The 144,179-nt window shown below is 40.0% G+C and overlaps 1 protein-coding gene and 2 pseudogenes across 3 annotated transcripts; 1 reads left to right on the forward strand and 2 right to left on the reverse strand.

Annotated features, from left to right (window-relative positions):
- The first annotated feature begins 34,345 nt into the window (after positions 1-34,345).
- Positions 34,346-34,577, forward strand: LOC118597723 (annotated as a pseudogene).
- Positions 34,578-56,025: 21,448 nt separating this feature from the next.
- LOC118597722 lies at positions 56,026-85,466 on the reverse strand (annotated as a pseudogene).
- Positions 85,467-95,665: 10,199 nt separating this feature from the next.
- LOC118597720 (zinc finger protein 431-like) lies at positions 95,666-116,966 on the reverse strand. 3 transcript variants are annotated; one of them, XM_036209405.1, is made up of 4 exons: positions 116,578-116,966; positions 99,272-99,398; positions 99,013-99,073; positions 95,666-97,801 (listed from the first exon to the last, which is right to left on the reverse strand). In XM_036209405.1, exons 1-4 carry the CDS (start codon positions 116,578-116,580, stop codon positions 96,592-96,594), a joined length of 1,401 nt encoding a protein of 466 aa, XP_036065298.1. In that variant the 5' UTR covers positions 116,581-116,966; the 3' UTR covers positions 95,666-96,591. The 3 variants fall into 3 exon arrangements, with proteins under 3 accessions (XP_036065298.1, XP_036065297.1, XP_036065299.1); XM_036209404.1 differs by lacking the exon at positions 116,578-116,966 and adding an exon at positions 115,285-115,760; XM_036209406.1 differs by lacking the exons at positions 95,666-97,801; positions 116,578-116,966 and adding an exon at positions 115,285-115,760 and having other exon boundaries at positions 99,009-99,073.
- Positions 116,967-144,179: the final 27,213 nt, after the last annotated feature.

Consider the following 144,179-nt stretch of genomic DNA (forward strand, 5'->3'; position numbering starts at 1 on the left):
CAGGTCCTGTCCCCTCCTTCCAGGCTGAGCATGTGTCCCTGTGTAAGGCTGTGGCTATTTTAAGTTGTTTTTTTTTTTTTCTTGTTTTTCAGCCACGTTGGAACATTCAGGGCCTTTGTGGTAGTGTTGGTTGTTATTGGTTGTATTTTTATGTTGGTCTGTAGGCATCTGGGATTTGGAAGAATGTGATTCTAGGTTTCTATTTCCTCTCTGGTTTTAGGAGAGTTGGGTGGCTGTGTGTTGCCTAGTAGGAAATTTGTCTAGAGTATGGTCACTGGGCCTTAAGTAAAATGTGTTCCTGGTTATTGGGAGCTGACACTTGGAATGGGGATGTGTTATACCATTCTAGAAACCCCCAGAGACCACCAAGGGGCTGGTTTCCAATGCAAGCACACAAGGATCCTTTTATTGGCAGGTTCAACCTGGGCCACCACATGGCATATGTAAGGAAATGTGGTGGCAGCTGCAAGCCCAGGTGTAGAGAGTTTTTATAGGGAAACACCACAAGCTGGGAATTACATGCTTGAGATTGGATAGAAGGGATATGGGGCAAGGTGATTTTTTTTTTTTAAACTATTGGTCTAGACTTTCAGCGTGAAGCCACATTTGAAACTATTGGGTTAGACTTTTGGTGGGGAACTGTAACTCACTAAACAGGATTATCTGGATTGGTCAGCAAGGTTATCTAGATATCTTCAAGGGCCATAAACCTCAGACAGAATGTCTGCAGGGATACTGCTCTGTATCTGTTCGAGGTGCCATGGCACATTTCTGAGGTCCTTTCTGGAACTGAGCACAGCAGGTGGTATAAGATGCTGGCCCTACTCTTAGATGGGGTCTGTATTGCCTTCACTGACGGCTGGGGTAGGTAGCTGAGGGTGTTCACAAGAGGGAGTAAAGCAGGGTGTTACACCAGAATCTGCTTAGTTTGTTCCCTGAGAATGCAGGCAGAAAGAGGGCAGAGACCACAGCAGAAGGTCTGATACCGAGTTAGGGATTAGTCTGAGGGATTGGAATTTGTGGAATGAGGGAGAGATTAAGATCTGAAATTGGTTTACTCATTTCCCTGGTCTGAATGGCCTGTGGGGTCCCAGGGAGTGTCTGTTAGAGTTAGGGAGTAGGACAGGACAAAGCAACAAATTGGGGGAGGGAATTTAGGAGAGGACATCAGCGGGAGAAGATGCCTGGGAGAAAGCAATGGATTGGGGGTTTACAAGGGAAGATCTGTGTGATCCATTGGAGATGGATAAAGTGGTCTGCTGCAGACCTGGGGATGAGACTGGAAGACTGGATTTGCACAAGCAGAGGGAAAGGTGAAGATCTGCAGTTAGCCTACCTACTTCTCTGGCCAGAGTGGCCTGTGGGTTCCCAGGGAGTGCCTGCTAGGTTTGATGGGGGCAGGGGTGAGTGGGTGGAACAAAGCAATAAGTTGCAGGGAGGAATTTAGAAAGGGAGTGGGATCTACTTAATATGGGGGGAAAGGGAGACTGTAGCCAGTGCTCTGTGGAAGAGCTGGGTATGAGACTTGGGGATGTGATTTGCAAGAACAGAATGTGAGGTCAAGACCTGCAGTTAGCTTCCCTGCTTCCCTGCTTAGAGTGTGCATTAGTGTTTTCAAAAGCCAATTGTTGGGTTAAGATCTGTTTGCTGAGCAAGGACCACCAGCTTCCTTAATGTTTTTGTTGTATGATGATCAATAAATTCAATAATAAGTTCTGAAGGGCCCCTCATTTCTTTTTCTCTCTTCCTCTTCATTTCTTTTTCCTTTTCTTTTCCTTTTTCTTTTTCAACACAGGGTTTCTCTGTGTAGCTCTGGCTATGCTGGGACTCACTCTGTAGACCAGGGTGGCCTCCAACTCAGAGATATGTCTGCCTCTCTCTCCCAGGCTACTAGAGTCCTGAATATTTGTAAGAAGGCCTGGATAATCTCCCCAGGCAAAGGCAGATTTTGATAATGCTTGCTGTGCAGGCAGTTGCAGGGAGTCACGGAATTGACCTGGTCTAGCTGCCTTGAGAGGCCTGTGTCATCGGTTTTTCCAGTAGGTTTATAGCTCCTGGGGCACTGTGTACCTTTCAGTTCCTGAGAAAGTGAGGCACTCCCTCAGGCAGTGAAGCATTCTGGCTGCCTTGTGATTCTCTGTATTCCCTAAAAGTCAATGAAGCTTGACATGATAACTGGTCTTAAATATTAATCTTGTGCACCTGTATGACTTGCAAATATCATTGTATCCTGGCAACTACCTCTGTATTGTTCCTGACAATTGCCATTATATTCTGTTTCTGATAAGGGTATAAAAAGTCTGACTGTGTTCAATAAATGTCACAGCCTCAGTCTTTCCACAACCCCTCCAACCCATGCCTAGTTAAGAAGAATTTCTCACCAGCCATAATCAGATAACCTTGCCTTCGTAAGTAAGTACTGGCACTTACAGATGGCCTGGAACCTGAAATATAAAAATTTAAGAAAAGCAGGGGCTGGAGAGATGGCTCAGTGGTTAAGAGCTTTGGCAGCTCTTCCAGAGGTCCTGAGTTCAATTCCCAGCAACCACATAGTGGCTCACAGCCACCTATAATGGAATCTGATGCCCTCTTCTGGCATGCAGGTGGACATGCATATAGAGCACCATATACATAAAATAAGTAAATAAGTTATTATAATTTAAAAAAAGGAAAAGGTAAGGTATAAAAAAAGGTTACAGGTGAGGAAGTCCTGGGTTTGTTTGTGTGTGTGCACAAATATAATAAGGCATGACCTCATTGGAGGTTAGAAAAAAATAAGATAGGCAGGGTTGATGGGCAATATTTGTTTGCAGAAGTTCTGTGCACTTTGTTGCTGGAGAAAGAAGATAAATCAGGACATCATCAGTTGATAAAATTCCTGGAGTTCATTAGCAGACTTCAGCCTTCTTCCCTGAAGAGGGATCTCTGAACTTGGTCCCAGTTAGAAAGAGCAACTGGGGAAGATTAGATACAAGAGAACCAAGAAAATTCCTAGTGATGCTATTCAGCTTTAGGAAAAAAGTAAAAACAGTCATAAACACGGTTAAAAATTAAAAATGAAAATGATAAGGAACAAGTGGAGCTGACACTGGAAAGAGCAGAAAAATTAGATGCATTATGCAGTGTCTCTCTGGGATGAAGTTGGCTGGTTTCCTCCTTCTTGTGCTGATTTAGATTTTGCACCCTCCCTCACCCCCATTCCAATTTCCTCTGCTCTTAACCCCTATCTATCTTGTGCAGTTCCTGATTACATGCAAACTTTTTTTCATGGCTTCTCTTCACCTCCTTTTGAGGTTGTTAGGGAGGTTTCTTGCCCATCACCCCATAAGAGAATTAGTTATTTTTAGGTCACAGTACAAGTCTCCCAGGCAAGAGACTTTGTTTTGAGGATGAAAGATGAGAGAGGACATGAAATAACTTTCTCTTTTCCTAGTGAGTAAAACACCCAATCCAATAACTCAGGGCAGCAAGTTAAAAATTAGATACCCATTTCATTTAAGACTCCTAAGGATCTTAAACAGGTGTCTTAGTTAGGGTTACTATTGCTATGAAGAGACACCATGACCACAGCAATTCTTATAAAGAAATCATTTAATTAGAGTGGCTTGCTTACAGTTTCAAAGGTTCAGTCCATTACAATCATGAAGGGGAGCATGGCAGTGTGCAGGCAGACATGGTGCTGGAGCTGAGTCCTACATATTGACTCAGAGGCAATAGGAAATAGACGGAGTAAAGCTTGAGAAAAAGACCTCAAAGCCCTCCCCCAAAATGACACACTTCCAACAGAAGGTATGACCCAGATTAAATGTTACCCTCCAGGCTCAAGGTCTAGATTAAAGGCATGAGTCATCCAGCCTCTTCCAACAAGACCACACTTCCTCCAAGAAGGCCACACCTCCTAATAGTGCCACTCCCTGAGCTTATGGAGGCAAATACATTCAAACCACCGCAGCAGGCTTGTGCTCTAAATTTTTTCCATGCACAGCTTGTCTTTGTGATTGTGTACAGCTTGAACTCACATGAACTTTTCTCATATGACTTTCTTAACCCTCAGATTATAAATTGTCTGATCTGAATAAAGTTGGCTATTGCATCAGACTTTAGTCCATCTTATATAGTGGCTCCATCCTTCCAGGTCTCAATGCTTCTGGAGTGGTAGAAAGCGATGCCTGAACAGGGACCTGAAGTCAGCTTCAGATAAGAGAGGGGGAACCATCACAGAAGGAGATGAGTGAGAATCACGGGCAGAAACCAGGGAAGGCTCTGCCTTCTGTCGAGCTTAAAGGAAGAGGAGCACAATTATCAAAATCACAACTCTTAGATGGCTTAGTTGTTTATGATTATAACCCCTGGTTTTCAGAAAAAGAAACTTCAGATGAAGAAGTATGGGGCAGAGTTCAACCAAGTATTAGAAAAGCATATATTGATAGAAAATTACATGTCCACACGGTTGGGCTTGCCCCGCGGACCACCTAATTATTTCCAGTTCAAAATAGCCATCTCCAGGTCAGACATCTCGTGGGACTGGGACTCCGTGGCTTTACGTGGTTGCATAAAGCATGCACACAGCCATGTAATCTATGCACATGTGCAGAGTACCCACACTAGTTCCTGTACACATGCGCAGCCCAACCTTTATAAAGCCGGTGCCATCTTGCATGAGCCCCCTTTTGTCTCCTCACCCACGTGTGCTTCACACAGGCCTGTCACATTTCTGTCCTCTTTAATAAAAACTCTTCTGTGATCTTGTCGTGTTCGGGACGTGTTCCTCGTGGATAAGAGCGCCGCAAAATAACTAACATATATACAAGGGGAAAAGATCCCCATTCAATTCTGGGTTTCTTGGGTATTAATCCTGACTGTTATACATAAGGAATATAAGGTGGTTGTTAATCATAAGAGATGGCTAATTGCTTGCATGAATATAAACTGGATTATCAAGCCTTAAAACTGGTAAAAGGACAAAAGAGATTTTTGTAACATGAATCTTAAATAGTCTTATTAATAAAAACAAACTCAGAGCCAGGTATTGGGGTGAATCCTGAAAGATCAGAGAGACAGAACCAGCCACAGCTGCCTCACCTTGCCAATTCCTCAGCTGACCCTGTTTCCTCACACTGGAAGCCTCTGAGTCCTCATCCAGAATGAATCTCAGCTGAACTGTGCTGCTAAAACCCAGTTAACTAGCCTAGTTCCTGGTCCTCATGCCTTATATACCTTTCTGCTTCCTACCGTCACTTCCTGGGATTAAAGGCATGTGTCACCATGCCTGGCTGTTTCTAGTGTGGCTTTGAACTCGGAGATGGAGATAGATCTCTGCCTCCTGAATGCTAGGATTAAAGGTGTGTGCCACCATTTTCTGGCCTCTATGTCTATCTAGCAGCTGTTCTGTTCTCTGACCCCAGATAAGTTTATTAAGGTGCATAATATATTGGGGAACACAATATCACCACAGATTTTCCCCATGCAGGAAAAATCAAAAGTAAACTCAGCATTACAGACAGCTTTGCTGGTGATAGCTCCCTCAGTTTCCTTACTGGATCCTCCTTTGATGTGTATCTTCCATTGTCTGAAGATGATCCTGGAGTATGGGATGAGGAATTTGATAATCAATCTAATCTGGGATCCTCCACTTTTTGATGAGGACTTAGGAAAGCCTATGAAAAAGCTAACTTTATAACCTAGACACACTATGGCATAGCGAGGAAAATAAATTAGTTTACAAATTCTCATGAGCTGTACTTCTTATTTCCGGTGCAATTTAAACAAAATCAAAATGTTTATTAGAGATTTGACATGGATATAATGAAAAAAAATTTTAAAGGCTTGTGCTTCCCATGAACTGAATAATACTCAATATTGTTATGATTATCTTTTTGATTAGAGCAATAATGCACAATGGTTGCCATTTGATTTACACATAATTGTTAAAATGGTTCTTAGTCCTTCCCAATTTCTTCAGTGGCAGATGTGGCTTGGAAAGGAAGCCCATGAACAAGTTCATCAGCTAGGACTGAGGGGTGATCCTGGAAATGTCTCATGTGAATGAAATGCTGACAAGCACTGGTAGATGGGTGTCAACAGATTATTAGTTACATGCTATACTTCCCGAAGCTCTCCCACATGTCAGGAACATAGCTATAGCTGCCTGGATAAAAACTGATAGACGGCATCTGACTTTGGGTCTAGCTTTATAAAAATTATACAAGCTACCCCTAAGCCTTATGCTGATTTCACAGGAAGCAAAGATGCTATTGAAAAACAAGGACCAGGAGACCAAAGTCAAGAGTTATTACTACAACAACTGGCTTTGAGTAATGCCCATGAAGATTGCCAAGGATTAATCAGCACTCAGAGAGAGACAGGAAATGTTATGGACTTTCAGAAGTCATGTAGAAATTTGCAGACCTACAAACAGAATACAAAATCAGCTGCTTTAGGAACCTATGCTACTCAAAAACAGATATTGGCAAAATGTTTTAGCTGTGGCAAACCTGACCTCTTAAAGAAATAATATAAATTGTCCTTACAATAGATGAATGGTCAGAATCAATAAGTTTCTGGCTTATGTCCTAAATTCAAGAAAGGAAAACTAAGGAATCTTGATCTAAATATCATAAGGATGGCAATACATTGCCTAGCAACAATAACAACACCAGCCAACAACAGGAATTTGGATTGAAGGCCCTCCCTCCAGCCCCACAAAATCAGAGGGTTTAAACCTAAAAGCAATAATAGTTGTGCCAGTTTCAGGTTGGAATCGATCTATTCCTTTGTTACAAGCTACTACTCAAGGAAGTGTTACTATTTAAATTCCTTGCCCTAAAGATATTGTCAGTTTGCCTCTTCAAGTTTTTTTTTTTTTTTTTAAGTAATGTAACTATTTTTAAGTTATTATTAAAACACAGGATCCCGGTGACCTATGTTACCTAGAACCACTGGACTTTTATTGGGTTGCAGTAGTTTATCTGTAAAGGGAATCATAGTTCATACAGGAGTCATTGATGAAGATTATACAGTGGAAATTGCAATCATGATCTCAGTGCTCACTGATTAGTGATTTAGAGCAGGAGAAAAAAGTGCACAGTTATTATTATTGCCTTATGTGGTAATATAATACCTTCACAGAAAAAAACAAAAACAAAAAAAAACAAAAAAGTGCTTCATGATGGAGGATGTGGTAGTGCAGATCAACCTGTAGCTTTGAGCACCTCATTGGAGGAAAATGATAAGCCAATATTGGATTTAAAAATAAAGGAAAAATTTTTTACAGGATTCAGTGATTCTGGAGCTGATGTTTCTATTATTGGAGAACAGCCCTTGAATGGCTTGTTATGGAGGTAAATTTAACCCTGATAGGATTAGGAACTATAAGCTCTAGTGAGATTAAACGAAGTGCTACAAAATTGCAACGCATGGGTCCATCGACATAAAGACAGTCCTACAGCCTTATGTCACATGTGTTCTATTCATCTTTGGGAAGGAGACTTTCTAAAACAAACTAATGCAGCTATTCATATTCCCACCTCTAATACTGCCTATTCTTCATAAGTGCAAGGCTAAAGAAAAAAATGGGGTATCAAAAAGAAAATGACTAGGACATGGAAATCTAGTGAGCCTGTCTGGACACCTAAAGAAAACCACAGGCTCTTCACCCATTAGAGAACAGTTGGAGAATGGGCACAAAGAACCTCAATTTTTTCCCACTCGGGAATTCTCCAGTTGTAACTAAGAGGAAATGGGGTAAATGGAAATTTTTGGTTGACTGATGAAATGTTAATATCCTGCCACCAGGTGGCAATGAGAGATTTACAGCCTGGCTTACCCATGCTCCTAGCTATTTCTAAAGATTGGCCTTTAATAGTTTTGTATTTAAACAAAAATTGCTTTTACCCTATTCATATTCACCCTAATGGTACAGAAAAGTTCCCATCTTCTGTTCCTTCACTCAATCATAAAGAGCTTCCGCTCTGATATCAGTGGACACTCTATAGTCATCAATTCCTCTCAGCTGAGAGACTTTCATGGGCATCTGTACATTAAAAGAAAATGGCTACATTTCCCATGTTTCTGGGAATTAAAACTGATTACCAGTGATGCTAATGTTCACAAGATCTTCTAAGCTATGAAACTGAATGTATATAAGTGTATATCTTCCATTTTCCACATGAAGGAGATTCAAGTTCATTCCTAATTTAGTGGATAAACCCCTTCTCTCAGTTTCCCATTTAGTTTTTTTATGTGAACATCAAAGAAATTATATATTACTTTAATATTCTATAGTAAAAGCAAGGCATGACCAGAGCAGAACATGACTCATTATAGCATTTTCTACAAGGATAAAGTAGAAACATGGAGGAATTTGAAATGTGTTCTTCAGGAGACCCTAAGAATAACCTAGCTTTAGGAATTTTCTTTTCCCATATGCCCTCCAACTCATTCCCTTAATCTGAGAGCTTATTGGATGATAGAAATGGGTCTTCGTCACATCTTGTATGATGAAAAAATGTGTAATCTAAAATCAGTTTTGCAGTACAGTTCTATGGCAGAAATTGTGTGACTACAATGTATCAAAAATAACTTTTAAATGAACTTCAGGAAAGAGAATTTTCCAAATAATACCATTCAATCAGAAGAATCTCTCTTGGGGGCAATTAGGAAAGCCCAAGTCTGAGCCTGTCCAGATTTCAATGCAATACAAGGTCAGGCAACACAATGAGGTTTGCAACTGACAGACTTCTCATTTCCCAATCAGTAGGCCAACTGGAGTCAACAGCTCTTGAGAAGCCCCACTCATATACGCTGTGGCGTTGAATCTGACTGGATCACTAAGACATAATGCCAATCTGTCTTCCCACTTTGCCCAGCACCTCCATCCCTTCATCTATGATCCAAATCATTCTTGTGCCCCTAACTTTGTCTTTCTTACATATTTCTGTAGTCATTTGAGTATTAGTGAAATCAGAAACTTTATGAATTATTAAGTAAATTGTAAAAGTTAAAACATGTATGTGAATGATAACCAATATTTACTTTTCACAATTATCAAGATTATTTTCTAAATTTGGAAAAATTAGGAGTAATATCTATCACACTGAAGAAACATAGCAGTTCTGGACTCTGATATCTCTTCAGTTATCTACTCTAAGAGGAACTAATGTTGAGTGCAATATTAGGAAATCTATGTACTTATTCCCCTTTTTTTTTTAATCCCATCAGTTTTCTGAAACACACCAGATCCAAGGAAATCAGGCTTTAAGAAAAGGGAATCTATTCTGAGTCATTTCCTCCTTCTTATGTACACATGCCAAGAGGGATTCTTCTCTCAATTCTGAGATGCCAGCACCACAGAGAAAGTAAGAGGTTATGTGAAAGAATGAGTGTAAGGAAAGAAGTTTCAGAATGTTCAAGTTGAAGAACAGTCCTGAAACCCACTAGCTTTGACCTCCTAAAAGGCAGCAGAAGCCAGACTCTTTGGAGGAGGCAAACAAACACACACCTGCTGTTGACTATGTCTCTGCCTAAGCCCTGGCTGTGCAGGAGGCCTAGTCAGCTTAGTATCCAGCAGCTCAGGAATCTGAGCTGAAGATTGTGTCTATTGTAAACCAAATGCTCTAAATAGAGGAGGAAATCCTTTTGTTTTGCAGAAATAAGAGGCCATCTGTTGCTCCCCATCTTTCCAGCCAAGACAGAACAATGCGGCAGGATAGAGAGGGTAAGCTCCTGTAAAAACTTTGACATAGATGAGGGATCTCACTCCCAGGACTTAAGTGCTAACTAAGGGATGTGGCTGGCAAAAGGGATAGAGGCCAAGGAGGTAAGAAAGGCTGCAGACAAGGCTGAATGACCACCCACTGGGTATGTATCAGATACATCCCAGCACCTGTTGGGAGAACTGAGGCTTTGGCATTCTTTGGTTCAAGCTTTCAGTCTACTTTAGTCTTCAGTGGCTATATCTGGGTTATCTAGGCTAGAAGATCTCATAACCCTAGCTAGAAAGGGTTTCTCTCTAAATTATTTAATGAGATGTGATCAGAATAGAAGCCCCTTTCCATAATCCTCATGTCTTCAGGGATTGCCTGTGCTGGTCTGATATTAGTTAGGAAGATCAGAACACCCTTAGAACACATATAAGGATCCATTTTTCCCAAACAGCCACACCCTCAGTATTCTGGGACTGCTGGAGTTTGCAAAGTGCCTCAATTGATGATACCCTCCACCCCCTTGACTGGTGAGTGTGTGGGCAGGCTGCAACACCTCACTTGCCTTGAACTGGGGAAGAGAAGAGAGAGATGAGTCCAATTGCTTACTTATATAGAGCTTGATCTCCCCCCCTACTGCTTCAGAGGTGGCCTCAGGGAAAGCAAGGAGCTACGAGAAAGAAGGGAAGTGGGAGGGGAAGTAATCCAAGAAGCAGGGAGGGTCAGGAAAGAGCAATGGGGTCTGCAGGCTGCCCTCGAATAATACCTACATATCAGTCTCTTTGCCCTGACTTCTCACCGCAGATGAGAAGGAAGCACCCAAAGCCCTGGAGTCCCACAGAAAGGTCTGTTCTCAAGCTCATCTTGGCACTCTGGGCTATAAGAGCTGTCCCTTTAACTGTCAGAAATCAGTGCCTACCAGAGCCCTGAGGACCATCTATCTGCTTTTGCTCACTGTAATTAACTGCACAGATCATATGGATAATTGTACCAGAAAGGTGTCTGGTCCAGATTCAACTGACAGATGCCTGTCACTGCTCATCTATCCTAGGACTGAGATAGAAGACTTGGCCTAATCCCATCAGGGGACATTTTGAAGCTATGTAGTGGTTCTTTCCCAAGAAATCTTTCATGTGAGATGTCTGAGGGAAGACTGACTACTCCAAAGGGGTCTGAAGCTGATCCGCATTCTTGTCTCACATTTCCAGGTTCTTCTTTCTGTGAAATGCCTAGTCAAAGCTTCTGCATTAGTCAGTGCTCTCTAAAGGAGCAGAATTGATTATAGAATGAATATAGACATAGATATATGGATATTAAGAGTGGCTTACAGGGGGCTGGGGATTTAGCTCAGTGGTAGAGTGCTTGCCTAGGCAAGTGCAAGGCCCTGGGTTCGATCCTCAGCTCTGGAAAAGAAAACAGAATAGAAGAATGTAGACTAAGAGTGGCTTACAGACCCTATCATCCTCCCCTGCCAACCATCTCCTACAACATCAGCAGGTCAGCAGCCCCTTAGGCACAAGCACCACCTACACCAGTTGGAATAAGAGGCCCAGCAAGGCAACTGGGCACTGCCCCCAACTCTGGTGGAACCCCACTGCTCTGTGCAGGTTCCCAGCAGGTGAGAGACCTGCAGGAAGGCTGCATCACCACAATTGCTATCACCCACTAGACTCCGGTCCCACAAGACCCACTTCTCCACCCAACTCCACCCAGCTTCCTTCCATGATACACCTCTCCTGTAACATCAGCAGACCCCATAGGCACAAGTGCCACCCACACCAGTTGGAAGAACAGATTCCATAGACTCAAATAAAACCCACACCAGCCAGGAGAACTGGAGAATACACTAGATTTAGGCACCCAAACTCCACAAACCTCAGCTGAGATAGCCCTCCTACTACTTATGACCAGCCAACCACCAGAACCCTTGACCATTCAAGTCCAAAGACAATAAAGGAAACAGATAATAAAGGGACAAAAGGGCCATCCAACAAAGACATCACAAGAATCAACACCTGTTCCTATCATCATCCCAAACCCAGATGGGTAAATGCTAGTGTAAGAATACATTCAACAACATAAAGAGCAATATGGCACCACCAGAACCCAGTGGTCCCACAACAGCAAGACCCGAATAATATCCTAACACAGATGAGGCAGAAGAAAATGACCTTAAAAATAACTTTATGAAGATGATAGAGGCCCTTAAAGAGGAAATAAAAAAATTATCTCAAGCACATCAAGGAAAAGACAAACAAAAAATTGGAAGAAATCAATAAATTCCTTAAAGAAACCAAGAAAGCCAAAAAAAAAAAAAAAAAAAAAAAAAAGGACAGGGGCAGGTGAAGAAAGCAGTCCAAGACTTGAAGTAGAGGCAATGAAGAAAACACAAACTGAGGGAATTCTGGAAATGGAAAACCTGGGTAAGTAAACAGGAACTACAAATACAAGCATCACCAACAGAATATAAGAGATGGAAGAGCAAATCTCAGGCATTGAAGATATGACAGAGAAACAGTCAAAGAAAATGTTAAATCCAAAAAAATTCTTAACACAAAACATCTCGGAAATCTGGGACACAATGAAAAGACCAAAACTAAGAATAATATAGATTTTAAAAAGGAGAAGAATTCCAGCACAAAGGCACAGAAAATATATTCAAAAATATCATACAAGAAAAATTTTCCAACCTAAAGAAGGACATGCCTATGAAGGTACAAGAATCTTACAGAACAACAAATAGACTGAGCCAAAAAAAGTCCCCTCACCGCATAATAATAAAAACATGAAACATACAGAATAAAGAAAGAATATTAAGAGCTGCAAAGGAAAAAGGTCAAGTAACATATAATGGCAGAACTATCAGAATTACACTGGATTTCTCAATGGATACTCTAAAAGTCAGAAGATTCTGTATAGACATTTTGAGGACACTAATAGACCATGGATGCAACCTAGACTACTATATCCAGCAAAACTTTGAATCACCATAGACGAAGAAAACAAGATATTCCATGACAAGTCAAATATAATCAATTTCTATCCACAAATAGAGTCCTAATGAAAGTACTAGAAGGAAAACTCCAACCCAAGGAAGTTAGCTTCACCTATGAAAACACAGGCAATAGATAATCTCACTCCATAAAAACCCAAACAAGGGAAATATACACACACTACTAGCACTACCACCAAAACCAAAAAACAACAGGAAGTAACAATCACTGGTAATTAACATCTCTTAATATCAATGAACTCAATTCGCCTATAAAAAGATACAGGCTAACAGAATGGGTACAAAAACAGGATCTATCCTTTTGCTGCATACAAGAAACACACCTCAACTTCAAAGACAGACATTACCTCAGAGTAAAGGGTTGGGAAAAGATTTTCCAATCTAATGGACCTAAGAAGTAAGCTGGTGTAGTAATCTAACAAAATAGACTTCAAGCTAAAAATTAATCAAAAGGGATGGAAAAAGACATTTCATATATTCATTACAGGAAAAAATCCATCAAAATAAAGTCTCACTTCTGAACATTTGTGTCCTAAATACAGGGGCACCCATATTTGTAAAAGAAACATTACTAAAGCTTAAATCACACATCAAACCCCACACACTAATAGTGGGAGTCTTCAACACCCCAATATCATCAATGGACATGCCTGCCAGACAGAAATTTAGCAGAGAGATAAGGGAACTAACAGATGTTATGACTCAAATAGACTTAAGAGACAACTACAGACCATTTCACCCAAACAAAAAAGAATATACATTCTTCTCAGGAAGTCATGGAACCTTCTCTAAAATTGAGAATACTCAAAGCAAATCTCAACAGATTAAAAAAAAAAAATTACAACACCCCCCTGTATCTTATTGGATCATCATGGATTTAAGTTAGAATTCAACAACAGTACAAAGTATGGAAAACCTACAAGCTCATGGAAATTGAACAACTCTCAACTGAATTACCACTGGGTCAAGGGAAAAATAAAGAAAGGAATTAAAGACTTCCTATAATTCAATGAAAATAAATGTTCAACATACCCAAACTTGTGAGACACAATGAAAGCAGTGCTAAGAACCAAGTGCCTACAAAAAGAATTTGGAGAAATCTCACACTATCAACATAACAGCACACCTGAAAGCTCTAGAGCAAAAAGAAACAAACTCACCCAGGAAGAGTAGACGGCAGTAATTAAACTGATGTCTGAAATCAATAAAATAGGAACAAAGAGAACAATACAAAAAAAAAAAAAAAAAAAAAATGCTGGGTCTTTGAGAAAAATCAACAAAATAGACAAACCCTTATCCAAACTAAACAAAAGGCAGATAGAGAATATCAAATTAACAAAATCAGAAATGGACAATTTTCTGGATAGGTACCACATACCAAAATCAAATCAAGACCAAATAAACGATTTAAATAGAGCTATAACTCCTAAGGAAATAGAAGCAGTCATTAAAAGTCCCTCCTCCCCCCCAAAAAAGCCTAGAGCCAAAAGGCTTCAGCACTGATTTCTACCAAAATTTCAAAGAAGACCTACTACCAATACTAATCAAATTGTTCTACACAATAAAAAGGGAAGGAACAATACCAAATTCTTTTTATGAGGCTACAGTTATCCTGATACTCAAACCACTTAAGATGCAACAAAGAAAGAGAATTACAGACCAATCTTCCTCATGAACACTGATGCAATATTCAATAGAATGCAAATGGAATCCAAGAACACCAAAACTTCATCCACCATGATCAAGTAAGCTTCATTCCAGAGATGCAGGGATGATTTAACATATGAAAATCTGTTAATGTAATACACCAAATAAACAAATTGAAAGAAAAAATGACATATTCATCTCATTAGATGCTGAAAAAGCCTTCAAAAAAATTCAAAACCCTTTCATGATAAAGGTCTTGGAGAGATCAGAGATACAAGGAACATACCTAAACATAATAAAAGCAATATACAGCAAGCTGACAGCCAACATCAAATTAAATGGAGAGAAACTCAAAGCAATTCCACTAAAGTCAGGAAAAAGACAAGGCTGTTCATTCTTTCTATATCTATTCAAAATAGTACATGAATTTCTAGCTAGAGCAATAAGACAACAAAATGAGAACAAAGGGATAGAAATTGGAAAGAAAGAAGTCAAACTTTCACTATTTGCAGATGAAATGATACATAAGTGATCCTAAAAATTCTACCAGGGAAGTCCTACAGCTGATAAACACCTTTAGTAATGTGGTGGCATACAAGATTAACTAAAAAAAAAAAAAAATCAATAGCCTTCCTATAAACAAATGATAAAGGAACTGAGAAAGAAATCAGAGAAACACCACCCTTTACAACAGTAACAAATACTATAAAGTATCTTGGCATCACTCTAACCAAAAAAGCAAAAGACCTGTATGGACAAGGACTTTAAATGTCAGAAAATGGAAACATTGCCCATGCTCATGGATAGGTAGAATTAACATAGTAAAAATGGCGATCTTACCAAAAGCAGTCTACAGATTCAATGCAATCCCCATTCAAGTCCCAGCACAGTTCTTCACAGACCTCAAAAGAACAATACTCAACTCCAATAGAAAAACAAAACACCCAGGGGAGCCAAAACAATCCTGTACAATAAAGGAACTTCTAGAGGTATCACTATCCCTGAATTCAAGCTCTACTATAGAGCTATAGTTACAAAAATAGCTTGGTATTGCCATAAAAACAGACATATGGATTAATGGAATTGAATGGAAAACCCTGACATAAATCCACACACCTAAAACCTGATTTTTGACAAAGAAGCTAATATTACACAACGAAAAAATGAAAGCATTCTCAACAAGTAGTGCTGGTCTAACTGGATGTCAGCATGTAGAAGTAGGTAAATCGATCCACATATCTATCACCCTGCACAAAACTCAAGTCTAACTTTGCGCAGCCTTGGACCTGCCTCAATTGAATGTACCAGGCTTTGCTGACTCCCCATGGGAAACCTTGCCTTGGAGAAGGTAGGAATGGGAGATGGTTGGGGGAAGGATGGAGGGTTGGAGGAAGGAGAACAGGGGAATCTGTGGTTGGTATATAAAATGAATAGAAAATCTCTTAATAATAACAAAAATAATTAGGCAGGCGGTGGTGGCATACGCCTTTAATCCCAGCACTCGGGAGGCAGAGCCAGGCGGATCTCTGTGAGTTTGAGGCCAGCCTGGGCTACCAAGTGAGTTCCAGGAAAGAGGCACAAAGCTATACAGAGAAACCCTGTCTCGCAAAACCAAAAATAAATAAATAAATAATAATAATAATAATAATTAATACTAATAAATGCAAATAAAGACCAAAAAATAACGCCCCCCTCCCCCCAAAAAAACCCTCAAGTCCAAGTGGATCAAAGACCTTAACATAAATCCAGTTACACTGAACTTGGTAGAAGAGAAAGTAGGAAGTAGTCTGGAACGCATTGCCACAGGAGACAACTTCCTGAATATAACACCAGTAGCACAGACACTAAGAGCGACAATTAATAAATGAGACTTCCTGAAACTGAAAAGCAAAGGACTGTAAGGCAAAGGACACTGTCAATAAGACAAAATGGCAGCCTACAGAATGGGAAAAGATTTTCACCAACCCCATATCTGACAGAGGGCTGATCTCCAAAATATATAAAGAACTCAAAAAGCTAGACATCAAAATACTGAACAATCCAATTAAAAAATGGGCTACAGAGCTTAACAGAGAATTCTCAACAGAAGAATCTCAAATGGCTGAGATACACATGTGTGAGAATGAGCAAAAGTATCTTCCATGTGCACATGACACACAAGAGAAAAGTGTGTCAGATCTCCTGGATCTGGAGTTGCAGGTAGTTATCCCAGCTTGGGTGTTGGGATTCAATCCCAGGCCATCCCCAAGAAGAGTATGTGCTGAGCCACCTGTTCAGCTCCAAAGCAATTTTTATTCAATAAACTAAATCTTTCACATATTAACAAAAAATAGAAGAACTAAATAAATGGTTAGCTATGCAATAATACTTGTGAACAAGATGAATCAATATTATGTTGTCAGTCATGTTCAATTTGCAGCATAAATTCAACACACCCAAGGAAAACTTCCAATAATTTATAAAAGAAAAACCTGATTCTAAAGCTATATGGAAAAGAGACTCAGAATGCTCAATAGGATTGTGAAGAAATAATACACACATTGACACAATCTGACATCTATACCAAGCACAAACTACAACAATCAAGAAAGGGTAATATATTTGTGAAAAAATAAATTGATGGGCTGGGTGGTGGTGGCGCATGCCTTTAATCCAAGCACTTGGGAGGCAGAGCCAGGCAGATCTCTGTGAGTTCGAAGCCAGCCTGGTCTACAGAGCGAGATCTAGGACAGATACCAAAACAACACAGAGAAACCCTGTTTTGAAAAAACAAAAACAAACAAACAAACAAAAAACACAACAACCAACCAAACAAACAAACAAAAAACTGATGGAGAGAAAATATCAAGAAAAAAAGCACAATTCTATAGTGAAGTTTTGAACAAAGGACCAAAGGAAGCTAAACCAGGAAAAATGTGATCATGAGAGATGTTATCTGATTGCCTATGATTCTACATGCACAGAGATTAAGTACACAAAGACTTCACAACTCCCACAAAATAGACTTCAAGTAGGGGCTGGAGAGATGGCTCAGTGGTTAAGAGCACTGACTGCTCTTCCAGAGGTCCTGAGTTCAATTCCTAGCAACCACATGGCAGCTCACAACCATCCGTAATGAGATCTGGTACCCTCTTTTGGCCTGAAAGGACACATGCAGGCAGAATACTGTATGTATAATAAATAAATATTTAAAAAAATAGACTTCAAGTAAACCCTACACTGTTAGGTACTGATCTTTCTTCCAAACAGAGAGGCCCAAGTCCCTACAGCTATCTATGGACTTGGAGTGGTCAGAAATTGTACTATGCCTCTGCAGCCCACACTTCCTATTGTGGTTCAAATGCATCATACTGATGCTTGTAAGAAATATCTAATAGGAATCTTTTCTGTCAAATAGTATAAAACTTGTATTTAAGAAAAAAGAATTCAAATCTCTATCTCCCCCTCCCATCATCAAAATTTTGTTTATCCTAAGGCCCACTTCTGAATTCTAGGAATTTGAGTGCTGATCCTATTCTCTTTGAAGCAGAGCTTCACTTCCCCACTTCCTTCTTCATTTCCAACACACATATTCCTTTCAGATTCACTCAGTGAAGAAGATTGTGACGGCCAAGCCCAGATACTGGAGTCACCATTTTACTTAGGATAAAGTCAAGTGCAGTTCCCTTTTCACAAGCACATCCCCATTGATCAAGAGAAAAGTTTGCCTTGTCCAGACACTTGTAGGAATTCAAGACTTAGTCTGGGAACTTAGCTCACCCAAGGGAAACCATCTCAGACTGAAAAGAGACATAGCAAAAAACTGAAGAAAGGAAACATTTCTCCTAAACAGAAGGGAGCCAAGTCCTCTAGCTGTGCTAAAGGCATCCTTAAAATAACTTGCCATGCCCTGATTAAGGATGGAACAGTCTGCAAACTTAGGTTTAAGTCCCTATCTTTCCTCTGCATGCCTGACATTATCTATAGTTTCCCTCCCCATCCAGTTCCCTCAGAGAAGCTGGGAAACCTCAGATCAGGTCTGGTGGAAGGGACAAAGTTAGTCTCTGGTATGGTAAAGTCTGACTTGTCTTAGATGATGCCGTGTGGCAGGGGTATTATGAGTAAAAGTGTCACGAAAACCTACCAAAGTTTTAATTAAGATGAACTATTTTAACAAGTTTGTTTGCAAAAGTTTTACATTCCAGCCCATCCATTACCTCAGCCCACACCATATTGAACTGGGATGAATTGGGGCCAAGAAACATCTTGTGCCTACAGACTGAAGGGTCCAAGAATGGGAATACAGAAATATAGGAATACAAATTGTCAGTCTAAAGAAATGGAAGTTGACAGTCATCAGCTCTGTCAGCAACCAAAGGTTAGCTTTTTACAATGATCTCTGCAGCCAGGGGTTAGATTTTTACAATAACCCCCTGCCACTTACAGCTAAAAACTGCTGTGGATCAAAGTTAACTTTTTATAGTGGTTCCTACATGACTCCTGGCATACATCCCATCCTATAAAACTTCAACCAAATGCCCCTCTGTGACTATTCACTTTGCATTGTTTCATATCCTTCCCTGCTATGGGAAACCAGCTGTCAGGAAAACTGCAGGCTTCTACAAACATCACTCAGCCGAAGCCCTGTTAGCAGGAATTGTAAATCTTAAAATGCAGTATGCCTCTAAGCTTAACTTTGACATTGTAAAAACTCTTTTGTTCATGCCTAATGCTTACTTCTTACTATGAAAGTACTTCTTACTATTATAAGAGGTGGTTCAGAACCTGCCCCATTGCCACAGTTTCAGATGCCCAAAAGCTGGCTGTGGTCCCAGTTAGCTGGTAAGCTTTTTGTCCCATGGTGATTTTTAGAACAATTGCTTCTGGTTCATAGACTTCAATGGTCTGTTCCCCATTATTTGTGCATTCCACAGACCCAACAAGATTTGAGGAGGTAATACCCCTGGATGACAATGCTTGGCTTCCACAGTTACAACTCATGTGTTAGACATACGGACTCAACTGTCTCTGACTGAGGGGATCATGGAATTCTTTCCACTGTTTCTTTGCTATTTTGGACCTATCTGCCTAGGACACAGGCATCATCTCCTCTTATATTCATGTAAACTAAGTGAAGTGCCTTTAAAAGGAGTGGGGGGTGACAGTGCACATTTAACTGAGATGTGTAGATCTTGCAGAGATTTTGCTGATGGGGGATGGGTTCACCTTTCCATGGGTCTGAACTAACCTGGAATAAAAAGGAATCATGTGGTTGCTCCCATCTTGGCTAGCGGCTTTATCACAGTGGAAGCAGCTAAGTGAATTAACCATCTTCTTTGCTAAGTTTCCTAAAAAAATGTAAATGCCATGTGACTTCATGGTTTCTGTGGCATGAAACAAAATGGAGACATCTATAAACTTCCTGCTGCCACTGAGACCTCAGGGATTACCCCATTTACACCAAAGAAGCGACACCAGACTTCCATGGTGTGTGTTAGTTTTGTTTCATTTTTGACACGTTGCTTTACCTGATAGATTTAATGGCTGCCAGAGGGAAGTGAAGCATTTTCTTAGCCATGTGCCTCCAACACTAGCAAAATATCAAAGAAATCTGGCACTTTTAAATGCTTAGGCTTGGAAGGTTCATGTAAATATGCATCAGCCTAGAATCAGTCTTGGGAAAGCATAGGCCCCACCAGAACCAAAAGAATAGAATACCAGGTGCTAAAAAATCTGGTTCTAGCAAGCAGTTAGGATAGCAGTAGGCTGGAGATAGAGGCTATGCTGGGCCTTAATGCCTACCCAAAGCTTCCCACCTGAAATCTCCAAGATCCTTTGGTCCATGTTTGCTGTCCTCTTTTTGCTTCATCATGCAATAAAACAATGTTTTAGTTTGTTTTTGTTTTTTTTTTTTTTTTTTGCCAGAACTGAGGACCAAACCAGGGCCTTGTGCTTGCTAGGCAAGCGCTCTACCACTGAGCTAAATCCCCAACCCCAATGTTTTAGTTTTCATTTCCCAGTCTGTTCATAGGCATTAGGGAATCAGAATACAATCCCTTTCAGACAAGTCAATCTTCATACCTGTAAACTCTTTTTTCTCCTTGAAAGCATAAGATTCAAGGAGGCATAAGCTCCAGCAGGTGTACACCTGACCTGTGTCCTTATGGGCTCCTATTGCTGCCTATTTGCCATGTTTAAGATAAACTCAGTCTTGTGGTTTAGGTCTGGTGGTCAGACACTTTTTAAGGCTTGTGTTTTTGTATTCTCTCCTGACCATTCTTTGCATTGTTCCCTCATTTTGTGCAGATTTGGGCTCAGAATTTGTTGAAGCACCAAGTCTAAGTTAATTTCTGATGCTATCAATCTTATATTTCCTCTAAGTCATCAAGGCTGAGGCAAAGATGAACTGAAAAACAACCATTTACATTATTGCTATTAATGACATGTATATGGGGCTGAATACATGGCTCAGCAGCTAAGAACATTGGCTGTTTGTCCACAGGGCCTGACTTTGATTCCCAAAACAGCTTATAACCATCTGTCACTTCAGTCATAGAGGATATACATTCAACTGGAATATACATTCAAACTTATACACCTAAATTAAATTAATTTTAATTAAATGAATAGCACATATATGAAGTAAACCTTTTTCTTCCAACATGGAGTCATATATGTATACCTCATTACACCATTTACATACCTGGTGCCCAAGGGGGCCAAAAGAGTGCATTGTATCTTCTGGACCTGGAATTATAGGTATTTCTAAGCCATCTGACATGGGTGTTAGGAACCAAACTTGGGTACCTAACAGGAGCATTGCTACTGAGCCAATTCTCCAGCTCCCAAATACCTCATTATAATGCAGTAGATGAAGATGTCCCATTACTCCTCTGTTAATCATCACTTAAAGGTAATGAAAGCACGGGCTACATGGTCATTGAAGGTCTGTGAGTAGACTCTCCATATTGCATCTTATTGCCATTGTTAACATATTTCTGTTGATGTGACAAAAGACAATGAAAGGTTTTGTTGACTAGAGATGAGTCTAGCCAGACTACATAATAAATTTTTTGGTAATGTGAGATATGATTCTTCTTCTTCTTCTTCTTCTTCTTCTTCTTCTTCTTCTTCTTCTTCTTCTTCTTCTTCCTTCTCCTCCTTCTTCATTTGAGGGGGGTGGATTTGGGGGAAATAATCTTTCTATATAGCTATATAGCCATGGCTGTCCTGGAACTCACTACAGGGACCAAAGTCAGAGAAAGACTGTCTTGACTCTGTCTCCCAGGTGATGCAGTTATAGGCATACATGACTACTCCCATATGTTGTTTAAATGACCTATCTTTAAATCAGAGAATGAAACAACAATAATGTAAATTTTAAACAGGAATCATTGTTCTTTTGATAAACAGTAACTCTACTTAAAATTCTACAATGTATTAATTTCAATTGGAAAATAATTTCATATGTTCTCAATATTTTGGTTATTATCTTTGTTCTGTTAATTTCAACTTTTTAAACTGTTTTAACCATGTGTATATACTTGTGCCATGGTGTGCATGTCACACTTACAGGACAACTTAAAGTTTTCATTACTACTTCATCTATGTGAGTTTTAACAATCAAATGCAGGTAGTCACATTCAGCTGTTAGTGACCTCACTGGCCTTACTTGGTTTTAAAAGTTATTCTTATGTGCTGATGTATGAGTGTGCATATACCACAGCTTGGAGGAATAGTATGGGTCTCCTAAAGGTTGAACTCAGGTCATCAGGCTTAGCAGCAACCAACTTTACCCACTGAGTCAATTCTCTGGCATCCTTTTGTGGTTCTGAGAAAGTGTTATGAATGAGAATTTAGTGCTCAGAATAAACTAACACATTCCAAAAGAGATGGTAGTATAAATATCACTTTCATTTGCAAATAGAATTCATTTTCAAATTATCCTGTGTTCCTCTATCCTTAAATGACAATATATTTACAATTTGAATACCAGATAGTATTTTCTGATATAATGTTTCTACTAATCTTATTTGAGCACCAGTGAGATGTCTTTTTAGGAAAAAATGTCTGTGGTGTGCAAAGCTGGCAACCTGACCTTGATCACCATATGAAGAGAACCAAAAGAAACCCCAACAAAGTTTTCCTCCAATCCCAACATATCTGTTATCCATACAAACCCATAATCATATTATATATACATACACAACAGAAATGTTTTTTAAAAAATAAATCTCATTGACCTTACAGCATCTGACATCTGCAGATATTTCTATTATTAGGCAATACTTCAAGATGGACTGACACATGGATAAAATTGGATTGTGAAGAAGCAGGAATGTCAAAAAATACATATCCACAATGCATCAAGTTTTGTTATATAATATACAGTTGATTGCTGATTATTCTACTTTATTATATCTCTGCCAGATAGATGAAAATGATGTTTTGGATACACACATGAGCTATTTAATTTTTTTTATATTCTCTCCTATTAATCATTTTAACATTAACATTGTTAAAATGTGTTGACCAAACAGGACACAATAAGAGTATATCTTCTACACTTTTATTTGTACTCAGAAGGCTGACACATGAGAATATATCCTTGACTAATTACTGACATTCAAGCCAGGCTAGATCAGAAACAACAACACCTCAGGGGAATTTTTGAAAATATGAAAAACAAAATCAGGAACAACAACCCACTACACTTTCACAGATATATTTACTTGAAGAGTATGATCATACACTGCCTGATATTTAAATAAACGATGGATAACTTAGATTATGGGCATCCCATTCTATACATTTTATCAGAAAAATTCCTATTATCAAGTATAAGCACAACAGAAGATGAACAGAAGCCATAGAAGGAATATATTAACCACCAAATAAACTTCAGTAAATGGATTTGCCACACATACAGAACTTCAATACATACTCCAAAATTTTAAAAATACAAACAATGCAATAATCTTCACCATCAGACTTGAGTTAATATGGTAAAAAATTTACTTGCTTCAAGGCTATGATGAAAACAAAAATGAAACAAGACTTTTCCCTTGAAACTGTAGACAATTCTGATGTCTAGTCTTTGCTATATTATTTACAGTAATGGGGTTTATCTCATTCATGTGTTCTTTCCTATTTCCTAATGTCAAAATGATACATAAAGGCTTTAAAATATTTAGAGAGCTATAAACAAAACCAAGCAGTCAAGACAAGTTCATGCCCAGAATCCAGGTGAGGTTTCTGACAATTTTCTATAGTTCCTGTTAGAAACCCAGGAACATTACAGGGTCTAACTTTAGAAAACATCAAGAACATGCATATATCCAAAGACACACTGACATCACATAATAAAAATGAAAACAAATCATTAAACAAACATTTTCACTCATGATTATTTTTTTTATGTGTGTGTGTAAGCATTCATTCCTGTAACCCAAATGTTGAGGCATCTAAAGGCTTACTTACAGTTTTTCTTTATCATGAATTGGTTTATACAACAGAAATCAAGCATGTAGGCTTCAAAGTCAGAGAATCAATACTTCTCAGTTGTTGGTATTATTTGGAAACATTTAGAGAATGTTGCCCTGTAGAGGAAATGTGTCACTGGTGGTGGGCTTTGAGGTTTTAAATCCTCACACCACTTTCGGTTCCTACTCTCTACTCCATACTTCAGGTTGAGGATGTGAGCTCCGAGCTCCTGCTTTAGCTGTCACATCTGACTCTCATTGCCATGCCTCTCTCATGATGGTCCTGTTTCACACTGGAACCATAAGCCAAATGAAGCCCTTTTATAAGTTGCCTTAGACACTGTGTTTTATCACAGGAAGAGAAAAGACATGAGTACCCATCCATAAAGTTTCTTCTGGATGAGTTATTTCATGTAATTTAAGAGAAGTGTGATATTTAAAGGTTTGCCTTACTAATTATATTCACAGGACTTTTGTCTATGACTTTGTAGGTGTAAACAAAATAAAGAGAGACATTATTATATTTTAATAGATTATGGATTTTTGTCAGATTTTTTCCCTCCACAATAAATAATCCTGTATAATTAAATGTAAGTTTGTTAGCTAAAGATCTTACCAATCCTTTATACTCATAGATTTCCCTCAGTATGAGTTCTTTCATGTCTTCAAAGAATACTTTAATACACAAATGCTTTAGCAAATCATTACACACTACCAGTTTTACTCTTGGATGAATTCTTTCATGGTTTCAAAGACTATGGTGAAATGCAAAGACTTTATGACACTGATCACAGTCATTGGGTTACACTCCAATATGAATTTTTTTTTTTTTTTTTTGGTTTATTGAGACAGGGTTTCTCTGTGTAGCTTTGGAGCCTTTCCTGGAACTCACTCTGTAGCCCAGGCTGGCCTCCAACTCACAGTGATCCGTCTACTTCTGCCTCCCAGGGCTGGGATTAAAGGCGTGTGCTTAATATGAATTTTTAATGCCTTTGAAGATAATTATGACATGTAAAGGCTTTACCACATTACTTACATTCATACGGTTTCTCTCCAAAATGAGTTCTTTTATGAACTTGGAGATGACTCTCATGAAAAAGCTTTCCCACACTGATCACATTAATAGGGTTTCTCTCCAGTATGGGCTCTTTTATGTATTTGAAGATTACTCTGTTATGAGAAGGCTTTCCCACATTGATTACATTCATAGGGTTTTTCTCCAGTATGATTCTTTTCTGATTTTGAAGATAACTTCGATATGCAAAGGTTTTCCCACATTGATTACATTCATAGGGTTTCACTCCCACGTGGGTTGTTGTATGAACCTGGAGATGACTCAGTCGTGAAAAGGCTTTGTAACATTGGTTATATTCATAGAGTTTTACTCCAGTATGTGTTCTTTCATGTATTTTAAGATGACTGTAATCTGCAAAAGCTTTACCACATTGCTTACATCTATGGGGTTTCTCTCCAGTATGGGTTCTTTTGTGTATTTTGAGATGACTCTATGCCGCAACCACCTCGACCAGCAAGGAAGACGCGACACCAAGCTCTTCTTTCAGCAGTTTATTCAGGAACCTTGAACAATCTTCTGACTTCTGACCCCAGGGAAACCCGCTCACAGCCTTAAGTAATCACTGAGTAGCCAACCTGATACGCCACGTGGGCACTACCAATAGGTCCAGGTGCACGTAAGCAAGCCAGATTCTCAGCCTTAGCCAATTAAGGAGTTGTTTACCACAGAGAGCGCTCACTATCGGGAAGGCAGAGGGCGGAAGCCGGTGCCATCTTTAAGGTGCAGCTGCACACAGCTCTCTACAACTCTATCGTGAAAAGGCTTTATCACATTGCATACATTGATAGGGTTTCTCTCCAGTGTGGGCTCTTTTGTGTATTTTAAGAGAACTATAATATGCAAAAGTTTTCCCACATTGATTACATTCATAGAGTTTTTCTCCAGTATGGGTTCTTTTATGTATTTGGAGATAACTCTGTCGTGAGAAGACTTTCCCACACTGATTACATTCATAGGGTTTCTGTCCAGTATGACTTCTTTCATGGCTGTGAAGATAATTAACACATGTAAATGATTTAGCAAATTCATTACTCTGATAAACATTTTTATCTATATGACTTTACAGTTTGATCTAATGACAAAGAGGAGTCAGATATTAAGGTTTTACCATTCTGTTTACATTCATAGGGTTCCTCATCATTATGGGTTCTTTTGTGTGTTTGCAGATAACTGTGATGGTTAGATCATTTAGTGCATAGCTAACTTTTATAGTATCTTTCTTATATGAGTTTTTTCATATAACTAAAGAGAACTAGAAGAACTCAGAGCTACACCACACTGATTACATTCATAATGTTTTCCTATACTGTGAGTTACACTACATTTACAAAATGAACCAGGATAAACAGAAGAATTTACACTCTTTGTACTTTAAGGGCTTTTCTGTGGTGTGAGTTTGTTGATTCATTTCCAGTGAGACTTGAAAAATAATGAATTGTAAATATATCACATTCAGAAAGGCTACTTAAAGTGGGCACTACTGCATATCTTCTAATTGTTCAGGGAATAAGAGAGGTACATGCACAATTGGCCTGTTTCCAGAGTGACATATGATATAACATTAAAGAAAGAATAACAATATATTGCATTCACACAAATTTATTTTTTTGTTCCTCATAGAAATATGGTATATGTATTCAGGTTTCTCCACAACTTTCTTAATCCTCATAAACTGCTCCTCTCACTAAACTGATAACTTACCAAAAGTATATTAATAACACTATCTTTACCATGGAGTATTTGCTTATTAGAAGAATTTGAACATATACTTATCATCTAATCAACAGGTATGCCTTTTGCTATACCTGAGTGATATGGAACTAAATGGATTGGCAGTTCTACAGCCTCACTCTGATAAGGCTGCGATTAAAATGATGATATCTGCTAATGCATTGTTTCCTTGTTTTCTTTCTTAGAGGAATGCCTTGCATACACTGATCAGCTACCTGACATTGAGGTGCATGGTGCTGTGAGAATTTAGTAATCATCAATCCACTTAAAGCTGTACTTATATACACTGTTGCTTTTCCTTAAAACTTCCAGGGCACATTAAAATTCTTTTCTGAAGTTTAAGACCAGGCTGGTCCATAAAACCAGTTCCAGGGTAGCTTGTTACCCAGAGAATCCCCGTCTCAATAAAAAATTCTTCTGTGGGATATTTGTAGTAGCTTGCACATGAAAATTACCTTCCATGACTTCTAGATCTTTGACAATGTTCTTCAATATTGCGGTCTTCCCATTTGTAACCTAAAATATAGCAACAGAAAAAGTATGACATATCAATGGAAATATAAAACTTAAGTTACTATATCCAGTGAACCTAAAAACCATGTCTGATTTATTCAGCACATTCTTCCCCTTTATCAATTCAAATTACAGAAGAGCATCAATAACAAGAAACAGATGTCCCCTTATTTTAAAAGTTGAAGGAATAGGCACAGTCTTACCTATAGCAGTGAGGTGCATGTAAGTCTCCAGCATCATATTTTTGTAGAGACATTTCTGAGAAGGATCCAGCAAAGCCCACTCATTCCAAGTAAAGTATACAAGCACCTCATCATAGGTCACCGCATTCTAAAATACCCAGTACATGTGTACAACAGAAAGAATGATATTGAACCCAATGCAAATGTTTTTTCTTTGACAATATATTCATATAATTCTGGTCCTTCCCACACTTATTCTATGACAGAGGAGTTCTAATATAATCACTTTAGGCATTTTAGAAGAAAATTGAAAAGGAGCTTTACATATGTCATTTCTTGGCCCTTTGAATATGATTTTGCCCCAGCCAGGGGGGTTTCAACGGGAGCAACCCACCTGTGGGAGCGAATGAAAGAGACAGAGGACATGAGGGACGACAGCAAGACAAGATTCTGATCAAGCTGCAGATTTTAATTTCCTCCGCAAGGCTTATATAGCATAGGAGGGGAAGGGGCAAGAAGGAGGGAAGGGGGAGGAACATGGAAGGGGTGCAAGACATGGGAGACGTGCAGGTCGTGCAACTGCAAGATGTCAGCTAAGGTCACTGGTCAGGGGCCATTTGTTCTGTTGCTAGGCTACCTGACCATGGAATTCTCTTTACATTCGGTTGTCATGGCACCTGACTGTGGAATGTTCTTATCTTTGGGAGCCTCTGGTTAGTAAACAGGTGTTACTGCTCTGGGGAAGGGCAGTGGGCTTATGACTTGTTCTCTGGCTTAGCTAGTACTTTCCATGGTTCATGTTTGGTTCTTGAAATCTTGGCCCTTGACAGGATTTGCTCTTCTAAGAGAAATTACTATTAACAGGCATACAGAGAAAGAAGAAAACAAATCAACAGTACTAAGTACAAGTCAGAGAAATTATATGAACAATTACTAACTACAAAGAAAGATGGGCAAGCTGGGTGTATTACCTGATGCCTTTAATCCCAGCACTCAGGAGGCAGAAGTAGGTGAATCGTATTTAGTTGGACACCAGCCTGGTCTATGAAATAAGTTCAGGATATCCAGAGATACATATTTGGACCCTGTCTCCACCAAAAAACACCTAACCAACCAAAGAAATGTAAGAGATGGTCTCACTGAAGTTCCTGCAAAGAGATATGCATTCATTCCAGTTGCGTATTCATCTCACAGAAACCTAAATTGTCACAGTTTAAACTATATGATTAATAATATCTCACTTAAACATGCATTCTCTTTCAGTGAGATATTATTAATCTTACAGTTTAAACTGTGATACTTCAGGTTTCTGTGAAAAGAATGCATGTTTAAGTAATTAGAGATGCACAGCTGAAAATGTAAGCACTGTAAATATAGATCATTAAAAAAAAAAAGAAAAACAGGACAGGAGAGATGACTCAGCAGTTAAGAGCACTTGCTGATCTTGTAGAGGAAATGGGTTCAATTGCCAGTATTTACATGGAGTCTTACAACTATCCATAACTCCAAGTTCAGGGGTTCTGAGACCATCTTCTGACTACTGGGAGAACCAGGCACATATCTGCTGCATATTCATGCATACAGGCAAAATACTAATATTTATTCAAAACACTTAAAACATACCCAAAATGTTGTGAATATATGCCACCCAAGGAGAAAAAAATGATAACCTCTGCCAAAGTTTAAAAGTCAAGATGTTGGTAAAGCTCACCACACCACCACATGCTTTACATATATAAAAACATACATTCCAGCTTCACCAGCCAATAAAATAAAAATAAAGCCCTGGTTGTGTGGGCCCACATATTTGATATCAGCAGCTGAAAGGCAGAGTTGGTCAGACTTTTGAGTTTGAAGCTAGCCTGGTCTCAAGAACTATTTTCAGAATAGCCAGTGCTATACTGAGAAACCTTGTCTTCAAAAACAAAAACAAAACAGCAAAATGAAAATAAATAAATAAATAAAAATAACCAGAGACCCAAATGGCTTAGCAATGAAAAGTAATTGCTTCCTCTGTACTTTATGTTATTTAGGACTAGATCTATAATTGTGGAGAATCCAAGACAGCATGAGAAAGAATTCATTTCACAACACAATTTTAACCACAAGAAAGTAGACACAAAGAACAGGAAATTGAGTGTCTATAGACACTCAAATCACATCCCCAGTAAGAGACATCCTTTAGAAAGGCTCTTCCTACTAAAGATTGCATATGAACTGCAAAGAAATCTACCAATAAGAGCCAAGAGCTCATATATATCATCCCATCTAGGAGGGTATTATTCAATCAATCACATTCTATTCCAGGTCACTATCGACCTATCTATGGTCATCCCATGATGAAAATGCATTTAGTCCATGCATTCCACCCCCGACCCCACAGCCCTCCTTGTTACTTGTTACAGCCTTCTGGGTCATGGATTCTAGTGTGGTTATCCTTTATTTAACAGCTAACATCTACTTATTAGCAAGAACATTAGTGAGTACATTAGTGAGTATGGTTGTCTTTCTAGATCTGGGTTGCCTTTCAGAATTTTCCAAATTAATCCATTGCCTGTAAATTTTACAATATCAATTTTTTAACAGCTGAGTAATACTCCATTATGTAAATATACCACATTTTCTTTACCTGTTCTTCAGATGAAGGACATCTAGGTTGTTTCCAGTTTCTGGCTATTATGAATAAAACATCTATGAATATAACTGAGCAAATGTCCTTGTGGTAGGGTGGAACATCTTTTAGGTATATGCCCAAGAGTGGGTCTTGAAGTAGATAAATTTTCTGAGGAACCCCATATTGTTTCAACAGTTGCTGTACAAGCCTACACTCCCATCAGCAATGAGGGAGTGTTCTCCTTGCTTAACATCCTTGCCAACATGAACTATAACTTGTGTTATTGATCTTAGATATTCTGATAGGTGTAAGATGAAATCTCAAAGAAGTTTTGATTTTATATTTCCCTAGTAGTTGAGTATTGAACATTCTTTAAGTATTTCTCAGATATTTGAGATTACTCTATTGAGAATACTCTGTTTAGATCTGTTAGCATTCAGACCCACCCCTTGGGGACCTGGCCAATAAGTGGGCAATACCCTGGCCTGCCCAGCATCCTGATGTGATCCTATATAAAGTCTCCTTTAAGAGAAAACTGCTTTCTGTCTCTGTCTCTCTTCCAGTGAGGTCATGTCTGCACCTCTGTACTCTCTCTCACTCTCCCTCTCTCTTTTTCCCTCTCACTTTCTCTCCTTTCCTCTCCTTTCCCATGAGGTTGCTCGGTATCTCCTCTCTTGCTCCTTCTCTGTCTCTTCTCCTTCTTCTCTCCTCAGCCCCCACCAACTTTCTCTCTTCCCCCTCTCCCTTTTTCCTTCCTTTTTCCTTTAATAAAACTTTCCACATAAGTGCCACCTGAATGGTGTGTCTTTCCCCATGGCTCCCACCCACCATGACCACTGCCCATTGTATCTGCATGGCATGTCTCTTTCTCACCCACCGTGGGGCCCCTCAGCTCCAGTCCACCAAGGTCTCTCTCCCGTTGTTTTACAAAATTGGTGCCATGTTCAGCAGAGGCCCTACTTGTGCTTCCTCCTGCCTGCTGGCAGTCTGAGAAACACTAGAACCCTGAAACCTTTCAACAGTATCACTTTGCTGGGACCCTTCATTTTATTGGTAAGAACCCCTTTACCTCTGCCCATTTCCCATGAGTGAGGATTCATTTCTTGAGTACAGTCTTCACCTTCTGGCTTTTCTTGAAGTCTTGGTACCAGGTGACTGTGTCTCACTAGGGCTCAGCCCTCTGGCCCCTATTCCTGTGTGACAATGTAGGGGATAGCTTGTGCCTACTCAGTACTGTAGGAAAAGGGGGCTGGTTAAAGAAACCCACCCTGACCCTGGAGCCCAGAATTAGGGAAGGATGGCTCAGATAAGGCCAGTGAGAGAAACACAGTTTAGCTCAGATCAGAGCCATCTCTGCCCCTGTCCAACTGACTTGTGAAACCAACCAATCACAGAGCAGGATAGTAGAATCCTGGCCATAGGGCCCAGGACCAGGGAAAGAAACACAGCCTGTGTTTGGGAACTGAGCCAGAGAAATGAACACTTTATCCCCAAACCCAGAATCAAGGAAATATGCCCTGACTCTGAAACTAGTACCAAAATAACACTCTTGGCCCCTAGAATTAGAGTCAGTGAAAGAAATGTGCCCTGGCCTTAGAGGTAGTGTCAAAAAGTCAAGAAAGGCCAGTGAAAGAAATACAGTTTGGCCCTGAAATCAGGGCCATCCCTGCCCTTGCCCACAAAACTGGCCAATTCCTAGGCAGAAAAAAACTAATCAATCACAGTTGACTCCACCCCCTGGACATCCTATATAAACCACCCTGCCTGGTCAGCTGTGAGCTGTTCTCTCCACCCTGGTAGAGGCAGCTACTCTCCTGGACTCCTCCTTCCCAAATAAACCTCTTTCTCAAAAGTTTTGGGTGAAGACTTTCATTCACTAGTGCACAGAAGAACCTTGCTGGGACATCCCATTGTGGATTGAGTAAGGGGGGAGCTGAACAGAAGGACCTTGCTAAGATGGCCCATAGTGGACTGAGCAAGAGAGAGCTGATAACACTGAGCCAGAGATTGTGCCTCTCCATGAGAGGAACAAGATTGCTGTATCCTGTGGGGGAGACCATCCCCCATCACACCAGGTATAGCCTGACTTTCTCAAAGAGTCAGGATACCCTAACTTTCCTAAAGAGTCAGGATACACTTCCCTGCTGAAGCAGTTCCAGGCCTGACTCTCCTGAGAAGTCAGAAAAATTTCCCTTCCAGAGTTGGGCTATTTCTTTGCAGTTCCAGATGTCAGAGCTGTGCTAAACAGCTCTAGGTGTCCAGGACACCTTGAGGGCAGAGCTGCTGTTCTGAGCAGCTTGAGGTGTCCAGGATACCTCATCCTCCAGGGTTGAACTGTCTTCTTGCAGTTTCAGCCATCACAGCTGTGCTACACAGCTCAAGGTGTTGCCTGACTCCCCAGGTAGTCAGGACACCAAAGCCACAGAGTTGCACATTTTGCAGCCAGTTTACTAATATTTTTAATGTAATTTACTGACAAGTACCCCACAGCCCCTTGACCTTTGAGTGATGACCTACTGGCCAGTCTCTACTACCTCATTGGTCTTCACTGAATCTCTGGGATGCTAGAGTTCAGCCCTTGGATCTTATTTCTCTACCTCACTCATGGAAAATGGACCTAAACATATCCGCCTTGGTCTTATACCCCTTAGATATCGATCCAAATGGCCACTTACTGGCACTCCATATCCCTGTATTTCATGGGATCTTTGCAGCTTCTGCCAGCAATCCATGTCCTGCTTGCTTTCCTCCCCCAGCAGCCTGGGAGATCCATGGCTGCCTCCTTTATCTCTGCTCCCTGCTTCTGTTCCTGTTGACATCTCATGCTTGCACTCAGAATGTCTCATTCTTCTGTTTGTGTTGTCTCTGTTCACCCCCTCCCTCCCCTCTGCAGCCATCGCTGCCATGCCATGCCACAGCTCAGGGCTTCCCTCCTTTCAGCTATTCTGTTTCCCAATTTCCCCTACAGCACCTCCTGTAGGTGATGGGCTGCCACTTGCACAGGGACTGACAATGCCCAGGTGCCTCTAGCTGGCTGACCTGATAAAGGCAGCGTCTGGCACCATTGCCTCCATCACCTTGGCAGGAAATGCCTTTCATTCTAATGGTTTTTTTCACAGGCTGCCTTATATTGTAAACTCTTATTTGAGGAGTTTGAAGTTGTTCTGCTGACAGTTTCCTAGGAAAGCTTTGTCTTTCTGTTTAAAAAGTCTACTTTGTATGTGTGGGTGGAAATGTGTGAGTGATGTGGCCACATGATTGCATTTCTCATTGATTTTTGAATGCTTAAGATTATATGTTATATGGTCCATGGGCAGATGCCATCTAGGTTTAGGTCATGTGACTTCATTGCCATCTTTGTTAAAGGTGAACACATGGGCAGTCACCATACTGACTAAGGTCAAAGTCAGACAGGTCATGTGACTTCACTGCCATCTTCGATGAGGGTGACCTTACTCTCTTCTGCCTGTAACAAATCTGCTTTCTGATTCACTCTCTTCCACCTGTAACAAATTTGCTTTCTCAATCACTAGACTATCAAAGAAGAGTTAACATCAACTTTTTCAAAGTATCCCACAATATAGAAACAGAAGAAACATTACCCAATTCATTTTATAAAGCCACAGTCACCCACATACCGAAAGCACATAAAGACTCAACAAAGAAAGAGAATTACAGACCAATTTCCCTTATGAACATAGATGTAAAAGATTCTCAAAAACTTCCGATCAAGAACACATCAAAAAGATCATCCACCATCATCAAGCAAACTTCATCCCAGAGATGCAGAGATAGTTCAACATATGGATGTTTGTAAATGTAATCTACCATATAAATAATCTGAAAGAAAAAAAAACAACTCATGATCATCTCATTAGATGCCACAAAAGCCTTTGATAAAATCGAATGCTGCTTCATGATAAAAAGCCTTAAGCCTTGGAGAGATTAGGGACACAAGGGGCATCCTAAACATAATAAAGGCAATTTACAGAAAGCCTACATCCAACATCAAATTAAGTGCAAAGAAAACTCAAACCAATACCACTGAAATCAGGGACAAGAAAAGATTGTCCACTCTCTCCATATCTATTCAATATAGTACTTGAAGTTCTAGCCAGAGCAGTGAAACAGCTGAAGGAGATTAAGGGGATACAAATTGGAAAGGAAGAAATCAAAGCATCATTATTTGAAGATGATATGGTGCTATACATGAATGATCCCCAAAATTGTACCTCTAAACTCCTACAGCTGATAAACACTTTCAGCAAAGTGGATGTATACAAGATTAACTTTAAAAAATCAGTAGCCCACCTATATATAAATGATAAATGGATTGAGAAAGAAATCAGGGGCAGCCAAGGCGGTGTAGCTCCGTGACAGGTTCGGCCTCCCACCCAGCGCCACCACGATGCCCAAGAGGAAGGTTAGCGCTGTCGGAGCTGCGGCAGAGCCCAAGCGACACTCAGGGAGGCTGTTGGCCAAGACCCCCCAACCCCAAGGTGGACGCAAAGCCCAGAGCAAAGGGCAAACAGGCTGAGGTGGCGGACCAGCAAACCACAGATGTGCCTGCAGAAAACGGAGAGACTGAGAACCAGAGTCCAGCCTCTGAGGTAGAAGAGGAAGAAGCCAAGTCCGACTAAACATCCATGTCTGTCAGTGTCCCCGCCTCCCATCTTGTACAATCCAGAGGAATTTTTTTTTAAAGATTTGTTTATTTATTATGTATACAGCATGTATGCCTACAGGCCAGAAGAGGGCACCAGATCTCGTTACAGATGGTTGTGAGCCACCATGTGGTTGCTGGGAATTGAACTCAGGACCTCTGGAAGAGCAGTCAGTGCTCTTAACCTCTGAGCCATCTCTCCAGCCCCAGCGGAATATTTTTTATCAATTTTGTAACTGCGAGTTTTTTTAGTAGCTCTAGAAACATTTTTAAAAGGTGGGAGGAAGTCCCACCTCATCCCATTTTTTAAGTGTAAATGTTTTTTTTTAAGAGGTTAAATCACTTGCTGGTTGTTTATTTTTTGGCACAACCAGAAAATAGCAGGATACTGAATGGAGAGGCTGTGACTGTCTGGGGGGGTCACCATAACATTCCGTAGAGGGGGCTAGTTTTATATCCTACAACACAAAGCATACTACATGGTAATTTGGAGTCTTGGTTGTGTATTTGTGTCTGGAATATTTTCTGTTATTTCTGGTCTCGTGTTTCTAGTAGAACTGTATCCTAAAAAAAACACTCCTTGGTCCTTGCCCTGTCAGAACTGTCTCTGGTCATGGCAGTCCATTTTCCTAACAATTGTGATAATGTGCTGTGAAAGACTGAAATTTTGAATATGTACTGTATGTGGCATAAAATTCTGAGTCAGTGGAATTAAGGATTGTGAGCATTTGATTTTTAGGTGAGGTCTTAGGTAAAACTTGCCAAGCTTAGGATGGAACACCACTGGAATAAGTTCAAAGAGAAACAATACAATGTATGACTTTTAGAGTTTGGGTCCATGTTTTAAGAATTGAAATGTCTGTGTACTCAACCAATAAAGTCTCAGTGAAAGAGTAAAAAATAAAAAAAATAAAAAAAAAAATCAGAGGGAAAAAACCCTCCACAATAGCTTCACATAATATAAAATATACTGCAACAACTTAAAAAAAAAAAGCAAATGAAAGACTTGTATGACAAAAACTTACAGTGTTTGAAGGAAGAAATTGAAGATATCAGAAGATGAAAGGACCTCCCATGCTCATGGATCCATAGAATCAACATAATAAAAATGGTCACCTTATCAAAAGCAATCTACAGATTCAACACAATTCCCATCAAAATTCCAACACAATTCTTTAAAGACCTTGAAAGGACAATACTCAATTTTATATGGAGAAACAGAAATCCCAGTACAGCTAAAACAATCCTGGATAATAAAAGAACTTCCAGATATATGACCATCTCTGATTGGAAACTATACTACAGAGCTATAGTAATAAAACTGCATGTTATTGGTGGTTTTTAGACACATTGATCAGAGGAACCGAATCAAAGACACAAAAACAAATCTACATACCTATGGAGAGCTAATATTTTGATAAAGAAATCAGAAATACAAACTATAAAAAACAATGCTTCTTCAAAAAATGGTGCTGGTCAAATTGGATGTCCAAAGGTAGAAGAATGCAAATAGACCCATATTTATGACCCTGCACCAAACTCAAGTCCATGTGAATCAAAGACCTCAACATAAACCAGACACACTGAAATTGATAGAAGAGAAAGCAGTGAACAACCTTGAATGCATTGGCACAAGAGACAACTTCCTGAAGAGGACACTAACAGTTCAGGAACTAAGATCAATAATTAATAAATAGGACCTCATGAAACTGAAAATCTTCTGTAAGGCAAAGGACATCATCAGTAGGACAAAATGGTAGACTAAGAAATGAGAAAATATTTTTTAAAATTCCATATCCAATAGAGGCCTAGTATACAAAATATATAAAGAATTCAAGAAACTAAATATTAAAAGAAAGAAGCCAATTAAAAAATTGGTATAGATCTAAACAGAGAATCCCCAACCGAGGAATCTCAAATGATTGAGAAACACTTAAAGAAATGTCCAACATCCTTAGCCATCAGGGAAATACAAATCAAAATGACTCTGAGATACTATCTTCTACCTGTCAGAATGGCTAACATCAATAATACAAATGACAGCTCATGCTGGTGAGAATGTGAAGCACAGGGAACACTCCTCCACTGCAGATGGGAGTGAAAATTTGTACAGCCACTATGGAAATCAATATGGTGGTTTCAGAGAAAACTGGGTATTGATCTAGCTCAAGACCCAGCTATACCATTCTTGGGCATATACCCAAAGGACACTTCAGCTTACCATAGGGACTCTTACTCAACTATGTTCATTGCAGCTTTATTCATAATATCCAGAAGCTGGAAAGAAACTAGATATTCCTTAACTGAAAAATGGATAAAGAAAATGTGGTACATTTACACAATATAGTATTAATTAGCTGTTTAAAAGTGATATCATGAAATTTATAGGCAAATGAATGAAACTAGAAAAAAATCATCCTGAATGAGGTAACCTAACCCAGACCCACAAAGACAGATATGGTATGTATTTGCTTAAAAGTGGATATTAGCTATTAGGTAAATGATAATTAACTACAATCCATAGACCCAGAGAGGTTGGGTAAAGAGGAGAGCTATAAGGGCAAAGCATGAATTCTCAAAAGGGTAAATAGAATAGATTCTGTGGATGGGATGGGGGTGAGTGAGGTCAGGATCAGGAGGGACCAGGTGGGCATAAGAAGGGAGAGAGTACAGAGAGAGAGAGCTGGAATTAGGGAGCACTTAGGGGCTAGTGTGGAAACCTAGTGCATTGACAACTTCCTGGAATCTGTGAGGGTGACCTTAGTGAGGACTCCTAGTAACGGACAAGGAGTCTGAACTTGCTGTCATTTGTAGTAATGGGACCGAATTATATTCAGTGGAGTTGGCCAACGAGATCCTCTGGAGAGTTTTAAACAACCTAGGCTGCTGCTAAGACAGAAGGTTGTTCTCTGAAGACTGACAGCAGGGCCTCATTTCCCAGGGCAACTTCCACACAGTGCAATGAATGTAGAGAGATTTCATAGGTGCAGGCTTGGGAACTTTTGCCTCTATGTTCTAGTCTCTTTGTCAAAAGAAGGTACTCAACAGGCTACAGAAAGGGAAACCCGGACACCAACACACCCACAAAACTCTCCACCTACAATCTGTCCTGCCTGTAAGATGTGCTAGAGCATAGTGACACAGAACATGTGGGAGTGGCCAACTAATATTTGTTTTAACTTGAAGTCCAAACCATGAGAGGGAACCCATGCCTCACACTGCCTCAATGACCAGGAACCTCAGAGACTTAAATGGCAAACATGGGACCTGCATGGGCTTGCATTTTGGCTGTTAGCTTAGTGTTTTTGTGGGACTCCTAACAGGGGTAGAAGATATACTTCTGACTCTTTTGTTTGCTCCTGACACTTTTCTTCCTATTGGGTTACCTTGTTCAGCCCCAATGAGGATGTTTGACTTGTTTCTTTGTATCTTCTCTCGTCCTGTTTGGCTGTTCTTTCTTGTAGTCCTACTCTTTAGAGGAAATGGAGGGGGAGTGGATCTGGTAAAGAAGGGCTAGGGATGGACCCTAGGAGGGGAAGAGGAGGGGGAAACTCAGATTGGGATGTATTATGTGAGAGACGGGAAGAAATAATGAACAAAGAGGAGTGAGATAGTGAAGCCAGGGAAGGAGAGGTACAGTTCTCATTCTGCTTGTGCAGAGGGTGAGCATCACACAGGCGCTTATTTCAAGCTCATTCTTGGGACTTGTCTAGATCTGTGAAAATCAGAAGTATTGCCACATTAATTATATAATACATTGAACATACACAAACTGATACATTAAAATGTTAAACGTAGGTGCTGGAGAGATGGCTCAGAGGTTAAGAGCACTGGCTGCTCTTCCAGAGGACCTGGGTTCAATTCCCAGCACCCACATGGCATGGCATAATTACATGGTGAGAAAAAAAAATTAGAGATACATTTTACAATTGCAAATTGCTGACTTTGCTTCTGTAAACTTGCTTGCATTAGACACTGATCCATTCTTTCCCTGGAAATAAGTAAAAAGTTTCAGAGTTCAGACGTCGGCCTTGGGACAAGGTCTATAATTATAGATTAAAAAAATAATAATAAGTCTCTGTTTAAAAATTCCTCAAAGGGGACCCAAGATAAGGACCATCTGGCAAGTCCAGCAAACTAGGTCAAATGTCAGCCAATCACAAGCCTGTAACTATGCGAACTCCCCTCCAGAGTAACCGCTCCCCCTAGATCTCCCCCGAGCCAACCAGTTTACGATGAGTGTTACAAAATTCCCCACGTAACAAAATGATTGCTGAAATATATGATGATTTTTAAATTGGGCCAAACCCAGGGCACCTGGTATCTTATGCTAATTTTGTAATTTCTGCCTTTAAAAGCTTGTAACCGCTGCTCAGGGCTCTCTGGCTGACCAGGACAGACAGCCCACTTGCGCCAATATTGAATATATTCCTCTTGCGTGTTGCATCTGCTGGTTTGGAATCTTGGTTTCTGGGGGGCCCTCCCGCAGACGAAAGTATCCCAGGGGTCTGGGGTCTTTCAATGGAACACCAGTTTCAAGGGGGTCTGAGACCTTCATGCAGACATACATTCAGGAAAAACATGAATGCATATGAAATAAAAATGATTTTTTTTAAATGTTAAACGTGGGCAGTGGTGGCACACACCTTTAATCCCAACACTTGGGAGGCAGAGCCAGGCGGATCTCTGTGAGTTTGAGGCCAGCCTGGTCTACAGACAGATCTAGGACAAGCACCAAAACTACATAAAGAAACCCTGTCTTGAAAAACAAACAAACAAACAAACAAACAAAGTTAAATGTTTAGACACATTCTCCATAGCAAAAATGAAAATGTTATTATCTAAGGTGAGTTATTTGAAAAAAGAAAACAAAGGGATGAGTCACTTGTCTAAGGCTATTACATTTTTTTTAAAAAAAAAACTATACTTTATTGTCATTTTTTAAACTCAAACAAAACAAGTCAGCTTGGTTCTTAAACTCTCTCTTACTTTGTCATGTAGTATGAAAAATTGGGCTGGGTGGTGGTGGCGCATGCCTGTAATCCCAGCACTCGGGAGGCAGAGGCAGGTGGATCTCTGTGAGTTTGAAAGGCCAGCCTGGTCTACAAAGCAAGTTCCAGGACAGGCTACAAAGCTACAGAAAACCCTGTCTACAAAAATGAAAATTGGCAGAAAGCTCTCAACCATCCAAATAAAGCAATTTTCTGCATTTTACACTCCAATAGCACATTTGCATCTCATCTCTATAATAACTTCCAATAAAAAGCTTGATGTTTAATTTTTCTTCTCCACATTCTAGCTGAAAAAAAAAAGTTAGTAAAACTCCTTGAAGATGATTGCTTCATCTAGATTCTGGGCTCTTTCTGCCCTTCATTTTCTATTGCTACCTACAGCGTAGACAAGATGACAGAAGCTTGCACATCCATCTGACAAGTGAGAGTGCATTAGAGATTTCAATCCGAAGGGAAAAGAGGGCACTGGCGAGCCTAAGCTGTAATCACATGCTGTCCCATGACCAATACAGCACTGCCTGTGAGAGTCCTTCATAAGCGTACAATCCTTCAACCATTGCTATTGTCTTCATTCATTTATCACAATGGCCTCCTGAGACACCCAACTTGTCCTCAACAAGGGAACACTTATGTTATTTTCCTACTTAGGCCACCATGAATATAACTGCCATGAGTATGAGAGTTCTGATACTTCTTAATACTAATTTAGTATGGAAACTATACTGAGAAGATTGCTGGGGTGCATAGCAATTCTGTCATTTTATGAGAACTCTGTCTCCTGCAGACACACATAAACACATGGATAGAGAATGTCTGGAGAACACAGCTTAGTGTTTTGTTTGTAGTAATGGGATCGCTTAGACGTAGGTAATATGTCCAAATGCATCAGAACATATACACTAAAAATGTACAGTTTACATAAACTATAACAATGCAACATGCTTTTAACTAATTTTAGTTGATATCTGTGGAAAATCCCAACCCACAGCTATAAAAGTTTATTTTACATGTTACTACAGAGTCTGATGTCACATTCAGATTCATTGATCAATTCTGGTGTATTTTTATTTTCACTCTTTTTGTTTTCTCAATTAAATCATACTTAGTAGAATATCTTTTATGTGAACATAAGATCTATTCTGTGTCACTAAACTATATTGCATTCCTCTTTCTACGTTTTTGTACATTATTCCACATAAGGTTCAGTTTCACACATTTACTGTTGTTTACTAAATGAATAATTATGTAGGATAATATCTTTTACGCTTTGATAGTACAATAAGTAACACCATTAACATGATGCATTTAAAAAATATATTAGGTATGTTCAATGTGTAGCACAAATTCAATACAATCCAAAGAAAATTCCCAAAACCTTTTCAACAGGAAACCTGATTCTAAAGCTCCACTCCATGTGGAAAAACAGAATTGTCAATAGGATTAAAAAGAAATGGTACACACATTGACACAATGGGATTTTTGTACTTACCACAAATCTAAAACAATCAAGAATGTGTACAACATTGTGAAAGAATAAAGGGACAGAGAGAAAAAGCTAGGGAAAAAAAGGACAAAAATATAGTTAAGCATTCATTAAAAGACCTAAGGAAACTCAGCCAGAAAAAAATGTGAACTTGACCATTGTCACCTATGATCGGCTATAGAAGTTAAATAAACACAGATTTCACAACTCCTACAAAAATAACTCAGAATGACCTTTAAACTGTTATAATTTCTGACCCTCCAACTACTACTGATCTCTCTTTCAAAAAGAGAGGCTGATAGGAATTCCAAACACACCCCCATGCCTGGCAGGACACTTAGTCATTTCCGCCTAGTCATTTCTGGGTCAAACATCCTTTGTGACCCATGACCCTGTTGGCTGTGTGGTTGCGTAAATCACATGGCACAAACCACGTGATCTATGTGCATGTGTGGAATAGCCACATGGGCCTGTGTGCACAGGTGCACATTGGCCTTTAAAAGACAGCCCCCATGTTCCTCCACCCCCTTCACACACATGTCCTTTCAGCAGGCCTGATCATGTCTATCCTTTTCCCCTGGTCTTAATAAAACTCTTGCTAGTGGATTCTGTTGTGTTTCGACTTTTCCTTGCAGGGTAAGAGCGCCGCCAAAAACTATCAGAGACTCCATGCTCTAGAGCTCTTTCTGGAAATGGAGGTAATCAGAATGGCTGGCTATGGCATTGTGTCCCTAAGGCCCCCTTGTTTCAGACAAACCCAATCTGACTGACGCCCACACACAAAACAGCTTTGAAGAATGATTTAATATCTGCTTCCTGCCACATTGATTATGGCACAAGATGTAGAACTTACCCTATCTATCCACCCAACACCATGTACACCCAAGGAACCTCTGTAGCTCAGAAATTTCTTTTGTCTCCTGGAATGAATTTCTCTAAATCATGCCATTGTGGCTGGTGGTAGAGGAACGTTAAAAGCATTTCTAATCAAGTATTTCTGAAGGATGATTCCCATTACCTCCTTTTTTTGTTTTTTTTTTTTCAGTTTCTAAACTATTTGTGAAAGTTGTCCCACGAAACTGAATGTGGAATGCAATGGTCAGAACTTCTAGAAAACAGAATATGTTTTCCAATACATCTTCCCACTGCACACCAAAAGCAATGCCTGTGTGTACATAGGACAGTGATATTACAAGCACCATAGCTCCCATGGCCAGGCCTGAAGAGCCTCCCTGTTCCTAAGGAATACACATTCAGTTAGGCTCAGAGGCCAAGGGCCACAACCCAGATCACTATTATGGATCAACAGAACCAGTCTGGCTCATAGTCCATCCAATTTCCAGCAGATCTGACAGCTCAGCCAACCTGCTCTTCCTGCTTAGAACGCAATGCTCCCACAACCCACTCACCATGCATGGCTTGTGGTCCCCCTCAAAACCCCCTAGAACTGTATCAGAGAAGAACTCTACAAAGAACCCAAAATTTACTTCCTAGTGGTGCTCCTGATTGCTAGGCCTGCCCAGAGTCCCTAGATAGCCAGGATTACCCAGCTGGGCCTGTAATTGGAGTTCCCACAGAGATTTGCAGCTGGCCTGATTCCAGAGCAATAGCACCTGGACTTTGATCTGCCTTTTGTGACTGTCACCTTTTATGTCTACTACCTTCTCTTTGAAGTATGTAAATCTTATCTGAGTGCTTCCTAAAATGTTCAAAGCCTCTGTCAAACTTGGTTGAGAGGGAACTGGGAAAAACCGAGATATCATGCGATTGAGAATTGCTTTGGCATTTGTCTCCTTTGTGGAGCTATAGATAAGAGGTTATGGTGTGTAGAAATTGACTTGCTAAAAGTTGTACAACTTAAACAATTTATAAAGTCCTTAATGAAGCTACAGACAGTCAGTTTACCAGAAACTGACTCCACTGTGGCTGCAAAAGCTAAGATTCATCCTAGAATGACCCTGTTTCTTCCACAGACCCCTGGGAAACCAGATACTATGTAAGCCTTAGCATCTCCCCTACTGGATTAGAAGAGATCAAATGATTCAAACAGCACAGGACTTCTCAACTCTGCCCTAGGGTCAGACAGGGCCCTAGCCTGGGAAATTTGTATTTTAGTAGAAATTCTTCCAGTTGTTCAGAACACTTCCTGTTCCTCTTCCAAGGCACAGGGTCCTTTGTGTGCACATTCCATTACACATTCAATGTCCAGTGCAGCCAACCCTTTGCTTCCTAGTTGGGAAGTCCTACAGCCAAACACAGGTCACATTAAAGCAGTAACATTTATTACTTTGTAACTGATGTTAAAGAAAGTCAAGCCATGAATTAGAAAACAATTGGGGGTCTATGAGTAGTAGGCTTAGGGGTAGTTAAGAGATGGTAGAAATAATGTAATTATATTCCAAAAAAATATGTGAAAAAGTTGAAACAGGCTTTATGGCCATGTGCTCCAGGGGTGGGATTTGTATTAGAGCACACTAAGTATTACTCACACCTTTTCTCCCAGACTGTTCATCTTACACCTCTAAAATAACAGTTCTGTTTAGGCAGGGCCACACCATTTACTTCAGTTCTATTATGGTTGAACTAGAGTGATTTGGTTCATGGTAAGTTCAGTTCTTTATCCAGATTCTTGATTGCCTGGTCTATGGCCAGTCAGGACATTTATTGATCATCTAAAATTGATTACCCCACTACTCACTGGTAATGTCAACTACTGACGCAGCAGGAAAGCTTTCACCCTCTTTCTTGCCCATCCCTTTCTGTGCTGTCACTACACCTGCTTTACAGTTGGTCAGTGAATGCAATTCTTACACATGTCCCTCTTCATTTTTAAGTTCCCAATAAAAGCCAGAGAGATTGGAGGACACTCATTAACTGGTCTATTTTTCCTTCTCACTAGCCAGTCAAGGCCTGGCCTAGAAAGGGTTCCAAGACTTTCTTTCCAGCCCCGCGCAGCAGAGGCAGGATTAGGTGTTCAAAGCAATTCTCAATTATATAGCATGAGGCTACAGGAGACACTGTTCTAAGCAGAAATAAATAACAGCACTTGAGAAAAATAAAAAGAAATTATTAATGGCTAGGAAACATTGGAGAATAATTACAAATAAGAGAATGGAGCAATGATGCTCTTAAAGAAAATCAGATTTAAAAAGTGAAATAATTGACTTTTAAAAAAGATTAATATGATTGAAAAAACACATAGCTATATACTGTTTGACCTTATACCTATGTACAATGTTAACTGGTGAGGTTTGTAATGTGACACACACAACTACAGCCAATGGTCTGTGTCTCAATCCTCTTGTGTTAACTGTGTCAATGAGGATTGAACATATCTGCATAGAAGTGTTCCTTCAAGCTAATCTTCCCAAATTGTACACCCACCAATTCGGTCTTTCTTCATTCACATGACATGAATTGATACATGTTGGAAAATTACACAATCAGAACCTTTTCATAATGGTGACTGCAGCAGCTGATTGCCTATTCTGTTTTCCCCTGCAGTGAACACAATGAACTATTCATCCTATTCTGGTCTGAAGGCAGAAGTCATGCTCCACATAAAAGTCCTTTTCCTGTTACTGAAATGCACAGTTGATTACATGACTCAAATGGGTAACTTTAAAACTTAGTGGTAATAATTCTTTAATCATTTAGTTGGTTTAATCACATGGATAACAATATTATTGCCCTGGGGAGCAATGGCATGGAATCAAGGCTACCTGAGTCAACATTTGTAAGTTTGTTTCAGAAAGATTATTCTAAAAGGCTGGAGGCACTGCTGATATAGGATTAATATGTCTTCCTAGGGAGAAATCATTCCACATACTTAAAAGTTTAATAAACAGAAATCTCATTAATAACAATGTATATCCAGCTGTGGCTAATGCTAAAAGAGAATCCAGACCAGAACAAATTTTATATTCCACATATGCTGTTATCCTTAAGTCCCTTTTAGGTCCAGGCCCCAGGTTACACTTTGAACAATTTAAATAGGGACAGGAGACTGCAAGTCTAGCCACTTAGGCAGATAGAGATTTACAGAGCAAATTTATCTTTTAGATAATATGATCTAAAATATATGATATAAATAGATCATAGTATATGATCTTAAAAAAACCACTTAAGATATGTATCAATGCCACAATTCTCATATATATATATATATATAAAGGACAGAATACAAATATAAAATAAACATCAGGGAAAGTGACCTATTCTTAAGTGAACAGCATTTCTGAGTGATTCTAACCTCAGAAGAAGGCTGCTTTGGCTTCTGAGCAGGCTGGCTCAGAGGAAGGTTACGGTTGTTACCACAGAGGACCAGAAGTTCATTTTAAATACCCCTAACTGCTGTCTGTCTCAAGGCTGTGACATAACTGTACAGAATTCCATTTTTAAGCTTTATTTTTTATTTTATGAATATGAGTGTTGGCCTGAATATGTATGTTACAGTCCCTGCAGAGGCCAGAAGACAGTATTAGATCCCTTGGAATGGAAGTTACAGGAGATGGTTAGCTATCAGGGTTTCTTTGCAATGGAACCTGTGCCCTCAGTAACAATATCCAATGCTCTTAAGTGCTAAGCCATCTCTCTAGCTATATTTTTATTTAAAATTTATTTTCATACATTGTGATTAAAATATATTACATCACTTTCCCCCTTCCTGTAGCATGAATCTTAAATGGTCTTATTAATAAAATCAAACCTGAGGCCAGTTATTGGGGTGACCACTGGAAGATCAGAGAAGCAGAACAAGCCACATCTACCTCACCTTGCCAGTTCCTCAGCTGATCCTGTTTCCTCAGGCTGGAAGCCTCTGAGTCCTCATCCAGAATGGGTCTCAACTGAACTGCTGCTCAAAAGCCTAAAAGCTTAACCAGCCAAATGCTGCTAGTTTCTGGTCCTCACGTCTTATATACCTTTCTGATTTCTACCATCACTCCCTGGGATTAAAGGTGTGAGTCCCCATGCTTGGCTGTATCTTTGAACAGATGTTTTTCTGCATCTAGAATGCTAGGATTAAAGGCATGTGCTACCACTGTCTATCCTCTATGTATAATATTGTGGCTGTTCTGTCTCTGACACCAGATAAGTTCATTAGGGTGCACAATATTTCAGGGAACACAATACCACCACACCTTCTTTGTCCTCTCTCAATCCCTTCCCAGATTCTCCCCTTGCAATTCCTTCCTTGATAAGTATTTGTGAATAAGTATGCACAAATACATGAAGAAAACCTGCTGAGGCCATTTCTGTTGGTTGTGTGTATATGGTTTCAGGGCTAAACACATTGCATTGGATAAGCAATTAGGAAGCTCACCCCACCTGCAGGAGAAATCCACTCTTTAATGAACAAAAAGAGTTTGAACCCAAAGTAATCTTAACTGCGTTGGACAGGAAACATTATCAATAATAGAAAACCTGAAGCATAAATACCTGAGCTGACACCTTGCTGGTCCCATGACCCAAGTTCTGGAGCTACAAAGAAGACTATGGACATTGGTCTGAGCCAATAACAGTCTCCTTAGATCCACTGGTCTCCCACCATACCCCACTGAACATGTTCACCTTGGATGACTTTGAAATCCTGAAATTCCTGCCTCCACTTTCTAAATATCATGATTACAAGATCAGTGCCACCATTAATGGCAAGGCCCATACCATTGCTAATGGCTTACATGGCTTCAACTTCATTTAGTGAGTCATTAGAATAATGGGATGACCAGAAATACAGGGATGGTTTAATAAAAAAAAAAATCTGGGGTTGTGGATTTAGCTCAGTGGGCCCTAGCAAGCGCAGGGCCCTGGGTTTGATCCTCAGCTCCAAATAAAAAAATTTTTAAAAAGAAAGAAAAAAAATCTATCGGGGTTGGGGATTTAGCTCAGTGGTAGAGCACTTGCCCTGGGTTTGGTCCTCAGCTCTGGAAAAAGGAAGAAAAAAGATTTAAAAAAAAAATCTATCAATGTAATCCACCATATAAATGAACTGAAAGAAAAAAAATCACATGATCAGCTCATTAGATGCTGAAAGAGCCTTCAACAAAAGCCAACACCCCTTCATGATGAAAGTCTTAGAGAGATCAGGGATACAAGGGACATAGCTAGACATAATAAATGCTATATACAGCAAGCTAACAGCCAACATCAAATTAAATGTAGAGAAACTCAAAGCGATTCCACTAAAATCAGGAACAAGACAAGGTTGTCCACTCTCTCCATATCTATTCAGTATAGTATTCGAAGTTCTAGCTAGAGCAATAAGACAACAAAAGGAGATCAAGGGGATAAAGTTAGAAAGGAAAAAGTCAAACTTTCACTCTTCACAATGACAAGAGTATACATAAGTGATCCCAAAAATTCTATCAGGGAACTCTTACAGCTGATAAACTGTAATCCAGTGAAGTGGCTGGATACAAGATTAACTTAAAAAAAATCAGTAGACCTCTTGTATACAAAAGATAAATGGGCTGAGAAAGAAATTAGGGAAACAACACCCTTCACAATAGCCACAAACAACATAAAATACCTGGGGGTAACTCTAACCAAACAAGTGAAAGATCTATGACAAGAACATCATGTCTTTGAAGAAAGAAATTGAAGAAGATATCAGAAAATGGAAAGATCTCCCATGCTCATGGATCAGTAGGATTAACATAGTAAAAATGGCCATTTTATCAAAAGCAACCTATAGATTCAATGCAATCCCATCAAGATTCCAACACAATTCTTTACAGACCTTGAAAGAACAATTCTCAACTTCATATGGAAAAACAAAAAAACTCAGGACAGTTAAAATAATCCTGTACAATAAAAGAACTTCATGAAGTATCACCACCCCTCATTATTTCAGGCTCTATTACAGAGCTATAGTAATAATAACTGCATGGTACTCGTATTAATACAGACAGGTGGATGAATAGACTACAATCTAGGATCCTAACATAAATCCACACACCTGTGGACACCTGATTTTTTACAAATAACCCAAAATTATACAATAGAAAAAAAAAGGAAAGCATCTTCAACAAATGGTGCTGATATAACTGGATGTTGGAGTATAAAAGAATGCAAATAGATCCATATCTATTGCCCTGCACAAAACTCAAGTCCAAGTGGATCAAAGACCTCAACATAAATCCAGTTGCACTGAATCTAATAGAAGAGAAAGTGGGAAAGAGCCCTGAAGTGTTGGCACAGGTGACAACTTCCTGAATAGAACACCAGTAGCATAGACACCTAGACTGATAATTAATAAATGGAATCCCATGAAACTGAAAAGCTTCTGTAAGGCAAAGGACACTGTCAATAATACATAATGACAGGCTACAGAATGGGAACAGATCTTCATCAACCCAACATCTGACAGAAGACTGATCTCCAAAACATATAAAGAATTCAAGAAACTAGACATTAACAAACCAAATAATCCAATTGAAAATGGGGTACAGATCTAAACAGAGAACTCTCAACAGAAGAATCTCAAATGATTGAGAGACACTTAAAAGATTCATTCAACATCCTTAGCCATCAAGGAAATGCACATCAAAACAACTCTGATATTCCATCTTACACCAATCAGAATGGCTAAGATAAAAAACACTAATGACAGTTAATGCTAGAGAAGATGTGGAGCAAGGGGAAGACTCCTCCACTGTTGGTGGGAGTGTAAACTTGTACAGCCACTTTGGAAATCAATATGGAGGTTTCCCAGAAAACTTGGAAAAAAATCTACACAAGACTCAGCTATACCGCTCTTAGGCATGTACCCAAAGGACAGTCAGTCATTCCACAACAATGCATGCTAAACAATTTTTATAGCACCATTATTCATAATAGCCAGAAACTAGAAACAATCTAGATGCCCTTCAACCAAAGAATGGATAAAGAAAACATGGTACATTTATACAATGGTGTAATTACTCAGCTGTTAAAAACAATGACATAAGAAAATTTGAAGGTAAATGGATGGACCCAGAAAGACAAACCTGTTATGCACCTCACTTATAGTGGATATTAGCTGTAAAGTAAAGGATAACCATGCTACAATCCCACATGCCCCAAAGAGGCTAAATAACAAGGAGGGCACATGGTGTGTGTGTGGGGGGGGGGGATTCATATATTCCCTGTGAAGAGGAAATAGAAGAAATATCCTGGATTGACTGAGGGCTGGTGGGAATAGGAACATGAAGAGGGTTGGGGGAGTGGATGGAGCGGGATATTAATTAAAGAGATATCTTGATGGAGGCATTTTGGTGTCAGATAGAAACCTAATACAAGGGAAACTCACAAATCTACAGGTATGACCCCAGCTAAGATTCCTAGCACTAGTGGATAGATAGTCTGACCTGGCCATCTAGTGCAATTAGATTGGTAACTACCCCAATTGCCATCAGAGAGCCTTCATCCAATGAGTGATGTAAATAGATGCAGGGATCCACAGCCAAGCACTTGACAGAACTCACTGAATCCTGTTGAAGAGAGGGAAAGATTGTATGAGCCAGGGGGTCAAGGTTATCACAAGAGAGTCCTTAGAAACAACCGAGGCTCATAGGAGCTCACAGACTCTGGACCAACAGTTAGGGAACCTACATGGGACCAACCTCTACATATATATGACAATCATGTAGCTTGATCTACTTGTGGGACACTTTGGCTGGCTTCCAGGAACCTGTTCCAGATACTAGGTTGCCTTGCCCACCTTAATACAAGGGGAAGAGCTTAGTCCTACCTCAACTTGATATGCCATACTTTGTTGACACCCATGGGAGGCCTGTCTCTTTCTGAACAGAAACAGAGGAGGAATGGCTGGTGGGTTGAGGGGAGGTGGGGAGAAAACAGCAGAAGAGGAAGGAGGGGAAACTGAAGTCAGGATATAAAATAAATGAATAAACCTAATTAATAAAAAAAGAATGATGAGATTAGTAAGATGAGCAATTACACTTCACTATATAAAAATACCACTTATCTCTGTGAGCCTGGGTTTCATCATCTGTAGAATAACGACAGAACTCTGCCCTAGTCCTTTATTGAGCTATAACAGAATCAATGATAAAGAAAAACAATATTGCCCATAGCTGGAAGACAGCAGGCTTTAAAGCAGGAGAGCTGCATTTTATGGGAGCCTTCTTCTGTTACTGGAGTTAGGACAAGAGCCTGTGTACTGGCTACCCTAACCAGCCAGGCTCAACTACTCATCCTTATTCAATGAATTAAAAGAACCAAGTTATCCAGCTCTGGAGTCAAGGTGGGAAAATCTCTCTGATATCCTAGGACGGCCTGGTCTATTTAAAAAAAGGAAAAAATAAAAAAAGAAAAATGTCAAATTATTAATAAAAATTGAAAAGATATTTATTCAGTTTGACTAATTTGGAACAGTGATGGAAAATATAAGGTAACTAATCCATCCTTGGGTTCAGAAGAAGCTTAGAAAGCAAAAGATATACAAAACTAAGCAATTTAATGAAGTTATATAATAAATTTTTCCCAGTTCTAAAACCCTCCCTCACTCTCAGCTCCAGTCTCTCCTGCAAGGTGAGATTTGCTCAGATAAGGAGCAAATGTTTCTCTGATAGAGATATCCTCATCTGGAAGACTTTTCCCACAATGAGATCTCCAGGGAAATGTGGATTTCAATGGGCTCTCTGTTACACTAGTTAGCCAAAAGAAGAGATATAAATGTCTCTTATTCCTACCAGGCAGATAGTTTCCAGGGATTGACAGGGTGGGGACTGAGGAGCTCTTAAGGTCCAAGTGGGGACCAAAAGTAGTACTAGGTACCGCCACTGACAGCTACGTGTAGTTGCCAAAAAGAAAGAAAACAAAAGGAATGACTGGAAGACCTGGAGGGGGCTGATGCACCACAGCTGAGTGGATAGAGTAGGAGCCAGCTTCATGTAGATGTAACCGGCTTGTTAAATAAGAAACACAGAACTGATTGCAGAGTTAAAAACCACGAGGTCAGAGCAAGAGCAGAAAACCTTACCCTTCACTGCTTCTGCTGTTCTTCCTCCTTCTAAGGTCTTTGATGTGGTTGAAGACTAGATAGTTATAATTTCCTCAGTTATGATAAAAGACAAGTTAGATATAAAAACCTTAGACTCACAAATATAAGATAGATAGGATATCTTCTTTAATATTGTAACTGTAATTCTTGTTTGATGATTGTTTTGTTATATGTAATTGTACTATGTAAAAGTTAAAACCTTCCTTTAAAAAAAAAAAAAAAAGAAAAGGGGAAGAGCTGTGGATATCGCTCTGTGTAAATAAAGTTCTGATTGGCCAGTGGCCAGGCAGGGGAGACACTGCCAGCCGCTGCCATGAGAAGCAACATGTAAAGACACTGGTAAGCCACGAGCCATGTGGCAAAGTATAGACTAACAGAAATGGGTTAATTTAAGATAGAAGAAGTAGATAACAAGAAGCCTGCCACAGCCATACAGTTTGTAAACAATGTAAGTTTCTGTGTGCTTTCTTGGTTGGGTCTGAACGACTGTGGGACTGGCGGGTAAGAGAGATTTGTCCTGACTGGGCCAGGCAGGAAAACTCTAACTACAGCTTCACCCCTAGCATGCTCTCTGGCCATTTGATCCTTGGGCTTTCACACTCAAAGCTCCCTCCCTAACAAATCCTCCACACTCCACATCTCTTTGTACAAGCCTGATTGACCCAGCCTTACAATGACTTCTGTTTAAGTCTCAGGATCTCTTGACAACTTGGATGTCATTTGGAGTCACAACCATTCAGGGCTCCTAACTGAAGGTTTTGTAGGCATGAGGGAAACAGAATATGGTCCCATTCAGAAAAGTCAATCTTCATGCCTGAAGGTTCCTTTTCTATCTTTACAGGAGGCATAAACTCCAGCAGGGGCACACGTGACATATGTCCTTGTGGGCTCCCATTGCTACCTACTTAACATTTGAGATAATCTCAGTCTTGTGGCTTTGGTCAAGCAACTCAGCCACTTTTTGAAGACTTGTATAGTCAGTTTCTCTCCTGATTATTTTTTGTACTCTTCCCTCATTTTGTGGACATTTGGGCATGGAATCTTCTTTAAGCACCATGACTAAGTTAGTTTCTGATGCTATCAATCTTATATTTCTTTTGGTGATCAAGGCTGAGGTAAAGATGAACTCAGTATCAGCCATCCATACCTTACTGCTATAATGACATGTTCATGGGGCTGAATAGATGGCTTAGCAGCTAAGAGCACTAGCTGCTCATCCACAGGGCCTGACTTTGATTCCCAGCATGCAAAAGGCAGCTCACAACTGTCTGTAACTCCAATCACAAGGGATCAGACCCCTCTTCTGATCTCCACTGGTACCTGGCATGCCCTTGATATACACACTTGCAAAAATTAAGACATCTAGATTAAATTTCATTCTTTTTTAAAATAACATATACATGAAGAAACTTTTTTTAAATCACACACACACACACACACACACACACACACACACACACACACACACAATCTGTCTTTCCACCATTTTTTATGTCTGATGCCCTAGGATGTCAGAAGAATGCATCATATCTCCTGGGCTTGGAAATAACAAGTAGTTGTGACCCATCTGATGCAGGTTCTAGGAATCAAACTTGAGTACCCAACAGAAGCAATACTGTTGTGCAATAATGGAGACTATAAGGGTCCAGCCCTCGATAGTCCCCTCCCAGGGTCCGGGAAGACTCTACAACCAGCTGATAATGAATCTATGTATACGAAAATCTTTAGTCCATACACTTTATTCTTCTGAGTCAGTTCTCTCTCAACACAGCTCCTATTCTGCTCTCATACCTATCTAATTTCTTTCTACATTTATCTGCGGTCTCCTCTAAGCTCTGTCTTAATTCTCTCATATTAGTTCTGCCCCATCTAGGTTCTCATCCATCTAGTTATTTCCCATCTTAGCTCCTCTCCCATCTCCTTTTTTCTCTTCTTGCTCTTCATCTTGTTCTTTCCCATCTGGCTCTTCCTCATCTTCCATCTTGTTCCTCTAGTACTCTCTTTTAGCCCTTTAATCTAGTTCTTCTCCATCTAGTTCTTCTGTTCTCTTTTCTCTTGTCTCGTCCTCAAGTTCTCTAGTCAAAATCCTCCTTCTCCCTCTCAGTTCTCCCTCAAGTTCTCTAGGGTATTCAGTTATAAACCCAAGCCATAGTGATCCTCTGGCTGAGCAAGGTTACCAGGCTTGAATTCTTTTTTTTTTTTAAAGATTTATTTATTTATTATGTATACAGTGTTCTGCCTGCATGCATCCCAGCAGGCCAGAAGAGGGCACCAGATCTTATTACAGATGATTGTGAGCCACCATGTGGTTGCTGGGAATTGAACTCAGGACCTTTGGAAGAGCAGCCAGTGATATTAACCTCTGAGCCATCTCTCCAGACCCCAGGCTTGAATTCTTACAGGATCATAAAGGCAGGTAAGAATTTTCCTCAGGCAGTGACCACCAGGCTTTCTTTTACAATTAAAAATGGGAGTGGTAAAAGAAAAGGTCAACTAATGACCGGTTAGTATGTGAAAAGGGGGATCTATGTTCTCAGTCTACATTCCAAGAAGTGGTTAGGTAATAAGTTAGGGGGTCTATAAAGTTAGTAAGGCTGTAAGAAAGGAGGGTCCCAGCTAAACTCTGTAAAGCTTTTACTTGAAGTCCACCTGACCTAGGCAGTGTCTCTTTGTGGAATTTACCTTAAATCAGGAGACTAGCATGTGGTGGTCTAGATTGTTATTTCTATTAGTCCTTGAAAGTGGCTAAGGGAAAGCGGAAAGGGAAGAAACAGATGGGCTGGGGAAGGGGGAGAAAGCCTTTCCTGAGGCTGTTCTCTAAATTTTTGAATGCATATGACCACACTGTTAAAAATTCTTACAGAAAAATCAATTGGGCAAACTATGAAGGCACACATGATTTTCATAACAGAAGACAGCTGATGTAATAACAAGTCAGATAACACCAAATACTCCTTGGAACTTGGCTTCCTCTGAAGGAATTCCTTAATCCCTTCAGGTAATAACTTTGCCATAACCAGCTGAATTCGTATAATATATTCCTGCAGCCTGTAGCAGTACAAACTCTCCAGGTCACAAATACGTCATTATAATAAAGAACATGAAGATACCCCATTACTCTTTCTGTCTCTCATCACTTGAAGGTGATGAAAGCCCTTGATAGATGGTTGTCAAAGGACTTACTGGTTTTCTATACCTCTATGAATGAACTCTCCACATTACTACTTGTTTTCATTATTAACATGGTTCTCTTAATATGAGTAAAGATAACAAGGTTTTGATGAAACCAGTCAAAGTCTAGTCAGATTATATTAGGGAAAGTTGCATAATTTGAAATATGCTTGTTCTTTTTGGAATTTTTTTGAGACAGGGTATCTCTATACAGCCATGACTGTTCTGGAAATCACTATGTGAACCAAGCTGACCTCAAACTCAGAGAGACTGGCCTGCCACTGTCTCCTAAGTGCTGGGATTACACACATTCACCTCTAAGCATGGCTGAGATATGTTTTTAAAAATTATCTATCTTTGAATCAGAGAATTAAATAATAAAATAAGATTTAAAGAGGAACTATCAATGTTTTGACTAATAGTAATACTTCCTGAAATTCTATAATTTAAACTGGCAAATCATTTCATGTTCTCAGTAATTTGGGCAACTTTCTTTGCTTTGCTCATTTCATCCATTTAAAAATGTTTGAACTATGTTTGTGTGTATATACCTGTGCATGCTACTGTGCATGCAGCAGTGTGAGGACAACTTACAGGTGTTTATTACCCACCTTCACTTTGGGAATTCTAGAGATGAAACCCAGGGAGCCACTGGCTGCAAGTGACCTCAATGGCACTTATTTGGGTTAAAAATTATTTATATATTTGGTGTGGGAGTGTGCATATACCACAGCCCAAGTGTAGAAATAAGAGAAAAACTTGTGGGAGCAGTATGGATCTCAGAGCAATTGAACTCAGGTTATCAGGCTTAGTAGCAACCACCTTTACCCACCAAGATAATTCTCTGACATTAAATTGTGGTTCTGAGAGGGTGTTATGAACAAATATTTAGTCCTAAAAATAGACTAACATACTCCATAATAAAAAGATAGCAACATATCATTTTCACTGTCAAATAGGATTTATTATTCAAATAAATAATAAATTTACTCTATTACTTTATCCTTGGAAGAAAATATGTTTACAATATGAAAAAGGGCAGTATTTTACTGATGTAATGTTTCAGCTAATCTTTTGTGAGCACCAGTGAGATGGCTCAGTGGGAAATGTCTGCAGTGTGCAAGATCGGTAACCTCATCTTGACCACCATATGAAAATGGCTTAAAGTAGACCCCACAAAGTTGTCTTCTGGCCACCACATATCTGTCACAGCCAAAAGCCCATAATCACACTACACATATACAAAACAGAAATGTTTTTATAAAAAAATAAATCTCATTGATGTTACATCTTATGTCTCTGGCTAGTTCCCATATAAGACAGTACTTTAAGATGAAGTATTAAATGGATAACTGATGGGGACATGAAAAAGCATGGAACTTCAAATACTATATACATATCCATAGAACATCATGTTATATTGTGAAATATATAGTTGACTGCTGATAATTCTACATTACATCTCTACCAGATGAAAATGCTGCCGGATATACACATAAGGCATTTAATGTTTATTATATTCTCTTCCATTAAACATTTTAACATTAACATTGTTAAAATGTGTTGACAAAACAGCAAACTCTGGAGGTACATCATCCACCCTTGGACTTGTACTCATTAGGATCATGAGTTCAATTGTATCCTTGACTAATTACTGATAACCAAGCCAGACTGTATAACAAACAACAACATCTCAAAGGAATTTGCAAAAATATGAAAGGAAAAAAAAAAAAAAAACAACAACAACCCAGGAACAACAACCAACCACCCTTTCACAGACACCCTTACTTGAAAAATAGGATCACACACTTGCTGATATTTAAATGGACCACTTAGACGATGGGCATCCCATTCTATACATTGCAGCAGAAAAATACCTATCACTAAGGAAAGCACAATAGAAAATGAAGAAAAGCCACAGAAGGAATATAAGAGCCACAAAAACAACTTCACTAGATCAATTGGCCACACATATAATACACTTTAATATTTACTTCAAATATTGCAAAACAGAAACCATAATGCCATGATCTCAGCCATCAGTTTTGCGTGAACATGGTAAATGATTTACTTACTTCAAGGTTACAATGAAAAAGAGATGAAACAAGTTTTTTTCTGGAAATTGAACAATTGTGATATTTAAAATCTTCACAAAATAATTTGCATGAATAGAATTTTTCTCTTCATTGAGTTCTTCCACATTTGCTGATATCAAGAGGATATTAAAAGGCTTTAAAATATTTACAGGACTAGAGATATGGCAGAGCAGTTATTACAAGTTCATTTCCCAGACTAAGGTCAATTTCTTGACAACTTCCTGTAATTCCTGCTACAAGAAGATCAAAGGGTTTAACCTTCTTGGGTACCAGCATGCACATGCACATACCCATACAAAGATACAGTGACATCACATAATTAAAATTAAATCAAATCATTAAACAAAGATTCACTCAGGAATGTTTTTTTTCTCATGTAAGCATCCACTCCTTTAACAGAGATGTTGAGGCTTACTTACAGAGTTTTTCTTCATCTTGAATTGATTCATGTAACAGAAAGCAAGCCTGTAGGCTCGAAGTTAGGGAAATCAATCCTTCTCAGTTGGTAGTCTCATTTGGGAAGATTTAAAAAAAATATTGCTATGCTGGAAGAAATATGTCCCTGGGGGCGGGCCTGAGAGTCTACATCCACACACCATTTTGAGTTCCCACTCTCTGCTTCATGCTGAAGGTTGAGGATGTGAGTTCTTAGCTTCCTGCTTTAGCTGCCATGCCAGGACACTTGTTGCCATGACACTTTCATGGTGATCTTGTATCACTCTGGAACCACAGGCCAAATTAAACACTTTCATAAGGTGACTTAGACATGTTTTATCACAGCAATAGAAAAGGCACTAACACAAATCCATAAAGTTTTATACCCGGATGAATTATTTCACATAATTGAATAAAAGTGTGAAATCTAAAAGGTTACCTTATCTTTTAAATTCATAGGGCTTTTGTTCATGAGTTTGCATGTTATGTTGCAAACAAAATAAAGGGAGACAACATAATGCTTGAATAGATTGTTGACAGCTGTCAGATTTTTTTCTTTACAATAAATAATCTTATATAAGTGGATGTTATGTTGGCTAAAGATCTTACCAAATCATTTACGATCAGATTGCCTTCTGTATGAGTTTTTTGAGGTCCTCAAAGACTACTCTGATATGCAAAGGCTTTAACATACCAATTACATGATAAAAGATTTACTCTTGTATAAAGACAACAACTTTACCACATTCACTACATTTATAGGGTTTCTCTGCAGTATGATTTTTTTCTCATGATTTCAGAAACTGCTGATAATATATGCAAAGGCTTTATCACATTGATTACATTTGTAGGGTTTCTGTCCAATGTGTCCTTTTATGCATTCGAAGATGACTGTGAAGTGCAAAAGCTTCAAAACATTGATTACATTCATAAGGTTTCTCTCCAGTATGTATTATTTTATGTATTTGAAGACTACCATGATGTGCAAAGATTTTCCCACATTGATTACATTCATAAGGTTTCTCTCCAGTATGTGTTCTTTTATGAATTTGAAGTTGACCATTACTTGTAAAAGCTTTACCACATTGATCACATTCATAGGGTTTCTCTCCAGTATGTCTTCTTTTATGTATTTGGAGATTACTGTATTGTGCATAGGCTTTACCACATTCATTACATTTGTAGGGTTTCTCTCCAGTATGTGTTCTTTTATGTGTTTGAAGATGATTGTGACGTCCATATGCTTTACCACATTGATTACATACATAGGGTTTCTCTCTAGTATGGGTTCTTTTATGTATTCGGAGATAACTGTTATTTGCAAAAGTTTTACCACATTCATGACATTCATAGGGTTTTACTCCAGTATGTGTTATTTTATGTACTCGGAGATTACTCTGGTGTGAAAAGACTTTCCCACACTGATTACATTCATAGGGTTTCTCTCCAGTGTGTGTTCTTTTATGTATTTGCAGATGACTATGGCGTGCATAGGTTTTACCACATTCATTACATTCATAGGGTTTCTCTCCAGTATGTGTCCTTTTATGTACTTGGAGATTACTGTGTTGTGAGAAGGCTTTACCACATTGATTACATTCATAAGGTTTCTCTCCAGTATGTGTCCTTTTATGTTTTCGAAGAAGACCATGACTTGCAAAGGCTTTATCACATTGATTACATTCATAAGGTTTCTCTCCAGTATGTGTCCTTTTATGTATTCGAAGACTATTACGGTGTGTAAAGACTTTACCACATTGATTACATTCACAGGGTTTTTCTCTAGTATGAATTCCTTCATGCCTTTGAAGATGCGTATGATATGCAAAGACTTTAAAACATTGAGTATGTTCAGTGGCTTTCTCTCCAGTATGACTTCTTTTGTACCTGCAAAGATAATTGATACATATAAAAGCTTTACCACATTCATTACACTGATGAGTCTTTATATCTATATGAATTAATTTTACAATTTGGTCTAATTGCAAAGAGGGATCAGATCTGAAGGTTTACACTGATGGTGTTCCCCTTCATTAAGGGTCCTTCATTCTGTGTCTTTGAAAATACCTGTAAGGGTAAGAACCTTTATTACATGGCTCACATTTATAGCATCCTTTTTATATATATGAGATTTTTCACATATTTAAAGAAAACTGGAAGAACTCAGACCTTTACCATATCTACTGCATTCATAAATTTTCCTATAGTATAAATCATACTACATTTTCAAAGTGAACCAGTACAAACAGAAGTATTTATGCATTACAATACTCATAGGACTTTTCTGTATTGTGAGTTTTTTGATGGATTCCTAATGAAGTTAGAAAACAAATTAACTGTAAACTTGTATAACATTCAACAAGTATACTCAACATAGAGACTACTACATATCTTCTAATTGTTCTGGTAAAGAGAAAGAGATATGTTGCTTCTTTCCATATCCCTATGCTCACAGGGCTTGAATACAGAGCAAAGGAAAAATTACAAATAAAAAATTTCCATATCACATTCATACAGACTGGCTTTCTGTTCTTCAGACATGTGGTATAGGAATTAAGGCTTCTTCACAAAAACCTTCTTGATGCCCATAAACTGCCACTCACTAAACTTAGCCAAGTCACTACAAATATATGAGTAACACTAGCTTTACTATGAACTACTTGCTTATTACAAGATTTTGGACATATACTTATCACCTATTCACCTTTTCCAATATCTGAGGGGTATGAAAATAAAAGGATTTGCAGTTCTACAGCCTGCCTCTCATGGGGCTGTGATTCAAATGGTGATATGAGTTAAGGCATTATTTCCTTGTCTTCTTTCTTAAAAGAATGATTTGCAAAGGCAGATCACCTTTCTGACAATGTGATACATGGATTTGTGAGAATTTAATAATCAATACACTTTAAGACGTTCTTATTTACACAGCTGCTTTCCTTCAAAACTTCCAGTACATATTAAAATTTCTTCAAATGCATGTTTATATCAGCTTGCACATGAAAATTACCTTCCATATCTTCTAGAAGTTTGACAATGTTCTTTAATATTATGGTCTTCCCAACTGTAGCCTAAAATATAGAACCAGAAAATGTATGCTATATTATTAGAAACTGTGCAAAATTTAGGTTACTATCTTCAGCTCACCTTAAAGCCATGCCTGATTTATTCAACTCATTCTTCCTTTCTCAATTGAAATTATAGAAGAATATAAATAACTAAGAAACAGTTGTCTCTTTATTCTAAAACATGAAGTAAAATTCAGTCTTACCTATAACAGTGAGGTTCCAGTAAGTCTCCAACATCACATCTTTGTAGAGATTTTTCTGGGAAAGATCCAGCAAAGTCCACTCTTCCCAAGTGAAGTCAACATGCACATCATCATAGGTCACTGCATTCTAAAATATCCCATACATGTATACAACAAAAAGTGTGATAGTGATAGCATTGTAAATGCATAATTCTTTAAAAATATATTTATATAATTCCAGAGCTTCCTATACTTATTTCATAATTGAAACTCTAATGTAATCACCAAGTTACTTTAGAAGGAAAGTGAATAGGAAGTTCACCTGTCATTTCTTCACCCTTTGAGTAGGATATAGCCTCAAAAGAGAAATGCCAACTAACAGACATAAAAAGAGAGACAAGCAAATAGATCCAGACAGATCCCTGCATGCCAAGTGATAGGATTAAAGGAGTGTGTTACCACTGCTTGACTTTTTTGTTTACTTATAATGGCTTGATTTTTTTCCTCTGATCACCAGGCAAGCTTTATTTATTAAAGCACAAATAAAATACCACAACAATGTGCTAACCATGATGACCACTGAGAGGTGCTTAACTATGAGGTCATAAGGTTAAATGTCTGTCTAAGGGAAATAATATGAGAAGGAAACTTGTGATAAAACTTTCAATGAATTATTGTCTCGCTTCTTGGAACATATTAGAGGAAATAAAACTGAAATTATAAACTTTGTGACTTTCAAGTGAAATAAATACAGAGAGGCTCAAGTTATTCAGGGCAATCCCCTTAACGGCAAAATCAATGGTCACATTTTCCATTACTCCAATGCCACAACTTTGTCCCTAGAACTAAAACTATCTCTCCACAGAAAGTTCACAGACCAACAAAAACTCAAGGAACTTTTAATAGAATATAGAAAACTTTCTGAATATAAAAATTGGTGAAGGTCCATCATTTTCCTGAGAAACAACAATATAATTAGATGATAATAAAACTAGCGGGGGGGGGGGGGGGGGGGGGGGGGAGGTTGGGGGGTGGCGGCGCACGCCTCTAATCCCAGCACTTGGGAGGCAGAGCCAGGCAGATTTCTGTGTGTTCAAGGCCAGCCTGGTCTCCAAAGCGAGTTCCAGGAAATGCACAAAGCTACAAGGAGAAACCCTGTCTCAAAAACAAAAACAAAAAACAAAACAAAACAAAAAAACTAACTGGATGGCACCACTGGAAAAAAGAGAGAGAGACCTTAAGACACAACTACAAATATAGACCATGGTCCCTTAAACAAGAATGACAAGATTAGAATCAAAATCAAACCTCAAGAAATCACTGGACAGAACTCATCCTGTGCACTCCCACTTTCTCCTTTGCCAACAATAGAAAAATGGGTTGGGTCAAGAGACTATGGATTTGTATGATGAACGTACACCAGGGATTACTTATATCTTTTCTCTCAGGCTGAACATCTTAAACCAGGAAAAATAACAGCACTGTAAGGGAGGGTCACACTATTTTGCCCAGATCTATTTTAATTTGGCTTCATGATAAGGTCAGTCCTTTATCCAGATTCTTGGTTTTTCTCATCTGTGTACCCGAGAAATAGCCAGTCAGGACATTCACTGATGATCTAAAATTGACTATGGACTATACCTTGGTAATATCAACTACTGCCAAAGCAGGAAAGTTTAACCTTCCTTCCTGCCCATCCCTTTCTGCACTGTCACTACATCTACTTCAAAGTTGGTCAATGAACTCAATTTGTCCACAGGTCCCTCTTGATTTGTTATGTCCCCAATAAAAGCTGGAGAAAGTGGGAGCCCACAGAAGTTTCCCTGTGAGATCTGAGTGTGCCTGACACAGTAGAGCTGCATAAGGGATGACTGACCACGGGCAAGGTCGCCAGGTGGTCGGAAGGGTCTGCACTCAGCTGTGCCTGGGTGGAGACCTTTTGCTCCTCCCCTTGGCGTTCCTTTGGCAGAGACAGTTGGGGCCGATGATAAGGATCCAGGCCTTCCCAAGGCTACTCTTTGCTTCTGTCAGTCTCTCTCTCCAGCTATATTTCTATCTAATATTTCCTGCTGCTCCTGCTCAAGAATACCCTGGGGAAAAGTGGGGGTGGGGTGGCTTCCCACAGGAGAGATTGGAGGACACTCATTAACTGGTCTGTTTTTCCTTCTAACTGACCATTCAAGGCCCAGCCTGGAAGGAGTTGCAGGACGGTCTTCTCAGCACTGGCAGCAGAGGCAGGATTAGCTATCTTCAAATTAATTCTCAATTACATAGCATAATGCAAGCCTAAGTTACAGAAGCTATTACTCTAAACAGAAATAAATAGTCACCAGCACTGTGAGGTGGTGGCACATGCCTGTAATCCCAGCACTCAGGAGGCAGAGGCAGGTGGATCTCTGTGAGTTCGAGGCCAGCCTGGTCTACAGAGCTAATCCAGGATAGGCTCCAAAGCTACAGAGAAACCCTGTCTTGAAAAAACAAAACAAACAAACAAACAAATAAATAAATAAATAAATAGATGGATAAAATAAAAGTCACCAGCACTTGAGAAAAAATGAACGAAATTCTTAATGACAAAGAAACATTGGAGAACATGAGCAAATATTAGAGCAGTAGTGTTCTAAGATCTGTAACTTGACTCACAGAATTAGTCAATGGTCTGTGTCTCAAACCTCTGAACTGACCTAACTGTTTCAAGCAGGATTAAGCATATTTGCATAGGTGAGTTCCCTCATTGGAAAGTCAGTAGACATTGGATCAAGCTTACCCTCCCAAATAGTACACCCAATCTGGTCTGTGTCTTCATTCACATGACATGAATTAATACATGATAGGAAAAACAAAGGCACTGACTCTGCTACAATCAGGTTTTTTGGGTTTTTTTTTCATAATGGAGACTCCAACAGCTGACTGTCTGCATGGTTTTCCCCTGCAGTGTATACAATAAACTATTCCTCCTATTCTGGTCTGAAGGCAGAAACCCTGCTCCACACACAAACCCTTTCCCTGTGACTGCAATGCATAGTCAACAACATGACTCAAATGGACAGTTTTACAACTCTGAGGTGGTACAGTCATTCTAGAATTTCAAAGGTGTAACAAAGAGGACAGCAAGGTCATTGACCTAAAGAGCAGCTTACCAGGATCAAGGCCACCTGAGTGAACATAAGAGAGTTTGTCACAGAAACATTTTTCTAAAAGGCTGCAAGTTCTCTCAGCTGGTCACCCCAGTCTCTAGGCCCTAAGCCCTGGGGCATAACCCGTGCTCCCCTACTCCCAACTGCAGCCCCAGTTGCAGGCCAGCAGGCAAGTCTACTGCAGGCAGGCCTGCCCACCCCAACCCCATTGAACCCTGTAATCTACAAGCCCTAATCCATCCCCAAAACCCACCCATCCCCCAAGACCTAGACTCCGTCAACTTTGATTGGACCAAAAAAGAAGTGAGTGACTATTCTCCCAGATGGTCAGTCACCCCAGCCTCTAGGCCTGTTCCCCAACACTCCCACCCACTGCAGTCCCACTGCAGGCCAGCAGGCAAGACTCCTGCAGACAGGCCTGTCTACCACCCCCACACACTGGATCCTGTAATCTATAAGCCTCACTCCCTCCTCCAAGCCCACCTATGTCCTGAGACCACAGCTGCTCCCTAAGTCACAGACTACACCAGCTCTGGTTAGACCAAGAAGGGAATGACTGTTCTCCCAGCTGGTCAGCCCAGTCTCTAGGACCTAGGACCCAGAGCATAACCTGCCTCCCAAACCCCAACCCATTGCAACCCCAGCTGCAGGTCAGCAGGAAAGATTCCTGTTGGCAGGCCTTCCCATCATCATCACCCATTCATTGGACTCTGCAATCTATAAGTCCCACGCTGACCCCAAACCCACCCATGTCCTGAGACCCCAGCAGCTCACTGAGACACAAACACTGCTTGCACCAATGGGAGGAAGAGATGGGTAGATGCCAGTGCAAGGATACATTTAAAAACATAAAGTGCAATATGGCACCACTAGAACCTAGTGGTTCTTCTACAGTAAGAGCTGAACATGCTAACATAGAAGAAGCAGAAGGGAGACACAGAATCTGCCAGTGCTGCTTGAACCAGGAGTGAGTGATTCCTCTTCCACCTAGAGAGTCCTGCCTCTAGGATCTAGGTTCTGGGGCACAATCTGTGCCCCTCTCAACCCCACCCATCAATGCTCCAGTTGCCAGCTAGCAGGAAAGACCCCTTCGGGCAAGGCTTATGAACTAACTAACAGCACCCCACATTGGACACTGCAATCTATAAGACCCACTTCCTATACCAAAACCACCCATCTCCTGTGACCTCAGCTGTTTCCTAAGACACAGAACCCACCAGCTAGCTCTCATTGGACCAAGAGCAGCTCTTTCAGACACAGAACCTTTTGCACCTATTGGAGGAAGAGATGGGTACACGCCAGTGCAAAAATACATACAACAACATAAAGAGCAATATGGCACCACCAGAATCTAGCAGTTCTACCGCAGTAAAACTTTAACATCACATCGGAGAAGAAGCATAAAAAAGTGATCTTAAAAATAATTTTATGAGCCTGGCGGTGGTGGCGCACGCCTTTAACCCCAGCACTCAGGAGGCAGAGCCAGGCAGATCTCTGTGAGTTCGAGGCCAGCCTGGGCTACCAAGTGAGTTCCAGGAAAGGCACAAAGCTATACAGAGAAACCCTGTCTCAAAAAACCAAAACCAAAACCAAAACAAAACAAAAAACTTAATGAAGATAATAGAGGTCTTTAAAGTGGAAATGAAAATTTCCTTTAAAGAAATTGAGGAAAAGACAAACAAAAAATTGGAAATCAGTAAATCCCATAAAGTCAAGAAAACCAAGAAAAAGCAATTAAACAGGTGAAGGAAACAGTTCAAGACATAAAAATTGAATTAGAAACAATGAAGAAGACACAAACTGAGGGAATGCTGGAAATAGAAAATCTGATTAAATGAATAGGAGCTACATATGCAAGCATAACCAACAGAATACAAGAGATGGAAGAGAGACTCTCTGGTATGGAGGATACAATAGAGGAAATAGATTGGTCAGTCAAAGAAAACACTAAAGTAAAAAAAAAAAAAATCATCACACAAAACATCCAGGAAATCTGCGACACCATGAAAAGGCCAAACATAAGGATAACTGGGATAGAAGAAGGGGAAGAATACCAGCTCAAAGGTACTGGAAATATATTCAACAAAATCATAGAAGAAAACTTTCCCAAATTAAAGAAGGAAATGCCTATGAGGTTACAAGAAGCCTATAGAACACCAAACAGACTGGACCCCTCAAAAGTCCCCTAGCCACATAATAGTCAAACCACTAAACATACAGAATAAAGAAAGAATATTAAGAACAGCAAAAGTAAAAAGGCCAAATGACTTATAAAGGCAAACCCATCAGAACAATGCCCAACTTCTCAATAGAGACTCTGAAAGACAGAGTTATGCAGACACTAAGAGACCACAAATGCCAACCCAGACTACTATGCCTAGCAAAACTTTCTATCACCATAGACAAAGAGTACACAAGATATTACAGGACAAAACCAGATTTAAAAAATACCTATCCACAAATCCAGCCCTACAGAAAGCACTAGAAGGAAAATTCCAACCTAAAGAAGTTAGATGCACATATGAAAACACAGGAAATAGATAATCCCACAGCAGCAAATCCCAAAGAAAGAAAATACACACACACTACCACCAAAAGATAACAGGAATAAACAATCATTGGTCATTAATATCTCTTAATATCAATGAACTCAATTCACCTATAAAAAAGACAAGGGTAAAAGAATGAATACAAAAACAGGATCCATCATTTTGCTGCATACAAGAAACACCTCAAATTCAAAGACAGACACTACCTCAGAGTAAAAAGTCTGGGAAAAGACTATCCAATCAAATGGACTTAGAAGCAAGCTGGTGTAGCTATTCTAATATATAAAATAAACTTCAAACTAAAATCAATTAAAAGAGATCAGATGGACATCACGTATTCATCACAGAAATAAATCCACTGAGATGAAGTCTCAATTCCTGAACATTTAGGTCCCAAATACAAGGGTACCAACATATATGTAAAAGAAACTAATTACTAAAAATTACTAAGGCTTAAATCACACATCTAAGCCCATATACTAGTAGTGGGAGACTTCAAAAGCCCACTCTCACCAATGGACAGGTCTGTCAGACAGAAACTTAACAGAGAAATAAGGGACCTAACAGAAGTTATGACTCAAATGAACTTAATAGATAACTACAGAACATTCCACCCTAACACAAAAGAATATATCTTCTCAGCACCCCATGGAACCTTCTCTAAAATCTACCACATATTCAGTCACAGAGCAAATCTCAACATATACAAAAAAAAAAAAAAAAGGAATAATCTGTATTTTATTGGACCACCATGGCTTAAAGTTAGAAATCAACAACAGTACAAATTACAGAAAAACCTACAAACTCATGGTCACTGAACAATGCTCAACTTATTTGCCACTGAGTCAAGAAAGAAATAAAGAAAGAAATTTATGACTTCTTAGAATTCAACAAAAATGAAGATACTACATATCCAAATTTATGGGACAGTATGAAAGCAGTGCTAAGAGGAAAATTCATAACACTAAATGCTCACATAAAGAAGTTAGAGAAATCTCATACTAGCAATTTAACAGCACACCTGAAAGCTCTAAAACAAAAATAACAAAATCACCCACGAGGACTAGACACCAGGAAATAATCAAATTGAGGGCTGAAATCAATAAAATAGAAACAAAGAGAACAATACAAAGAATCAATGAAACAAAAAGTTAGGTCTATGAGAAAATCATTAAGATAGATAAGCCCTTATCCAAACTAGCCAAAAGGAAAAGAAAGAACATAATTAACAAAATCAGAAATAAAAAGGAGACATAACAACAAACAATGGGGAAATCCAGAGAATCATCAGGTCATACTTCAAAAAACCTGTATTCCACAAAATTGGAAAATCTAAAAGAAATGGATAATTTTCTGGATAGGTACAATATACCAAAATTATATCAAGACCAGATAAACAATTTAAAAAGGCCTATAACCCCTAAGGAAATAGAAACAGTCATTAAAAGTCTTCTAACCAAAAAAAGTTCAGAACCAGATGGTTTCAGCACAGAATTCTACCAGAATTTCAAAGAGCTAATACCAAAACTCTTCAAATTGTTCCACACAAAAGAAACAGAAGGAACATCAAACTCTTTTTATGAGGCTACAATTACCCTGATACCCAAACCACACAAAGACGCAACAAAGACCAATTACAGACCAATCTCCCTCATGAACATTGGTGCAAAAATCTTCAATAAAATATTAGCAAGCTGAATCCAGGAACACATTAAAACAATTATCCTCCATGACAAAGTAGGCTTTATCCCAGAGATGCAAGGATGGTTCAACATACACAAATCTGTCAATGTAATACACAATATAAACAAATTTGGAAGAAAAAAAAAAAGCACATGACCACCTCATTATATGCTGAAACAGCCTTTGACAAAATCCAACACCCCTTTAGGATAAAGTTCTTGGAGAGATCAGGGATACAAGGAACATACCTAAACATAATAAAGGCAATTTACAGCAAGCCAACAGCCGCTATCAAATTAAATGGGGAGAAACTCAAAGCAATACCACTAAAATCAGGAACAAGGGAAGGCTGTCCACTCTCCCCATATCTATTCAATATAGTACTCAAAGTTCTAGCTAGAGCAGTAAGACAACAAAAGGAGATCAAGGGGATACAAATTGGAAAGGAAGAAGTCAAACTTCCATTCTTTGAAGATGATATGATAATATATATATTACACACACACACACACACACACACACACACACACACACACACACAAACTAGTAACTCTCCTATATACAAATGATGAACAGGCCACAAAAGAAATCAGAGAAACATCACACTTTATAATAGCTACAAATCATATAAAATACCTTGGGGTAACACTAACTAAGCAAGTGAAAGATCTGTCTGACAAGAACTTTAAGTCTCTTTAGAAAGAAATTGAAGAAGATATCAGAAAATGAAAAGATCTCCCATGCTCATGGATTGGATAGTTAAGATTAGCATAGTAAAAATAGCAACGTTACCAAAATCAATCTACAGATTCAATGCAATCCCCATCAAAATCCCATCACAATTCTTCACAGAACTGGAAAGAACAATACTCAACCTCATATGGAAAAACAGAAAGCCCAGGATTGCTAAAACAATTCTGTACAATAAAGCAACTTCTGGAGGCATCAACATCCCTGACCTCAAGCTCTACTACAGAGCTGTAGAAAAACAAAACAAAACAAAAAGAAAACAAAAACAAAAACAAAAACAATCCCAGCTTGGTATTGGCATAAAACTGACTGGAGGATGAATAGAATCAAATTGAAGATCCTAACATCAACCCACACACTTATGAACACCTGCTTTTTGACAAAGAAGGCCAAAACTGTACATTGGGGGGAAAAAAAAGAAGAAAGCATCTTCAACAAATGATGCTGGTATAACTGGATGCCAACATGTAGAAGACTTCAAATAGATCCATATCTGTCACCATGCACAAAACTCAAATACAGGTGGATCAAAGACCTCAACATAAATCCAGCAACACTGAACCTGACAGAAGAGAAAGTAGGAAGTAGCCTTAACACATTGGCTCAGGAGACCACTTCCTAAATAAAACACCAGTAGCACAGATACTGAGAGCAACAATTAATAAATAGGATCTCCTGAAAGACAAAGGACATGGTCAATAAGACAAAATGACAACCTACAGAATGGGAAAAGAACTTCACTAATCCCACATCTGACAGAGGGCTGATCTCCAAAATATATAAAGAATTCAAGAAACTAGACATCAAAATAACAATCTAATTTTAAAATGGGCTATAGATCTAAACAGAGAATTCTCTACATCCTTAGTCATCAGCGAAATGCAAATCAAAACAACTCTGAGATACCATCTTACACCTGTCAGAATGCCTAAGATGAAAAACACTGATGATAGCTTATGCTGGAGAGGATATGGAGCAAGGGGAACCCTCCTCCACTGCTGGAGGGAGTACAAACTTGTACAGCCACTTTGGAAATCAGTATGGCAACTTCTCAGAAATTTGGGGATCAATCTACCTCAAGATGCAATGATACCACTCTTGGGCATATACCTGTGCTCTATCAAACCACAAGGACACTTGCTAAACTATGTTCATAGTAGCACTATTTGTAATAGCCAGAACCAGGAATCAAACTAGATGCCCCTCAACTAAAGAATGAATAAAGAAAAGGTGATACATATAAACAATGGAGTATTACTCAGCTGTAAAGAACAATGACATCATGAAATTTGAGGGCAAATGGATGGAACTAGAAAATATCATCCTGAATGAGGTAATCTAGACTCAGAAAGACAAACATGGTATGTACTCACTCATAAGTGGATACTACATGTAAAGCAAAGGATAACCAGACTACAACCACAATTCCAGAGAAGCTAGGGAACAAGGAGGACCCTAAGAGGGATTAATGGATCACCTTGGGAAGGGCAAATAGACGAGATCTCCATGAGTAAACTGGGGATGGGAGAGCAATAGAGGGGAGGGAATGGGAGACAAGAACATGAAAAAACGGGATGGTTGAGGTGAGGGAGGGAATGGAGTGGGAGAGCAATGAAAGAGATCTTTATAGAGGGAGACATGGATTTAGGAAGAAACCTGATATTAGGGAAATTCCCAGGAATCCACAAGGACAACCCCTGAGTAGTCTGCTAGCAAGAGGGGAGAATGTGCCTCAACTGGCCTACTCCAGAGCCTTCATCCAGTAACTGATTGTGGGGGGGCCTAACCCCAATTTTTCCCCACAGGGCACTCTTGAGCAGGGATAAATAAGGAATATGTAGATGGAAATATAGAGGGAGAGAGATAGGTAGAAACAGAATAGCCTCAGGAGGGTCTGGGTCAAAACCCACCAGCCCCTTCTGTCTCTACTAAAGGGCTTTTAAAGGAATGCCAAGAAGTATAGCAAAAGACCTCCACCCAGCATTGCCAAGTGCAGACCATCCCAAACACCCAATGACCATGCACATGGTCAAGCCATCTCCTAATGCAGCCCCACTGTGTAAAGCAAGCTCAGATCTCACTAGGAAGTTTTTGTGGGCTCCCACAGGTCCATCCTCTATTTTTTAAAGAGCCCATCAGGCACCATCAGATAGCCTGAGGTCTGTCTTAGGTCATCCCCTTCAGTCAGATAACCCTTACCCATCTTGGACTTTCCATCAAGTGTCCTCTGGCTTAAGTTGGGAAGCTGGCAAAAGAAAGTTGCCCATCCTTAACTTAACACTCAGCCTTTGGTAGGAGGTAGTACTGAGCTTAACTTAGCTCTGGCCCGGGTTCCTATTGAGTTTACAACATACACAGTAATCTCCATAGCTGCCACACCTCCCAGTACAGGAGTAGAGGATTATAAAGATGGTATATCTTGTTTGAAATGGGTCTTAAGATGTTTATAACAGCCTAAGCTGTGTCAAGCCCTTTTTAAATCAATAAACCTTGATGCAAACAACAGACAATTTACAAACTTAAAGAATCCCTTAGCTTTTTACCAAACTCTGGCTCATTAATATCAACATAATTCTAGTATAAATGTTACATATTTACAACTATCATGACTATTTACTATACATATTTACAACTAGCATGGCCATTTACTATATGTATTTACAATTCTTACAAACTTACATCACTATACATATTACAACTTTTTTTCTTTTTTTTTTTTGTTTGTTTGTTTGGTTGGTTTTTTTTTTTTGTTTTTTTTTTTTTGAGACAGGGTTTTTCTGTGTAGCTTCGGAACCTTCCCTGGAACTCACTCTGTAGACCAAGCTGGCCTCGAACTCACAGAGATCCTCCTGACTCTGCCTCCCGAGTGCTGGGATTAAAGGTATGAGCCACCTACGCCCAACTCCATATTTACAACTCTTTATAATCTTACTTATTTATACTTCTTACAAACTTATATTCAAGAACAAACTATATAATTATCTTATAAACTTATATTCATACAGAAACTCTATTAGCACTTATCTCTTAGAAGAACTATTTGCCAACCTTATATTTAAAAGGAAACTCTATAGAACTGTACAGACATCTAGAACTAGGTTACAATAGTAAACATCTAAAAGATTTCTTAACATTTAGAAGAAATTTCTTAGCTAAACTATTAACAAGACAAGAAGTACACAAATCATTTCTAAAGTTCAGAATTTATAGTAAAATTCAGAGTTTATAGTCAGCTTTGATATCATGCTTAAAGTTCTTGAAATTTTGAAACAAGAGTCTAATTTGGCTCTCTCAACCCTGTGATTTAGTGAGTTGTTGCTATGGAGTTGTAACACTTGTTGCTGGGGGGCTGTAACACTCTCAGGAAAATGCCACTCCCCAAAGTCAACATTCCTGCCGAGCTCTCTCAGACATTCTGTAACCGGCAGAGATGCACTCAGTGACAGACTGTTTCTAACTAAGGGCTGTCCCTTTACCTAACTCATTTTAGCTCCCCTGTGGCCACAATTCAGGCAAATGTTTCTGTTACAGTAGAACTTTCAGTTTGCTCTACCAAAAAGCCTTGCCTTAGAATGAGGGTGAAATTACTGTACTGGGCTGTCATAAAGCTCTTAGCAAAAACTCCTTGCACAGCTAATACACACTATCTCAAGCCTGCATTGATTTGCTACTAGTCAGACAAAAGTGGTGTGGCTTTGAGCTCCATTTCTTTTCAGCTCATTCAACAAACTCAATTTTCCCCCTTTTTAATTTTTAAAAGTTGCTTTTCAAGTTTTTTAATGATATCAATGTTTGTTTTTCTCTTGAATCTTAAGCCTAACTCAATCTCACAAGCCCCTGAAGCAATCTCCCAGTGTAAGGACCATTTTGCCTTGTTTTCTAAAGGGTTTCAAAATGGCCTGTTGATAAACAGTATTAGCACTTTAATAATCTCCCAGAGGCAAGCTGTTCACCTGTTTTTCATTCTCATGAGGTAAGATTAAGCTTTCTAACATTGCTTTGGGGAAAAACAAAAAAACAAAACAAAACAAAACAAAAAAACCAAAAAACCTGCATTCGGAGCTGAAAAAAAAAAAAAAAAAAAAAAAAAACAGTTTCTGAACAATATCACCATTTTGATCCGATAAAACTACACTTCCCACAGTGCCTTTCTCTATATCACCATGCTGTCCCATTAGGTACTATGTTTCCCAGACTGCCTTTTGAACTACATTTCCCAGGTTGCCTTTCCGGTACTCCACATACCCTGTTTCTGGTTACATGGCTAAAGTCAAATTTCAAGTTTTTCTCTTTCACTACAGGAGATCTTTTTCTTCCCTAAGCTTGCATTGACAGGTCTATTTCCTTCACCTGACACTGTCCCCAAGCAGGTTGCATCTGTCTGCCCACATGCACTCAATGCTTATTGCCAGAAGCAAAAACCCTTCAGGGCTTCATCACCCCCTCTCCTCACCGGGTCAGTGAAAGAAAATGAAAGCATTTGAAACAAAGCTTTTTCAGAAAGGTCCTTCCCCAAAAGAGAGCTTTTTCAGAGAGATTTTTTTTCATAGCTCAAGCCCTGCCTCCTTCATTGCAGGGAAGATTTCAAAGCCTCCACTGTTTCCTCCACACCAGCAGACCCTCCCCAGGTCCTGAACAGCCTATATTGCAGCTTCACCTTGGGGAAGCTGTCCCTGCTTTGGCTTTCTACCTGCACTTTCCTGAGCATCTAGGGCTAGGCTATCTAGCCTCTGGGGATTTCTGTCTAGGGTCTGAAGTATCTGCTGTTTTTCTAACACTAGCTTGAAAGAGACAGTGCTAGCAGAAAGAATTTGTTTTGTTCCAAGAGGTCTTTTTGTTTTTTCTTAGAGCAAATGACAGATGATTTCCCATATTGATGTTTCCAGGTGAGTTAAATTATTGCCCTTACAGAAAGAGAATCTGAGAAAGTTCTGAAAGGATTTTAGTTTTTTAGAGAGAGATTAAGTTTTTTCCCAAGAAAGTCTTCAGTTTTTGAGAGAGAAAGACCACCAAGTTTTCTGAAAAATTCTGTTCTCTAAACTTTAGCTTCATGGCAAAGAGGAAACAAACTAATTCTGATGTTATGGTGTTGTACAAGTCTTCTCAGGCTCTGCTGGTGGAGTAGAGGGTTTTGTTTCTTCCACACCTGTCTCAGAAAAAATTTCCTCCTGCATTTTAGGACTTAGATCTAAACTGTCCCAAATCAATGCCCACATGCCAAAGGCTTCCACAGGACTCTTTTCTGGCTCATCTTCTTCATAATCTTTTCGAATTTCAGCCCCAATTCATCCCCTGGAGTCTGCATTCAAAGTCCCATAGTCAGAAAACCAAGGACACAGTCCTTCTATGAACTCCAAAATCCTCTGTACTTGTAATTCCACTTTAACCCCTCTATTTTTTAATTTTTCTAAAATTTAGTATTTTGCTTACTACTTCATGCCCCATTTTAACACTAAGGAAATTCTACTCTTGTGGTATTGTGTTCCCAAAAATATTGTGCAGGCTAATAAACTTATCTGGGGTCAGAGAACAGGACAGCCACAATATTCAACATGAAGATAGGCAGTGGTAGCACACGCCTTTAATCCTAGCATTCCAGAGACAGAAATCCCTCTGGATTTCTAAATTCAAGGCCACATTAGAAACAGCCAAGCTTTGTGACACACGCCTTTAATCCCAAGGAGTGATGGCAGAAAGAGAAAGATTACATAAGGAGTGAAGACCAGAAACTAGAAGCATTTGGCTGGTTAAGCATTCAGGTTTTGGAGCAGCACAGTTCAGCTGAGATTCATGTGGATGAGGACTCAGAAGCTTGCAGTCTGAGGAAACAAGACCAGCTGAGGAACTGGCGAGGTGAGGTAGCTGTGGCTTGTTCTGCTTCTCTGATCTTCCAGCATTCACCCCAATAACTGGCCTCAGGTTTGATTTTATTAACAAGTACCTTTAAGAATCCTGCTACATACTCTTATTCAAAATTTCTCTCACCCTATATTCCTATATTCCGTCTTTCATAATTTTTATAGATAGAAGAGAGAAAGAAAGAAAGAAAGAAACTTTGATAAAGAGATGTATCTATGCTGCAGCCTTATTCAGGTGTCTTTCAGTCCCTCATTCTTCCTCCCAAGAACAAAACCCTCCACCTTCACTTTCACTACAAAATTGGATCAGTCCAACTGCTTCTCATGGGGCTTTCTCCTCAAGCTTTTCCAAGTCCTTGGGTCCTGGTTCAGTGGCTCCATCTGTGGGACACCAGTTCCCACATTTATTTACCCCATGGACTCTTGAGGGGTGAGGAATAAGAGATTCAGATAGAAAATAAAAGGGGAGAGAAAAAGATAGAAAAACAGGATATCCTCCAGAGGGTCTGGATCCTTATCCACCAACCCCTTCTGTCTCTACTAATGGGCTTTTAAAGAAATGCCAAGGGGTGGAGGAAAAGACCTTCCCCCAGCACAGCCAAGTGCAGACCATCCCAAACACCTGGTGACCATGCACATGATCAAGCCATCCCCTAATGCAGTCCTGCTGTGTAAAGCAAGCTCAAATCTCACAAGGAAGCTTTTATGGGCTCCCACAACTAATGGAAGCAGATGTAGAGATTCACAGCCAAGCAGCAAGACAAGCTCTGGGACTCCAGTTGAAGAGAGGGAAGAGGAATTATTATATAAGCAAGGTGGATCAGGATCATAATGGGGAAATCTACAGAAATCTATAGTGCTCTTAGCCACTGAGCCATCTCTCCAGCCCCGACTTTCACCATCTTAATGGTGTTGGTGATTGTGAAATGAACAATGATATTGTCAACAAGCCTGAGCTCGACTCATTGGGTAATATTAAACTTATAGAATTTGACAGGAAGAGTCCCAGGAACAGAAGAGTCCCAGGAACAACTGAACCAAGCTTGTAGGAACTCATGAACTTTAGACCAACAGCCATGGAACCTGCATGGGACTGGACTAGGCCCTCTGCAGATGGGAGACAGTTGTGTAGCTTGGTGTTTGAAAGGCCCCTGGCATTGGGATTGAGATCTATCCCTGGTGCATGAGCTAGCTTTCTGAAGCCCATTATGTATGGTAGGACACCTTGCTCAGCCTTGATGCAGGAGGGAGGGGCTTGGACCTGCCTCAACTTTGCTGACTCCCCATGGGAGCCCTTACCCTTTTGGAGGAGGGGTTGCTGGTAGATCAAGGGAAGGTTTGAGGGAGCAGGAAGAGAAATGAGAAGGGGATCTGTGGTTGGTATATAAAATTAATAAAAAAAGAAAATTAGGGGGCTGGAGAGATGGCTCAGAGGTTAAGAGCACCGACTACTCTTCCAAAGGTCCTGAGTTCAATTCCCAGCAACCACATGGTGGCTCACAACCACCTGTAATGAATTCTGGTGCCCTCTTCTGGCCTGCAGGGATATGTGCAGACAGAACACTGTATACATAATAAATAAATCTTTTTAAAAAAAATTTTTAAAAGAAAGAAAATTAGATAATTTTCAATCATAATGTAGTTAACCCAATATATTGGATTTACACTTTCAAAAGGATAGTAAACAGCCTTAGGATTACTTTACTCAGCACTGGTGCTAACTGGGTATTATACTTCTGCCCTGACAGAGAGAGAAACAAACATGGCAAGGCAGGGTCATAAACAAATTACACCCTGTGACTCAGAAACTTCAACAAGAAAATGAAAGAGAATATAAGATGAAATAACTCTATGGTATTGGTCTGCTGGGCCAAGACACCCAGGACACTGTTCCTGGGACTCTTCCTGTTCCTGGGATTATTCTTGTCAAATTCTATAAGTTTAATATTACCCAATGAGTCGAGCTCAGGCTTGTTGACAACATCATTGTTCATTTCACAATAACCAACACCATTAAGGTGGTCAAAGTCGGGGCTGGAGAGATGGCTCAGTGGTTAAGAGAACTGATTGCTCTTCCAGAGGACCTGAGTCCAGTTCCCAGCACCCACATGGCAGCTTAAAACTGTCTGTAATGCCAGTTCCAGGGGACCTAAAAACCCATGGCAAAACACTAATGCACATAAAATAAAATTTAAAAAAATTTTAAAAAAAGATGGACAAAGTCAGAGACATCATCACTTTCATCAACAACCATATATCTGTAGTACCAGGAACAATAAGTGAAAGAGCCACCATACCAATTAGCAACTATAACAAACAAGCCAAGCATAAAGCATATTGGTGACTTACCCTGCTACACCTGGGATTGATTTCCACTAGAATCTCACATACATTAGGAATGCAGTCAATGTTCCAAATGTTCATTGTGAAGCTATTGGGAATACAGTTTGGTATCACTATTGCGATGAATGAGAAAGACTAATGCCCATATTGCACCAATATTGAGAACCATAGGCACCAATGACCAAGAGGATGCTGAAAACACAAATTTTTAGAAAAGAAACACATTGAAATGCCATTTAACACAAATTTGTAGAAATATTGCAGTAACATCAGCCATCTACAACTTCCACTGAAGAGAAATAGCTTCTGGAAGGAAGGAACACTGTCAAGAGTTTGTGTTTCCCTGCCAGGTGGTGGTGGCACATGACTTTAATCCCAGCACTCAGGAGGCAGAGCCAGGCAGATCTGTGAGTTCAAGGCCAGCCTGGTCTACAGAGCGAGATCCAAGACAGGCACCAAAACTATACAGAGAAACCCTGTCTCAAAAACAAACAAACAAACAAACCAAAAATGAGAAATAGCTTTTTTTTTTTTTAGAGCAGAGGATCAAACCCAGGGCCTTGCGCTTGCTAGGCAAGTGCTCTACCACTGAGCTAAATCCCCAACCCCGAGAAATAGCTCTTAAATCATCCTTCCATCTTACAAGGAACAACAAGGGAAGAATAAGATTTGAGATGCCAGACATGGAAATAGTAACAAACACAAAATTCCTCCCAGCATTTTTGTCCTCATGTTTATGGCAGATGAACCCTGTATATTTATTGGCTACCAGTACAATAAAACTACCAGGATTGCAAATGAAAATGTATACAACTATCTAGATTGAGACCAGAATGAGGAGCCAGTTTGCTTGACTGAGGAGACATCAACATCAACCACAACCACCAACCCATGTGAACCCATAATTTGGCAGAACTGTACCTTTGCCCCAGACACTGACAGGAGAACACCATGCAAACATTTTCTCTCTTGGAATACAATACCATTCCCATATGGATTCAAATGCCGAAATTCATGCTTTTGGACTATACTCAGAATTGAATATGTCAAATGTCACTGTAGTATTTATGGCCAAATTTCCCAACATACCCTACTATGATGAGATGGACATATGGAATAACCACCTGCTAGGGAAGGTAGAAAATGACTCATTTCCACCTATTAATGACTGGCTGGAAATAACATTACAGATTTCCATGACCTTGACTGACCTGCTGCCACAACCCTTCACATCTTACAACACTGAAGCCCCACCACCTGAGAACTCATGCAGACACCCAGACCATTTGTACGTGCATGGTGTTCTACAGAACTCAAATTATGCCTTAGCAAAGCCAGCCATATTTCCTACAGACATGGCCACCACAGTTTTTAGTGCAGAAGGCCTCAAACCTCATAAGAGAAGCTTTGGATGATTATCAACCAATGCAAACAGGACTATGTACTGACTAATGTCTCCTCTTGCATATGGGATGACTTTACAATACAATCACCCAACTCACACTGGACTTGTGAGGGCAAGTTCACTCAAATTGCTTTGCTGTCCACCAAGGGCCCCAACTTCAACTGAACCACCACTATACAAGGTTTAATAAACCACCAATAAAACAACAAGTCTAAGTGGTGGAAGAGACAATGGAGTAACCTAACTGACCTATCAGTCTTTTTCATACACCACTCTCAGAGGATTTACATCTTGACAACTACATTTACTGACACATTTTGAAGGAAAATTGTGAAACCAAAGGAACAATGGGCTCCACTAATTATCAATGATACACTGGAACCCATCTTTATAACAAAAATAAATAAATAAATGAAGGAAGGAAGGAAGGAAGGAAGGAAGGAAGGAAGGGAGAAAGAGAGAAAGAGAGAAAGAAAAAAGAAAGAAAAAGAAAATCAGCTTGCCAAATGAGGAAGGATTTTTGTAGCTGTGATACCATGCATGCACTCCATGACAATGAAACAATAGACTTTCCACTTCCTGGGGAAGTAAGTTTGCTGCAAGAAAACCTTTACAATTGATGGTTGCTGGAGCTATGTTGGTTGGCTCCTTACTCAGAGCTTACAATAGCATCTTCTATTCTTTCAGACATCAATGCAGATACAGCAGACATCCGAAATCTTACTGAACAACAATGGTTATTAACACCTTGTCTGATGGACTAACTACTACTAAAAAAAAAAAAACCTGATTGCAGGCCTTAATTTGAAACTAAATGTATTAAAACAATCACTGACAGAGTCTAACAAATACACAGCTAACAGCTTGTAGAAACTAGCTTTATCCAACCAAATCTCTCAAAATTATCTCCTACAACTTTTTCAGACGAACAAAGAAACGAACGTATCCAAGCAAGACTCTTTTTAGTGAGCACAGAGACCTATCTCACCCCTTTTCTACAGGATTTGGAATGAAAACAGTGATCCATAAGTCTATACTGGACCCAAGGCAAACCTCTTGGTAAGCATGGAATCTGCAAAATATATTTACTCTTAGGCTATATGAACAATGCAGTACCAGCTTAGCACACACACACACTGCCTAGGAAACCTGGGGATGGATTTGTTGTACTCACTGATTCTTTCTTACCTATGGACTAGTTAGACTAATACAGAGGGTATCTACTACACAGAGGAACATAACCATCTCACTTGGAGCCAACATCTTTGTTGCCACCTGCTTTGCTCAGTAAGCTCTAAGTGTCGGAACTGACCCCTTAGGTATCTGCAAATCAACTTACAGACCTCGACAATGGAGTCTTTACTGCATGCTCCATGAAGGTTTTCAACCTCACAGTTGACATCTATAACATCATCAGAAACATCTTGGATTTCACTTTTTTTTTTGGGGGGGGGGGGGGAGAACCTGATTGTCTGACTATATGCAATGCTACTAGAGTTACAGCTCCTTTCTAAGGACAGGTGAGCATGTCTAAGATCTGTAGTAGGAATTTTAAAGGTACTTGTTAATAAAACTCAAACCCGAGGCCAGTTATTGGGGTGATTGCTGGAAATCAGAGAAGCAGAACAAGCCACAGTTTTCTCACCTCACCAGTTCCTCAGCTGGTCTTGTTTCCTCAGACTGCAAGCTTCTGAATCCTCATCCCAATGGCTCTCAGCTGAACTGTGCTCGAAAGCCTGAATGCTTAACCAGCCGAATGCTTTACTTACTACATGCTTTTTTCTCCCCTAATTCCTGGTCCTCACGCCTTATATACTTTTCTCTTTCTGCCCCAACTCCCTGGGTTTAAAGGTTGTGTTTCTGGGATTAAAGGCGTGGGTCACCATGCTTAGCTGTTTCTAAAGTGGCCTTGAACTCGGAGATCCAGCTAGCTCTGCCTCCCAAGTGCTAGGATTAAAGGTGTGTACCACCACCGCCCAACTTCTGCTATAGCTTACTCTTCCCATTTTCTAGCCACCATTTCCGGCTCTGTTCTAGTGGCTGTCTGTTCTCTGACCCCAGATATGTTTATTTCAGGGAACACACAATATTTTGGGGAACACAATACCACCACAAAGATCTCTAGACATGTTAACCCTGGAACAGAGACATGTTTTTGACTCAGGTACCCTATATAATAATGAACCTGAACCTGAACATGACTTGCTAAGAAAGGCTAGGAAGCCATTAATAGCATTTCCATTGTTCTTCCTTTAACATGCCACAATTACAGTCAATGGGATATGAAATTACCAGGGATAGTGAGACAGACAGACAGAGTCCTGCGTTTATCAAAGCAGACACTGTTACCTATACTCATTAAGTTAGCAAGCTTTAAAAAAAAAATGCTCTTTATTTGATATAACTAATAGGATATTTAGATTTGACTGCACTTGCTTCCTCATGTAGAACTTATTTCACTGGATAAAGGAGAGCTCTTGGCTTTTTGTATTCAGCATGCTGGCCCTTTTGGTATATGATTCTTTATGATTATTTTGGGCTTGTTTAGTAAACTTCATTTTAGGAGCAACTATGACAATGAGCTCCAGAGACTAGTATCACCCCAGAAGGAACAAACCAGATTCTGGCAGACACATCTGTGCAAACTATGATTAAAGAAACCTCTTCAGGAAATGTTTCATCCCCATGATGACACCTCAGGCCAGGAATATTGTGTTCCAGATTCTTGGTTCTTTCCCACTATGTCATTGCCATTTTTGCAAAAAGAGAGTGTCTATACACATTGGTCATAGACCAGAGATGGATGCTCACCAGACTTCCAGATACTTTATATTCATCATTTGCTTTTTCATGATATTAACATACAAAAAAACTGGGAAACAACATTGGAAGCTAATTATGAAGCTTACTGTTCTTTTTTTTTTTTTTCCTTTTTCCAGAGCTGAGGACCAAACCCACCTTAGCGCTCTACTACTACTAAATCCACAACCCCTCTAGTTGGAGTTTTTTGTTTTTGTTTTTTTCTTAAGACAGAGTTTGTCTGTGTAGCTTTGCGCCTTTTTCCTGGAACTCACAGAGATCCACCTGGCTCTGCTTATTGCTCTTAATTGCTCTTTTCATTAATAAAAGAAGAAATTCCTGGCCCATGGCCATGACCCCCATGACACTGATCAAGTTAGGATGCTGTTATACTGTGATTGACTTAGTTCAAATTCCTACAGCTGCAACCGTGCTATGTTCCCATTAACAATTTTGTTTGCAATTGATTCCATTTCCTTTTATTTCTGAATGTGTTTTCAACTTGGTGCATACCAAACCTGGAGAAAATGTAAATTTGGGGAAATACCTATATGTCAGAGGAATCCTGATCTACATTGTTTTGACCAATTTGCTTAATAATATTTATAATTTAGTACTAAGATTTGTTTTTCCACATCTATTTGTCTATTAGTAACTGGAATATTTATTATGTGCTTTCTCTCTTTCCTGTTCTGGTCCAAATTTTCAAATTGCTGTGAAATTGTTAATAATTCTTATAAGTAGTCCCCATCGGCACTGTGTACACATCAAGAACCAGGGGATAGAATGTAATGAGCATAGTTTAAAAAAAAAAAACAAAAAAAAAAAAAACACCTTTTAGCCGGGGTGGTGGTGGCACATGCCTTTAATCCCAGCATTCAGGAGGCAGAGGCAGGCAGATTTCTGTGAGTTCTAGGCCAGCCTGGTCTACAAAGCAAGTTCCAGGAAAGGCACAAAGTTACAGAGAGAAACCCTGTCTCGAAAAATTAAAAACAAACAAACAAACAAAAAAAAACCTTTTAGATATGTAAAAATAACTTAGGAACCCCACTATACCCGAGGATGTACCTGCTAACCAGAACCCAGTGATACCACTCACTCAAGATAACCAGACTCAGTCCTAGAACCTCATGCCTCCCACTGGACAGTATGTATACAAGCAGAGAACATCTGTACATCTAGAAAGACATCACCTTGATCTGCCCAGCAGCTAAAGCATCTCCCCCGGAATCCAGAATTAGAAACTTCTTTTAGAGACTGGACGGTCCTCACACAAGTGAACAGCCTTGAGAAGATAGGCTTAGGACCTTAGTTAGGAATTTAGAGTGTAAATCTTATGTGATGACCATCAACATAATAAAATATAACTTTTGCTATACTAACTATGAATATCGTCGACCTTCCAGTTCATGAAAGTTAGGATCACTTTCCTATGATGGATTAGATGTAAGTCTGCATCACAGTGAGGGAAGAAAAACTTTTCCAAACCAAATGCCAGATAACAGACTGTTAAAGAAACATTGAATGACTTGTATTATACACCTAAAGCAACTTGTTCTGTTCTAATTGATTTATAAGTCACAAGCTCTTTTGAAAACAAATTTATCACTGTTTTTTATGTGTAAGTTTATGTGGTTAAGAGAATGTCTTCCATGTGTGTACAGGACACTAGAAAAAGAGTGTATCAGATCCCCTGGACTTGTAGTAACATGTGGTTATGAGCCTCCCAACTTGGGTGCTGGGCACTTTACACCTTTTTTTTTTTTTTTTTTTTTTTGGTTTTTCGAGACAGGGTTTCTCTGTGTAGTTTTGGTACCTGTCCTGGATCTCACTCTGTAGACCAGGCTGGCCTCAAACTCAGAGATCCACTTGGCTCTGCCTCCTGAGTGCTGGGATTAAAGGCATGTGCCACCACCACCCGGCCCATAACACTTTTTATCCAATAATTTAAAATCTTTCCACAGACTAACAACAACAAAACTTAAATAAATAAAGAAAGAAATGATCACTGGGAACATGATTCATCAATATTAAGAGTTTATAAGAGTTTGTAGGCACAAAGCTACACAGAGAAATTCTCTCTCAAAAAAACAACAACAACAACAACAAAACAAAAAAACAACAAAATAAGAGTTTATATATGATCAATTTGCACCATAAATTGAATACAATTCAAAGACACTGTTCAACAATTTATTAACATGAAAGTTGATGCCAAAGCTACATGCAATGTGGAAACATTCAGAATGCTCAATGGGATTACTTTTTTAAAAAAATAGCATACACATTGGCACAATGTGACCTTTATATAACCACAAAAGCTACAATAATCAAGAATGTATACAATATTTATCATGGAATAAAGGGGACAGAGAGAAAAAGCCAAGAACAAAAGCAAGAAAATATAGTCAACTTTTAACTAAAAGACCTAAGAAAACTCAGCCAGGAAAAGTGTGATCTTAACCAATGTTACCCGGCTACCTATGATTCTATGTGTATAGAAATTTATTAAACACAGACTTCACAATTCCCACAAAACTAACTCAAACTGACCCTTAAACTGTTATGTTTCTGACCCTCCAGCTACTGACACTTCTCTTAGAGAGGCCCCATGCTCTAGAGCTCCATCTGCAAATGGAGGTGATCTTCTCCAGAGCCTACTATGTCTCTCCAGTCCCCCCATTTCCCCTTGTGGTTTCAGGCAAACCCAGCCCCAATGACACCCAATCACAAACAGTGTAGAAGAATAATGTTTGCTTACTGATACATGGAATATGATACAAGATGTGGCATCTGACCTACGCCACGGCCCAACATCATACAAACTTCAGAAACCTCTGCAGCTCAGAAACACCTTTTGTTCTCTGGAACTAAACTTCCCTGAATCACAATCACGATGGCTGGCAGTAGGAGAAAGTTAAAAGCATTCTAATCATGGATTGCTGAAAGATGATTCCATTCATTACTTTCTACCAGTTTCTAAACTATTTGTAACATTTATAAGACAAAGCTAAAAGCAGAATGCAATGTTAAGAACTTTTAGAAACCAGGCCTTCAGTTTTCCAAACTGTCTTCACACTGCACACCAACAATAATATCTCTGTGGGCACTTCCCTGGTAGACAGAATGCCATTAATAAGACTATATGACTTTGTCCACGTAAAATGTTAGCGGCTGAGTGCTGTAAGCCTGTGTCTTAAAATTCCGAGATGACTTAACGTATCAACCAGGACTGCACATATCTACATAGAAGAGTTCCCTAAGTGGAAACTAAGTACTCAGTGGTTCAAGCTACGCTCCCTAAATTGTACACCCACCAATGCTGTCTGTGTTCATTCACAGAGAAGGAATTATTACATGCTGAGAAATTACACAGAAAGTCACTAATCCTCCGCCATCAGGTCCTTCTTTATGATGGAGACCCCTGCAGCTCACTGCCCTTCAGTCTGTGATCTGGCTGTTGTCTAGTGTGTTCCCCCTGCAGTGTGCACAGTACACTGTACCCCCTCTTCTGTTCCGTATGCTCCACACACAAATCCTTTTCCTGTCGCTGCAATGGACATCCCACTATGTGACTAAAACTGGTAATTTTAGAGCTCTGTGGTGCTACAGACCTGTAATCCAAGAATTTAGGGTGGTTAGTTGGGAGGACAGCAAGGGCAATGCCCTGTGGGGATGCAGACACGGTTAAAGTCCACTTCAATCAACACTGGAGACCTTGACTCAAAATTACTTTTCAAAAGGGCCGGAGGGCTGGGTGGTGGTGGTGCACGCCTTTAATCCAAGTACTTGGGAGGCAGAGGCAGGTGGATCTCAGTGAGTTCAAGGCCAGCCTGGTCTAAATTGAGTTCCAGGACATCCAGCAGTGTTACACAGAGAAACACTGGGGGGTGGGGGGAGGTTGGAGATGCAGCTGTTCTAGAATTAATATACCTTTATGGCACACCAGGACTTAATGTTGTGTGTGACCCTTCAATAACCCATTGAGAAGCATGTTAGAGGCCTGTTTTGAATGGGGGATGGGTCTTTTGGCTGGTTGTAAATCAAGGTTGTCTCCTTTGTTAAAGGAATGTAGCTTAATAACTGATTAATCCTTGGGAACAGACATTTACATCCTATCACACTAATTACTAACAGGCATGGTCAGCATACTATTTATCTTTGGAGTATATGTGAGGCAGCCCTCCCTTAGCTAAATTCTACTTTGTGTGACTTAATGTCTCATAAGAACTGATAAATCCTAATACCATCAATTCTACTCTTCTACATCACAGTTTAGCAGTGGAGTGCTACTCTACACAGGAGATATTGTTTACAAGCTCCACAAAATTAACTCCAGACGGATCCCAAACCTAAATGTTAAATATTAAAAGTGCGGAACTTCTGCAACATACTAGGGAGATCTGGGCTCTCAGAGTTTGGTAAATCTGCCTCATGATACTAGTACTGCAGGCGCCTGCATTTCTCAGTGACGTCAACAAGGAGGAAATTTCAAAGCACAGACCTGCTCCCAATACTCCACACAGACGCGGCCCAGGGAGTGAAGTTATTCAGAGGCTGCCGCCCGGCCCTGACACTTGCAAGGACCATGCAGGACCACTCGGGACCCGGCAGGAACACGCCGAACTCAGCTTCTGCCCGCTGGTTCCCAGCCAGCCTCTGGGAGGACCCACCACCCCGGCACCCGCGGCTGAGCCGGCGGTGGACCCCAATCTGGGGAGAGCAGCCCCTAGCTCACGAAGGCCTCTCCTCCCAGTCTGTGGACAGCAGCCCCTAACTCACCATTGCGCGGCTGTCAAGCTTGCCCGTGCTCTCAGCACAGCACCCCTAAGCACGACCTGAGGAGCAGCACACAGGACAACTTCCGCCTTCCTCTACCGAGGAGCGTAGCCGGGAACCTGGAGACTAGAAAAGCCCTCCCATCTCTCTGGCGAGTCCACCGGAGGCTCTGATTGGCTAGTGAGGTCTGAGTGACAGAACCGGGTGAGCTGAAAGGACACTGCGCAGAGGTTCCCACCCGTGGCTTCCACCCAAGCAAGGACCAATCCCAGATTGGATGCAAATTTGTGCCACATTCCACAGCATAGTCCCAGTTTTAGAGAAGGAACTGTTTTTGCTCTATACATCAGGACCTTAGAAAAAGTTCCCAAGACCTAGGAAGGTTTCCAAACTCGATGAGACCTGCCTGCTTTAACAAGTATCTTCTAGAAGTTCTGCATTCGCATTTGACATTTAGGTGTAAGATAAATTTGCAGTTAATTTTGTGGAGGTAGTGAATGACATCTCAGGTACTGGGTACCAACCAGTACATTACTAAGCTGTGATGTAGAAGAGAATTGTATATAAAGATTTACCAATGTGCCGGGCGGCGGTGGCGCACACCTTTAATTCCAGCACTTGGGAGGCAGAGGCAGGTGGATCTCTGTGAGTTTGAGGCCAGCCTGGGCTACAGCGTGAGTTCCAGAAAAGGCGCAAAGCTACACAGAGAAACCCTGTCTCAAAAAGCAAAACAAAACAAAAGATTTACTAATAGTAATAGTAAGTCACTCAAAGGAGAATTTAGGTAAGGGAGAGCTGCCTCTAAAATACCCCAAAATAAGTAGTATGTTAAACAGGCCTGCTAAAGAGTAGGATGCTAGGATGTAAATGTTCACATTTTATGTATACTGGTATTGGTCACATGTCTGACAAAAAGTGCTAATTAGATGCTGAGGAAACATATCTCTGTAGTAAGCTGGGGCATCACAGTTTGAAAAGGGATTTCTTCCTTGTCTTGTACTGAATTCGGTAAACATCAATTTGATGGTGTTTTGTTATATATTTCCTGTGTCTTTTTATCGCCCACATACACCCATTTAAAAAAGCATGGTTATAGTAGTGATGCCATGTATTAAGATTGTCTTGTATTTTCTCTAAGGTTTAGTTTAACAGATTGTACCTAGGAAATATTAATTTATTACATTATCTTATAGATAGCTTCTATTCAGCTTTCTTTTATTTAACTGTTGTTGGTCAGTGCTATATTTATTTGTTTATTTAGGTTTTTTTGAGACAGGGTTTCTCTGTGTAGCTTTGTGCCTTTCCTGGATCTTGCTCTGTAGCCCAGGCTGGCCTTGAACTCACAGAGATCCACCTGGCTCTGCCTCCCGAGTGCTGGGATTAAAGGTGTGTGCCACCACCGCCCAGCTCCAGTTACCTTGTTTTTTGTTTTGTTTTGTTTGTTTGTCTGTTTGTTTTGTTTTTTTGTTTTTTGTTTTTTTTTTTTTTTGGTCTTTTTTGTTATTTTTGTCTTTCTTTTTTTTTTTTTTTTTTTTTTCCCCCCCAGAGCTGAGGACTAAACCCAAGGCCTTGTGCTTGCTAGGCAAGTGCTCTACCACTGAGCTAAATCTCCAACCCATGACACAGTTCTCACAACAGTGCCATAACTACTCCAACAAGGCCACACCTCCTAACAGTGCCACTCCCTATGGGACGATGGGGACCATTTTGATTCAAACCACCACAATATCCTATAAAAATCTCAACCATGCTCAGTAAGTAACCTCAAAAACTCACTGGTTCCCCAGGGTGAACTTTGTGAAACTGTACTTGGCGTTGTCATTGGGACTTATCGGGATGTGCTAAATTTTGCTTTGTCCCTCTCCACCAGGGGGAGAAAATGCTCACAACAGATCATAAATATTAAATATATTTGTTAATGTTGCTATATCTCATGGTATTAGAAAAGGGGAGCAATACAAAAAAGAATGTGAGAGAAGAATGGAAATACAGAAATGGCATAGTAAAGAAGGACTTAGATATATGAAGATGGTAATGACTCCACATTAAAAATGACTAGAAAGCTTTGCACATTATGAAGGTCTGAGTAATTATTTAAGGGACATAGAAGATGAAACTGAGAGATCATATATTGTATTAAAGTTAGCAAGGCCAGATAGCAACTATTTCAAGTACTGGCTAAAATATATGTCAATCAAAAGTTTATTGAGTTATGTCTGGTTATTGAAATACTATACAGTAGTTAAAAGTACCAAACTGGTATAAAACTGATCTTCTGGGTGTTTAATAATCATTCTTGGAGGGAAATCCAATGTGGTTAGAGGGACTAAAACAGAGAATACTTCTCTCCTTGCCCTATAAGTCAATGAAGTCCCAGGAACTAAGGCCATTGATTACTTATCTTGCTCATGGAGGCCATGGAGACCCCACTCAATGAATGTGAAACACTGTCCAGTCTACAAAAGGAGGGTCAATGTGGGGAAGATTTACTCAAGGCTTCAAAGGAAGCCACAGTACCTAAATCAAAGCCTTTGACTCATCCTAACATGTAGCATGACTCTTGAAGAGTCTTATAATAAAATCAAACCTGAGCCAGGTATTGGAGTGAACGCTGGCACCCCAATACCTGTGGCCTTTCTAATGTGGCCTTGAACTCAGATCTAGAGGTATTTCTGTCTCTGAAATGCTAGGATTAAAGGCATGTGCTACCACTGCCTATCCTCATGTTTAATATTGTGGCCATCCTGTTCTCTGACCCCAGATAAGTTTATTTTGGGGAACACACAATATTTCAGGGAACACAATACCCATCACACTCACATTGATGGACAACTGGTAAAAGAGGGGCTGGAAGAGTCTGAGGTTCCCCTGAAGCCCAAGTGAGCCCTGAGGACTAGTTGCTCCGCTGTCCTTGACAGCACAGAAAGAAAGATTAATTTTGGCCACCTGCATGGTCTTCAGCCCCCAGCAGGAAAGTTTAGCCAAATATGAGAATTGGTAACAACTCAAGGGACTGCACTCCAAGGACATTAGAGTACATAAGATGTTATTTAGACAATCAATCTCACTAGTATTTTCTTAGTGAGATTTTGCCCAGATGTGATACCTCAGACCTTGGCTCACTGAGCACCTGCCTACAGCCATGGAAGAGGCACATGATTGTTTTAACCCCCAAATTAAATGATGGCTAAATATTCCCATTCTCCCTATCCAGAAGCCACATGGAAGGACCTCATTCTGACTTTTGTCTGCTGAAACAGTTATAAAAGGATATGAAAGCTAACTGTGGATTCATCACTCTGGAGACCAACCCCAGAGGTCAAAGGGAAACATCTAATAGATGGGGGCTATTATGAATCCATCAAGAATGGCTTATGGACTGTGGACATTTTAGTCCTTTATAGACACCTGGAAAGGAATTTCTTTCCTGTCTATATCAGAGAATTTGGACTTTAAGAGTGGCCCTCTGGAACAGTATCCCAATACCGCCACTTGATACCTCAAATTCAGCTGCAAGGAGACAGAACTGTCATTGCCCCAATCCTATAATGGCAATTAGAGTTACCTCTTCAGAAGGAGGTGGGATAATAACTGGAGGTAGAAATTGACTAGGATTTTAGAGTAAAAAGTAGTAATGAAGGCCTGTTAAGAAAAAAAGGTCCTTGTTGGTAGAGATTAACAGCAAATATCCCAAAAGCAAGAGACATTTTGTTTGTTTCTTTGTTTGTTTGAGACAGGGTTTCTCTGTAGCTTTGGAGGCTGTCCTGGAACTTGCTTTGTAGACCAGGTTGGCCTCGAACTCACAGAGATCCACCTGCCTCTGCCTCCCAAGTGCTGGGATTATAGGCTTGTGCCACCACTGCCCGACTATATGTATTTTTTTTAAGATTTATTTATTTGTTATGTATACAGTGTTCTGCTTGCATGTATATCTACAAGCCAGAAGAGGGCACCAGATCTCATTACAGATGGTTATGAGCCACCATGTGGTCGCTGGGAATTGAACTCAGAACCTCTGGAAGTGCAACCAGTGCTCTTAACCACTGAGCCATCTCTCCTGCCCTTATTGGATCTATTGAAGCTATGTGTCTTCAATCACATCAGAGCACTATAGTTTTTTTTTAACAACTAGTATTGTCTTTTAATTGCTGTGGATTTGTTTCTTCAATGCTGACAAGAAATGATTGAACAAGATTTTATATTGGGGCCTGCAGCAGGCCCCCCAGGGCATTTGCTGATGGCAAAGGGTCACTTTGCCTGTCCCTTGTTCTGAATTCATTAGTCCAATGCCCACCTTTGCCACACTTTCTGCATACTGTTGGGATTAATTTTAGAAAAAATATTGTTTCTAGGAACACCTTGCCTACAATCCCTTTCCAAATGACCTTGTTTACCACAATTAAAACATCTGACATTTTGATTTTTCTTGAAATTTTAAGAAATCACTTCTCCTATTCAAGTATCATTATAAGCCTGAGATCCAATATCAACTGTATTTTGGATCCATTACTCTATGGATGCTGATATTGACTTAGGCCTACACACCCTTTGGCATTATTAATTAGTGTTTTCTTTCTTCTTCTTCTTCTTCTTCTTCTTCTTCTTCTTCTTCTTCTTCTTCTTCTTCTTCTTCTCCTCCTCCTCCTCCTCCTCCTCCTCCTCCTCCTCCTCCTCCTTCTTTGTCTAACATCTGAATGTGATATCATTCTATTTACAGCTGAAGTCAGCCTTTGTAAAAAAAAAAAAAAAATCAGCGAAGGCTTCTTTTGGACCTCGTATAATTTTAGTAAATGGCTCAGTCCTCTTTACTGATTCTTCCACCCGGTCCCAAACATGCAAAGCTGTTGTATGTCATAGAACCAAGGTGTGATCATCAAGTGTGGACTGTCTTTGCATATCAGCATTATGGCCCTCACCTAGAAAATTTCCACTGGTCTTGGGAAATTTCAGTATCTGTAGTCCTTCATTGTGCTATGACCCTAGTTTCCTCTCTACCATGTTTTCCATTGTAATTGAGGACAACATTCCAATTTGCTGTAGCAAAATATTTCCAGTCTTGTGGAATAATTTTGTTCCTAGTTGCCCATGAATTTAACACCTGCTTCACAAAGAGTGCATACTGCATGAAATGACTGCTTCCTTAAATCTCTTAAAAATCTATCATTTCTACAGGATTCCAATTAACTTCTGCAAAGGATGTGGGTGCTAATCATATAGTGGTCCTTCTTGTAAAGTAACTGGATAAATTAAGGCTGGTTTTCTAATAACCTTAGGCTGCTCCTCTTCAGTTTCATAATGCAATGGTATGACGGGTTTTGCTCTAAATTCCCATCTGTACCTGAGTATTTTTCTTTTCTTTAGTAGGTCTTCCTGAAGCTTGTATCTTATCAATAGTAGGCCTTTCTAAGACTTTTGTTTGTTTGTTTGTTTGTTTTGAGACAGGGTTTCTCTGTGTTGTTTTGGTGCCTGTCATGGATCTTGCTCTGTAGACCAGGCTGGCCTCAAATTCAGAGATCCACCTGGCTCTGCCTCCCAAGTGCTGGGGTGTGCCACCACTGCCTGGCTAAGACTTTTATCATAACAAATTTTTATTATTTTCATTGGTTAAGTCGTTCTAAGGCTTCTATTTTTATCAGTCAAATTTTAATTTTTTGATAGTTATCAAACCATCTTTTAAAGGAAAAATATGAATTATTGTCTTAGGGTTTACTATTGCTGTGAAGAGACACCATGACCACTGAAATGCTTATAGAAAAAAACATTTAATTGAGAATGGCTAGCTTACAGTTTCAGAGGTTTGGTCCACTATGATCACAAAAGGGGGCATGGAAGCATGCAGGCAAATGTGATGCTGGTGTTCAGAGTACTATATCTTGCAGGCAACAGGAAGTCAACTGACTGCCACACTGATGTAAGCTTGAGAAAAAGAGACCTCAAAGCCCAACAAAACAATGATATACTTCCTTCAACAAGGCCACACCTCCTAATAGTGCCACTCCCTTTAGGGGCTATTTTCTTTCAAACCGCCTCAGTTACCAAACTGATAGTAGTTATAATCAGCATGATGTCAATCCCAGCTAAGTGGTTTATCCCCTCATTTATTTCTTTCCATTTGCAAGCCATTCATAGAAGCACTATACAGTCCCAACTCCCTACTTTTTAACATTTCCAATTCTTACCCTTTATTATTTAACTCCCCTTACAGACTTCCTAAGTGTCTAACCAAATCTGCTGACTTCTCAGTTTGTCTGCAGCAACAGAGCTGTCATCAGAGCGCGAGCCCCTCCTGAAATTTTCAAGCATGAGCCCATGTTCTAGAGTCCTGCAGGCTCTCAGAGGCTGAGGGGGTGGCTGCAGTGGCACCAGCTGGCAAGACCTGTCCATCTGTGTGGCCATGCCATGCACTGGAGCACCATATGCTGTTTTTCTGCCCGCACAGAGGCTGCACATGAATCTAATGATATTTTAATTATTGTCTGCAGCCTCATGGCCCCTCAAGCTATGGCCTGGTGGGGCTTATTTACAATAAGACTCAGGAGTCAAAGGCTGGGGTAAAAACCTGCTTGCTCAAAGATGCTGAGTAGGAACTAGCTGATATTTCTTCTTTGCCAGAGATACTGCAAGAGACCCATCTCTTCTCTTGTTCCAGAACCAAGAGGAAGTTCAAACTCCAGTCCTCACCTTTTCTTTCCTCTCTATCCAAATTGCTGGCTTCTCTACAGCTAATTCTGGGCACCTAGGTTTAACTTTATTGGCAAGGAGTGTCAGAATACAATCAAAATATTCCACAAAAGAGAGAGATGGTGGAAATGATGTAATTTTAATCCCCAAAATTATGTTAAAAATTTGAAACAGATTTCATGATTATGTGATCCAGAGACTAGGGATTTGTATGAGAGCACACCAAATATTACTCAAGGCTTTTCTCTAAGGCTGTATATCATAAACTGGAAAATACAATCCTATTAGGTAGGGCCACACCATCTTACCCAGATCTTCTAGTTTGGTTGAACTAGAGAAATTACAGTAATTTGGTTTCACAATAAGTTCAGTTCCCCATCCAGACTCTTGATTTCCTGGTCTGTGGCCAGTTAGGACACTTATCAATAATCTAAGATTGATTACCTCGGTACTCATAGCTAATGTCAACTACTGTCACAGCAGGAAAACGTTTATCCTCCTTCTTGCCCATAGCTTTCTGTGCTGTGATGACACCCGCTTTAAAGTGTGTCAGTGAACTCAGTTCTTACACAGTCCCTCTGCCTTTGTAAGTTCCCAGTAAAAGCCAGAGGGGTTAGAAGACTCTTGTTCATTCGTCTATTTTTTCCTTCTCATAGACCAGTCAAGGTCCAGACTAGGATTGGCAGGACTGTCTTCCTGTACCTGGGCAGCAGAGGCAGGATTAAATATTCAAAGCAATTCTCAATTACAGTGTGAGACAAGCCTGAGCTAGGGGAAAAACTGCTCTGAACAGATATAATCAATAGCATCTGAGAAAAATGGAAAGAAATTATTAATGACCAGGAAATATTTGAGAATAAAAACATGCAGATTAAAGCAGTGATGCATATAAAGAAAATCAAACTTTAAAAGTGAAAACAATAACTGACTTTTTAAAAAGCTGGCTCTGTTGACTCTTTAAAAAAAAAAAGGCAGGCCTTTCTCAGGTTAAAAGAATGGCATTAACAAGATACTATTTGACCTTGCCCCTATATGCAATGTTAGCTGCTGAGATCTGCACCTTGACACACACAGTCCCAGCCAAGGGCCTTTTACTCAACCTGCTGAGCTGACTTAACTGTGCCAACCAAGACTGCATATATCTGCAAAGCAGAGCACCCTAGTTGGAAATTCAATATTTATTGGCTCAAGCTAACCTCCCCAAATTGTACAGCCACCAATCTGGCCTGGCTTCATTAACATGAGATAAATAAATATATGCTGGTAAATCACAAAATCACTCCCCCACCACAATCAGGTCCTTTTTTGTTTGTTTGTTTGTTGTTTTGTTTTGTTTTTCAAGACAGGGTTTCTCTGTGTAGCTTTGCGCCTTTTCCTGGATCTTGCTCTGTAGCCCAGGCTGGCCTCGAACTCAGAGACATCCACCTGGCTCTGCCTCCTGAGTGCTGGGATTAAAGGCATGCACCACCACTGCCCGGCCATGTCCTTTTTCATAATGGGGACTCCATCAGCTGATTGCCTACCCTGTTTCCCACTGTAGTGCACCCAATAAACTGTTCTTCCTGTTCTGAAGGCAGGAACTATGATCCTCATGCAAATCCTTTTCCAGTGACTGCAATGGACAGTTTACTACATGACTCAAATGAGTAATTTTAAAACTCAGTGGTGGTACAGCCCTTTATTTTAATAATTTAGTTGGTTTAATCAAGAGAACAGTAAGGTCATGGCCCTGGAGAGTTACAGAAGGGGATCAAGGCCACCTGAGTGAGAGAGAGCTTGTTTCAGAAACAGTTTTCTACAACACTGGAGGTACAGCTCTTCTAGAATTAATATACCTTCCCTGGGAGAAATCACTCCATACACTTAAAGTTATAAACAATAATCTCTTTAACAACAGTGTGCATCTGGCTAACACTAAAAGAGGAGCCAGCCTACAATAGAGTTTGCATTCCTCATAGGCTGTCATCCTCAAGTCTCTTTTAGGTTCAAGTCCCAGGTTGAACATTGAACAATTTAAAGGACAGGAGATTGCAAGTCTACCACTTGGGCAGATGGAGATTTACAGAGGAAATCTTTTAGATCATGTGATGTACATGTAAAAGGTATTATCAATGGATTTAAAAGAATTGCCACAGTTCTTACACATACAAAGGGCAGAGAACACAAATGCAGAAAACATCAAGGAATAGTCACCTATCAGTACTGTGGATGCTGTTCTTAGATGAATAGTCTTGCTGAGCAACTCTATCCTCAGGATAAGGCTGACTTTGCTTCTAAGCAGGCTGGGTCAGAGGAAGGCCACAGCTGCTTAACTTTAACTAGCTCTGCCTGCTGTCTCAGGGCTGTGACATCACTGTAGAGAATTCCATTTTTAAGCTTTATGTCTGTGTTTTGTATGAGTGTTTGCCTACAAGTGTCTATGCACAGTACCTGCAGAGGCCAGAAGAGGAAATCAGATCCCTTGGGACTGCAGTTACAGGAGATGGTTAGCTACCATGTGGTTTCTGGGAATGGAACTTGTGCCCACCATAACAACACCCAGGGCTCTTAACTACTAAGCTGTCTCTCTAGTTGATTGTTTATTAAAAACTCATTTTTATACACTTTAAATAAAATATATTACATCATTTTCCCCCTTCCTGTCTTCTCTCCATCCCTTCACAAATTCTTCCCTTCCAATTGCATTCTTGTTAAGCATGTGTGATTAAGCCTGCACAAATACATGAATAAAACCTGCTGAGTCCTTTTCTGTTGGTTGTGTATACGGTTTCAGGGCCGAACACATTGCATTGGATATGCAATTAGGGAGGTCATCCCTGCCTAAAGCTAATTCTCCCACTTGGAGGAAAATGCCAGTTTAGTGAACAACAGGAGTCAGACTCTGAAGTTACCTAGGCTGCCTTGGACAGGAAATATTATTAATAGGAAACCTGGGTGTAAATACCTCAGTTAACACTTTCAGGTACCATGCCCTGAAGTTCTGTAGCTACAGGGAAGACTATGGACACTGGCCAGAACCAATCATAGTCTCCCTTAGTTCTTTTGGATTCCCACCATGCTCCATTGACCATTTTAACCTTAGATGATTTTGAAATCATGAAATTCCTGCCTCTGCTTCCTGAGTACCATGATTACAAGTCTGTGACACCATGCCTGCTTAAGTGGCTTCAACTTCATTTAGTGAGTCATTAGAATGATGGGATGAGTAAGAGGAGCAGTTACACTTAAGTACATTCAAAACCACTAATCTTCATGAGCCTGGGTTTCACCAACTATAGAATAAGGACAGTACTCTTCCCCAGTCCCTTGATGAGTTATAACAGACTCAATGATAAAGAAAAACACAATTGGAAGACAGTGGACTTTAAGGTAAGAACACTGCATTTAATGAGAGCCTTCTTCTGTTACTGGAGTTAGGACCAGAGCCTGTGTCCTGGCTACCCTAACCAGCCAGGCTCAGCTACTCATTCTTATTAAGCCAATTAAAAGAATCAACTTAACAAATTGTGATATGCCCACCTATAATGCAGACACTCTGGAGGCAATGTGGGCAGATCTCCTTGATGTCCTAGGAATCAAGTGAGGTGTTTGTTAAAATAAAAAAAAAGAAAAGAAAAAAGCAAACTACTAATAAAAATTAAAACATGATATTTATTCAGTATGCACAATTTAGAACAATTATGAAGATATAAGGTAATCAATTCATCCTTAGAAGGCAAAAGATATGCACAACTAAGTAATCTAACCAAGCCATATAATAAATTTTCCCCATCCCTAAATCCATCCCCAATTCTCAGCTTTCTCTAGTGCAAGTATTCAGATAAGGACTAAATGTTTCTTCAACAGGAAAGTTTTCTTCTGGAGGACTGTCTTTTCCCAAAATGAGATTCCTGGGGAAATTAGAATTTCATGGGGTCCACTGTTTCACTAGTTGTTAGCCAACAGGAAAGATGCAAATGTCTCTTTAGAATATCCTTATTCCCATCAGGTAGGCAAGTTCCCAGAATGACAGGGTGGGGACTGAAGAGCTTTAAGGTCTATGTGAAGACCATCAAATGGGAGCCTGCAGGGTGCTGTCACTGACAGCTACAGGTAGTTGCCAAAAAAAAGGGGGGGGGGGGAAACAGTGGAAGACTTGGAAGGCACAGACCAACCATACCCATGAAGTTTTACACCTACATGAGGTATTTCTTGTTATTGAAGGGAAGTGTAAAATCTAAAAGGGTTACTTTATTGTTTAAATTCATAGTGCTTCTGTCCAGAGCTTACAGGCACAAACAAAATAAAGAGGGACAACATAATGCTTGAACAGACTGTTGACAGTTGTCAGATTTTTTTCTCCAGAATAAATAATCTTGTGTAACTGAACATAAGTATGTTGGCTAGAGATCTTACCAAATCCTTTATAGTCAGATCAGCTTTGGTATGAGTTCTTTCAGGTTCTCAAAGACTAAAGTGATATGCAAAGCCTTTAACAGATTGATTATACACTAAAGGTTTTCCTCTTGTATGAAGACTACCATGAAGTGCAAAGACTTTACCACACTGACTACATGTTTAGAGATTTTCTCCAGTATGATTTTTTCTCATGACTTCAAAGACTACTGTTACATGCAAAGGCTTAACCACATTGCTTGCATTCATAGTATTTCCTCCAGTATGTGTTCTTTTATGTATTTGAAGGCTACTGTGATGTGCAAAGGCTTTACTACATTGAGTACATTCATAGGGTTTCTCTCCAGTATGTGTTCTTTCATGTATTCGGAGATAATTGTGATGTGCAAAGGCTTTATCACATTGATTACATGTATATGGTTTCTCTCCAGTATGTGTTTTTTTGTGTATTTGGAGACTAGTGTGACGTGCAAAGGCTTTGCCACATTCAGTACATTCATAGGGTTTCTCTCCAGTATGTGTTCTTCTATGTATTTGGAGATAACTATGATATGCAAAGGTTTTACCACATTCAGTGCATTCATAAGGTTTCTCTCCAGAATGTGTTCTTTTATGCATTCGGAGATAACTATTATGTGCAAAGGCTTTACCACATTGATTGCATTTGCAGGTTTTCTCTGCAGAATGTGTTCTTTTATGCATTCGGAGATGCCTGTTATGTGCAAAGGTTTTACCACATTGAGTGCATTCATAGGGTTTCTCTCCAGGATGAATTCTTTCTTGATGCTGAAGACTATAGAAATGTGCACAGGCTTCATCATATTGAAGACATTCATAGGGTTTTTCTCCAGTATGAATTCTTTCATGCCTTTGAAGATGACTATGACGTGCAAAGGCTTCACCACATTCATTACATTTGTAGGGTTTCTCTCCCGTATGTGTTCTTTTATGTACTCGGAGACTATTGTGTTGTGAAAAGGCTTTACCACATTGATAACATACATAGGGTTTCTCTCCAGTATGTGTTCTTATATGTATTTGGAGACTAGTGGGTTGTGAAAAGGCTTTATCACACTGATTACATCTGTAGGGTTTCTCTCCAGTATGTGTTATTTTATGCCTTCGGAGGCTACTAAGATGTGCAAAGGTTTTACCACATTGCTTACATTCACAGGGCTTCTCTCCAGTATGTGTTCTTTTATGTATTCGGAGATAACTGTGATGTGCAAAGGCTTTACCACACTGACTACATTGATTGCGTTTCTCTCCAGTAGGAATTATTTCATGACTTTGAAGATGACTATCATATGCAAAGGCTTTACCACTTTGAGTATATCCACAGGATTTCACTCTAGTGTGATTTCTTTCATGCCTGAAAAGATAATTGACACATGTAAAAACTTTACCAAATACATTATATTCATTTTTACTTAATGAATTAATTTTACAATTTGGTCTAATTATAAAGATGAATCAGATCTTAAAGTTTTATCACTTTGTTTACATTCATAGTATTCTCCTTCATCAAGGGTAGTTTTGTGTCTTTGAAGATACTTGTGATGGCAAAGAGCCTTTCTCATGTCTCACATTTATAGCATCATTTATGTAAGTTTTTACACATGGTTTTTCACAGAGTTGAAGAGAACTGGAAAAACTCAAAACTTTGTCACACTGATTGCACTCATATATTTTCCAGTAATTCACATTTGCATAGTGAATCAGATCAAATGGAAGAATTTCTACATGTCTAATACTCATAGGGCTTTTCTATAGTGTTAAGTTTGTTGATATATTCCCAATGAAGTTGGAAAAACCAATGAACTGTAAACTTGTATCACATTCAACAAGTCTACTTAAAGTGGGGACTACAACATATTATTCTGGGGCAGAGAGAAAGGTATATTGCTTCTTTCCATGTTCACTTGTATTCAGAGGAAAATATGAAATACCTAATAAAGGAAAAATAACTAATAAAAGGTTTCCACAGTGCATTCATACCATTTGTCTTTTGGTTCCTCATACCTGTGGTATAGAGGTCAAGATTTCTCCCCAACAACTTTCTTGATTCTCATAAACTGCCCCCTCATTAAACTTAGAAGGTCCCAACAAGTATAAAAGTAACACCAGCTTTACCATGGACTGTTTGCTTATTAGAAGATTTTGGACATATACTTATCACCTATTCACTATGTGGAACTTTTGGAATATCTGAGTGGTATGAAATGAAATGGATTGGCACTTTACAGCACAGCTGTCATGGGGCTATGATTCAAAAGGTGATATTTGTTGAGGCATTTGTTTTCTTGTCTTCTTTCATATAAGAATGCCTTGCAAACACAAATCAGCTTCTTGACATTGAGGTACATGGTGTTGTGAGAATTTAATAATCACCACTACACTTTAAGGCTGTGCTTATTTCCACTATTACTTTGCCTTAAAACTTGGGGATTTAGCTCAGTGGTAGAGTGCTTGCCTAGCAAGCCCAAGGTTCGATCCTCAGCTCAAAAAACAAAAACAAAACTTCCAGTTCCTATTAAAATTTCTTAAGAGTCACATTTGTGTCCACTTGCACATCAAAATTACCTTCCATGTCTTCTAGATCTTTGACAATGTTCTTCAATATTATGGTCTTCCCAACTGTAGCCTGTAATATAGGAACAGAAAATGTATGACATATTATTGGAAATTATGTATAATTTAAGTTATTGTCTTCAGTGAACCTTAGAACTCTGATTTATTTACCTCATTCTTCCTCTTTCTCAATCAAAATTACAGAGGAGCATCAAGAACAAAAAAGCAGCTGCCCCCTTATTTTAAAAAGTGAAGTAAAATTCAGTCTTACCTATAGTAGTGAGGTTCCTGTAGGTTTCTAGCATCACATCTTTGTAGAGATTCTTCTGGGAAAGATCCAGCAAAGCCCACTCTTCTCGAGTGAAGTCGACATGCACATCATCATAGGTCACTGCATTCTAAAATATCCCATACATGTGTACAACAGAAATCATGATACGAACAGCATTGTAAATGCATGCTTCTTTGACAATATATTTATGTAATTCGGGTGCTTCCCATACTTATTCATTCCCTAACACAGAATTTTGACTGTAATCACCAAGTCACTTCAGAAGGAAACTAATGTAAGAGTGAGAACCCTCAAGTCCTAAGTAATATCTCCCATGGAGACCTTATAGATTGGAGCCCTTATGGCTTCCCTCAAGGAAAATATTCTCACTTGGAATTGAGATAGCACAGTTATAGTTCAAATGGAACTGTAGAAATGATTTCATTTCTACTGTTAAGGAACCTATCCAATAGCATGGAGTTGGAATGTCAAGTTCTCTCTGCAATTTGAAAACTCAGTTCAGATTAATTTATGGAAATTAGCAAGTGCCTTCCACCCTCTTAAAGCATGGAAAGAAAAGTTAAAACAAGCCGGGCGGTGGTGGTGCACGCCTTTAATCCCAGCACTCAGGAGGCAGAGCCAGGCGGATCTCTGTGAGTTCAAGGCCAGCCTGGGCTACCAAGTGAGGTCCAGGGAAAGCGCAAAGTTACACAGGGAAACCCTGTCTCAAAAAACCAAAAAAAGAAAAAAAAATTAAAACAATAAGGATGATAAGTGTACTTTGTCTTTTGGATTAAATCAAAGTCAGCTTTTTTTTTTTTTTCCCCTTTTTTGGTTTTTCGAGACAAGGTTTCTCTGTGTAGCTTTGGAGCCTGTCCTGGAACTCACTCTGTAGCCCAGGCTGGTCTCCAACTCACAGAGATCCGCCTGCCTCTGCCTCCCAAGTACTGGGATTAAAGGTGTGCACCACCACCGCCCGGCTCAGTTTATTCTTTATTCATGCCATGATCATTCAGTGACAACTGAATATATCCCAGACCCTTTGCTTGGTGCTAGAATTACCAGTAAGGATAGTCCCCTGCCCTCTGACTCATGTAGTCCCCCCAAAAGGGAAAGCACTTTGGGGACACACAATGCCCTCAGATGTTCTTGCTGGAACATTCAGGTGCCAGCCTGTATTTGCTTGGAGTTCCCAGAAGCCAGGGGTTTTGCCATGGTTTCTAAGCTCTTCAGATGCCTTTGTGTTGAAGGCTTGGTCCTCACCCTTAGGTCCTGTCAGGAAGCTGTGAAGCCTCCAGCATGACTGGCTCTGTGTCCCATTACATGTTGCTCCTTGGGTGGCTCCCTGGTATCTCTCTCAAAGTCAGCTCTCTCTCTCTCTCTCTTTTTTTTTTCTGGAGCTGAGGACCGAACCCAGGGCCTTGTGCTTGCTAGGCAAGTGCTCCACCACTGAGCTAAATCCCCAACCCCCAAAGTCAGCTCTTTATAGCATGTGTACCACTACCTTATTTACTACTGAAAGGGCCCATACAATGACATCCTAATAATTAGAGCATCACTCGTGTTAATTCTAGTATGTCTTTAAATGTAACCTCTGAAGTTTATACATTCTTAGAGCCAGGCCAGCAGCCTGAATACCAGTGAAGTTGTCAAGGCCATGGCAAGGCTCACCTGTGATGATCCTAGTGCAGAAGCTTGATGAAGGAATATTAAGAAGAACTCGTCGAATGATTGGACTGGTGGTCATTGCTATACTTATGGGAATTATTGCATTGGCTACTACTGCTACAACAGCAGGACTAGCACTTCATAAAGAAATTCAAATGGCTGAGTTTGTTAGAGTGGCAGAGGATTCCACAAAACTTTGGATGCAACAGAATAAAATAGACAGTGGGGAAGTTAATGAAATAGCTGATTTGAGACAAGCTGTTATACTTTTGTAAAATATTAAGGGAACAGATAAAATCAAAATGTGACTGGAATGTTACATCCTATACCTTTAAAGGTTCAATAACAGCGAGTATGACTGGGAAAAGGTTCAGATGCATTTAATGGGTCACCCTAATTCTTCTCAAATGATTTATGATTTACAGCAAGAAATTAAGGAAACTTTTGCAAAAAAGTTACCTGATGTGACAGGAATGATGTTATGGAAAGCCTTACAGATACTTTAGCCTTGTTCAATCATGTAAATCACTTTAATAGATTTCTTCTTTTAGAGGTTGTTATCCTTGTTCTAGCAATAATAACTTTATTGGCTTTAAAATGTATTTTGGCTTACTTGCATAAGATTGTAAAACAAAAGGATAGAGACAGGCTGTATTTACTGTAAGGCTACATAATCTCCAACATAACTAATTGTAGCTTAAACAGACCGGGGAGATGTACCAGGAGTGCCTGCAGAGCACTGCAGCTGGCTTAATTTTGGAGTGTTAGCACCTGGGCTTTGATCTGCCTTTTGAGACTGCTATCTTTTGTGTCCTCTATCTTCTGTTTGAAGTATGTAAATCTTATCTGGGTTCTTCCTGAAAAGTTCAAAACCTATATAAAACTTGTTTGTAGAAAAATTCAGAAAGCCAAGAGGTTCTGTGACTGAAGACTGTTTTGACATTTGACTCCTTTGTGGGGCTTGAGACAAGAAGTTTTGGTGTGCAGAAATTGACTGGCTAAGGTGTAACTAGTATAAAGATAAAAAAGCCTTTTGTGAAGCAACAGGCAGTCAGTTCACCAGAAGCTGAATTTTCTGCCTGCAGCAAAAGCCAAAGTCCACCCTAAAATGACTCTCTGTCTTTCACTGAACACCTGACACTACAAGTGGGCTCAATTTCCAGTACTTATATGGGGACTCAACTACCCATTACTCCAAGTTCAGGGGTCCTGAGGCTATCTTCTGACTGCTGTGAGGTCAAGGCACACATGTGGCGCATGTTGATGCTTACAGGCAAAATACTCATATTCATTCAAAAAATTTCAAAATATATACAACAGGTAGGAAGAACGCCATATAACTGCAATCCAATAACTCAAAGATTCAGGCACTACTGACGTCATGAATACATGCTATCTTGGGAAACAGAATGATGCCCTCTGCCAAATTTCAAAATTCAAGATGTGGATAAAGATCACCACAGCAGCATATGCTTGACATGTACAAAAACCATCATTTCAGACCCATCAGCAAATAATATGAAGACAAAAAAAGAGCCAGGTATGTTGGCCCACTTTTAATACCAGCACTTGGAAGCCAGAGTAAAGTGGATCCCCAAGTTGGAGACAAGTATGATTTACATTCCTACATTCAGGACAGCCAAGGCTATACTGAGAAACTTTGCCTTCAGCCAGGCAGTGGTGGCACATGCCTTTAATCCCAGGACTTAGGAGGCAGAGGCAGGCAGATCTCTGTGAGTTTGAGGTCAGCCTGGTCTACAGAGGGAGTTCCAGGACAGGCTCCAAAGTTACACAGAGAAATTCTGCTTCGAAAAACAACAAAAAAGGAAACCTGTCTTCAAAAACAAACAAACATATAAAAACATCAGGGCAGCAAAATGGTTTAGCACTGAATAGCAATCGCTTCGAATGTATCCTTTGTGACTTAGGGATAGAGTCTAAAATGTGGTAATCAGGACCCAGCCATACCACTCTTGGGCATATACCCAAGGAATGCTCAATCATACCACAAAGATACATGCTCAACTATGTTCATAGTAGCACTGTTTGTAATAGCCAGAACCTGAAAACCACCTAGATGCCTATCAACCGAAGAATGGATTAAGAAAATAAGGTACATATACACAATGGAGTACTACTCAGCAGAGAAAAACAATGACAGCATGAAATTTGCAGGCAAATGGATGGAACTAGAAAATATCATCCTGAATGAGATAACCCAAACCCTGAAGGACAAACATGGTATGTACTCACTCATAAGTGGACACTAGATATAAAGCAAAGAACAATCAGACTGCAAGCCACAGAACCAGGGAGGCTACATAGCAGGGGGACCCTAGGATGACTGTGGCTTATAATAAGTTTTGGTTTTACTCAATCACTGGTCAAGCCTCAGTGAAACACTTCACTATTAGGATAAGAATTTATACTGTATCAAGCTGATAATAGAAAAACAAACAAACAAACAAACAAACAAATAAATAAATAAATAAAAAGGGGGGGAAAAAGAACTGCCTTAGCTGTATCTTAAAATTTGTGGTAAGTTTTGCTTTCATTTTCATTTGACTCAGGGCCTTTTTAATTTCCTCCCAGATTTCCTCTGTGACCTAAGGAAATTTGTTCAGTCTTCATGTTTGTATGGTTTTTGTAATTCTTCTTCCAGTGACTATAGTTTTATTGTACTATGATCTGACAAAATACAAAAAAATTATTTCTTGGGCTGGAGAGATGGCTCAGCGGTTAAGAGCACTGGTTGTTCTTCCAGAGGTCCTGAATTCAATTTCCAGCAACCACATGGTGGTGCACAACCATCTGTAATGAGATCTGGTGCCCTCTTCTGGCCTGCAGGCACACATGCAGGCAGAACACTGCATACATAATAAATAAATAAATCTTTTAAAAAAATTATTTCTTAAAAAAATAAAAAATAAAAAAATAAAATGGCGGTAAAGACACGACAAAACAAGAAGGAAGTTGGCTGATCAGTTTCAACCACAACATAGGAGACACAAAAAACAGGAAATGGGTTGAAGCTATAGACACTCAAATCCTATCCTAAATGGGGAATTTCATCCAGAAAGTCTCCTCCTACAAAGGTTTCCATAAGTAGCCCCAGAGAAAGTCACCAAGAGAAGACAAGTGTTCAAATACATCATCCTTACTGGGAGGTTTTTCAGTCAATCAACTACATTCTGACCCAGGTCAGACTTACGGTCATCTCTCCAAGCTTATGGCCATCATTCTGAGCAGACTTGTGGTCATCCCATGATGAAAATGCATTTAGTCTAACTTCAGTGATTCTCATAGTCTGCAACAGTCCCTACACTATTCCAATGCCCTAAGTCACTTCTGACACTCAATGCAATCTCTTGACTGTGACATCTTGTAAAATCAGAAAACACATTACATCTTTCCAACATACAGAATACTCATTCCCATTCCAAAATATAGGAATGGGAACATAGTGAGGGAAGACTGGGCCAAGGCAAGACTGAAACCCATCAGAGCAAATGCCAAATCCTGTACCTTTGTGTGAGAAACAGGAGGCTTCAGTAACAAAGGGCTTAGTTGGCCCTATGTCCGGAATCTTTCATACACCTCTCTCTTTGATTACTTCCACTCCCTATATGCAGCTTTCTGTGGCAGATGTCTCATAGCTTAGGAATCTCAACACCTTGTGGTCTGAAAATGCAACCCAGGCTTCATTCTCCTATCTTCATACAATGAACTCTAACAGTCTATTCATTGGGACTCTGACTTTGCCAAACATACATGCCTGCAACAGTGCTGAACTGAAACTACTGAATAAGAATCCATGACCTTAACTTTTTCATCTTTCTTGTTTCTACAACAAGCACAACATGGGAGATCCTGTTAAGTTTGGCTTCTAAATTAGGATGGATCCTACTATTCTTAGATCACAGTTGCAACAGGTTCTGTAGGAAGTTGCTTCCTGGGACTAGGAATCACTTTGCCTACTCCACCCATTAATTGAAGGCTTAGCAGGATGGAGTGTTACTTTTAGGGTACCTTGCTAGGCTTCCACTGTAGAGCAAGGGCCTTCCTGCCTGTTTCAGCACGTGACTGCCATCTGAAACTACCTAGAGCTACTTTTATCTACAACCCACAGATTGTTCATTTATTTCTGCCCCACATGTTCCTTTTTGACATTGTAGTCCTGAATGAGTCACCATTAATGACCATCCAACAGACTCAACATTCCATCTAAGAAATCAGCCCATTATTATTTTTTAATTCTGTCTTACTCAGTTTCACATGGCATTAACAGAGTAATAAAGATTTGGGACCAAATTACCACAGAATGATCCCTAGTTTAATTTTCCATGGACTCTATTTCCCACTAAAACCCTATGACCTTGAGTTCCTCTTTGTGCATTACTCTCAACATTCCCATCTCCCTGGTCCTATAAGAACAGTCAATTAAATTCTATGCACAGCTTTCTATGGCTTTAGCCATCTAAAGTCCTGGTATCTCCACATTCCTCCAAAAGACAACATTCCAGTTTCTGCCCAGCAACATAACCACTTTTGTTGTGCCATCTTTTATTCTAACTTGCTTCTCTGCTTCTGTGATTAAATCCTCTAACCAAAAGCATCTCAGGTAATGAACAGGCTGATTCTGTCAGATCATATGCTATTGTGGAAGATTAGAATAGAAAATCAAGCTAGAAGATGAAGGGGAAAACCACTGGCAAACATTGTTTCCTGGCTTTCTCTCTTCCTTGGTCAGTGTCCCATCCTCAGCTAGTTCTCTTATCCAGCACAGGCCCACTTGCTTAGTGATATTGCTACCCTCAGTGGAAGAGCCTTCCCATATCAATCATCAATCAACACAATCTCTCACAGGCATAGCAACCGATCATTTTGATGGGGGCACACCCTCAAGCGAGGCTCACTCAGATGACTACAGAACCTGAAATGTTGACAACTGAACCTAATTAGGACACATAACAATAATATATGAGACAGTTTTAAAAACTCAAAACCAATATGTTAACCATATCATCATTTAAAGTAGCAAAACCCCAAACTTTGATATTGCAACACCTGGAAAAAATAGATGTGCCAAGAAATGAGGAGAGAAGAGCCTTTAGCATCAAGAAAAAAAGGTAAAACTGTTTCTCCATAGAAAGTCCCCAAACCACCAAAACTCAAGGACCTCATAACGTAGTATAACAAATTTTCTGAATACAAAAATTGGTGAAGATCCATCAAATATTTTCCAGAAAAATAACAATATAATTAGACTATAATTAATAAACGCACACATATAGATGGCGCCACTGATAAAAGGAGAAACAAAGACAGAACTACAAGTTTAACATGGCCTCTGAAACAAGAAATACAAGATTCTAACCAAAATCAAAATCAAAAGTCACTGGCCAGCACTCACCCTGTGCACTCAGAGGGGCTGTCCCACCAAAACTGGACAGATTCATATGAAGCTTTCTGATGTTTCAACATTGGAGAAAATAATTCTGACTACTAAAAGTATCTCATTCCCTTATGATAAACCCAGGGTGTCTGTTACGATCATTAGGGAACTATTTTGTTTCCTATCTTTGAAGACTGAAGGTAAGGCTGCACCAGAGTGAGGAAAAGTAAACTTTTAAAAACAAAATGCGCTGAGCGGTGGTGGTGCACGCCTTTAATCCCAGCACTCGGGAGGCAGAGCCAGGCGGATCTTTGTGAATTCGAGGCCAGCCTGGTCTACCAAGTGAGTTCCAGGAAAGGCACAAAGCTACACAGAGAAACCCTGTCTCGAAAAACAAAAATAATAAAAATAAAAATAAAAACAAAATGCAAGATAACAATGTATGATTTGTATTATACACCCAAACCAACTTGTTTGGCTCTGACTGTCAGAAGATTTTTGAAAACAAGTCTATGACCATCCTTATGTGTCTGTTTGGATGTGTAAAGAAGAATGTCTTCCATGTGTATACAGGTGCCACACCAGAAGGTGTAAGATACCCTGGATCTGGAGTAGCAGGGGGTTATGAGCCTCGCAACCTGGGTGTTGGTATCCGAACTGATATCAACTCAGGTCAACCCCAAGAATAATACTTGCTAAGTGACCTGCGCAGCCCACATAGTACTTTTTTTTTCCCAATAAACTGAAAGTCTTTCACAGTTTTAACAAAAACAAAAACCCAAATAAAGAAGTATGTAAACAAGCCCTACGAATCTGATGCCTCAGTATCAAGATATTGAATATGGGACCAACTAGGCTGTCCACGGGTATTCACCACTCTCCATTAACAGAGACCCAATATTCAGGGTTGCCACTAGCATTGCAACACAACACAGGCTGAGGTCTCCCCTATCCTCTGTTCATGCATCCTATGGATCCCACAGACCATCCCTACCTGCCCTTTCCTTTCTGCCCCATCTCTGTGTTCCAGCCACCAGCTTGCGCAGACACCCTCTGCTCAACCACAGGCCATGCCTGCCAGAAGACTAGGTAGACTGTCTAAAGATCTACCCTATGTTTGTTACCATAGACCCAATTCTCACAGTTGCCCTCAGCACTGGAACAGAATATTAGGGGTACCTTCCTCTCATTCTGTCCACACCACCTGTGGATCCCTCAGACAATCCCCATTTGCCTCATCTCTTTGTGCCAGCACCCAACTCAGGCAGCCACCCCCTGATCAGCAATATGCCATGCCTGCCAGAAGACCAGGTAGGTTATCTGAAGATCTACCACACTGTTACCCCAGACACAATTTTCACAGTTGCCCCTAGCACAGGAATAGAACATTAAAGGCAGCTTCCCCTTCCCCCTCCACACCTCCTGTGGATTCCTAAGATGTTGTCCCCCAGCCTCCAACAGCAGCAAGCATTTCCCCCATGAACACACCAGCCAAGCAGGCCAGTAAAAAAGACAACACTTGAGTCGCAAGCCAGACACAGAGGAAGCGAGATGTAAAATTACTGGTAAGCCACAAACAACGTGGCAACTTATACATTAGTAGAAATGGGTTAACTTAAGATATAAAAACTAGATAGCAAGAAGCCTGCCACGACCATACAGTTTATAAGTAATATAAGTCTCTGTGTGTTTACTCAATTGGGTCTGAGTGGCTGTGGGACTGGCGGGTGAGAGAGATTTTTCCTGATCGTGGGCAGCTGTGGAAGTGGATATACCCTTGAAGGAGGGCTGGAGCTAACCCTAGCACACACAGTATCTTATGCAGACCTTGTGAGGTTCATGAAAGCTAAGTACTGAGTTAGAAGCAGCCCCAGACTTGAACAATGAGCTGTGGGAAATAGAGCAAGGAAATGGGAGAAAGTAGGGGAGGCTCTAATTAGGACTGGAGAGGGAAATAACTACAGAGGAAGATAAATGTAGTCTTCACCCACCACTCATCAAGGAAACTTCTCTTTGCAACAGATGGAGACCATCACAGAAAACTACAACCAATCAAAATGCAGAGTTGTGGAGCCCAAACCTGATGGATACATCAATAAACCCACTCCTGAACCTAAGGCTCAGGGGACTTTGAGGAAGAGGGGAGAGAAAGATTGTAAGAGCCAGATGATCAGGGAGTTTGCTGTGAGACTGTGTCTCTAAGAATGCCATAAATTACACTCATAAAGTCTCACCAAGATGACTACCAAAACATGAGATGAACAAGGATTACAACGGACATGCCATAGTGAACGGGAAAAGAGGTCCCAACCCTACCCAGAGAACAACAGACACCTAAGGATACTGATAGTGGAAGAATAGTCTTTCCCAGGACAAAGCATACCAATTGATTGTCTGATGCCAAATGGTCAGCCCTGAAAACACACGTAGAAGTAACATTATATAGACTGAGCAGGTTATATTTAGAAATATATATGTATATACATATACAAGTATGCTATAACAACAGCAACAATTAATGAAAAAGAGAGGTCACGGATTTAAAAGAGAACATGGAGGATCAGGAGGGAGCAAAGGGAAGGAAAAATTTATGTAATTATATTATCACCTCAAAAATAAAAAGAAGTATTAAAAAAAAAAAAAAAAAAGACAACACTCAGCACAAATACTCTCTAAAAATCCAGAGAGAAAGCAAAAATCTAGGAACAAAACTCCAACCCAACCAAGACAAAACCAGAATTCAGCAACTAGACTTATAATCAATCCAAACCCAGATGCCTAGATATCAGCTTATGAACATAATCAGTCAGGGCATTATGTCACTAATGAGCCCAACTATCCTACCACAGTAGGTCTTGAATATTACAACATAGCTGAAGCACAAGAAAAAGACCTTAAAACCAACTATATGGTGATTGAAGTCCTTAAAGTGGAAATGAATGCCTTAAGAAAAATACAAACAATTAGAGGGAATCAACAAATCCCTCAAAGAAAGCCAGGAAAACACAAACAACTGGAGGAAAACAATAAATCCCTTAAATAAAGCCAAGAAAACACAAAATTGAAAGAAACAAAACTGTAAAAGACCTGAAAATGGGAATAGAAGCAATAAAGAAAACACAAACTGAAGGAGTCTTAGAAATGAAAAATTTAGGACTGCAAAGAGGAACTGCAGAGGTGAGTATCACCAACAGAACACAGAGATGGAAGAGAGAATCTCAAGCATTGAAGATACAATAGAAGAAACTGTTACATCAGTCAAAGAAAACATTAAATCTAAAAATTATCATGCACAAAATATCCAAGAAATATGGAAAACTATGAAAAGACTAAGCCAGAGGAAGAATATAAACTCAAAGGTCCAGAAAATAGTTTCAACAAAATCATAAAAGAAAATTTTCCTAACCTAAAGGAGGTACCTATCAAGGTACCAGAAGCATATAAAACACCAAATAGATTGGACCAGAAAAGAAAGTCCTCTTGCCACATAATAACCAAAACACTTAACAGAGAGAACAAAGAAAGATTAAAAGCTGTAAAGGAAAAAGATCAAGTAACATACAAAGGCAGACCTATGAGAATTACACCTGACTTCTCAATGGAGACTCTAAAAGCCAGAAGGGTGTCGGATACAAGTCCTGTAGACTCTAAGAAACCACAGATCCTAGCCCAGATTACTATATCCAGAAAATTTTCATTCACCATTAATGAATAAAATAAGATATTCCGTGATAAAGTCAAATTTAAACAATATCTATCTATAATGCAGCCCTACTGAAGGTACTAGAAGAAAAAATCCAACCCAAGGAGGTTAACCACACACATGAAAACACAGGAAATAATCTCTTATCAGCAACACCAAAAGAAGGGAAGCACACACAAACACAAACACTCACTCAGATACATACACACTAACAACACAGGAATTAACAATCATTGCTGATTGATATCTTTCAATAACAATGGCCTCAATTCCCAAATAAAAGATGCAGATTAACAGAATGAATGCAAAAACAGGGTCCATCCTTCTACTGCACATAAGAAACACACTTCAACATCAAGGATAGACATTACCATAAGGTAAAGGGCTGGAAAAAGATATTCTAAGCAAAAGGACCCGAGAAGCATGCAGGTGCAGTCATTTAAATATCTAACAAAATAGAATTCAAACAAAAATTAATCAAAAGAGATGAGAAAGGACACTACATATACATTAATGGGAAAATCAACCAAGATGGCATTTCAAATCTTAACATCTATGCCACAAACATAAGGTCACCCACCCACCTTGGTAAAAGAAACACTTCTGCAGCTTAAATCACACATTGATCCTCACACACCAATAGTGAGAGACTTCAATACCCACTCTCAACAATGGACAGGTCCTTCAGACAAAAAAAAAAAAAAAAAAGAGAAATGCTGGAGCTAACTGACATTATAAACCAAATGAAACTAAATGATATTTACAGAACATTCCACTCAAATATAAAAAAGGTATATTCTTCTTAGCACCTCAGAAAACTTTCCCCAAAATTGATGACATACTCACGCACAATGCAAGTCTCAACGGATAAGAAAAAAACTGAAATAATCAATTACATTCCTATCAGAATACCATGGATTAAAACTAGACATAAACAACAGCAGAAACAACAGAAAGCTTACAAACTCTTGGAAACTAAACAACTCTCTATTGAATGGCTACAGGGTCAACAGTAATAAAGAAATTAAAGACTTTCTAGAATTCAATGATAATGAATACACAACATACCCAAATTTTGGGGACACAATGAAAGTGGTGCTAAGAAGAAAGTTCACATCACTAATTACCGACATTAAAGAAAATGGCAGAAATCTCACACTGGCAACTTAACAGCACACCTGAAAGCTCTGCAACAAGAAGTAATGTTGATAAACATTTCATACATTTTATACAGGACAACTGAAGAGAGAAAGACACCTGAGGGTGTAATGAAGCCTTAAAGGGACAGGGAGGTCAGCCTCAGTGGAATGAACCCAAAGCAGCCTTGCAGAAGCATTTTTATTGATTTTTATTGATACAAAGGGTATTTTTTTAGCAAGTCAGTCTTCACAAATCAGAACCTTTGATGTAATCTAAGAGTTGTCTGAATACATTACCCAAGCAATTCTCAGTCATTATAAGACTTCTTGGTTTGCCAGAAATGTCTTGTGACTGAAGGCTTTAAAGCTCCTACAGGAAAGACAACTCAATAAATCTCGGATAACAATTACTGATTATTTACAAAACATGACCACAAGCCTAAGTGAGCCATCACTCTGGAGTTTCCACCAGGTACAGTAGCTATACTAAATTTCACACTACAAAGTAAGCTTAACAGAAAGGAGTAGACAGCAAGAAACTATCCAATTGAGGGTTAAAGTCAACAAAATAGAAACAAAGAGAACACTGCAATGAGTCAATGTAACACAGAATTGGTTCTTTGAGAAAAATCAACAAGATAGACAAACTCTTATCCAAACTAAGAGATCAGAAATGAACAGTGTGATATAACAACAGGCACCAAGGAAATACAAAGAATCATAAGGGCATACTTAAAAACCTGTAGTCTACCAAATTGGAAAATACAAAAGAAATAAATAATTTTGTGATAGGTACTATTAACTAAAGTTCAATCAAGATCAGATAAACAATTTAAACTGACCTATAACCCCTAATGGAATAGAAGTCACATGTCTCCCGACCATAAAAGCTGAGGACCAGAAGGTTTTAGCACAGAATTCTACTAGACTTTCAAAGAAGAGTTAATGAAAATAAAGTTTATTTTCACTTTTTTTCTGAATTAAATCACACATGCCAGTAATCCTCAAATTATTCCACAAACTAAAAACAGAAGGAACATTGCCCAATTCATTTTATGAAAGTAGAATTACCCAGATACCCAAACCAAATAAAGACTCAACAAAGAAAATTACATACCATTTACCCTCATGAATACTGATGCAAAAATATTTAGTAAAATACTTGCAAACAGAATACAAGAACATATCAAAAAGATCATCCACAGTGATCAAGCAGGCTTCATCCCAAGGAGGCAGAGATGGTTCAACATATGAAAATCAGTAAATGCTATCCACCTGCCTTCTATCAATTTATTCATAAAATTTTTCACACAAAACTGAATGTGGAATGCAATATTCAGAACTCCTAGAAACTAGACCTTCAGTTTTCCAATCTATCTTCCCACTGCACATTAACAGTAATACTTGTGTGTGGGCACTGGACAGTGCTATCACAAATATCACCAGTTCCTATAGCTAGGGCTGTAGAGCCTCCCCCACCCCCAGGGAATCCACATTCAGGGAGGCTCAGAAGCTAAGGGCCACTGTCCAGCCTACCACATGGACAAACAGAACCACAGTGTGGCTCACAATTCATTCTACTCCAAGAAGCTTGAACTTGGATAGTTCAGTCAACCTGTTTGCTTGCTATTCCTGGTCTGGAGTCAGTGGCCCCCACACTCACCATAGCATGGTTTGTGGTCTCCCTCACATTTCCCTAGAAAGAAGTAGAGAGAATCGTGGGAAGAATCTGCATGCTGCCTATCACTAGAGCTCCTGACTGCTAAGCCTTCTCAGAGTTCCTCAATAGCTAGGACCACCCAGCTGGGCCTCAGGACAGCAGCGGCTCCCCGAAGGGGTGAACAGAAATCAAATGACTCTGACATCACAGACCCTCTCAGCTCTGCCCTTCCTCCCCAGAAAACAGGGCCCTAGTCTGGGAAATCTGTAGTTTAGCAGAATCGTCCATTCTCCCAGAACACTTTCTGTTACTCTTCCAGTGCACATTCCATTACACACTCAGTGTCCAGTGCAGTCAACCCATTGCTTCATACCGGGGAAGCCTTATAATCAAACATAAATCACACTCAAACAGTAACTGTTGTTAAAGCAAAAAGAGGCCATCAATTGAAAAACAATGAAGAGTCTATGGGAGGGCTTGGAGGCAGAAAAGATATGGTGGAAATGATGTAATCATAATTATACCAAAAAATGATAAAAAGTTGAAGCCTGGTGGTGGTGGTGCACTCCTTTAATCCCAGCACTCGGGAGGCAAAGCCAGGCAGATCTCTGTGAGTTCGAGGCCAGCCTGGTCTACAGAGTAAGATCCAGGACAGGCACCAAAACTACACAGAGAAACCCTGTCTCAGGGGGAAAAAAAATTACACCAAAAAAACGAAAAAAAGTTGAAACAGGCTTTATGGTCATGTGTTCCAGAGACTAGGGACTTATAGAAAAGCACACCAAGTATTACTCATGCCATTTATCTTGGACTGTACATCTTAAAGTGAACAATACAGTCATGTTAGGCAGGGCCACACTGTTTTACCCAGATCTTCTATTTTGTTTGAACTAGTGTAACTACTGTAATTTTGTTTCACAAGAACTTCAGTTCTGTATTCAGATTTTTGATTGACTGGTCTGTGGACAAGAGAAATGGGGGTCAGGACATTTATCAATCATCTAAAATTGATCACCTCACTACTCACTGCTAATGTCAACTACTGTCACAAGAGGAAAGCTTTCACCCTTCTTGCCCATCCCTTTCTGTGCTATGACTACCACCTGCTTTACAGCTGGTCAGTGAATGCAATTCTTACACAGGTCCCACTTCAACTGTAAGTTTCTAATAAAAGTCAGAAAGAGTGGGGGACACTCATTAGCTGGTCTATTTTTCCATCTCACAGACCAGTCAAAGCCCAGCCTGGAAGGAGTTATAGGACTGTCTTTCCAGCCCTGGGCAGCAGAGGCAGGATTAAATGTTCACAGCAATTCTCAGTTACATAGTGTGAGACAAGCATGAGCTACAGGAGACATTGATTTAAACCAGTGGTTCTCAACCTTCCTAATGCTGTGACTTTTTAATACAGTTCTTCAGGTTGTGATGAAGACCCAATTATAAAATTATTTTCACTGCTACTTTATAATTATAACTTTGCTACTGTTATGAACTGTAACATAAATATCTGTGTTTTCTGGTGGTTTTGGGCAACCAAGATGTTTGATGCCCCTAAAGGTAGCCTCGACCCCACAGGTTGAGGACTGCTGCTCAAAATTGATATATATAAATAAATGAATAAACAGCACTTTAGAAAAATAGAATGAAATTCATAATGATCGAGAAACATAGAAAAATAAAACAATAGAGATTAGACCAGTAATTCATTTAAAGAAAATAAAATTGGCGGTGGTGGCGCACACCTTTAATCCCAGCACTTGGGGGGCAGAGCAGGCAGATCTCTGTGAGTCAGAAGCCAGCCTGGTCTACAGAGTGAGTTCCAGCACAGCTAGGATTGTTACACAGAGAAACCCTGTCTCAAAAAAAAAACAAAACAAAACAAAAGAAAATGAAATTGATAAAATGATATCAATACATGACCTTTTTTTTTTTTTTTGGTTTTTTGAGACAGGGTTTCTCTGTGTAGCTTTGTGCCTTTTCTGGAACTCACTCTGTAGCCCCGGCTGGCCTCGAACTCGCAGAGATCCGCCTGCCTCTGCCTTCCAAGTGCTGGGATTAAAGGCGTGTGCCACCACCACCCAGCTTGACTTTTTAAAATTATAAAAATTGAAAGGACATTAGACTACCCTGACTTTGAAACAGAGTAGGCACTTCCCTGGTAGAGAGAATGCCATTAATAAGACATTGTATGACTTTGTCCCATGTAAAATGTTAGCTGCTGAGTGTTGTAAACTGACACAGATTTACAGACAGTGGTCTATGTCTCAAACCTCTGAGCTGACTCAACTGTGTCAATCAGGATTGCACATATCTGCATAGGAGAGTTTCCTAACTGGAAACTGAATACTCAGTAGCTACCCTCCCTAAATTGTACACCCACCATTGCTGTCTGTGTTCATTCACATGGAAGGAATCAATTCATTGAGAGAAATTGTACAGAAAGTCACTCACCATGCCCCTTCTTTATGATGGAGACCCCTGCAGCTCACTGCTTTAAACTTCAGCCTCTGATCTGGCTGTTGTCTAGTCTGTTTCTCCCTGCAGTGTGCACAGTACACTGTTCCTCCTCTTCTGGTCTGAAGGGAGAAGCCCTGCTCCACACACAAATCCTTTTCCTGTCGCTGCAATGGACAGTCCACTATGTGACTCAAACTGGTCATTTTAGAACTCTGTGGTGCTACAGACCTGTAATCCAAGAATTTAGGGTGTTTAGTCAGGAGGACAGCCAGGGCAAAGCCCTGTAGGGATGCAGACAGGGTTCAAGTCCACCTCAATCAGCATAGGAGACCTTGACTAAAAGCCTCTTTTCAAAAAGGCTGAAGATAGAGCTGTTCTAGAATTAATATACCTTCATGGCACACCAGGACTTAATGTTGGTTGTGACTCTGTAATGGTTCCTTGAGCAGCAAGTTAGAGGCTTGTTCTTTAATGGGGGGGGGGGGGGATGGCTTTTGGCTGGTTGTAAATCAGGGCTGTCTAAGTCGTGGGAATTGTAGTTTAAGCACTCTATAATCCTGGTGAACAAACAAACATTTACATTTTATCATACTGATCTCTAACAGGCACGGTTTGCAAACTAATTAACTTTGGGGAATTGGGAGGCAGCCCTCCCTTGGCTAAATTCTACTTTGTGTGACTTAATGTCTCCTAAGCATTGGTAAGTCCTAATACCATCAATTCTATTATCATCAATACTTCTACATCACAGTTTGACAGTGGAGTGCTACTCTACACAGGAGATATTGTTTACAAGCTCCACAAAATTAACTCCAGACGGATCCTAAACCTAAACGTTCAACGTTAAAAATGCAGAACTTCTGGAAGATACTAAAGAGAGCAGGGCTCTCCGAGTTGGTTAGATCTGTCTTCCACAAAGACAATACGAGCACTACCGGCTCCAGCTTCACAATGACGACAACGAGGATATTTCTAAGTACAGTCCCGCTCCCAATGCTTTGCGCAATCAGCCTGAGCAGTGAAGTTATTCAGAGGCTGCCTACCCAACCCAGGGAGTTGAAAGGACCACGCAAGACGGACCACGCAGGACCGCCCGCGCAGGACCGCCGGGTCAGGAACACGCTGAACTCTGCATCTGCCCGCTGGCTCCCACACAGCCCCGGGAAGGACGCAGCACAGCGGCTAGCTGGGCTCAAGCGAGCGCTCCTCCCAGGCTGGGGACAGCGGCCCCTTCTCACCAATGGCGGGCCACACCTCCCCATCTGGGGACAGCAACCCCTCACTCACCATGGTGCAGCTGCCGGACTCCCCAGAGCTCTTCCCACAGCCGAGCCAAAGGCGCAGCACAGGGTACAACTTCCGCCTTCCTTAGCACACCGCACAATTTCCGACTTACTCTGCAGAGGGGCTGAGCCAAAAGCCGGTTTTCCCGGAAGAACCCTCCCATCTTGCTGACGGGTCCGTCGGAGGCTCTGATTGGCTAGTGAGGCCTGAGTGACAGGAGTGCTTCTCCTTGGGACCAGGAGAACCGAAGGGACACAGCACAGTGATTCCCAGCCCTGGCTTCTACACCAAGCACAAACATATCCCAGATTGGATACAGATTTCTGCCAATTACAACAGCAAGTTTCTTGTTAATATAAACCAATAGGTTCAATTTTTAAAAGGAAGTGCACAAATTCAAGAGGAGGCTAATCAGACAATATAGCACAAGGGGAACACCATGTATCTCAAGAACATGATGAACAAAGTTCACAGTGGCCCTGGGACTGATAACCATAGCCCAATGTGTGTAAACAGTTAGGTTCTCAGGATCTGAAGCAACCACTTCCCAAAGGCCCTGAGTCCATATCATAACCAGCTCTCCCAAGCAAATTCCAGGTTTTAGAGAAGGAGCCCTGTTTTTGCATTACATTAGGGCCTTAGAGAAAGCTCCCAAGGCCTAAGCAGGCTGCCAAACTCAGTGAGGTCTAGTTATTCAAATATTTTCTAAAATTTCTGTTCTTTGCATTTGACATTTATGTGTAAGATCCATTTGCAGGTAATTTTGAGGAGGTTATAAATGGCCTCTCATGTACTGGGTAGCACTCTACTATTAAGCTGTGATGTAGAAAAGAAGAATTGGTGATATTAAGGATTTACCAATGCTTGGGAGATAGTAAGGCACACACAGTAGAATTTAGCTAAGGGAGAGCTGCCTCTAAAATACCCCAAAGATAAGTAGTATGTTAACCAGGTTTGTTAGAGACAGGATATTAGCACATAAATGTTTGTTCACATTTTATGTATATTGTTATTGGTCACATGTCTATAGTAAAAACAGCTAATGGGATGCTCACCCATGGAGAAGATAGAGAGACCCTCTGTGTAAAGAACTCTCTGTAGTAAGCTAGGGCATCATGTTTTAAGAGGGATATCTTAGTTGTGTTGTACTGGATGCTGTAAACATCAATTCTATGATGTTTTGTTATTTGCTGTTTCTCGATATTGACTACATACTCACATTAAAATCCAAAAGCATGCTTTAGTAGTTATGCCGTGTATTATATGAATACTATCTTGTGTTTTCTCTAAGGTTTAGTTTGACAGATTGTACCTAGGAAATATTATTTCTTACATTATCTTATACACAGTTTCTATTCAGGTTTCTTTTATTTAATTCTTATTTTTCAGCACTACATTAAGACAAACAATTGCCTCTACCTATGATCAGTTGTGCCTGCTTACAAAAGATGACCATCCCCAGGTTTGCAGACTGTTAATATTCCATCGTAGAAGAAGGTATCCCCTCCTTATGAGTATTCAGCCTCTTTCCCAGGCAAATGTATGCAAATCAGCCCTAATAACATGTGACCTCGTGGTTTATGGAGGAGCTACAGTACATGGCCTGGTAAAGACTTCAGAGGGCATGGGTTCTGCATATGCACCTATGAGAAAGCCATCTTTAAAAGAAGGAATTTACCTTCAATGCTATCAGGCTTACCTCTTTCATACACTGAGAAATGTAATGTAATGCTAGAGTATATGGGCAGTGGAAGGTGAGCTCCACATATACAGCTATGGGAGAGCCATTGTACACACCAATGGAGACATGCCTGTGTGGCTGCTTTTGGGTATCTGTCTTAATTAGATTTTCTATTGCTGTGGAGAGACACCATGACTATGGCAACTCTTATAAAGGAAAACATTTCATTGGGGCTGGATTACAGTTTTAGAGGGTTTAGTCCATTATAATGATGGCAGGAAACATGGTGCTGTGCAGGCAAATATGGTGCTAAAGAAAGAGCTGAGAGTTCTACATCCAGATCATCAGGCAGCAGAAAGTGACTATGACAAACTTCCTGCAACAAGGCCACGCCTACCTCAACAAGGCCACACCTGCTTCAACGAGGCCACACCTCCTAATAGTGCCACTCCCCAGGAGACAATGAGGGACATTTTGATACAAACCATCACAGTATCCAAACTCCTTTAAGTGTCTCCTCAACCATGTTCAGTAGGTAAGCTCAATAAATTCATTGTTTCCCCAGGGTAGACTTTGGTGAAATTGTACTTTACATTGTAGTTGAGACTTATGGGGGTAGAAAAGACATTGCTTTGTCCCCATCCACCAGCAATAAAATCCTCACAACAGATCATAAATATATTTGTTGATGTTCCTAAGTCTCATGGTATTAGGTAAAGGAACCTGTACATTAAAAAAAAAAAAAGTTAGAAGAATGAAAATGAATTCAGTCAAGGACTTAGATACTTGAAAATGATAATGACTGGGTGACTCCAAAATAAAAAGGACTGGAAAGCTCTGGCAAGTTATGAAGATCTGAATAATAATTTAAGGTACATAACAGATGAGATTTAGTGATGATATCTTGTATTAAAATTGCCAGGTCAGATATCAACTATTTCAAGAACTGACTAAAATATATTGTTGCATGAATCCTAAATGGTCTTATAATAAAAACCCAGAGCCAGATATCAGGGTGAAAGCTGAAAAACCAGAGAAGCAAAGCAAGCCACAGCTACTACCTCTTAACATCACCAACTCCTCAGCCTGACAGAGCCTCTGTAACCGAGAGTGAATTTCCTATCTCCTCACACCTTAAGTTCCTTTCGATGTCCAGCCATATCACTTCCTGTTTCAGCCTTCCTAGTGCTGAGATTAAAGGTGTGTGATCCCAAATGCTGGGATTAAAGGTGTGTGCCACTACTGCCTGACTCTATTTCTTTTTTAGACTTGATTAATCTGGTGTAGCTCAGTGTGGCCTTGAACTCACAGAAATCTAGACAGATCCTCTGCCTCTGCCTCCTGAGAGCTAGGATTAAAGGTGTGGGCCACCACTGGCTGACTTCTGTGGCTGGCTCTGTCCTCTACAGGCAAGCTTTATTTCTTAGATTACAAATATCACCACAATACACGTCATCAATCAAAAGTTTATTGAGTTATGTCTGGCTGTTGAAATATTATACAATAGTTAAAAGTAACAAACTGGTGCAAAACTCATCTTCTAGATCTTTAATAACCATCCTTAAAGACAATTCTAATGTTGTTAGAGGGACTAAAAGGACTAAGACCATTGATAACTTGTCTTGTTCATGGAGGTCATAGAGACCCCACTCAATGAATTTGAAACACTGTCTAGTCAACAAAAGGGGGTGGTGTCAATGTGGAAAAGATTTATTCAGTGCTTCAAAGGAAGCCACAGTACATAAAGAAAAGCCTTTGTCTTATCTTTACATTGAAGGACAACCAAAAGAAAGGCTAGAAGATTCTAAGGTTCCTCTCAAGCCCAGGTTACCCCTCAGGACTAGTTGCTCCGCTGGCCTTCACAGCACAGAAAGAAAGATTAATTTTGGCTACCTGCATGGTCAGTACTCAGGAGGAAAGTTTAACCAAAGACTAAGAGAATTGGTAACACCCAAGGGATCACACTCCACAGACATTAGACAAAGTCTATATGAGATGTTATTTAGACAACCAATCTCACCAATATTTTCTTCTTCACAAAAAGATGTTGCCCAGAGGTGAGATGTCAGACATTGTCTCACTGAGCACCTGCCAACAGCCAAGGAAGATAGACCCATGATTGTTTTAACCCCAAAATTAAATGATGCTAAATATTTCTTCTCTCCCTATCTAGGAGCCACATGGGAAGGGTACCATGGTGATGAAACAGGGTGTGAAAGCTGATTGTGGACTCATCACTCTTGAGACCAACACTAGAGATCGAAAGGAAAGATCTAATAGATGGAGGCTATTGTGAGGCCATCAGGAATGTCTTATGGACTTTGACATTTTCCAGACACCAGTAAAGGAATTCCTTTCTCCTGTACATCTGAGAGTTTGGACTTTATGGGAGGCCCTCTGGAAGGGTGTCTCAATACTGCCACCTGATAGCCCAAATTCAGCTGGAAGGAGACGGATCAGTCATTGCTTCAATCCCATAATGGCACTTGAGGTTACCTCTTCAGAGGAAGATAGGATTAAGAACTGGACATAGAAATGGACTAGGCAGTTTAGGGTGAAAACCCCCAAAGAAAAGAAACCAGTTGCTTTCTTGACTAGAAACCAGAAGTGACTCTAGCAGTTTCATCCTCTGATCTCTGATGCTAAGTGATTCTGGGGGACTTAGGAAGGAGGAAAGTTAAAAACAGTAATGAAGGCCTATTAAGAGAAAAAGGTCCTTAGTCAAGAGAATCAAATCTCTGGCATGGGGCAGACCTATCATTTTAATAGGGACAAGTCAATCTCCTGACCTTGGAACCTGGTCTGTGGAGCCAAAGAAATGGCCACTCAGGACATGTATTGATCACCTATAATTGACTAGTGATTGCACATGGTAATCCCAACTGCAGACAAAACTGGAAATCTTTCAAGCTCCTTCATGTTCCTCCCTTTCTGTACTGTGTCCATAACAGCTTGTAATGTGTGGACAATGAATTCCCATTCCTACACAACCACTTCTGTATCACCATTCCCCAGTAAATGCCTGGGATGCATTAAGACACTCATTCCCCTGTCTCTTTTTCCTGATCTGGAATGATTGACACACATGTCTACATAGCACTGGATGGCAGAGACAGGATTAGTGTTCAAAGCAATTCTCAATTACGTAGTGTGAGGCAAGCATTGGAAACAGGAGACATTGCCTCAAACAACAATAAATGAATAATAACCATGGGACAAAAATGGAATGAAGTTCTTAATGACTGGGAAACATTGGAGAACAGAATCAAATAATGAGTGATTGGAGCAGTGAGCCCTGTACAGAAAATGAAATTTAAAAGTGATAACAATATTCAACTTTTTTAAAGGATAAAAATAATTGGAAGAACTCTTATCTATACTTCACAATATTTGTCAACTATACTTTTCTTTCTTTCTTTCTTTTAAGATTTACTTATTTACTATGTATACAATGTTCTGCCTACATGTATGCTTGCAGGCCAGAAGAGGGCACCAGATCTCATTATGGATGGTTGTGAGCCACCATGTGGTTTCTGGGAATTGAACTCAGGACCTCTGGAAGAACAGCTAGTTCTCTTAACCACTGAGCCATCTCTCCAGCCTGTCAACTATACTTTTCATAAGCTGGGTGAGAATTTGCAGGATTAGGTTATGAACATACTGGCTTCTTTCTTCACTCTCTCTGATTAAAGACAGTTACAATGGAATATATGACAAGGAAAAGAAGGAGGTGTCTTTTCAAGAGCCAGCAAGCAACCAAGTCTCCAGTCCAATGGGCTGTGAGATACTGAACCCTGAAGACCACTATGCAAGTGAGCAAGATGAAGCCTATTGGTTTTCACTTTCCACCACCATCAAGGTGTTGACTGAGCTTTCTGAAGCTCTAATAGGAAATCCATGTTCATGTCTCTTTCTCAGTCTCTAGAAATTTCTTGCTTTCTTTGGTTAACACAACCTTTCCTCCTTCAAGGGTAACAAAGGTCGACTGAGTCTCTCACACTATATCACTTTGACACTTCCTCTCTGTCTCCTTCTTACACTTAAAAGCAACCTAGTGATTATACTTGGCCCACATAGAGGATCTAGGAAAAATCTCTTCACCCCAAAGGTCGTCTAACTAGCAGCCTTAATTTCATAGGCTTTCAAAGGCTTCCCCTTTCATGCGCTTTAACATATTTAGTTTTCAAAGATTAGATCAAGACAGCTTAAATGTTCTTACCACAATTGTTGACTCTGTGAAGTGATGGATGTATTAATGAGTTTAACTAAATCATTTCAGTGTATACATATATCAAAACATCATGTTTGTCTAGTGGTGGTGGCACATGCCTTTAATCCCAGCACTTGGGATTAGATCTCTGTGAGTTTGAGGCCAGCCTGATCTACACAGTGAGTTCCAAAACATCCAGGACTGTTACACAGAGAAACCCTGTCTGGGAAAAAAAGAAAAAGAAAAGAAAAATAATCATGCTGTACTCCAGAAATATACAGATCTTCTATTTGTTAATTAAACATTTTAAAAACTGTTTTCAAGCTGAGTGTGGTGATGCTTGTTTTTAATCTAGCACCATGAGGCAGAAGCAGGTAGATCTCTGAGTTCAAGAGTAGCCCGGTTGCATATCCAACCAGGGCTGTGTAGTGGGACCCTATCTCACACACAAAAAAGCAGACTTTAAAGAGGCCATTATTCCATATAACAGACAAACCATGTTTGTTGTGGGTGGAGCCCTGGCCACCTTGTACTAGCTAAGTATGTACCCTACCCCTGATTGCACTCTAACCCCTTATGGAAACTTTCTTATCTAGCACTATATCAAGTTAAAAGTCAATGTGGATGAATCATCAATCATAAACTAAAATGTTCCTTGAAGCAAATAAAGTTTATAAAATAAAAAAATGAAGAGGCCCTACATTATCTCTTTCAGGATTTGAATGTTGTAAATATCATAACAATTTCTCCAAAAATGGTGAAGCACATATCTACTATCCAACACTGCTGAGAAGTTTAACACTGATAATTACTTAGAGTCCCTCTTTGTCCTAATCACCTAACCATGTCCAGCGTGTCCTTTACACATAATCCAGGGTCACTCATTACATTTGATCATCAGGTCATTTTAATTTGTTTAAAGCTCAAAAGCAGGCTTCCTGTTTGTTGTTAATATCACAGACCATGCTCTATCCTTGAAAACAAGGAGTCCATGTGAAAAACAATGTCCTGGAAGCCACTGGAGGGGAACAGGTTTGATATTCCAGCCTTAGGAATAACCTCCTCATGAAGAGGGAGAAAAGAAACCTATATTTACACAAGAAAATCATACACTTCATAACAGTTTGTTCCCTAATTGTTAAATGGATGGAAAAAAACTCTTTTTTTATTCCCATGGAGTTGAATGAATAAGCAAACCATTATATAGCCAATTAATGGCCAGGTGGTGGTGGCGCACGCCTGTAATCCCAGCACTTGGGAGGCAGAGCCAGGGGGATCTCTGTGAGTTCGAGGCCAGCCTAGTCTACAGAGCGAGATCCAGGACAGGCTCCAAAAGCTACACAGAGAAACCCTGTCTTGAAAAAAAAAAAAAAGAAAAAAGAAAAACAAACAAAAACAAAACAAAACAAAACAGCCAATTAATGGAGAACTCACTAGCAATAAGATTTCATGCATTGATATATACAAAATCATAGATGAATGTATCATGCTCAGTGAAATACACCAATATCAAATACTATAAACTGTATGGTTCTATTTATACAGCATATAGGTAAAGGTAAGCTATAGGTGCATGGAAGTGTGACCAATTGGCAGGGTTAAACGTTAGAGAGTTTGATGACAAAGAGCAACACTAGAGAACTTTGGAAGGGGGCAGAACTGTTGTACAACCTAATTTGGATGGTAATTACATCACACCATACAATATTTCAAGTCTGGAAACAGGCAGACTTGGTAGCACACAAGCACTTAAGAGGTAAGGCAGGAGGACTGCCATGTGTTTAAGGCCATTCTTGTCTACAAAGTGAATACCAGGCCATCCAGAGCTGCTCAGCAAGACCCAATCTCAAAAGAAAGTTCTATAAATGTATAGCAAAAGATGTGTGATGGCCTATGTATCTTGTGGTGGTAATTACACAGATACATATATGTGAAAACAATTACAATGGGTGAATGTTAGTCTTTGTAAATTACACCTAAAAATGTTTATTTAAAGAATGCTTGGGGGCGGGGGGTTGGGGATTTAGCTCAGTGGTAGAGTGCTTGCCTAGCAAGTGCAAGGCCCTGGGTTCAATCCTCAGCTTAAAAAAAAAAAAAAAAAGAATGCTTAGAATGCCTGCACAACAGCATCCCACAAATGACTGTCAACTTGAGGCTGGTTTGTAGAATGCAGGGTTAGAGAATTTAGTCTGGAGAAAAACAACATACAGATATCTTTTTGCCCTAAAAAACTTGCAGAATAAAATTCAGTTGGAGATGAAAAAGTGATTCTTTTTCTTTTGATGGCAACTTTGTTTGTTTGTTTGTTTGTTTGTTTGTTTTTCAAGACAGGGTTTCTCTGTGTAGCTTTGTGTCTTTCCTGAAACTCACTTGGTAGCTCAGGCTGGCCTCGAACTCACAGAGATCCACCTGGCTCTGCCTCCCGAGTGCTGGGATTAAAGGCGTGTGCCGCCGCCGCCGCCGCCGCCGCCACCACCACCACCACCCGGCTTGATGGCAACTTTAAATGGTGAATAATAAAAATATACAGTTCTCTCAAGAACCTCCCAAAAGTGTAAACTAAAAAGTTCCCCCCTTCTTGAAAAGAACCATGGTTTATAGTTTAGTATTTACCTGCCTAGAACATGTAAATATGTACCTTTTTTCTGTTGAATAAATAAGGTCTTTGCACTCAACACACATTGGCTTTTTTACACTCAGGGTCTTCAACAGATGCACATATTCACATATAATCTATATATAAAGGGTATTTGAGTCAACAACATGTTCTGTTCTAAAAGAGACCCTGATGGAAGACAGAGGAGGCACAACTGAGATGCTTCACCATGCTAGTCATTGATATTTGAAAATTAGATTGTATGCCACTCTGTTGTGACATAATTTGCTACAGAAGGGGTTTTTATTAGAAGATAATTTAGGATTCATGCAACAATATATTTTAGTCAGTTCTTGAAATAGTTGATATCTGACCTTGCCAACTTTAATACAAGATATGACCTCTAAATCTCATCTGTTATGTACCTTAAATTATAATAATTTTCTGGCATAGGAGCAGCTAAATGTTCAACATATTGAAGAATTGACCAGTCCTTGGAATTCTCCTGTATTTTTCATTAAAAAAATATTTGAAAAATGGATAATAGTAACAGATATAAGAGGCATAAATAAGGTGATTCAGTCAATGGGCTATTTACAGCCTGGAATTCCCCTGCCTTCCCTATTACCTAAAGGATGGTCTATTACAGTTATTGATTTAAAAAATCATTTTGTCACTAAATCTTTACAAGAAAAGGATAGAGAAAATTTTGCCTTCATGGTACCTACTTATAATAATTCTCAGCATGTTAAGAGATGTCAATGAAAGGTTATCCCACAAAGGGTTTTAACCAGCCCCACCTTGTGCCAATATCTTATACAACAGCCATTGGTAGCTAGCTGAGATAATCCAGCCTCACAGACTATTCTAGCCAGGACTTGAGACAAGCCCTGCACTTTCCCATTACACAGAGACTGGACAACAAATGATAGAGCTACCTCTCCCAGAACTTGACAACTATCCCAATTTTTGTTTTCAGGGTCCTGAAAGATGCTGTCATCCCCAGACAACAGGAAGCAACTTTTTAGAATACATCACCTACATTACCAAGAGGTGGGGTGGGCAGATTTTGGTCATTCAGGGGGTTATGGATATTTGTCATCATTCAAGAGGTTGGTTACAAGTTGTTATTGGTAATGGTCAGGAAGAAAGCTGAACCAAGGAGATTAGATGCAGGGATCTTGTTCTGAAAAGAAAAAGGAGAACATAGAAATGGTAAGAGAAAAGGGCATATTTTTGAATCTACAATTTTAAACCAAAAAAGCAACTACTAATCTTAAATATTTTACATTGGTGTAGATGTTACAGTCTTTTTAAAATAAGAAACGCAGAGCCAAATGCAGAGTTAATAGCCCAAGAGGTCAGAGCAATAGCTAAGAGCCAAAAAACCTTACCCTTCACTGCCACTGCTGTCCTTCCCCTCAGCAAGAGACCTACTTCCTGTGTCTGTCCTTTTTTTATTGACTTTCTGTTCTGCCTTCTCATTGGTTGTAAACCCAACCACATGACCTCCAGGTCTTCTATGGTTGGTATTGAGATTAAAGGCGTGTGTCGCCATGCTGGCTGTATCCTTGAACACACAGAGATCCACCTAGCTCTGCCTCCCCAGTGCTGGCATTAAAGGCATGCACCACCACCACCCAGCTTCTGCTATGGCTTGCTATTAGCTCTGACCCTCAGGCAACTTTATTTATTAACATACAAATAAAATCACATTTCAGTACAAATAAAATATTACCGTACATTGGTATGGATTTTTATATATTGATACAAATTTGAGGGGTTTTTTGTTATACTAAATATATATATATATGTTTCTACTCTTAAGATATTTTTGTATATTGATATATATTTAAGGTTATTTTGTTAGAACCTACTTTACATATGTTTCTACTCTTCTTCAAGGTATTATATTTATAACTATAAAGCTCATTTGACAATGTAATGTAAATTTCTAGTCCTTGAAAATTATTATCACAAACTATTCAGGATAATAAAGAAATGCAGTATAGTAGTTAATTGCCTACTACAATCAAACTTGTAGTCATGTTGTCATATTTTCAAGATCAAACAAATATATTTTATATAGACAGGTAGTCTTCAAACTCTTCAGAGACCTACAGAATATGGCATTTAAGATGTTTTAATAATATTAGTTGTTGTTGTTGTTGTTGTTGTTGTTGTTGTTGTTGTTATTTTAATGACAATGAGATATGTTTGCTCCTGGCAACACCAATCTACTTCAGAAAAGATGATGGGTATTGAAGAAACTCCATATGGAGTTTACTTTCTTTCTGGCAAAAGTTAGCCACTGAGCAAGAAAGTGCCCTTGCCTCAACTGCTGATAGTATGCTGTCTAAATTGGACAAGCAAGACACAGAAGAAAGTGACTGTTGAACTTTCCCAAGACAAGGTGGGACAGTCCTCCAAAAGTCTTGCTTCACAGAAAAGCCTGTCAGATATTCCAGGCCTGTAGTCTGAAGATGGATGCCCCAATGTTACAGAGGAACCTTGGGTGACTGTCCAGGCAGCCAGCTGTTTTGGTCATTTCTTGATTTTGGAAGTTGTTTTGCTCTGCACTTCCTATTTACTCAGGTAATTTTCTATCCTTCTCAAGTCTCTGATGAAGTTGAAGACTGGACAGTTATAGTTTTTCCTGTTGCCAAGTTCAGAAAAGAAACTCACAAAATAGGTGTAAAGTATATAAGGTTGAGAGATATAAAAAGATAGTTTTGGGTTGGTAATGCAAGTTAAAATAGAAAGTGAATTAGGTACAACACTTTGGACTTACCAAGATAGGACAGAAAATGGAATATTTTCTCTGAATTTGTCAAATGTTCATGGACTAGATATTGTTAATGTAATTATTGCCTATATAGTTATTGTATATAGTTTTTCTAACTTTTGTGTCCACAGAGGCTGGAAGAAGCCTGAAGAGGGCATTGAATCCCCTGGAACTGGAGTTATAGACAGTTGTGAGCCACTGTGTGGGATGCTGCGAATCAAACCCAGGTCCTCTGGAAGAGCAGCCAGTGCTTTGCACCACTGAGCCATCTCTCTAGTCCATGATCTTATGCATGCTAGGCAAGCACTTTGCCACTTATCTGCCCTTGAGACTCCAGAATTTTCTTTCTTTCTTTCTTTTTTTTTTTTTTAGATTTTATTTATTATGTATATAGCATGTATTTCTGCAGGCCAGAAGAGAACACCAGATCTCATTACAAATGGTTGTGAGCCACCATGTGGTTACTAGGAATTGAACTCAAGACCTCTGGAAGAGCAGTCAGTGCTCTTAACCTCTGAGCCATCTCTCCAGCCACAACTTTTGCTTTTTATTTAGACAAAAAAAAGGGAAAATGTATGACATTTTGTTTGTATTCTGACAAATAAAGCTCGCTTGAAATCAGAGGGTGGAGCCAGCCACTAGTTAACCATAGAGGTCTGTAGGTCTGTACAGAGAGAAGACAGGAAGTGATAAGGTGGGGCAGAGACAGGATCTTGGCCCTTTTGATTGGAGGAACCAGAGAGGTAGGAAGCAACTGGTGGCTGCTCCAGTGCTTCTCTGATTTTTCAAGTTTTTACACTGATATCTGACTCCTGGTTTTTATTGATAAGATTAATTAGATTTATGCATCAGGGAGTACATGATTGGAAGTGATGTTGTAGTGGGGAGGAAAATTAGTAAAATCAAAACATGGGCAGTGGTGAAAGGGGTATTATTTACAGGAATATAGGCTATAGCTTTGGAAACATTTACAGAGGCGTGCTCCATTGAATCCCCTGGTAAGTTGGTGTAATGTGACTCCTATTCCTTATAGTTTTTTTTTTTCCCTTAAAAGTCCAGGAACAAAGAATCCCCTTTGAAACAAAAGGAATGTGTCTGTCCACTGTTTGACACTAGGTGGAGCCACAGATTGGTATATAACTGATTAGCTGCTGGCAGTGGCATTTCTGGTATTTTAAGACCAGTGAAAGAGTTTTCTTTTCTCTTCCTTCCTTCCTTCCTTCCTTCCTTCCTTCTTTTCTTTCTTTCTTTCTTTTTTTCCTTTGGTTTCGTTTTTTGCTTTGTTTTTGTTTTGGGTTTTTTTGGTTTTTGTTTTTTGTTTTCTTTTGTTTTGATTTTGTTTTTGTTTTTTGTTTTCTTTTTGAGATAGGGTTTCTCTGTGTAGCTTTGGGCCTTTCCTGGAACTCACTTTGTAGACCAGGCTGGCCTTGAACTCACAGAGATCTGCCTGGCTCGGCCTCCCAAGTGCTGGGATTAAAGGCATGCACCACCACGGCCCGGCTTTCTTTTCTTATCTTAACACATTTTTACTTTCCCTTATCAGAACTTGTTAAGGAATACTTGATTTATGCTTAAGTCTGTGTTATTTTGTTGGGACTGGTCAGTCAATTTAGTCCATCCCATTTGTTCTCCTTCTATCTGGTTAAAAACAATTTGTTTAAAAACAACAACAACAAACAAACAAACAAAAACAATTTGGTTTTCCTTCCTACAGCCAAACAATGGGACCTGGTAGGTTGGAACAGTTCCTAGTCTTAGAAAGTAATATTAATGTATTCCCTGTAGCCAGTGTCCTATTTTCTTAGTTAATTTACAGTTAAGAGTAAGTCCTAAGGCAAACACGAGCATAATCGTCAATCACAGAGCAACTACAGCAGCAATCAAAAGCAACAAAAATGAAGTAAAAAAGTTTTAAACTTTAGAAATCTTAACTTTTAAGGGCTCATGTTCAGTCACAGTCTACCTCTTCTTCTTCCCATTCTTTTTGGTTGTTCTTGGTCCTCCAGTGCCTTCTTAAGGTGATAGTGATGAATCCAGGCAGACATATCCATCGGCAACTTTGATGGCAGTGGGAGTCTGGAGAATTACTATGTAAGTTTTTTTTTCCACCTGGGTTTGAGCCTGTCAGTTTTGAAGCAGTGGATCAACATAGCATCTCTGGGCTAAAACAAGTGATCAGGGACCAGTACCCAGCAGGTTGGACTGTGTGTACCTGGGAGAAAATCTTATCCAAAGTTAATTGCAATCTTTTTGTGGGACTCAGAAGTCATGGTGAAATAATCTGAACATCAGTATGCATCCAAAGATCATAGGGGGTAGTCTTCCATACACTAGTTCATATGAGGTAAACTTTTCCTAGTAGGGGGTGCAGCTGAGAAGAGCATAAACCAAGAAATTAACCAGTTACCACAAGTCTCAAGAGTGTAGTTGGTTAAAATCTCCTTTAAAGTCCTGTTTGTCCTTCCTACTGTCCCTGAACTCCAAGAATGATACATACAATGGAGTTGCCAACCTATAGCCTTAGACAATTTGGTCATGAAGGCTGGCACATTGGTGGGCCCCAGAGGTCAAATCTGGGAATAATTTCCATTATTAATTTCTTGGCTACAACCTGGGTTGTTTCTGTTGGGATGGAAAGACCTCTACGCAGTCTGAGATAGTATCCACAAGAACCAGCAAATATTTGTATCCATATGGTCCTGTATTGATTTAGTGAAGTCAATTTCCCAAAATTCAACAGGTATAGTACCTTGATTCCATCATCCTGAAGGGAGCATATCCCATTTTACATTTACTTGTGCACAGGTTAGGCAAATGGTCTGAAATATTTTGAAGTATCTCCTGTGCCCAGGCAGCCAGGCATAAAGGGACATGAGATCTGAAATCTTCTTAGGTGACAAGTGCTTGGAGCCAATTATGGCCCAGCACCTTTGGCATGCAAATTCTTTCATCTAGTAAGATCCAACATCCCATGTTGTTTTCCCAGGCCTCTGTAATCAGATGTAAAGTAAAACCTTTATGTCTGGCTTTAAGTGCAATATATAGTAAAGCCTTTGTGTCTAGCTTTGAGAAAAATGTTTCAGCAAAGCCTTTGCTATGTTTGGGTTATTCAGTAGAGGCTGAGATATTGTTTTGAGACTGTGTGAACCTTGAAGGAATGTTCTTTCTCTGGAGGGTCTGCACTTGGTGCTGCATGAGAGCTTGCAGCTCCACTGACCTTGGTCCCAAGACACTCCTGGAAGACCTGGAGTTATGAGATTTGTGTGAGTTGTTTGCTTTCATGGGCAGCAAGAGCAAGATGACTTTGATAGTTGGACCTTTCACTTACAATTGTTTGAATAAAGTAACTGGAGTGAGCTAGCTGTGTGTCAGTCTTTTCCAAGAAGTCTGAACCCTTCTGCTCCTTCAGACAATGAAGGCTTGCATCTTGGTGAGCTTCTTTCTCTACTGTGGCACCTATGACCTAACATCAAACAATAGGCCTCCAAGTCAGAATATGACTTGACTTCTTCTGGATCATAGTTAGAGACATCTTCATTGAGGCTGAGTAGGAGTTTTGAAACAGTTGATATCTCTAGGATGATTTGGGGGCAGGGTTCCCTGAGTGCAGCCTCCTTGGCAACCTGGTTTGCATAGTTATTACCTTGAGTCTGGAAGCTTTTGCAATTTTGGTTTCCAGGATGGTATATTATGGCCAGCTCAGCTGGCAACCAAATAGCCTCTAACAATTTACTGATTTTGTGCTTATTTTTAATAGCTTTCCTTCTGAGGTAAGTAATCCCTTTGTTTATAACTCTGTCCATGAACATGAACCATGGCAAAGGCATACTGGCTGTCAGTGTAGATATTCACTTTTTTTCTTTCTAGCCCATCTTAAGGATTGTGTTAGAGCAATTATTTCTGCTCTTTTGGGCAGATGTGCCTCTAGGCAGGGCTTGTAACCAAATGACTTCTTTTTGGCCTGTGACCACCTCCCCCACTCATAACTGGTTCTTTCCTGAATGAAGATGCTGCCAACTATGTAGAGATCTGCAGCTCTGGTGATGAATATGATGTCTGTCAGGTCAGTTTGTGGACCCTGAATGACATCCAGCACCTCCAGGCAGTCCTGGATTGATTGGCTCCTCAGTATCATTGTCCAGTAGAAGGATGGTCAGGGATTTGTCAAGTCAGTCTGTCCTTTTCTAGGAGAAGGGCTTCATATTGAATTAGACAGGCATTTGACATCCACTAATTACTCAATCTGCAGTGGCTGCAATGGCTGTCAGACAGGGGGTCATCCAGAGGCCACTGCAGCCAGTAGTTTTGAAATGTAAGTCACTGTTCTCTTCCACAGTCCCAGAATCTGTGTCAGAACACCTTTGGCAATGTCCTTCCTTTCATGGGCATAGAGGTGGAAAGGCTTGGAGACATTAGGGAGAATCAAGGCAGAGGCTTGTACCAGAGCCTCTTTTAAGTTCTTAAAGGTTTGTTCATGTTCCTCAGTCCATTGCAAAGGAATGTTACCCCAGCCATTGTAGAGCACAAGGGCTTGACAATCTCAGCAAACCCAGGTATCCAGAGATGGCAGTATCCAACAGTTCCCTCTTGTGGGCCACAAGAATATATTATGGAGATTCAGCTGGATATTAAAGCTATATCTAGAAATTTCAAGGTATTTTTCTAAAGGCGAGCCATTTATTATGGAATATTTGGTGTTATCCAGTTTTTAATATTTCAGCTGGCTTCTGCTATGAAATTCTTGTGTGCTCAAATACTATAGACCATTTAGCAAACAGCAAAGCTTCTCAGACACAGTTCCACTAGGTACTAACACCCCCTACAGAGCCTAGGAGACAGGCAGGCAGTAGATGCACAGCTTTGTTTCTTGTGCAAATGAAGCTCATACTATCCCTTGCCTTCAAGCCTAGCAGCCTTCCAGAGCAATTGGCTGAGAACAATAGGGCTTTTTGCACAACCAGGTGCAGCAGAATTCCACAGGCAGACACAGAAATGCCTGGCCAGGGAGAGGAGAGGAAGAGTGAAGGGTGAGGCAGGAACAGAGGAGACAGAACTGGCATGGCCAGAAAGAGGACAGAAGGACAGAGATTCTGCAGAGGGTAAAGCAGATCTCTTGTAGAGTTAACAGGTAAGGAGCCAGGAAGGATAGACAGAGGATGAAGATCAGGTCAAAAGCATTTAGGAGTTTACTAAAACTATGAGGACAGGAAAACATAGTCACAGAGAGGAACTGAGTGTAAGGACAGGGCTGAAGTTGTATAGATAGAATTTTGTCATAGAGGAGTAAAGTTTATGGACAGAAGAACATAGTGTACATAGATTCCTTTCCCTCAGATACACGGTGTCTTTCCCAGGACTCTGGGAGGAATTTTCTCAGGTCAGGAACTTGGTAAAATTCTGTTATCCTTAGTTCCCAGAAATTTCCTAACTTGTTTTTAGCAGTTGAAACTGGGGTTTGCTGGGCAGTGGTGGCACATGCCTTTAATCCCAGCACTCATGAGGCAGAGCCAGGCAGATCTCTGTGAGTTTGAGGTCAGCCTGTTTTACAGAGTAAGGCCCAGGATGGGCACCAAAACTACACAGAGAAACCCTGTCTCAAAAAAAAAAAAAAAAAAAAAAAAAAAAGAGAGAGAGAGAAAGAGAGAGAGAGAGGTTTGCATTATAGCCACTATGGGGGTTTAGGACAGCTATCTTTTTCCTTCTTCTAATCCATAACCCAAGTAGGTAACCTGAAGTGAGAAAATTTGAGCCTTCTTCTAGGAGACTTTGTATACTAATTGGGCCAGAATCTCTAAAGGGCCCCAAGTGGCTCTTAAAATAGTCTTCTTCATCTTTTGCTGCTAAAGTAAATCATCCACATATTAGAGCAAAGTAACAAAGGCTTAAGCCCTTGTTGACTGCTTCATCAAAGGTAGTAGGAGAGTTCTCAAATCCTTGAGACAATCTAGTCCATGTCAGTTGTCCCGATATTCTTAATTCAGGGTCAGTCTGCTCAAAATGGGTTGATTTAATTTTGATAGGGGGACAGAGAAGAATGCATTCTTTAGATCCAATACAGTATGAATCTTGTGTTCTGGTGGTAATCAACTGAGCAGAGTGTATGGGTTCAGAACTGTGCAGTAAATGGCTCCATCCATTTGTTTACTTCTCTTAAACCTTGTACTCATCTACAGTCTTGAATTCCAGGTTTTGGGACAGGCAACAAGTGGGTATTTGAGGCTAACTGGCAAGGAATGAGTCTACCTGCTTTAAGGAGGCATCTGATGTATACCCTGATCCCTGGCTTATGAGCTGATAGGGTACTGCTTGGCTCAAATGGGCATGGCCCCAGATATAACCTGTACTACAAAGGCGGCACATGTTTGGCCAGGGCAGAGGGATTGTCCTCTTCCCACACTCTGAAAACATCTTGGATTAATAACATTTTCCATTTCCCATCTTGGGGATGAGAGGGATTTTTGGATTGAGCAGGTATTCTTGGCTTAGTAGGGAGGTTATAGTCGAGACTTTTTTTGCAGGCCCTTACACTTGTAACCTGGGGGTTGTCCCCTGAGAACAAAATCATGGCCTGAAGTTTGCTCAGGAGATCCTGCCCTCAGTAATGAGAAGAGGCATTCAGGGATAACAATAAGAGATGGGTTATAGTTCCTTGACCCAAGCCAACAGAAAGGTCAGTGGTACACTTGTATTGTCTCACATCCCCTGTTGCCCTTTGTATCTTCATTGTCTGACTGGTGAGAGGTCCCAGGGACTACTACAGGACCAAGTAAGTGACCCCAGTGTCAATCAGGAAGTCAATAGGCTGCCCTGACATTAACTGTTATCATAGGTTCCTTGGGGCCCAATTCAAAGGAGCCTTGGCCCTACTAGCTTTCCATAGCCAGGACCAATTTAGGTTTGGGGCCTACCTGCCTCAGTGGTGGTCTCCTGTCCTGATGTTCATCAGGAGTCCACCTGTTTTCCCTTCAGGCATTCATTTTTGTCAATGCCTCATTCCTTTGCAGTAAGAACATAGATCTTTTGGTAGTTTTTCTTCCTGATAACAATGACTGTGTCCTGCAGTGCTTGCTGCCTCTGTGGCTTGGCCCATCTTTTTGGCCATTTGGTCATCCTTAGTTTTCTTGTCTGTCCAATATTCTTTGGGCTATTTTTAATAGCTCTGACTTATTCTTCCCTGTAAATCCATAAAACTTTTAAATCTTCCTACATATATCAGGGGGCAACTGGGAGACAATGATCAAGTTAATCATCTTAAGGTTTGCTATGTCCTCCAGATCTATAGAATTATATAGCCAATAAGCTTCCAGGAGGCTCTCTGGGAAAGCTGAAGGTGATTCTTCTAGTCCCTTCCCTATGTCAATTACCTTAGACAGATTTGTGGGCCTGCATGCTGCTCTGTTCATCCCTCTATCAGAGTCCAGAGATAGATTCTGAGCATTTTCCTACCTTTCTCAGTGTTATAATTCCAAGGAAGCCTTCACCTTGGCAAGATTCACTCTTCCCAGCCCTCCATTTTTCAGGCAGTGTGGCTATTCCAATGATTGCCTCAGCTGCCTTTGTGAGATTCTGCTTTTTCTCTTCCACGGTGAAGAGAGTCTGGGCAATCTGCTGAGTGTCATCCCACATAGGGAGATGATTGAAAAGGACAGAATTAGAGCAATCAGAGAATCAGGACTGACACTGAAATGGGAGTTCTGGTTTTTCCAGCTGTAGAGGTCTGTAGTGGAGAAAGCAATATAGTCTCCACCCAGATATTGCCTGCAAGGGAGCAAGGGCAGAAACAGGTTTTGTTTCTTGGAGTCAGTGATTGAAAGTTCAGGAAAGGTGGACAGAATTTGCTGGCTTGAGAGTTCAGGGAGAGGATATAAGCAGAGTGTTGGTGGGCATACAGGATTCCCTGACAGGTATGTTGCATGGAGAAGGCTGGAATAGGTTGAGAGGGGACAGGTTGTGGGGCAGGGAAAGAGGGAGCAGGAGAGGGTTCAAGGAGACCTGGGAGGGGATGGGTAGAGGGGCTGGAGAACAGTTTGGGGTCCCCTGCTGGTCATTGGAGGGTGAGGGGTCAGGGAGAAATACAGGAGCTGGAAATGGGAGCCAGGAGTGGAGGAAATAGGGAGGGTGATGAGGTGGTGGGGTAGGAACCGGTTCTGGAGACACACATCTGTAGCCTTCTGGGCAGTACTAGATGTGCTGGGTGGGATGATACTCAGACACTGAAGGAAGCTCAGGTAGAAATCGTTATAAGTGGGGAGGGGACTCCAAGTCCTCTGGCAACTCCTGAAGGACTGGCTTTAGAATAAAGTCTTGGGCTTGCCGGGCAGATTCTCCTAGAGCAGGTTTTGGAGGGGGCTTCTGAGTCTGGCAGCCACCTCCTGGAAGGCTCTTCTAACTAGGAGAGCTTGGCTGTCCTGTACACTCTTGATCTTGAATACTCTCATCCAGGAAGAAAGGCAGAATTGGATTGGCCCAGGGTAAAAAATATCCAATTTGATCTGGATGGCCAGGATTGCCATGGATATTTACTATTGTCCAGGCCACTTGTGGGTTATAGGTGCTCTTGGGGACCATTTGACCCCAAATTTGGGCCACTCAAGATCACAAGATATTCAGAGCCCAATCTTGATGATGAGATAGCTGGAATCTTTCCTAACTATAGGGGTAAGTTTGTTAAAGTTTTTTAGAACACAGGCCAGAGGGCTGCCCACCTTACCAGGCTTGTTTCCTATGTCATGCATTCATCTAATTTAGTCATCCCAAGTCATAACACACAAAGACAGACCAGACACAAGACAGGACACAACGCAAAAATAATAGAGAGGACAGTAGCAATTGGTATCACACAGATGGTTCATCAGTCTGACCAAGAGAATTTAACAGATCAGAGGCTGTTTTAGTTAACTCCTTGTACAACCCCTGAACTGCCTGACATCCCCACACTGGGTGTCTCCAACCTCTAGGTCTGGCTCCCAATGTCTTGGGACATCCTTGGCTTTGTTGTGTAGCCTAGGCATTGGAAAACTTCTGACAGTGACATCAAGGTGCTGGGCCTTTCCAGTTTTTGACTTGGTCCCCAGTGTCATCAGGGCATTCTCAGAGCTCCAAGGCAGGTCAGAAAACAGCTGGTGGCTCTGGCTGAAATCCCAATTAACCAGAAATAACCAGTAGGCCATGGGGCATCCCCCTTTGCCCTGGACAAAGGATTGGTAGGCCTCATCAGACTCCCTATGTCACCAAACTAGGATCCTACAGAACCAATGACTTACCAGAGGGATGCTTCCTCATGGGGGGAAGGGGAAAGGAGGGAAAAAACCCTTGCTTGTTTTTTTGTTTTTGGTTTTTTGAGAGAGGGTTTCCCTGTGTAGCTTTGTGCCTTTCCTGGAACTCACTTGGTAGCCCAGGCTGGCCTTGAACTCACAGAGATCCGCCTGCCTCTGCCTCCCAAAAGAGTGCTGGAATTAAAGGCATGCGCCACCATCACCCGGCTGCATTTTTTTCTTTTCGAGTGTAGCCAGCCATTCATATCAGGAATTCACAGAGTGGGAAGCACTTCCTCAGAGAGCCATAGGTCACCTAGATTAGCTACCCCAAGGTGCACTCACCCTTCTGTGGCTCACCAGTCTCTCAGGGATTCCAGAGTGAAGAGCTTGACCCCAACTTCAGCAGATTTGGGGTGGATGGTCTATCCTACTGTGGCTTCCATGTTAATCTTAAGATTCTCAAGTAAGAAAGGAATAAGTCCATGATTGTCCATCTTAAAGTAAGCTGTATTTGGGTATACCCAAGACTGGCTAACCAACTGCTTCCCCCCAAGTCCAGGTTTGAGAGAGCAGCCCCCACTGGCCTCTGGAAGTGTCTCTTATAGGAGAGATAAGGTGTTCACAGGGGTGAGAAGGTTGAAAATTCTTCATTATTAAAAGAATACAATGGAAAAAGGATGAACAAAGGCAAGTGAATGGCAAGTTACAAGGAACTTCTTATTCTTGATTACAAATGGAAGTCTTAATTACCTTAGCACAGGACAAATGGAATTAATTAACAGGGACTTAACACAACAAACTGACTTATCTCTTAGCTAGAATATAGCATCAAATAAACAGGAATTTTTAAAAATCTGTTTTGGCTGTAAACAGAACTCATTGCCTGCAAGGTATAATTTTGTGTTTCGCCTTCCATCAACCTGTGATGTATTTGTTCCTGTTTTTGTAAGAATGATTTCTAATTGCATAGAATCCTCTTCCTCCTCTGAATTGGACTGGAGCCCAAGTCCAGAGGCTCAGTGCTAAGATTTCTCCACCTGTCTGCAGGTAAGCTGATTGCAGTGAGCTCTTTGTAATTCTTTGTCCTCCTGTGCAAGGTGAGCAGAGATGCCAGGATCATATCTTACCCCAATTATTTTGCTGACTTGGAACTGCCTTCCAGGAGGGAAAAATCCTGAACTGGATCCCTCTGATCATTCACTGACTTGATCCCCTGGGAGCTGGAAAGTGGACCCCAGGGAAACTGGCCCTCATATGAATGGGGAAGTCACACAGAGGTGTTCAAGCAGCTGGTGACCCAAATGGATAAATCCCTGAGCATTTAGTAGGAGCATAGGATTAACTGTTATCTACTAAAGGGGTAAAGAGCTAAGTCAAGAATGAAAGTCTCAGCCTAGTATTGCTGGGAGTGCTCCAGAAGCAGGGGAAGGACATCCTTTGTACTGCAGAGACAGGACTTCCAATGAAGAGGGGAAAGAAGCTTGCTTTTGAATGGGAAAGAGGGAGAGTCGCAGAGAAAGCAGAGCAAACTTCCTATTTCCTAGTTTGAGAGGTGTCAGGAGAGGGCTCCCGGCAACTACTATCCCCATACTGCAGGAGTGCCCAGAAAATGCTGCAGCTAGTGTTATGGAGTTTGTGACCCCTGGGAAAAGACCATCGACTCAATCCAATTATAATTAAAGATTTATTGAGTAGCTGGTAACAGGATGAATAATCTCTGAGCCAAATTTGAAATTGCTGTCCAGGAGGGGTATGTGGACGGACTTTTAAAGAGGAAACCCACACAAAGATCTCCAATACATATGTAAGCAAGCAAAAACTTCCATTCTGCCAGGTTAAGTGCTTTAGGAGAAAATCAGACTTTGAGGGAAATTCTTTTTTTTCTTCAGCCAGTCACAGACATGTCTTTTCACTCTTAGCTACTAATCCACATAAAGTAGATAGAGTCCTGGAGCCATTTCCTATGGCTAGGAAGCAGTGTTAAGCACTATTGAGCAGGGTGTCCTCTTGATATGCCGCAAGTCAACGAGCAGAAGGTTTGTACTCCTGCCCCAGGCAATAGAGAGATGGCTTTGCATTTTTCTTAGATTGTTTCTACTTTGGAAGACACCTATGAAGTTGTCAATGACGACGGAGACCAAGCAGCAGTGAGACCTGAAGAGGAAGGCTCGTGTTTCTGTGAAGTGCATATACTGCAAAGGAAATAAACCAAATGCTGGAAGGGGTTAATCCTTGCCTTCAGAATCTGTACACACTGTCCAAATGGATCCCATCCATACAAAGATCTTGTGACACTTGACAGAAATATGCTTATGTTTTCAGCCTAGCTAACTCCTGTCTGAACTATCTGCACTCCACTTTTTTTTTGAGCTGAGGATCGAACCCAGGGCCTTGTGCTTGCTAGGCAAGCACTCTACCACTGAGCTAAATCCCCAACCCTTGCACTCCACTTTTACAGTCTTGCCTCTGTGTTGAATTTAAATATGAGCTCAGCTACTTTGCTTAAATTGGCTATAAGAAAGTATTCTTGGGCCATTAAAATGCTTCATTTGATAAAGGTGTCTGCCAATAAGCCTGACAACTTAAGTTCAGTCCATGGGACCTACACTGTGGAGGGAGAGAGCCAACTTTTGCAGGTTGTCCTCTGACCTCTATGAGCATACAACTGTCTGTAATCCCAGTCTTGGGGAATCAGACACTCTCTTGTGGCCTCTGCTGATACCTGGGATGCACTTGGTATACACACTGGCAAAACTTACACACCTGAATTAATTTTATTTATTTATTTATTTATTTATTTATTTATTTATTTATTTATTTAGAGCTGAGGATCGAACCCAGGGCCTTCCATGTGTTAGGCAAGTGCTCTACCACTGACCTAAATAATATATAAATCCCCAACCCCATATTTTTTTAAAGTAATATATACATAAACACCTTTTTTACAATATGGAATCACATATATATCTGTCTCTTTACCATTTGCTTATCTGGTACCCTAGGATGTCAGAAGAATGCATCAGATCTCCTGTATCTGGAAATACAGGTAGTCCTGAGCCATCTGTGTGGGTGCTAGGAACCCAACTTGGGTACACAAGAGAAGCAATACTACTGAGCAAACTCTCCAGCTCCCAAATATATTACTAAAATGCAGAAGGTAATGATGTCTCATTACTCCTTCTGTCTGCTATCACTTGAAAGTGATGAAAGTCCATCAGATGTTTGCAGGAGGAGTCAATGGGTTTCTATTCCTCTGTGAATGGACTCTCCACATTGTCTCTTATTTTCATTGTTAACACAATTCTCTTGATGTGAGTAAAGATAATAAAAGGTTTTATTGAAACCAGTCAGAGACCAGTCAGATTATATTAGGATAAGTTCCATAATTTGAGATTACTTTTTCATTTTCAATTGTTTTTTTTTTTGAGAAAGGATATTTCTACATAGCCATGGCTATCCTGAAACTCACTGTGTGGACCAAGCTGACCTTAAACTCAGAAATATTGGCTTGCCACTGTCTCCCAAGTGCTGGAATTACAGGTGTGCATAAAACCCAGCTGAGATATGTTTTTAGAATGACCAATCTTTGAATCAGAGAATGAAAGGATAAAATAATTCTTTAAAAGGAACTATCATTGTTCTGATGAACAGTAATACTTCTTGATATTCTATAATTATAATTTAAACTGGCAAATCATTCCATATGTTCTCAAAAATAGATTATTTTCTTTGCTTTTTGATTTTCACCCATTTGAAAATGTTTGAACTATGTTTGTGTGTACACACCTGTGCCATAGTGTGCACGTGGCAGTGAGAGGACAACTTACAGGTGACTATTATCTACTCTCCTAGGTGAGTTCTAGAGATGAAATGTAGGGAGTTCATTTGGCTGCAAGTGACCTCAATGGCACTTATTTGGGTTTAAAAATTATTTATTTATGTGCTGGTATGTGAGGGTGTATATGCCACTGTACAAATGTAGAAATAAGAGAAAAAATGTGGGAAAATGTGGATCTCCCAGAGATTGAACTCAGGTCTTCAGGCTTAGCAGCAACCAACTTTACCCAGTAAGATAATTCTCTGGCATTCATTTGTGTTTCTGACAAAGTGTTATGAACAACTATTTAGTTCTCATAATAAACTAACACATTCCAAAAAAGATAGCTGTACATCATTTTCATTTGCAGATAGAATTTATTATTCAAATTGTCCTATTTCCCCCCTCCTTAGCTGACAATATGTTTACCATCTGAAAACACAATAGATAACTGATGCAATCTATCAACTTATTGTATATGAGCATCAGTTAGATGGCTCAGTGGGAAATGTATGCAAGGCTGGCAAGGTGACTTTGATCATCATCTATAGATGGCCAAATGCATATCCTACAAAGTTGTCTTCCAGTCTCCACATATCTGTCATGGCCTAAAAAACCTGTAATCACATTACACACACACACACACACACACACACACACACACACACACACACCACACACACATACACACACACACCAGAAATGTTTTTTAAAAAATAAATTTTGGCCGGGCGGTGGTGGCACACACCTGTAATCCCAGCACTTGGGAGACAGAGGCAGGCGGATCTCTGTGAGTTCCAGGCCAGCCTGGGTTACCAAGTGAGTTCCAGGAAAAGCGCAAAGCCACACAGAGAAACCCTGTCTCGAAAAACAAAAAACAAAATTTTGTTGCTGTTACATTTCTAGGCAGTACTTCAAAATGATGGGCCAACGGGTAACTAATGGAGATATGAAGAAGCATGAAATGTCAAAGAACATATACATGCCCATAATACACTGTCTTAGTTAAGGTTTCCATTGGAGTGAAAAGACACTATGACCACATCAACTCTTATAAAGAAAACATTTAATGGGATGACTCACTTATAGTTCAGAGGTTTACTCCTTTACAGTCATGGTGGTAAGCAAAGCAGCATGCAGGCAAACATGGGGCTGAGCTGAGAGTCCTTACATCTTGATCCAAAGGCAACAGGAAGTGTCAGTTTTTATGAGCATATATGAGCCATCAAAGCCTACCTCCACAGTTACACACTTTCTCTAACAAAACCACACCAACTCCAACAAGGCCACACCTCCTAATAGTGACACTCCCTTTGGGGGCCATTTTCTTTCAAACCAGCAAACCATCAAGCTATGTTATGAGATATACAGTTGATTGCTGAATATCCTACTTTATTACATCTCTACCAGAGAGATGAAAATACTGCTTTGGATACACACAGGAGGTATTTAATGTTTCTTATAGTTACTTCTATTAAGCATTTTAACATTAACATTATTAAAATGTGTTGACAAAACTGGACATGTTGGGGGTGCATCTTCTAGTCTTAGACTTGGACTTAGGAGGATGACACAAGAGAATCAAGAGGGCAATGTAGCTTTGACTATTTACTGGCATACAAACCAGGCTGGATAAAAACAACATCTCAATGGAATTTGTGAATATATGAAAAGCAAAACTTGGAAAAACAACAGACTACCCTTTCACATATTCCCTTACTTGAAAAGTATGATCACACACTGCCTGATATTCAATTAAATGATGGACCATTTAGATGATGGCCATCCTGTTCTATACATTACAGCAGAAAAATACCTATCACCAGGTGAAAGCACACTAGAAGATGAACAGAATCCACAGAATAAAAATGTGAACCACTAAATAAACTTGAGTATATGGGTTTGCCACACATATAGCACAGTTCAATACATATTCCTAATATTTCAAAATACAAACCACAATTGTGATCTCTACCATTACACTTGAGTGAACATGGCAAATAATTGACTGCCTTCAAAGTTACAATGAAAAAAGAGATGAAACTTTTTTCTTGAAAGTGAAGGCAACTGTGATTTCTAAAGTCTTTACAAAATCATTTACATGAATATGGTTTTTCTTGTGTATGAGTTCCTTCCTATTCCTGACATCAAAGAAAAAGGCTTTAAAATATTTACAGGCCTAGAGACATAGTAAAGCAGTTAAGACGGGTTCATTCCCAGGACCAAGGTTAGAATTTTGACAATTTCTTATAATTCCTACTACAAGAAGATTACAGGGTCTAACCATCTTGGGGACCAGCATGCACATGCACATGCACATACCCACACAAAGATATAAACCCACATACCCACACAAAGACATAAATCACTGAACAAATTTTCTCACATAGATGTTTTTCTCATGTAAGCATTCATTCCTGCTACCCAGATGTTTAGGCATCTAAAAGCTTACCTATGGAGTTTTTCTGCATCATGAATTTGTTCACGGAACAGAAAACAAGCATCTAGGCTTACAGCAGAGAAATCAATCCTTCTCAGTTGGTAATGTCATAGGGATGATTTAAGAAATTCTATCCTGTTGGAGGAAATATGTCACTGGAGGTTGGCTTGAGAGTTTATATCCACATACCCTTTCTAGCCCCTTCTCTCTGCTTCATGCTGCAGATTCAGGAGGTGAGTTCTGAACTTCCTGCTTTACCTACTATGTCTGATGCTTGTTGTCATGTCATTTTTATTGTGATACTATATCCCTCTGGAACCATAAGCCAAATTAAACTATTTTATAAGTTGCCTTAGACATTACATTTTATCACAGCAACAGAAAAGGCATTAATACATACTGATAAAGTTTTACTCCAGAAGAATCCTTTCATGTAATTGAAGAAAAAAAGTGAAATCTAAAAGGGCTACCTCATAGTTTAAATTCATAGGGATTTTGTCCACATGAGTTTACGGGTGCAAATAAAATAAAGATGTACATCATAATGCTTGAACAGATTTCTGACCCTTGTCAGGTCTTTTTCTCTGGAATAAATAATCTTGTATAACTGACTGTGTTGGCTAAAGATCTTATCAAATACTTTATAGTCATATCTGCTTTGGTATGAGTTCTTTCAGGTTCTCAGAAACTAATATGATGTGCAAAAGCTTTAACAGATTAATTACACTCTAAAGATTTTACTCTTGTCTAAAGACTACCATGGGGGCTGGAGAGATGGCTCAGGGGTTAAAAGCACTGACTGCTCTTCCAGAGGTCCTG

The sequence above is a fragment of the Onychomys torridus genome, chromosome 17 (assembly GCF_903995425.1).
Source record: "Onychomys torridus chromosome 17, mOncTor1.1, whole genome shotgun sequence".
Lineage (NCBI taxonomy): Eukaryota > Metazoa > Chordata > Mammalia > Rodentia > Cricetidae > Onychomys > Onychomys torridus.

Excerpts from the sequence above, each read along its gene's own strand:
- LOC118597720 (XM_036209405.1), bottom strand. Across the intron at positions 99,074-99,271 it reads CAGGAACCTCACTACTATAG|GCTACAGTTGGGAAGACCAT; the intron begins GTAAGACTGAAT and ends CCTATATTACAG. Across the intron at positions 97,802-99,012 it reads AGATCTAGAAGACATGGAAG|GCATGAAAGAAATCACACTA; the intron begins GTAATTTTGATG and ends TTATCTTTTCAG.